At 46.1% G+C, this 144,179-nt stretch overlaps 1 protein-coding gene across 4 annotated transcripts; it reads right to left on the reverse strand.

Annotated features, from left to right (window-relative positions):
* Positions 1 to 33,025: 33,025 nt before the first annotated feature.
* On the reverse strand, positions 33,026 to 108,918 carry LOC137527733 (folylpolyglutamate synthase, mitochondrial-like). 4 transcript variants are annotated; one of them, XM_068248557.1, is made up of 15 exons: positions 108,866 to 108,918; positions 80,903 to 81,031; positions 78,805 to 78,858; positions 77,287 to 77,351; positions 56,275 to 56,389; positions 53,683 to 53,760; positions 53,540 to 53,601; positions 49,977 to 50,079; positions 48,242 to 48,319; positions 48,012 to 48,162; positions 47,785 to 47,883; positions 44,191 to 44,341; positions 43,140 to 43,215; positions 40,777 to 40,843; positions 33,026 to 33,786 (listed from the first exon to the last, which is right to left on the reverse strand). In XM_068248557.1, the coding sequence occupies exons 1-15, from the start codon at positions 108,905 to 108,907 to the stop codon at positions 33,365 to 33,367; spliced, it is 1,692 nt and encodes a 563-aa protein (XP_068104658.1). In that variant the 5' UTR covers positions 108,908 to 108,918; the 3' UTR covers positions 33,026 to 33,364. The 4 variants fall into 4 exon arrangements, with proteins under 4 accessions (XP_068104658.1, XP_068104656.1, XP_068104657.1 ...); XM_068248555.1 differs by lacking the exon at positions 108,866 to 108,918 and adding an exon at positions 94,319 to 94,539; XM_068248556.1 differs by lacking the exon at positions 108,866 to 108,918 and adding an exon at positions 86,442 to 86,507.
* Positions 108,919 to 144,179: the final 35,261 nt, after the last annotated feature.

Consider the following 144,179-nt stretch of genomic DNA (forward strand, 5'->3'; position numbering starts at 1 on the left):
AGAGACAGATACAGTACAGAATCAGTAGGCAAAAGAGTAGTAGGTATTCAGGCAGAGGTTCAGCAACTAGATCAGATGGGCAGAGGTACAGAAACGTAAAGCAATAGCAGAGTCAGAGATAAGCCAGAGTCATACACAGAATATCCATAATACAATAATGCAATAGTCCTAGTCTTGTGTGAAATCCCTGGTTTCCTCCCAGATCAAAGCACACCGGATACTAGTCTAAGGTCTGAGCGCTAACACGAATGTATTCGCAACAGCAGACAGTTTGCAAGTGGGAGCGAGAGGCTTAAGAAGCAGAGGAGACCTCACGGCCACGCCCCCTCCGATCAACCAATCCGGGGCGCCGTGAGTCTCCTCTGACGTCAGCCGACCAGCAGGTCAGCTGACGCGCCTCCTCCCAGCATAAAGGGCCTGTCTGTGTGCGCGCCCGCCCGCGCGAGACAGCGACCCTAAGAGCAAATGACAGTCCCGTCCTCTGCGTGCTAGACGCCGGAGGAACGGTCGGTGCGGCGGGCAGGGGCACGGAGGCAGCTGCGGTGACGGTGCTGTTCGCCGCAGCTGCCCTGCCCGTCATTACAAATGTGTTTTGTGGTGTATTTTTACATATACCCATGCTGGGTGGGAGAAATACCTCTGTAAATGACAATTTTTTGATTTTTTTTTACACACAATTGTCTATTTACAGAGATATTTCTCCCACCCAGCATGGGTATGTGTAAAAATACACCCCAAAACACATTATACTACTTATCCTGAGTACGTCGATACCACGTGTGGCACTTTTTTGCACCCCAACTGCGCTAAGGGGCCCAACGTCCTATGAGTACCTTTAGGATTTCACAGGTCATTTTGCTGCATTTGGTTTCTAGACTACTCCTCACGGTTTAGGGCCCCTAAAATGCCAGGGCGGTATAGGAACCCCACAAGTGACCCCATTTTAGAAAGAAGACACCCCAAGGTATTCCGTTAGTAGTATGGTGAGTTCATAGAAGATTTTATTTTTTGTCACAAGTTCATGGAAATTGATTTTTTTTCCCACAGTGTCATTTTCCACTAACTTGTGACAAAACAATAAAAACTTCTATGAACTCGCCATACTACTAACGGAATACCTTGGGGTGTCTTCTTTCTAAAATGGGGTCACTTGTGGGGTTCCTACACTGCCCTGGCATTTTAGGGGCCCTAAACCGTGACTAGTCTAGAAACCAAATGCCTCAAAATGACCTGTGAATAGGACGTTGGGCCCCTTAGCGCACCTAGGCTGCAAAAAAGTGTCACACATGTGGTATTGCCGTACTCAGGAGAAGTAGTATAATGTGTTTTGGGTTGTATTTTTACACATACCCATGCTAGGTGGGAGAAATATCTCTGTAAATGGACAATTGTGTGTAAAAAAAATCATAAAAATTGTCATTTACAGAGATATTTCTCCCACCCAGCATGGGTATGTGTAAAAATACACACCAAAACACATTATACTACTTCTCCTGAGTACCGCGATACCACGTGTGACAGTTTTTTGCTAAGGGGCCCAACATCCTATTTACAGGTCCTTTTGAGGCATTTGGTTTCTAGACTACTCACGGTTTAGGGCCCCTAAAATGCCAGGGCAGTATAGGAACCCCACAAGGGACCCCATTTTAGAAATAAGACACCCCAAGGTATTCCGTTAGGTGTATGGTGAGTTCATAGAAGATTTTATTTTTTGTCACAAGTTAGTGGAAAATGACACTTTGTGAAAAAAACAATAAAAATCAATTTCCGCTAACTTCTGACAAAAAATAAAATCTTCTATGAATTCGTCATACACCTAACGGAATACCTTGGGGTGTCTTTTTTCCAAAATGGGTTCACTTGTGGGGTTCCTATACTGCCCTGGCATTTTAGGGGCCCAAAACCGTGAGGAGTAGTCTGGAAACCAAATGCCTCAAAATGACTGTTCAGGGGTAAAAGCATCTGCAAATTTTGATGACAAGTGGTCTATGAGGGGGCGAATTTTGTGGAACCGGTCATAAGCAGGGTGGCCTCTTAGATGAGAGGTTGTATTGGACCTGATCTGATGGATAGGAGTGCTAGGGGGGTGACAGGAGGTGATTGATGGGTGTCTCAGGGGGTGATTAGAGGGCAAAATAGATGCAATCAATGCACTGGGGAGGTGATCGGAAGGGGGATCTGAGGGTTTGGCCGAGTGATCAGGAGCCAACACGGGGCAAATTAAGGCCTGATCTGATGGGTAGGTGTGCTAGGGGGTGACAGGAGGTGATTGATGGGTGTCTCAGGGTGTGATTAGAGGGGGGGAAAGATGCAAGCAATGCACTGGCAAGGTGATCAGGGCTGGGGTCTGAGGGTGTGGGCGGGTGATTGGGTGCCCTAGGGGCAGATAGGGATCTGATGGGTAGCAGTGACAGGTGGTGACATGGGGTGATTGATGGGCAATTAGTGGGTGTTTAGAGGAGAGAGCAGATGTAAACAATGCACTTGGGAGGTGATCTGACGGCGGGTCTGCGGGTGATCTGATGGTGTGTGTGGTTGACCAGATTGCCCGCAAGGGGCAGGTTAGGGGCTGATTGATGGGTGGCAGTGACAGGGGGTGAGTGATGGGTGATTGACAGGTGATTGACAGGTAATTGACAGCAGAAAACAAAGCAAGCGCTCACCAATATGGGCCGCATCTGAATGACTCATCACCTCATATGCACCGCTTAAATAGCTCAAATACACACTCAGCAATCAGACAGATGCAAAACATATGCAAACTAAATACTTACCATGCAAAACAGGATAGCACAATGGGTGCTGCTAGCCTGGTAGTTACAGGACTGTGGAAACAAAATCTAGGTAAAAGGCTGCGCATCCCTGACCCAATACTGTACAATTGAATGGTTAATCGCTGTGGCGCACACCGCCCCCCCTGGACTAAAATGTACGCCCGCATCCAAACAATGCAATACTGGTCTATGGAGAAATTTTAGCTTCCATCATAGTTTTGCATGCAAAAATATAGATATACTGGACATCTGCACCAACGTTGAGGTAAATCTCCAAGGCAGATGTCCTAACACTAAACTGACCTAAGTTAAAAGCAAATGTCTTTGCCCTGGCAGCAGCTACGCTAAAATGTGTAACTTACATTCAATACAGACAGCAGAAAACAAAGCAAGCGCTCACTAATATGGGCCGCATCTGAATGACTCATCACCTCATATGCACCGCTTAAATAGCTCAAATACACACTCAGCAATCAGACAGATGCAAAACATATGCAAACTAAATACTTACCATGCAAAACAGGATAGCACAATGGGTGCTGCTAGCCTGGTAGTTACAGGACTGTGGAAACAAAATCTAGGTAAAAGGCTGCGCATCCCTGACCCAATACTGTACAATTGAATGGTTAATCGCTGTGGCGCACACCGCCCCCCCTGGACTAAAATGTACGCCCGCATCCAAACAATGCAATACTGGTCTATGGAGAAATTTTAGCTTCCATCATAGTTTTGCATGCAAAAATATAGATATACTGGACATCTGCACCAACGTTGAGGTAAATCTCCAAGGCAGATGTCCTAACACTAAACTGACCTAAGTTAAAAGCAAATGTCTTTGCCCTGGCAGCAGCTACGCTAAAATGTGTAACTTACATTCAATACAGACAGCAGAAAACAAAGCAAGCGCTCACCAATATGGGCCGCATCTGAATGACTCATCACCTCATATGCACCGCTTAAATAGCTCAAATACACACTCAGCAATCAGACAGATGCAAAACATATGCAAACTAAATACTTACCATGCAAAACAGGATAGCACAATGGGTGCTGCTAGCCTGGTAGTTACAGGACTGTGGAAACAAAATCTAGGTAAAAGGCTGCGCATCCCTGACCCAATACTGTACAATTGAATGGTTAATCGCTGTGGCGCACACCGCCCCCCCTGGACTAAAATGTACGCCCGCATCCAAACAATGCAATACTGGTCTATGGAGAAATTTTAGCTTCCATCATAGTTTTGCATGCAAAAATATAGATATACTGGACATCTGCACCAACGTTGAGGTAAATCTCCAAGGCAGATGTCCTAACACTAAACTGACCTAAGTTAAAAGCAAATGTCTTTGCCCTGGCAGCAGCTATGCTAAAATGTGTAACTTACATTCGATACAGACAGCAGAAAACAAAGCAAGCGCTCACCAATATGGGCCGCATCTGAATGACTCATCACCTCATATGCACCGCTTAAATAGCTCAAATACACACTCAGCAATCAGACAGATGCAAAACATATGCAAACTAAATACTTACCATGCAAAACAGGATAGCACAATGGGTGCTGCTAGCCTGGTAGTTACAGGACTGTGGAAACAAAATCTAGGTAAAAGGCTGCGCATCCCTGACCCAATACTGTACAATTGAATGGTTAATCGCTGTGGCGCACACCGCCCCCCCGGACTAAAATGTACGCCCGCATCCAAACAATGCAATACTGGTCTATGGAGAAATTTTAGCTTCCATCATAGTTTTGCATGCAAAAATATAGATATACTGGACATCTGCACCAACGTTGAGGTAAATCTCCAAGGCAGATGTCCTAACACTAAACTGACCTAAGTTAAAAGCAAATGTCTTTGCCCTGGCAGCAGCTACGCTAAATAAGGTAATTGACAGGTGATCAGTGGGTTATTACAGTGAAGAACAGATGTAAATAATACACTGGCGAATTGATAAGGGGTGGTCTGAGGGCATTCTGAGCGTGTGGGCGGGTGATTGGGTGCCCGCAAGGGCAGATTAGGGTCTAATCTGATGGGTAATGGTGACATGTGGTGATAGGGTGTGATTGATGGGTGATTGATGGGCAATTAGTGGGTGTTTAGAGGAGAGAACAGATGTAAACAATGCACTTGGGAGGTGATCTGACAGTGGGTCTGCAGGCGATCTGATGGTGTGGGTGATCAGATTGCCCGCAAGGGGCAGGTTAGGGGCTGATTGATGGGTGGCAGTGACAGGTGATGACAGGGGGTGATTGATGGGTGATTGACAGGTGATCAGTGGGTTATTACAGGGAAGAACAGATGTAAATAATGCACTGGCAAATTGATAAGGGGGGGGGGGGTCTGAGGGCAATCTGAGCATGTGGGCGGTTGATTGGGTGCCCACAAGGGGCAGATTAGGGCCTAATCTGATGGGTAACAGTGACAGGGTGTGATTGATGGGTGATTGATGGGTAATTAGTGTGTGTTTAGAGTAGAGAACAGATGTAAACAATGCACTTGGGAGGTGATCTGACAGTGGGGCTGCGGGCGATCTGATGGGATGGTGTGGGTGATCAGATTGCCCGTTAGGGGCTGATTGATGGGTGGCAGTGACAGGGGGTGATTGATGGGTGATTGATGGGTAATTGATTGGCGATTGACAGGTGATTGACGGGTGATTGACAGGTGATTGACAGGTAATCAGTGGGTTATTACAGGGGGGATAGATGCATACAGTACACGGGGGGGTGGGTCTGGGGAGAATCTGAGGGGTGGGGGTGGTGGTCAGGAGTCCCCTGGGGGCAGTTTAGGGCCTAAAAAAAATTGCGTTGACAGATAGTGACAGGGAGTGATTGATGGGTGATTAGGGGGGTGATTGGGTGCAAACAGTTGTTTGGGGGGTGCGCAGGGGGGGAGTCTGAGGGGTGCTGTGGGCGATCAGGGGGAAGAAGGGGCAGATCAGTGTGTTTGGATGCAGACTAGGGTGGCTCCAGCCTGCCCTGGTGGTCCCTCGGACACTGGGACCCCCTGGGCAGGAGGCAGCCTGTATAATACGCTTTTTATACATTACAAAGCGTGTTATACGCTTTGCATGCGGCGATCGTGGGGTTAACAACCCGCCGGCGCTTCCGAACGGCCGGCGTTTTGTCGTCGCGGGTGGGCGGAGCCAGTTGCCGGGGGAAGCGTGATCGCTCCCCAGGCATGCCAAAAGGACGCAATGCCCATGGGCGTATTGCGGTTCTTTCGGCGTCCACTTTGCCACCGCCCATCGGCTGTGGGCGGTCGGCAAGTGGTTAAACAAGGTGTGTATGAGGATCTGCAGATATCATAGACTATGAATGCATTTTGCAGGGATGGATCTTTTGCAGATACTGATCTTTTGAATGTGTACAGCATCTTTGTGTGCAGCATCTTGCAAAGATTTTTATCTGATGGGGAGTTCAGCTCAATAGAATAGACTGTGTAGACAGTATGGCTCGCATACTACATGGAAGGGGGTAAAATTGGTCTGATATCTTTCATTTACCTTTTAAGTGTGTACACACCATTAGGCAGTCACACAGGAGTTAATGAAAACCTACTGTGTATAGCTAAATTTTGACCACAGTCATCCAGTGAGTAATTGTGCAAAGTTTAGAAAGCTTGGCATTTCAAATGTGATAACGACAGCAGTATATGTTTTCTCATTGAAGTCAATGACTAAAATCTGATTGGCTTTTTTTTTGGCCCACTTTTTTTCCCCCCAATCTATTAGCCCCAGTCACCCAGTGACCAACACTTTAAAGTTTGGGAAGCCAGGAGTTCAAAGTGTAAAAATGGCTGCAGTTTTCCTTTCTCAACTGAAAAGCAATGAGTGAAATTTGATTGGTGGCTCCACCCACTTGCTAACCCTGAGGGCATGTTTCCACTAACGCGAATTCGCATGCATTGGCTGCATGCAAATTCGCATAACCAATACAAGTGGATGGGCCTGTTTCCACTTGTCAGGAATTCTGTGCGGTTTGCTGTGCAGAAAAAATCTGTCAGAATTCGCATGCCGCACACCCGCACGCGAATCGCCGGTAATGTAATTTAATAGGAAAACTGCAAGCTTTTTTTGTCTTGCGGTTTTCCATGCGTTTTCGGGTGCGTCGTCACATAAAAACCCATGTCAATGCTTACCGGCATTGACATGGTTAAAATCGCATAGCGCAAACCGCGAGCGATTCCGCGTGAAAATCCGCATGGAAACGCGAACGAATCCGCAGCCGCATGTGGATTCGTTGACGCGATTTTCACGTCAAAAACCCAATACACAAGTGGAGACGTACCCTAAAACAAAGTCACCCAATAACCAACTGTGTTAACTTTGGGGTTCTTGGCATCAGTAATGTAAAAATGGGAGCAGTTTGAATCTCTCCATTGAAAACAATAGGTGTAATTTGATTGGGTGGTGTTGGTTCCACACACAGTTTCAACATTTTACACACACCCCTCCCCTTCCCCTGTGACATTGTGATTAACTATACAAAGTATTTGGACTCTGACATTAATACTTTCATGAATGGCATCATTTTTTAAATTATCCCACTGAGTAGAAATTCAACGCTATGAGAGTGACAGCAGTTGGAAAATTTAAACTGTCACTTTCAACTGCCATAAGGCAGTTTAGCTGCTGATGATGTCAGGTGGATGAGATGGTCCAGAGGGTAAATGTCTGCCTGCTAATCGCAAGGTTAGCGGTTCAAGTACCACCCAGGACATGGGCAGGTGGCAAAAAAAAAAAAAAAAAGAAACTCTCTGAGCCAAGGACACCAGTGTTTTTATGTCTCTTTAGTTTTTAGATACAGCATAGCACAGACTATTTTACACTACAAGGTGAATGGCCCTTTACTGAGCCCCAGCAGGTCCTCACACTTTAACCACTTCACAACTGAGGGGTTTTACCCCTGTAGCACCAGAGCATATTTCACCTTTCATCGCTCCTTCCATTCATTCGTCTATAACTTTGTCATTATTTATCGCAATGAAATGAACTATATCTTGTTTTTTTCACCACCAATTAGGCTTTCTTTAGGTGGGACATTATGCCAAGAATTATTTTATTCTAAATGTGTTTTAATGGGAAAATAGGAAAAAATGTGGCAAAAAAAATCACTATTTTTCCGTTTTCGGCCATTATAGTTTTTAAATAATGCATGCTACTGTAATTAAAATCCATGAAATGTATTTGCCCATTTGTCCCCTTTATTACACCATTTAAATTATGTCCCTATCACAATGTTTGGCACCAATATTTTATTTGGAAATAAAGGTGCATTTTTTTCAGTTTTGAGGCCATCCCTAATTACAAGCCCACAATTTATAAAGTAACAGTGTTATACCCTCTTGACATAAATATTTAAAGAGTTCAGTCCCTTAGGTAACTATTTGTGTGGTTTTTTTTATTCAAATTTTTTTTAATTACCAAGCGGGAGCGCGAACCGCAGCGGTAGCGGCGGGGGGTGCGGATATCTCCGTTGCTGGTTGTGAAAGGATGGAAAAAGGAGCAGAGATATCTGCACCTGTGGGGTTAAAGTGGTTAATGATGCACAAAAGACAACGCGTTCCATGGGTATTAGCCCGCTTCCTCAGGTCTATAACAATTGCCCATAATAGAAACATATAACATATATAGATACAGTATATGCTCTAAGGGCCCACTGAATTATAGCTTAGGGAACACTGTGCTTATATAGTCCATAAAACAAATATACAAATATAATATATACAACAATAAAATGATATTCCACACAAAAATTGTGTGTGTGTGTGTGCGTGTGTGTGTGTGTGTGTGTGTGTGTGTGTGTGTGTGTGTGTGTGTGTGGTGTGTCTGTGTGCGTGGTGTGAGTGTGGTGTGTGTGGTGTGTGTGTGTGTGTGTGTGTGTGTGTGTCTGTGTGTGTGTGTGGCTGTGTGTGTGTGTGTGTGTGTGTGTGTGTGTGTGTGTGTGTGTGTGTGTGTGTGTGTGTGTGTGTGTAGTGTCTGTGTGCGTGGTGTGAGTGTGGTGTGTGTGGTGTGTGTGTGTGTGTGGTGTGTGTGTGTGTCTGTGTGTGTGTGGCTGTGTGTGTGTGTGTCTGTGTGTGTGTGTGTGTGTGTGTGGAGTGTCTGTGTGCGTGGTGTGAGTGTGGTGTGTGTGTGTGTGTGTGTGTCTGTGTGTGTGTGTGTGTGTGGCTGTGTGTGTGTGTCTGTGTGTGTGTGTGTGTGTGTGACTTGCAGTGCTGTGTGTGTGGTGTGTCTGTCACTTGTAGTGCTGTGGTGGGTGTTTGTGTGTGTATGTGTGTGTGTGTGTGTGTGCGTGCGTGCGTGCGTGCGTGCATGCATGCGTGTGTGTGTGTGGTGTGTGTGCGTGCGTGTGTGTATGTGGTGTGTCTGTGTGCGTGCGTGTGTGTGTGTATGTGGTGTGTCTGTGTGTGTGTGTGTGTGTGGAGTGTCTGTGTGCGTGGTGTGAGTGTGGTGTGTGGTGGGAGTGTGGTGTGTGTCTCTGTGTGTGGTGTGAGTGTGGTGTGTAGTGGGAGTGTGGTGTGTGTGTGTGTGTGTGTGTGGAGTGTCTGTGTGCATGGTGTGAGTGTGGTGTGTGTGGTGTGTGTGTGTGTGTATGTGGTGTGCCTGTGTGTGTGGTGTGAGTGTGGTGTGTGGTGGGAGTGTGGTGTGTGTCTCTGTGTGTGGTGTGAGTGTGGTGTGTGGTGGGAGTGTGGTGTGTGTCTGTGTGTGTGTGTGTGTGTGTGTGTGTGTGTGTCTGTGTGTGTGTGTGAGACGACTAATGTCGCAGAAACAACTTTACTGGCAACTTTGTTGACATGACAAGTCTTTTCCACACCCATTTTTCAAATGACCGACTCATTTACTTAACGACCGCATCAAGCCGATGGGCGTGAACGCGGTGGCTCCCCCAGGACCATCTAACACCGATTGGCATCAAGTCCTGGGGGAGTGTTTTGCAGGGGATCGTATCTCCGCTTGAATGACGGAGCTCCGCTTAGGCTGAAGCCTATGAGAGCCGATCACTGACATTGGCTGGCTGTGGGAGGGAGGGAGGGAGGGTAGATAAAAAAAATATATATAAAAGAAATGGCATATTTATTTGTTTATTTTTAAAATACATTTTTTTCTACAAAAATAAATAAACATTCCAGGAGCGATCACAGCCCACCAACAGAAAGCTCTGTTGGTGGGCAGAAAAGAAGGGGTGGGGAATCATTTGTGTGCTGAGTTGTACGGCCTGCAGCGAGCCCCTAAAGCTGCAGTGGCCTAAATTGTAACACATACTCTGGTCACTAGGGGGTGTAAGCCTACGGTTCTCAAGTGGTTAAATACTGTGCGCTCGAGTGGAAACAACTATATGCACAACAGGTCCGCATTCAGTAGAACAACATTCATATGACATTGTACAGACGTCAGGGGCAGCATGTTTGTACTGTGTGTTTACACTAACAGCATGTAGTCAGAGTAGGAGGATAAGCTAGAAGAGAGTGAGGTGAAGAGGTCACCATTGGGGAAAAGCAGCTTGTTGTGCTGTGTGAGGAGTCTGATAGTGAGTGAGGAGGGGGGAGGCAGGAGAGCAGCAGTGTTCCATTTGACTTGCACAGCAGAAGGGAGGAGGTGGCACTGCTGTCCTGACTGACGAGGAATGGAGTGACTCCTTTGCTGCCTAAAATGGAAGTCCTGCAGCAGGGCCTGCTATTTCCCCTTCAGCAGGAATTTTAAAACAGACTTTAAAGCTTTGCTTAACCTTTTTCCGACCGCGTCACGCCGATGGGCGTGGCCGCGGCGGCAGCCCCAGGACCGCCTAACGCCGATTGGCGTAAAGTCCTGGGGCTGTAATTTGCATGAGATCGCGCGCACGCTGCGCGTGCATCTCATGCTCGGAGGGCCGAGCTCCGCCCCCTCTTCAGTCTCCGAGTGGGAGACTGTCAGACGGCGCTCACGCCGTCTATTTACACTGTGCAGCGCTGCGATCAGCAGCAGCGCTGCACTGGGGACAGCCGTGTGACACGGCTGTCCCCCTGGGGGACTAGAGAGCGATCGGCTCTCATAGGCAGAAGCCTATGAGAGCCGACCGCCGTAATTGGCTGGCTGTGGGGAGGGAGGGAGGGAGGGAGGGAGGGAGGGAAGGGTTTTAAAGAAACAGGGATTTTTATAAAAAAAAAACAACAATAATATTTATTAGACCCCAAATATATTTATCAGACCCCACCAACAGAGAGCTCTGTTGGTGGGGAGAAAAGAGGGGAGGAATCACTTGTATGCAGTGTTGTGCGGCCCTGCAGCTTGGCCTTAAAGCTGCAGTGGCCAATTTTACTAAAAATGGCCTGGTCACTAGGGGGGTTTAGCCCTGCAGTCCTCAAGAGGTTAATAAGCAATCAGGAAGGGGAGAAACCTTTCCATTTGTATTCAATTATCAGAATTTGAGGAATTATTTGTGTAGGAGGCTCTTCCCATGCATCTGGTATCATTTTTGTATGAAGAGTTGAATAAATTGAGGGAGGGAGAATTTCCTAAGTATTTGAGTAGATGGGAGGAGGACACTGGCATCTCTTTATATGATGGGGTGAAAAGGAAAATATGTATTTTGGCTTATCCTACATCAGTTAGTTCTAGAATTAAGGAAATTAATTTTAAATTATTGACTAGATGGTATAGAACATCGGATAGGCTGGCTACAATGTTCCAGGGGGTGAGTGATAGATGCTGGAGGGGGTGTGGAGAAAGGGGGTCTTTATTGCATTTAGTATGGGATTGCCCAGTATTATCAGGTTTTTGGAAGGATGTTGGATTGTATTAAGAAACTATGGGAAGATTGTGGAGATTGGGACCCAGTAAAGGTATTACTGCATGGAACATCTATGTCTGTTGGTAATTATAAGAGATCTTTTGTTCCTCAGCTCCTGATTGCGGCTAAGGGCCCGTTTCCACTGTTGCGACGCGATTCCGCATGCGTTTTTACCCGCGATTTCGCGTGCGATTTCGCATGGCAGGGTGCCATGCGAAATTAACCATGACACTGCCAGGGCAAAATAACATTGAAAAAGGTGCGAAATCGCATGCGAAATCGCGGGTAAAAACGCATGTAACAAACGCATGCGTTTTTACTATTAAATACATTAGCGGCGATTCGCACGGATTCCCGACGCAGGCGAATTCTGTGGGTCCCGTCGTGCAGATTTGGCCCGCCGCCAAATCGCTCCCGCATGCCGCACATGTGGAAACAGCCCCGGCCACTTCAGTGTAACAAGCGAATCCGCATCTCGTCGCCGCATGCGGATTCGCTATGGTGGAAACGAGCCCTAAGAGTTTAATCCCGGTTAAGTGGAGATGTCAGGGTTCTCCAACCCGTAAAGAATGGGTCGAGAGGGTTAATATGGTGAAGAGTATGGAGAATAAGATTGCTTTGCAGCAGGACAGATCGGAAGCATTTAATGTTAAATGGGGAAAATGGAATGAATTTCAAGATAGATACTAAGGAGTATGGAGATATGGTGGAGATGTAGGGGAAGGAGCTTTCTGTAATTTGAAAAAGAAAGAAGTGTTTATAATGTTTTTTGTAGTACTTCGGAGGGTAATGGAGGGATGGGATCTTTAAGAGAGAATTCTTATAATGTGGAATTTTTTGTGAGATACGGATTTGATGGGGGAGTGTAGAGGGTGTTTTTTTCTTTTTCTTTATGAGTTTTTTTTGTAAAATTGAAAATTGAGGAAGATGATATCATCATATGATGATATGTTGTATTGGAATTGATAGAAGAGTTGGAAGTATTCTTACGTCTTCAATAAATTATATGAAAAAAAAAAAATAAGCAATCGGGAGATATATTTAGATTTCAGCCTGGAAGTTTTCCATATTCTGAATGTGGAACAATGAGAGAGTTAATTGACCGTCTCCCCCCACAGTCTGTGCACAGTGTGGCTTTACTTCCTGTCACTGCGCCTCTGCTTTATTGTTCTCTCTCTAATTCATATTCCACTGACTGACTGCTGTAAACACCTCCCTAATACTCCTGTCTAAACATAGCTTGAAGCGTTACTCCACTTCTGTGAAAATGAAAAAAAGATTTCAGCGGACATTACTGGCCTCCTTCTTTGCTGTGTGTCTCAGGTGTGTGCGAGGAACTGGACAGAGCCGCACATAGGCTGTGAGCAGACAGTTGGAACTGTCACATATCTCTAGATGTGAACATGTACTCCCTGCAGAAAAATGCAAAAATGAATATTTGTAGCTGTGTGATCAGTAAAACACATAACTGGCCATGGCCAGAGAAAAAAGGTTATTTTAATAGATATAAAAGATTGTGTATTAGTGGGATATACGGTATTTATTCTGAGAGTGCACATAAAGTTTACTGTGCAATCTACATAATGCGTTATGGAAAGAGCGTAACTTGTTTTATACGTGCAACGCCTACACTGCCTCTTATGCAAGTATTGCAGGTGTCGCATGTATTACGTGTGCTCTGCATATTGCACTAACATGTTATATCATTAGCATGATGTCCGATACATTCGGGATTTCCAGCGCCCGGGGCAAAGACAGTTTTTACACCCCCATGCAAAAAAATGGGTGTGGCCATGCATCAGAATGTGGACATGGTCGTGGGTGGAGCCAAATGTACAAATGCTGTTTAGATAGCCAAATGTCCCCCCTTACCCCGTTCAGATAGCCAGTGTGCCCCTCTTTAGATATCCAGATGTGCCTCCCTTTCCCCCTATTTTGATAGCCAAATGTGCCTTCTTCTCCAGTTCAGATAGCCTGATGTGCTCCCCTTTAACCTCCTTGGCGGTATGGACGAGCTCAGCTCGTCCATGTACGCCAAGGAGGATTGCTCAGCCCCAGGAGGGTTTTTTTACTTACTTTTTTTCAGAACATGTAGCTAGCACTTTGCTAGCTACATGTTCTGTCCAATCGCCGCCGCTACCCGCTGATCCCTCGTGATGCGCCGCTAAAGGGGCTGTCCCCCCCCCGAAACGCCTAGCGCAGGCTGGCGAATCACCGCCAGGCTGCGCAATGAGAAGGATCGAAGGTCCCCATGATGTCATGACGTCATGTCCGATCATCACCATGGCGACGGGAGAAGCGACGATAGGAAGTCACGCTTCTCGCGGGATCTTGAACGCGTAAGTGTGGCCAGCGGGGATTGGGAGGGTGGATGCGGACACGGACGGCATGGCGTACTGCTGTAGCTAGCAATACGCTAGCTACAGCAAGCGGAAATTTTTTTTTAACAAAAAGGGTAATGCGTACTAATGTACGCATTACCCAGGACGCCAGGGAGGATAAATAGCCATATGCAATAGAGTTGGGCCGAACCTCCGATTTTAGGTTCGCGAACCGGGTTCGCGAACTTCCGCGGAAGGTTCGGTTCGCGTTAAAGTTCGCGAACCGCAATAGACTTCAATGGGGATGCGAACTTTGAAAAAAAAAATTATTATGCTGGCCACAAAAGTGATGGAAAAGATGTTTCAAGGGGTCTAACACCTGGAGGGGGGCATGGCGGAGTGGGATATACGCCAAAAGTCCCCAGGAAAAATCTGGATTTGACGCAAAGCAGCGTTTTAAGGACAGAAATCATATTGAATGCTAAATGACAGGCCTAAAGTGCTTTAAAACATCTTGCATGTGTATACATCAATCAGGTAGTGTAATTAAGGTACTGCTTCACACTGACACACCAAACTGTTCACTGAACAGAACAGGTATGCAGTGGCGGGTTCACTAAACAGGTATACAGTGGTGGGTCCACTGAACAGAACAGGTATGCAGTGGCGGGTCCACTGAACAGAACAGGTATGCAGTGGTGGGTTCACAGAACAGGTATGCAGTGGTGGGTTCACAGAACAGGTATGCAGTGGCAGGATCACTGAACAGGTATGCAGTGGTGGGTGGGTTCACAGAACAGGTATGCAGTGGCAGGATCACTGAACAGGTATGCAGTGGTGGGTGGGTTCACAGAACAGGTATGCAGTGGCAGGATCACTGAACAGGTATGCAGTGGTGGGTGGGTTCACAGAACAGGTATGCAGTGGTGGGTTCACAGAACAGGTATGCAGTGGCAGGATCACTGAACAGGTATGCAGTGGTGGGTGGGTTCACAGAACAGGTATGCAGTGGCAGGATCACAGAACAGGTATGCAGTGGTGGGTTCACAGAACAGGTATGCAGTGGCAGGATCACTGAACAGGTATGCAGTGGTGGGTGGGTTCACAGAACAGGAATGCAGTGGCAGGATCACTGAACAGGTATGCAGTGGTGGGTGGGTTCACAGAACAGGTATGCAGTGGCAGGATCACTGAACAGGTATGCAGCCAGGAAAAGCTAAGCCTAACTAATCTTTCCCTATGAGAGACAGACAGCAGCTCGCCCTACTCTCTCTAATGCAGGCACACGAGTGGCGGTAATGGCCGCCGCTGCCTGCCTTATATAAGGGGGGTGGGGCTCCAGGGGCTAGTGTAGCCTAATTGGCTACACTGGGCCTGCTGACTGTGATGTAGAGGGTCAAAGTTGACCCTCATAGTGCATTGTGGGGCGAACCGAACTTCCGGAAACGTTCGCCTGCGGGAGGCGAACGCGAACCACCGAAGTTCGCCGGGAACCGTTCGCCGGCGAACCGTTCGGCCCATCTCTAATATGCAACAGCAAAAGACTCACTGGCTTCAACGTTCCAGCGATGACATCATCTCTCCTCTGCAGCATGCCTAGCGTCCTCTCCTTGCTAACAGCAGAGTCTTTTGTCTTCATCTAAACGTCGAAGCCAGTGAGTCTTCTCCTGTTATTTAATGCTTTTGCACTCCTCTACATAGGGAGGGAGGGCGAAAAGTGGGGCTACAAGTGGGGCTACCAGTGCGACGGCCGCGCTGGGCGCCATCATAGTGCTGCGCCCTTTGCCCCCCATAACTACGCCTCTGAATTACAGTAAGGACCACCTGTGATCCAAATCCCTTTTTGGATTGTAAAAACTGAACTTACCGTATATATTGTGGAATACAAGTCGACCTCGCGTATAAGTCGACTCCAATACTCAACCCTCTTAAGCTGGAATTTTTTATTGACTCAAGTATAAGTCTACCAAGCTAAGTTAATGGCTGCACTTGGGGCTCAGGAGGGGTTAATGACAGCACTGCATACAGTATTGCAGCCATTTACCCCTCCTGTCCCTTAAGTGCAGCCAATACCTCCTCCAGGCCCCCAAGTGCAGAGGTGTATCTAGAGGGGTGCAGGCATGGCTCGTGGCTGTAGGGCGCACTCGGTTAAGGGCCCATTCACATTTAAAAGCGCAAAACAGTAGCGCTTGTTAGAAAAGAGGGCAGAAAGGGAATAAGTAACTTCAGCAACATCCAGAGGCTAAAAATATAGTCAACCATAACACATGTACACGAGAAAGGAAGCGGATTTTAGAGGGGAAGGGGGCTTTGACTGGGAGGAGGGGGGGGGGGGTTGGCGCAATTTCAGTGTTTGCCATGCCATAGGCCCCTGCCCCTTTCCTTGTTCAGCAGTGGCTGGATAGTGTAATGGTTAAGGGTTCTGCCTCTGACACAGGAGACCTGGGTTCAAATCTTGGCTCTGCCTGTTCAGTAAGCCAGCACCTATTCAGTAAGGAGTTTCTTGGGTAAGTCTCCTTAACACTGCTACTGAGTGCGCTCTAGTGGCTGCTTCGCAAGCGCTTTGAGTCCGACAGGAGAAAGGCGCTATACAAATACTGCCATTAATTGTTGTGGCCAGGAGTTTCATACCTGTATTTTCTTGGCATTCCTTTTATCAAGAAAGTGTCACTTACCACTAGGTAAATTGCTGCACATGGGAATGTCACTATGAAGTCGATCAGACCTAAATTTCTAGACTTATACTCGAGTATATACAGTATATGCAATTTCACCAAACTTCAATGCATTAACAGCACAGGGTTAATGTCTGTCCCTCAATGTCTGGCACCGTGATCATATGGCGGCGGGAGATAATATGTAAATATACATTTATATATATGTACACCCAGAAACAGCTGCACAATGCGCCGCTATGGGCGATGGCCACATACCATTCCTGACATATTAATAGAAAGCAGCCACATTGAATTGTCAGCAGACACCCCAGTACGTCTGGTAAAATTCCGTTTATCGGTCCTGGCCGATTCCTTACATCATTTCAGACGGAATATTTGTGCCATTCTTTGTGTCCCATTTTGTTTCAGAGATATGAGCTTTGATTCCGCAGCTTGGCTCCTATTCAAAGCATTGCCTGCACAGCGGAAGCAGATTTCGGAGTCACGTAACAGGAGGTGGAATATTCCATGTGGCGCAGACTCCACGGCTACGACGGGCGACTCAACGGAGGGGTCAGGAATAGGGAGAGAGACTCGCCGATTAGGAAGAACCGTTATCAGAATGAAATTTTCAGCTGCGTCAGACAGAAGAATTTTTAAACAAAATACTTATGTTTCCCCTTCAGGCCCACTGACAACAAAAGGGGTCCCCATGGCGCCATGTGCGAGGGTCACGGCTGATCCGGGGCAGCAGGCGGCGGGGGGCAGGCCAGGCTCAGGACTGGGCAGAGGGCCAGGCCGCTGCTTCCTCACAATACACAGCACAGGAAGGCCTCCAGGTTTGCACTGAAGTTTCAAGGACAGGGCTGAGCGGAAAACATTATGTATATAAAATGTTGTATAGCCAAAGGTCAAACTGCAGGGATGTCTAGGTCTATGTACCTCACAATGGTTTAAAATACATTGAAGAGAACCTATCGTGAACTGTGAAAAAGTTTGTGCAAAGATCTGTGATAGGCCTCACAGCCATTTCTGTGTAGCTGGAGATTCCCACATGAAGTTTATGAAAGTGAAGGCAGGGTCGGCGGTGCTACCATTCAACCAAAGAGGGCAATTGACCCCAGGGCCCCTGAGCATCAGGACAGGTGAGATGCAATGCTGTCACAAATCCTGCAGGGTCCCCTGGGAGCGCTGCATAGTTGAGGGCAAGATCGGGACACTGAGGGAAGGGGGAGGCTGGGGGATGAATTTGCTTGGCTGGTTACTTTTGCCACAAATAGAGCTCTCTGGCATATATATATATATATATATATATATATATATATATATATATATATATATGGGTGGGGGAGGCAGAGCCGGATTAAGGCTAAATGGGGCCCTAAACAAAGTAACTGATTTGGGCCCCCCATCATGTCGTAATAGAATCAGAAGATGCAGCAACGGGGCAGCCGAGGTACTGGCTGCTATGGGCAACAGCTCGCTTTCCTCTGTGGGTGCACAATGCAGGGAATAGCAGTGGCAAAATGCAGAGTGAGAGATGAATGGCTGGGACATTTGTACTTAGGGGCTGGGGCACCCCTGTGAAAAGGGCACCAGATATCACAGCAGCAGCACATTCCCCCTGCATCTCCAGCTTGGCAATAGCAGAAAGCTCTGGACACCGCCAAACCGGAAGCTGTTCCCCAGGCAGAATTACACAACCATCCCCACCACCAAACAACCGATTTCCTCCCAAACTAGACAGCCACCATGCAGCCTCCATCCCAGTGAATACAATAGTCCAGCAGAGAAGGCAGCTGCAGCGGGGGAGAATGACAGCACCAGATGACTCACATTCACCTATTGCAATCCAAGCAATAGAGGTCCCGTCATTCGGAGTCCATTTGTCTTCTCTAGAGTGCTGCCGCTCTGTTACTACTACTATTACTACTTCCTACTTCCTGTCTGATCTGAGAATCAGGAAGTTCAGAGCGAGCGGCTGCACTGTAGAAGAAACAGATGGGTTTCAGATGACGGGATCTCTATCGCTTGGATCATGGATAGGTGAGTGAGCGTTTGCCATCTGCTGCTATCATTCTTGCTGCAGCTGTGGTTCTCTGTGGAAAGGGAGGGAGGAGTGGGCAGCGGCACAGCTCACAGTAGCAGGAGGAGGACCTAGGAGGAGAGCCTGGCTCTGAAGACAATCAGCAGCGCACGGCATCATTTGACAAGACAAGACAAATAACATTTATATCGCGCTTTTCTTCTGGCGGACTCAAAGCGCCAGAGCTGCAGCCACTAGGATGCGCCCTATAGGCAGTGCAGTGTTAGAGAGATTTGCCTAAGGTCCTACTGAATAGGTGCTGGCTTACTGAACAGGCAGAGCCGAGATTCGAACCCTGGTCTCCTGTGTCAGAGGCAGAGCCCTTAAAGGGACTCAGAGCAGTGCCTGTAAATATGCCTTTAAGCACACCCACAACTAATTAATTACATCCTCAGACCTACCAGCATGATGTTTGTAATTATATCCCCCTGGGTTCCTTATATTTCATTGCATTGTGCTGAATCGAGCTGCCAACTTTGGAGAAAAGTTGTCTTGTGTAATACAATGTAACTATGGAAAGATGCATATCATTTTGAAGCTCTCTTTCTCCTCTTTCCAATGATAGATAAACTGCCACCTTACGCCTTTTAGTTTTCGCTATTTTCGCGATTGAAATTGCTGTGGCCGCGATTTCGATCGCGAAAATAGCGAAAACTAAAAGGTGGAGGTTTATATATCATTGGAAAGAGGAGAAAGAGAGCTTTAAAACGATATGCATCTTTCCATAGCTACTGCACTGCTCAGAGTCCCTTTAACCATTATACCATCCAGCCACCGCTGACAGGATGGCGAGGGCTGGTTAATGTGCTGATGGGGCCTCTTTGACTCTGAATGGGGCCCCAAGCGACTGCTTTTGTTGCCTGGTCGGTAATCCGGCCCTGGTGGGAGGGGCTGTTTTTATTCAACCAATTCACTTGCACGCGACCTATGAAACGCATTGCAAGACTCACTACCGCACTTTCACCTTCCGGCTTGCAGGAGGAAGTGTGGTAGCGAGTCATGGAATAGTAATTTGATTTGTACAGCGCTGTGATCTAGCGCAGCGTTGTACAGGGGACAGCTCTGTCACTGAACTGTCCCCAGGAAAGGCTCACAAACTGATCCCTCTCATAGGCTGATGCCTATGAGAAGTGATTGACGTGGAGTAATTTCAGGGGGAGGGAGAAATAACAATAAAAAATTGGTTATTTTGTTTAAAAAAAAATATTTAAACTAATAGATCAGATCCCACTAACAGAAAGCTCTTTTGGTGGTAAGAAAATAGTGTAAAATTCATTTGGCAGCTTAGTTGAATGGCCGAGTAATAAACTGTTAAAGCTGCAGTGTACTACTGAATTGTAAAAAATGGCCTGGTGGTCATTAGGGGGGGTATAAACCTGCAGTCCTCAAGTGGTTAAGAAACATTTTTTTTTTTTTTACATTTTTTAACCACTTGAGGACCAGAGGTTTATACCTCCCTAGGGACCAGGCCATTTTTTACAAATCGCCACTTGCAGCTTTAACAGTTTATTGCTCGGTCATACAGCTTAGCACCCAAATTAATTGTATCCCCTTCTCTTCTCACAAATAGAGCTTTCTTTTGGTATCTAATTGCTGCTGCTAATTGTAGTTTTTTTTTTAATTAAAAAAATAAGAGCAAAATTTTTGCTTTTTTTATTATCCCCCACCCCCCTAAATTGGCCCCACACTACGATACATACACTACACTACATCTACATATGCCTATGATAGAGAATGGCATGTGAGCCCATTAGAGGGACAGTTAAGTGACAAGGCAATCCTCTGTACAGCGCTGCGTAAGATGGCAGCGCTATACAAACATTTCAATTTCATTTACTGAAAATCCAGCCTGCCAGCGCTGATCAGCTGCTGGCAGGGTGATTGCTGGGTGGAGCTCTCTGTTTACAGTGATGGGAGCTCGCGCTCATGCAAGTTCCCGTCAATTCTCATTCCTCGCCAGATCAGATGATGCACATGTGCATCGCAGAGGAGCGAGAGAACTACTCTCCCGTCACACTCCTGCATTAGGTGGTCAGAAAGTGGTTAAACTCATAGCAACTTGGAGGGAGAAGTAATTCCGGAACCCCAAATTACCCTTAGGGCTCAGGCACAATATAAGCGCTTTTATGAGCGCTTGTGATTGATTAGCGCTTTCTGAGCACTTTTTAAAAATCGCTCCCATTCACTTTCATTAACATTTGTGATTGATTAGTGGCAATTTTTCCATGATTTTTCCGCAATTTTTCTCCAGAGGTCAGAAAAGCGCTTATATTGTGGCCGAGCCCTTTAGAGTCCCACGCACTATAGCATTGCTGTTGTAGCGGAGTCAAGTTTCCACGTGCTTCACTTCAGTGCTGACCCCTCCAGAAATTATAACATCGGGCAGGGGACACAGACTCACCTCTTCCGGGTTCCATGCGATACAACTCCTGATTAGTGGAAGTAGAGTGAGTGTTGCTAGAGAAGAGGCAGCAAGTGGAGCTGTATCGCATGGAACATGGAAGAGGTGAGTCCGTTTTTCCTACCCTCGGTGCCTGCTGTGCTGATTTCTGGAAGGGGTGGGGGGGGGGGGATGGGGCCTGAGGTGAGGGAGCGGGAAGTTAGGCCCCCTCCCCAGGGCTGTAGGTGCCCATTGCCCCGCTGTCCTGCGCTATAATCCTGGGGACACCTATGCCTGGCTACCTATACTGGGGGCATCTATACCAGGCTATCCATACGGGGAACACCTATACTGGAGGTCCTATAGCTGGCTTCCTAAACTGGAGGCACCTATACCTGGCTATTTATACTGGGGGCAACTATACCTGGCTACCTATACTGGAGACACCTAAACCAGGCTACCTAGACTGGGGGCACCTATACCAGGCTACCTATACTGGGGGTACCTGTACCAGGCTATCCATACTGGAAACACCTATACCAGGCTACCTATACTGGGGGCACCTATACCAGGTTACCTGTACAGGGGGCACCTATACCAGGTTACCTGTACAGGGGGCACCTATACCAGGATACCTATGCTGGACGTCATATAGCTGGCATCATAAACTGGGATCACCTATACCTGGCTACATATACTGGGATCACCTATACCTGACTACCTATACTGGAGGCACCTATACTAGGCTACATAAACTGGGGACAACTATATCTGGCTAACTAGACTGGGGGACTACATCCAGCTACTTAAAGAGACTCCGTAACAAAAATTGCATCCTGTTTTTTATCATCCTACAAGTTCCAAAAGCTATTCTAATGTGTTCTGGCTTACTGCAGCACGTTCTACTATCACCATCTCTGTAATAAAGCAACTTATCTCTCTCTTGTCAGACTTGTCAGCCTGTGTCTGGAAGGCTGCCAAGTTCTTCAGTGTTGTGGTTCTGTGATGCATCTCCCCCCTCCTGGCCCCTCTCTGCACACTGCTGTGTGTTATTTAGATTAGTGCAGCTTCTCTCTGCTCTATTATCTTTTACAAGCTGGATAAATCCTCCTCTGAGCTGTCTGGGCTTTCACATACTGAGGAATTACATACAGGCAGAGCTGTCTGCACTCTGCAGGAAGAAACAGCCTGACATTTCAGTGGAAGATAGCTGCATCTTGATTCCAGTTTACCTGGCATAGCACTTTAAATCACTCTAGTGTGGGTACAGCTACTGTACATTGCTGAATTCTGTTACTCTTTCTCCAAAAATGTGTACAAATTGTTTATGTATTAATTGCATTGTCAGAAACTCTGGCCTCTATCAGAGTGAGGTCCTTATTGGAACAGCAATGCTTGGTGTCATTTGCTTTCTTACAACAGAAGGTATTTGCGATAATTCAGCTTTAAGTGAACATCTGTGATTACCCACAATGCACCGCTATTGGATATGCATTTTATCTTTTTATGCTCCTGAAGCCAAGTTTACATTCAGAACTGCTGGTGTCTAACAAGCCTATTGCTTTAAGGGCTGGTGCACACCGAGCAGGTTTTTTGGCGTTTTGGCTGCAGATACGCTTGGTCAATGTATCTCAATGGGGTGGTTCACACCAAAGCGGGAGGCGTTTTGCTGAAACGCATACTCCCGGGGTGCAGTGTTGCCAACTCATCCCTTTAATTACTGACACACATGAATTATACAGGTTTCGTGGCTAGGTAGATGCAGTTAAGGCACTGATTATGTGTAAGTAGCCCCAGAACCTGTATAACTTAGATGTGTCAGTAATTAAAGGGATGAGTTGGCAACACTGCCGGGGTGAGGCATTTTTTGGATTGCGGAGGCGTTTCTGCCTTCAATGTAAAGTATAGGAAAAACGTAAACCGCTCTGAAAAACGCCAGTTCAGAGCGGTTTTGCAGGTGTTTTTGTTACAGACGCTGTTCAGTAACAGCTTTACTGTAACAATATATGAAATTTACTACACCAAAACCGCAAAATGCTAGCTGAAACGCTACAGAAAAATAAGAAAAAGTGTTTCAAAATCTGCTAGCATTTTGCGGATCTGCTAGCGAGTTTTGGTGTGCACCAGGCCTGAATGTTACAGAGCCACACCAACCCATCATGCAGATAGCTTGCTACTGACCCTGGCTATTGGAACCACAAAGATTCATTTATTGCAATGTTTTTTTAATCCCTTTTGTATCCTATTGTGTGACTACTGATACAGAAAACACACAAAACCAGACAAGCGAGCTCCAAGCCAACAAATAAGTCACGCAGTCAGACATGTTCATGTACAGCCAGTTTATTCCACAGTGGGTAGCGTGGTTGGAAATAATTTCCTCTCTGCAGGACAGTGACAACTCTTGCGGTAGTTTTCACAGCTCAGGGTCCCTCAGATGTCACACAGCTAAAACCGAGAAAAGGGTACAAACCATTCACAGGAAACTAGAGAGCAAATCAAAGACTCGGTGTGACCTTTCATTCCAGATTCCAACAGAGCCGCAGAGAGGAAGCCGGCTCGGATTCTTGTGCCTTGAACTTCAAAGCACTTCCAAAACATCAGTCTGGCCAAGGCTATCCTGCAGCAGCCGCAGCTCCGGTCCTGTCTCATTGTCAAGGCTGTATGAGGTCAGCCTATTATCACTCTGCAGTAATGTACTCCTGAGCTGCACTCCCTATGGCTAACTTCACACTGAATCTGTTGCAAGGCACATGCAGCACAATGCTACAGATTTCAAAACTGGAAGCTTGCAAAGATGCCATTCAGTCATTTATAATGTGACCAAAACATGCATGAAGTAGGGATGATCAAAGAGATGCAAATACTTCTGAGGTTATGCAAATTTTCATGCAAATATATGCAGCTTGAAAATGGACCAATCAATTTAACCACTTCAGTCTATCTGGACATATATATTCGTCCAAATAGGCTGCACTAACTGCCACTAGCCCCGCGTGCTCCCGCCGCCTTCCGCTGCCCCGGAGATCAATGAATAGGGACAGAGTTCTCATTCATTGATCTGTGTCTCCGTATGAAAAACCGACAGCTTCTCTGAAAAGCCGCAATTTTTCTAAGTGTCACGTCCTCCCTTCATTCGCTTACAGGATGAATAACAAAAAAAAAAAATCACTGTGGCCATCTTGTGGCCAAATAGTAAAACTACAACTACATACATTTTTTTTTAATATACACAATCAATTACATTTAAAAGTATCTGTTTACCTCCCCACTCCAAAAAAATGCACATAACATTAATAATAATTAAAAAAAAGACATTTAAAATAAAAAATAACATAAATAGTTACCTAAGGGTCTGAACTTTTTTTTAAAATGCATGTCAAGAGGGTATATTACTATGATTTTTTTTTTTAAATTATAAGCTTGTAAATAGTGACACAAATTGAAAAAATTCACCTTTATTTCCAAATAAAATATTGATCCCACACATTGTTATAGGGACATAATTTAAATGGTGTATTAACCGGGACAAACGGGAAAATAAAATATGTGGGTTTATGGTAGCATGCATTATTTTAAAGCTATAATGGCTGAAAACTGAGAAATAATGATTTTTTCCCATTTTTTTTCTTCTTAATATTCCCATTAAAATGCAGTTAGAAAAAAAAAATTCTTAGAAAAATGTACCACCCAAAGAAAGCCTAATTGGTGGCGGAAAAAAACAAGATATAGATCAATTCATTGTAAGAAGTAGTGATAAAGTTATTAGCGAATGAATGGGACGTGAACGTTTCTCGCATACATAAGGTGAAACAACACTGAAGGCTGAAGTGGTTAAACCTGGGCTTCATTGATTGGTCCATTTTCGAACTGCATATATTTGCAAGAAAATTTGCATAAATTTGTATCAACTCAGAAAATTTGCATAACATTGATCAACCCTAGCGTGGAGTCAAGTAGCACACAGGTCACTGCGCATTGCCAAGATGTAACCTGATGCATTGCAGACAACAAAATGATACAAGATCAGTTATCATGCTGATCGCTTTGGCTGCAGTAGTGTCTGAGTAAAACACCTGAACAAAGCATGTAGCTAGACTTGAATGCTTGTTTATGAGGGTCAGCAGGACAGCCAAGCAACTAGTATCATTTAACCACTTTTTCCACCGCTACAGTATATATACATCCTCTGTGACTTCATCAAAGCCATGAGGACGTAGAGATACAACTTTAACCTGCAGCCCAGCTGTGCACAATCAGGCACCTGTTTCCAAGGTCCCCACCCCACAGACGATCACCGCTGTAGCTAACAGCGGTGATCCTTCATCTCTCCCCAGAGAACAGAACAGAGCCTCTGGCTGCAGGATTTTTTTTTCCAGGCGATTCGGCCTCTGAGGGGGCTGCCTGATTGGTATCTATACTGGGTGGGAGAGGTTATTCAAAGGGTGGGGGGTGCTTGAAAACATAACTGGTGGACATCTGGGTAACTGGGGTGGGGGGGACTAATAATGTGGCACAAATAGTACCTCCTTCAGCTAGAATATTTCAAGTCACATAACCTCATTTTTAAAGAATTATTATCTGTAGGAGTCTAATTTACCAGAAACAGTTTAGCTTCTGTGGCCCATATGCAATTCACTTTTTCACCTGAGTTTTTTCCTAGGTGAAATATTCAAACGTGTCAATAAAATTCCTTTTAAACCACCAACAAGCAAGCAAATACTCAAAATAATTTTTATAGTACTTTTTCACCTACTTTTTTTTATTTTTCCCATTGCAAAATCCTAAAAAGTTGTTATAAATTGAAGATGAAAAATGATCTCCTAGGAGAAAACTCAGGTAAAAAATTGAATTGCATATGACCCTGTGTCTTTTAACCTCCTTCATGGTATGATTCATCCTGGATTTTAGGGTCTTAAAGCAGTGCGAGAGAAATCAGCTGCTGACCCTCTTGTTCATGGCCGTGCTATCTTCCAAGTACAAGATACTTCGTACTGGGCATGTGTGAGCACACCCTGCACATGCCCAGTGGAGTGAAGGTGGATAAAGCAAGGAAAATATTGCACAAGGGGCTTCATTCTACTGGGCATGTGCAGACTGTACTAAAGTATATAATAACTGTACTAAAGCAGTAATTGCTTCAGTCGGGTCCAGTATGTGTCTTCCGCACATGCGCAGTAGACCCAGACTGACACGCCTGGGCACGTTACCGGGTTGATTGCAGCTGACCGCCAGACTGTGGGAGGACGGTGAGTAACTGACATGTTTATGCATCAGGAGGAAGCCGTGGGTGAGAATCAAATCTGCTTTTATCCATGGCTCTGGTTTCCTTCAAAGGAAATGTCAGCCATATAATGCCGCTAGATGATGTACTTACCCGGGGCTTCCTGCAGCCATGTCCCACACTGCAGCTCTGCTCTCAGCTGCTGGCCCGGTGCATAGGCTGACCTCTACTGCGCCTGCACCACTGACAATCAGCTCCACGTTGTCCGGAGTCTTCTGCGCAGACGCAGTAAGCCTCTGCACTGACGGGGACCCCAGGGCCAGCAGCTGGGAGCAGGACATGTTGGCTACAAGGGGCTGGAGGAAGCCCAGGTAAGTATATCATGGAGCAGCATTATTTGGCTGACATTTCCTTGTGCTTGACGCTCCAGTACAGCTTGCTTCCTCTGCGTTCTGGATTCAGCTGTTAAGTTACCCATACATGGTTTGATCATGAGCCCATGTGCTTACTTGATCAATTACTTTTCGCTCAGAATCTTATTGGATCGTGATAAATTCCTTCCAGCACATAGATTTTCAATAGATTCTAGCAGGGAATGCCTTGTAAAATCAAACAAACTGCAATGCTGCACGGTTTGATGCAGTGCAATACAATGGCCCATCGATCAACTACTGCTTCTGCCTCTCCCCCAATCTGCAGACATTTTCCATCCTGTCTGATCGATACCCAGCATATTTGATTGATCATATTGGTAGAACATATTGGAGCCTATTAGAGGGACTTGCAGGAGAGGGAGACTGTTCCTATTCTCTGCCCAGTATGTCCATATGTTATCACACTCTGAAGCTGGTTTCTAACATATTAGAGCTCAGGGTAATTCCCGAACAGGTTTCTGGGCTTTACTGTGTGCTGTAACCTTGATGAATTGATATTTACTGAAATGTGAGGAGGTATTTACTGCACAAGTCAGTTGTTAACCGCACTCCTCAGAAATTTCAGCTTTCCATGCGCTAACAGCCTTCATGAATTGACATTTTCCTAAGTGCTTAGTAGAATCAGCTGTTTTTTGCATTACCGAATGCGGTAATGCTTTATGAATTGAAGTTTAAAGAAAACATGTAACAACAAAAAGTCACCTCGGGTGGGGGGGGGGGGGGGAGCCTCTGGATTCGAATGAGGCTTCCCCCATCCTCCTGTGTACCACAGTGGTCTCGCTCTGGCCCTCAGAACAGCGGGGATGTAAATATTTACCTTCTCGGCTCCAGCGCAGTATCAGCTCTCAGCATGGAAGTAGGCAGAAATAGCCTATCGCTGTTAGCCCACTCTACTGCGCAGGCACAAGTCTCCTGCGCCTGCGTAACAGAGCGGACCAGACAGAGATCGGATATCTTCGCCTATCTCCATGCTGAGAGCCACAACAGCACCCCCACTGGAGCCAGGAAAGGTAAATATAGAAAGCTTTGTCAGGCTTGTCGAGCCAGTATTGCAGGAGACTTTGGTAGAGCCAGCTCTGGATTGACTGCAGCTACAGCGGAGGGGGAAGCCTTATTGTGACCCCGAGGCTTCCCTCTACCAAGGTTAGTACCCCCCCAGGGGAACTTACTTTTTTTTTTTTTTACAGAGTCTCTTTAACCACTTGAGGACCCACCCTTTACCCCCCCTTAAGGACCAGCGCTGTGTTGAGTGATCTGTGCTGGGTGGGCTCTGCAGCCCCCAGCACAGATCATGTAGCAGGCAGAGAGATCAGATCACCCCCCTTTTTTCCCCACTAGGGGGATGATGTGCTGGGGGGGTCCGATCTCTCCTGCCTGCATGTGGCTGGCGGTGGGGGGGCACCTCAAAGCCCCCCTCCGCGGCAAAATTCCCCCCTCCCTCTCCTACCTGCTCCCCCCCGGAGATCAGGGCTGCACAGGACGCTATCTGTCCTGTGCAGCCAGTGACAGGACGTCCCCTGTCACATGGCGGCGATCCCCGGCCGCTGATTGGCCGGGGATCGCCGATCTGCCTTACGGCGCTGCTGCGCAGCAGCGCCGTACAATGTAAACAAAGCGGATTATTTCCGCTTGTGTTTACATTTAGCCTGCGAGCCGCCATCGGCGGCCCGCAGGCTATTCACGGAGCCCCCCGCCGTGAATTGACAGGAAGCAGCCGCTTGCGCGAGCGGCTGCTTCCTGATTAATCAGCCTGCAGCTGGCGACGCAATACTGCGTCGCTGGTCCTGCAGCTGCCACTTTGCCGACGCGCGGTATGAGTGCGCGGTCGGCAAGTGGTTAAGAGTATTACAGGCAGAGGATTAGCAGGAAAGCCAGGCACTATGCAGTTTAAAAGGCTATAAGTATGTCAGCCTCCATGTCCCTCTCACGTCAGGTGTGCTTTAAAGGGATACTGTAGGGGGTCGGGGGAAAAGGAGTTGAACTTACTCGGAGCTTCTCATGGTCCCCCGCAAACATCCTGTGCCCGTGCAGCCACTCACCAATGCTCCAGCCCCGCCTCAGGTTCATTTCTGGAATTTCAGACTTTAAAGTCAGAAAACCACTGCGCCTGCGTTGCCGTGTCCTCGCTCACGCTGTTGTCACCAGGATCTTACTGTGCAGACACAGACCATACTGGGCCTGCACAGTACGCTCCTGGTGACATCAGCGGGAGCGAGGACACAACAACACAGGCGCAGTGGTTTTCAGACTTTAACCCATTCGCATTCCGTCGTTTTCACGTGAGAAATGTTCACCTCCCATTCATTAGCCTATAACTTTATCACAATGAACTGATCTATATTTTGTTTTTTCCACCACCAATTAGGCTTTCTTTGGGGGGTACATTTTGCTAAGAGCCACTTTACTGTAAATGCATTTTAACAGGAAGAAGAATAAGAAAAAAAATGGAAAAATTCATTATTTCTCAGTTTTCAGCCATTATAGTTTTAAAATAATACATGCCTCCATAATTAAAACTCACGTATTGTATTTGCCCATATGTCCCGGTTATTACACCGTTAAAATTATGTCCCTATCACAATGTATGGCGACAATATTTTATTTGGAAATAAAGGTGCATTTTTCCATTTTGCATCTATCGCTATTTACAAGTTTAAAATAAAAAAAATATATAGAAATATTTCATCTTTACATTGATATTTAAAAAGTTTAGACCCTTAGGTAAATATTTACATGTTTTTTTTATTGTAATGGTTTTTTTTTTATAGTAAACATTTTATTTGGGTAGTTTTGGGAGGGTGGGAGGTAAACAATTTATTTATAATGTAAATGTGTGTTAATTTTTTTTTTTTTTTTTTACTTTCAGTTGTAGTATTACTTTTTGGCCACAAGATGGCAGCCATGAGTTTGTTTACATGACGTCACTCTAAGCATAACACGCACTTAGAGCGACGCATGGGGGAGGTGACAGCCAGAAAAAGCACAGCTTTCGAGAGAAGCTGTCGCTTTTTCAGCGGGGGAGAGCAATCAGTGATCGGGCACAATAGCCCGATTCACTGATTGCCTGGCTAACGAACCGCGGGCCGGGAGCGCACGTGTACGTGCGCAATCGGCCGTGGGAGCGCGCATGGTTCCTAGACGTAGATTCTACATCCAGGAACCAAAATAGGTTAAAGTCTGAAATTCCAGAAGTGAACTGGAGGCGGGGCCAGAGCATCGATGAGTGGCTGCACGGGCACAGGATGTCTGTGGGGGACCATTAAAAGCCCCGGGTAAGTTCAACTCATTTTCCCCCGACACCCCCTACAGTATCCCTTTAACTGACACAAAGCATGAAAGACCAGATTTCTGTAAATTACCAGCATAGTGGTAACAACAAGGTTGCAGCACACCTGCAAAGGAAAAAAAAAAACCACCCAGCAGAATCCAGCTGTTGGAAAGAGTGGCAGCATAGTGTAGAAAGTAAGTGTTCCCTCTTCATCAGCAGTTAGCCATCAGGAGCGGTTGAGCAGCTCACTGATTATTCAATTAGGAGGCGTTTACCTCACACTCCTTTTTGTATGTTTTAATATATTTTATTTTTGAGGCGCCTCTACTGTTGTAACTATGCAAACAAGCGGCCACGGGAGGCGCTTACTGAAAAATGGCTTTACTTCAGAGAAAACCGCAGCATTCTTCAGACAAACTGGCTGCCTGCTCCTTAAAAATGGGCCCTAAAGGCATCCATTATGGTGTAATTTAAATCAGATTAGTCTGATTGAATTACATGAAAAACAGGGAAACTGGTGGACCCAGTCAATCCTGAGCGATTGCGTTAAAGGGAAGGTCCAAGCAAAATAAAAAAATGAGTTTTACTTACCTGGGGCTTCTCCCAGCCCCATGCAGCCATCCTGTGCCCTCGTAGTCACTCACTGCTGCTCCAGTCCCCCGCTGGCAGCTTGCTGACCTCGGAGGTCGTCGGGCCGCATTGCGTACAATTTTACGCATTCCCGCTAGTTCAGGAACATTAACCACCCTGGCGTTCTATTAAGATCGCCAGGGCGGCTGCGGGAGGGTTTTTTTTAAATTAAAAAAAAACTATTTCATGCAGCCAACTGAAAGTTGGCTGCATGAAAGCCCACTAGAGGGCGCTCCGGAGGCGTTCTTCCGATCGCCTCCGGCGCCCAGAATAAACAAGGAAGGCCGCAATGAGCGGCCTTCCTTGTTTTGTTTAGATCGTCGCCATAGCGACGAGCGGAGTGACGTCATGGACGTCAGCCGACGTCCTGACGTCAGCCGCCTCCGATCCAGCCCTTAGCGCTGGCCGGAACTTTTTGTTCCGGCTACGCTGGGCTCAGGCGGCTGGGGGGACCCTCTTTCGCCGCTGCTCGCGGCTGGCAAAGTGCCGGCTGCGTGTGCTGCTCTTTATTTGAACAAAATCGGCCCAGCAGGGCCTGAGCGGCAGCCATCGGCGGTGATGGACGAGCTGAGCTCGTCCATACCGCTAAGATGGTTAACACATACATTTTTACGCGTTAGTGGTTCAATACGTAAAAATTTACGCATTGAACCACTAACGCGTAAAAATGTATGTGTTAGCTGGAATGCGTAAAAATGTACGCAATGCGGCCCGCCGACCTCCGAGGTCAGCAAGCTGCCAGCAGGGGACTGGAGCGGCAGTGAGTGACTACGAGGGCACAGGATGGCTGCATGGGGCCGGTAGAAGCCCCAGGTAAGTAAAACTCATTTTTTTATTTTGCTTGGACCTTCCCTTTAAGGATTGTTTCCTTAAAGTGGGATTATACTCCCCAAACTAAAATGTCAGTAACTACTCTTAGTTACATAAAAGAACATTTGAAAGCGTTGCCAAGTATTCCCACTACATAGCAGTAGAAGCTTGCTTATCTCTGGTCATTGGCAAAGTCAAGAATGTCCCTGCGCCTGTGTCTTCACTCTGCCCCCTCCCGCTGCTTAAGTGACTCAGCTGTTGCCAGGACGATATGAGTATCTAACAGAGGGAAAACAAAGGCACAGGGAGATTCTTGCCTTGCAGATGACCAGAGATAAGCAAGCTTCTGCTATTCTCTGCAGTGTAAATAAACTATTTTACACACAGGGAATGCTCTCAAATTTTTTTTTTTTATGTAACAGAGAAGTTACTGAAATTTTAGCTTTGGGAGTATAGCCCAACTTTAAATAACTGGCTGAGAGTCATAACTGACGCAGAGAAGATCGGGTCTCCTCTTCCACCTCTTGATCTCCTCCACTCCGCCAGGATGATGAAGAGAGCCACCATGATATCCCGTGACCCCTCCCACCCAGGCAGACGGTACTTTGAGCTCCTCCCGTTGGGCCGCCGCTACAGGACCTTACCATCCAAAACCACCAGGCAGGAGAACACCTTCTTCCCCCAAGCGGTTCAGCTGCTTAACACCAACCTTCCCCCTAGGCCCGCCTGCTAGCATGCCCTAGCAGGGCCGGTCAGCCTGCTCCCGCCGCTGCCCGCCCTGGTTCTCATTGCCCATGGTCCGGTTGGGGGTTCACTGTCATTGATTGTTATCACCATTATTACCATCATTATTATCCCTATCCCTACTACTATCAGTATTCATGTTATCGGACTGTACCCGCACAGAGGGTCTCACTGACTAACTGATGATCTGGGACTGTTATTTGAGAAGGCCATATCTATACCACAACTGCAATTCGTAATTTTCATTAATTGTTAAATTGTATGTGTTGTGCGTTTGTCCTCTTATACTATGTATGCCGTGTGTACCAAAAACAATTCCGAGTGAGTATAGCTCTGCTGTACTTGGCAAAATAAAACTGATTCTGATCAATCGTATATTTAATAGATACGATTGCAACTAATTTCAATATTAAGGATTGGTCAGCTTCTTTAATGCTGTGGATTAATTCAATATGATTTTTTTTTCTTTTGATTTGAGGGATCTTATCAAAACTATGTGTTTGTTCGATAAAATCACACTGTAAATGGGCGCCTTTAAAGTAAGGCCTTGTTCCCGCCACACAAAATCAGATTCAATTTTTAGTTTGCGTGTGATCGGCAAATCACTGACGCAGAATCACACATGCGCTACATTTTGCACTTCTATTGCAACTATGGCTGTCCCATTCAATACAAATGAATGAGAGTTTACAAGCGCACCGAAAAAGGCACAGTAATTACCTAGGAAAAACGCCCATGGACTCTGCGATTGCAGGTAGGAACAAGGCCTAATCTGTAAAGCTAATAAAACTCAATAGATCAAGATTTTGAGAGAACGGGATGTACGATTAAAAAATGAGAAAACAAAAAAGGGTGTGTCACTGCCACCTACTGGTGAAATATTGAACTTATTAAAAGTTGAAAGTAATAAAAACCCAACACAATGGCCTGAGATAATAAATATCTTTCTGCAGGAATGAAATAAAAAATATTCAAGGCTGTTATCCAAATTTTTTCCCACCTATGTACAAGAAGGGCATAGAGAATTTAATTGTCTGCTATGGTGATCTGGTATAGATTTAAAACAGCAAGCCCTTCACAAAAGGGCATGGTCCAGAGGTAATGATCACTGATGATCCCAGCACTGGCTGAGGCTTTTAAGGATGCTTCCAGTAACTGACACCCGGAGACAGCTTCAAAGTCTCAGGCAGATAAGTGGTTAACTTGCATCAGGCAGCAGAGGGGGCAGGTCCAAACATTAAGGTGCCGGATTGGATAATTCTGGTCTCACTCCGTCAAGGATTGGTCTAGCAGTTTCAGGGCTCCGCCTACCAGGTGGAGACTGCCGGTGATGAGGATCTGAATATGCGCTGCCTCTCTTAGCAGTACAGAGCCAGAGCTGGCTACGGGATGGTGATGGAGCAGGTTAGAGTCCATGCTAGGGAGGTTGGAGTCCCGCCCCTGTGTGGCCCATTGCAATGCATGAGAGATACAGGGGAACACCAGCGAGTTACAGTTTAAGAGATGATCTGCTGAAGGGGCGAGGAGCAAGGGAGAACCGCGGGGGCTGTCCTTAATCAGGGTATCCACAGGCAGAGAGGGGGCCCAGGGATCACAGCTTCTCTCCTGCATTAGCATGTTCCACTTTTTCTGGTTTTCCAGGCATCGGGTGAGAACGTTCTCCAGTGTCACGTTGTAATTCTGCTGATCTGAAGAGAAAAAGAAAAATATGATAGAAGACAGCAACCAAAGAATGAACAAATATGCAGTATAGTTTAAAACAGGGGCAGTGAACCTTGGCTCTCCAGTTGTTAAGGAACTACAAGCCCTACAATGCATTGCAGGAGTCTGACAGCCACAGGCATTATTAATAAAGGCAAATGCATCATGAGATTTGTAGTTTTATCACAGCTGGAGAGCCAGGTTCCCTACCGCTGGTTTAAAACCTTGGTAATTTTAGGAATTTAGGTAATGATATATGATGAACATGGAGGAGTAAAGAGTTTAACCACTTGCCTATCGCGCGTCAGCAAAGTGGTAGCTGCAGGACCAGCGACGCAGATCTGCGTCGCCGGCTACAGGCTAATTAATCAGGAAGCAGCTGCTCGCGTGAGCGGCTGCTTCCTGTCAATTCACGGCGGGGGGCTCCGTGAATAGCCTGCGGGCCGCCGATCGCGGCTCGCAGGCTAAATGTAAACACAAGCGGAAATAATCCGCTTTGTTTACATTTGTACAACGCTGCTAACAGTAGCAGCGTTGTACTGGATCAGCGATCCCCGGCCAATCAGCGGCCGGGGATCGCTGTCACATGACAGGCAGGAGCCTGTTAGAGGCTGCACAGGACAGATCCGTTCCTGTGCAGCCTCGGATCTCCAGGGAAGGGAGGGAGGAGAGGGAGATGGGGAATCCGGCGGTGGAGGGGGCTTTGAGGTGCCCCCCCCCACGCCAGCCACACGTAGGCAGGAGCGATCAGACCCCCCAGCACATCATACCCCTAGTGGGAAAAAAAGGGGGGCGATCTGGTCGCTCTACCTGGTGTTTGATCTGCGCTGGGGACTGTACAGCCCACTCAGCACAGATCAGCAAATACAGCGCTGGTCCTTAAGGGGGGGGGGGTAAGGGCTGGGCCATCAAGTGGTTAAGGGCCCATTTCCACCATAGCCAACATGTACCTTCAAAACGCACACCGCTATGTCATGATGCCAGAACGTATCCAAAGCCCTTTAGCTGTGCCAGCACGACTATAGGGATTCGCATACGTCCATTTTTTTTCCTGTTAGTGAAACCACACACCACTTGAAAGACCAATAGGAATGCCGGGAAACAGGTTATCAAGTTGACTTTGTTTTTGAAGAGGAACCTTAGTGAAAATAAATAAAATTGCTTTTTTTTCCAATATTCATTTATAGATTAGTCAATTTTTTCTCTCCCTGATTTACATTCTGTAATTTATTACTGGTGGTGACCATCTTTAGTTCTGCCGGGTGATCTCGGATCTGCGGAATGTTCGTTACTGAGAGTTCTATGCACAGAGGGAGGTTAGCAATTTGTCAGGACCATGGTCATGACATCATGGTCATTGTCGTCATGGTCATGACATCACACTGTGGGAGGGGTTTCACCACAATATCAGCCATACAGACTCCAGAGAAAATTACTCTTCCCCTTGCAATCCCCTAATGTAGGTATGGCGAATGAACACCAATATAAATCAGCCGCTCATTGGGAAATGAATGGCAAACACCACCTCCTGTTGAAAAAACAGCCCGAGGCATTTGCTGGAAGCCTGGCGAGAAATCCAGGGCTCTGTGTGAACCCCCCACTGTGTTGCTGCAGCATGCCCCCCCGCTAGGCAACCGCAGCCTGACAGAGCTGGGGGCAGGCCGCGGCATCACAGTGAGCAATGGGGGTGGCCACAGAGCTCTGAACCTCAATGGAGAGGCTTCGGGGTTGTGATGGGAGGAGTGGCAAGGTTTACTGATTATGGTAATTTCCCGGCAAACAGCTGATCTATATTGCTGTTCATTCATTCAACCTACATTAGAGGACTATAAGGGGAGACTAAGTGCTTTTATTTGGTTTGTTCATTACACTGGTGGTTCTTTGTAATATCAAGTAACTGTAAATATCATCATGAGGTACGGATTCTTATACGATTTGCAGTGTGTATTCCTAGCCATAGTTAGAAAAAGTATGATGTGGTGCATCGGGGTTCTTTTCAACTAGATAACACGATTGCATACGCGATCATGCTCCAATACCACATTCTATGTGCACTGAAAAGCAGACCAGTGATTGCAATTCAGTAAAGCCACGCGGTTTGGAATGAGTCATCAGCCTTCCTCTGAGGAGGAGGTGGGGAGGAATGACAACCAGAGGGGGGGCTTCTTTAAGCTTGGCTTCATCTGTACAACAGGCACTGCAGGGACACAAGTAATGTATAAATGTATCTTTTTGTATCTAATGGTTTGGGGAATCTACCTTATGGTGCCCAAACACGGTACAATAAAAACATTCGATTTTCCCATTTATTCCACCAAAACGATCTAATCAAATGAGTCGAAAAGAATCTTTTTTCATTCAAGAAAAACCATTATGCTTTTTTTTTTCTCTAAAAATCTGATTGGACATTGGAAACATCTTTCTATTCAATCATTTTTACTGGCTGACATCAAATCAAACATTTGTGTCTGGTACAGCAAAAACTATGCGTTTTTTTGATCTAAAGGAATAAGAAGACTAAAGTATCTAAAAATAAATAAATAAGAACAAAAAATTGTACCAAGTATGGGCACCATTACACTGACTACTCCTGCACCTAGCAATATGTAAGGGAGTTTTGTATAAGCAGTTCCAATACACTTTACAATGGGGCGATTTGCGGGCATTTACCGCTGATCACTAGCACTTTGAAAATCGCTATTGTAATTAAAAGTATATGGTAGTAATCTCACTGCAGCGATCACCGGCGATTCGCAATAAACAAAGTGGTGCATGTAGCATTTTTTTTTGTGATTTTAGAGCGATCACAAATGAAATGTTCAAAGATTGCGAATCATGATTGCTCAAAAATCATGAAATTTTCCAGTAAAAAAAAAAAAATACAGCAGAAAAGCCATCGATGTGAATGGGCCTTAAAGTGTACCCGAGGTGACATGTGACATGATGAGATAAACATGTGTATGTACAGTACTAAACCTATTAATAACCAGGGTGTTTTACTTGTTTTATTTTGCTGCCTAAAATAGTTGATTTTTAAGGCTGGAAATGACAGCTTCTGTCTTGTCAGAACCTTGTCAGAAATATAGTAAACATCACTGATAAGCAAATTACCAACATAAAAGTTTTTTGTGGCAAAATACATTTTCTACATATTTCTGAGAGCAGATGGAGAGAGAAAGGGTCGATATAGTTCATGTATTTTCATTTAGGAACACTTAATAGACGGCAACTGAGCAGAGACAACAAAACATTCAATGTACTTTCTAAATGTTTAAATATAAAATAAAATCCTGGGATGTCTTACAAAGTCATTTTTAGGAGTAGGAGAATAAATATAATTGTTTATCTCATCAGTTTATTTTCACCTCGGGTTCACTTTAAGAGAAACAGCAGAAGTCACATGACAAAATGCGTGGGAGAGCTGGCGGGCACTCGGGGCAATATCAATTGGTACACCCAAACAACTATGTGCTCAGGATGATAGCAGACACTCACCTTGGAATAAGCTTGGCGTAAGACACGCGAAACGGTCGTCAGGCCGTGCACCCTCTGGCACCCACCACCGCCACCTCCCATCTACACCAGGTACCACCAGAGACCCTCTTGGTATGACATTTGATTACCACTGTACATGGTTGTCATATCTTGCTGATGCTCACAATTATATGCATTTTTTGTGTCATTTTTTCTGCCACATTAAAACACTATAGTGCCAGATTTTTCTCCTTGCTTTTTGGACATAGCAGTCACATTGGCACAGTTATGCCAAAGTCCAAAAATCCGTGGCACCAATCTTCTACTAAAAAATTTGATATTTAGCAGACTTAAAAAGCCTAACCTAACTGAGCTAGTGGCAGGAAGGTTTATTTGTAGAAAAAAAAAAAATAATAATAATAATATAGGAAGGTGAGCAGCAAGTGCCCTTGTAATGTCCTAGCGGCCTAGCCGGATTGTCATGTATGAAAATGTCTCCTTAGGAATGTCTTCTGTCAATATTTGCAAGGGACAAACGCCAAAGCAGCAGAATAAAAAAATAAAATGCCTACGTTGCTGTTTTGGCTATAACTTAGGGGAGTGCCAAGGTAACCATTTGATCCATTACACAGGAAAGTCTACAGTTTTTGCCAAGTGTCTGATCCGCTTCCTAATGGCCGGAGCAGACAGTACTTAGTTGTTGTTTCCTGTGCGCTCCAAAATAACCTCTCCAAACACCGGCCACTGTGAAATGTGCCTTACATACCTGATTCCAAGTATAAGGAGGCACCGCAGGAGGTGCAAAACCCTCAAACCCGCAGCTCCTGATGCACTCACTCAGGACTCTATTAGGGACACCTGGACAACGGCTTATCCATGCAGCCATCTAATCAGCCAACACTGGTCAGAAGGTTAAGGAAAAGACCAAAACCACCCCGACTATATAAAGTCCCTACACCCCAATATGTGTATAGTGAGCTACAGACAATCCTCTATAAAAGACTAGTTACAACATTTCATACAAAGTTAGCTTCATGTAACTATACAGTACTGTTTTTGGTATTACATATTTTGTTGTTACTTGTACAGTTTTGGATAATCTGTTGTAGTTTAAAACCATGAAAAGCACATTCAAAACAACCCCCCAAAAAAAACTTTATTTATACTGTATGTCCCAAACCAGAGCTGTCCAAAAATCAATCACTCTTCCCTGCTTTACTAAGTATAACACACAACTTGACTTACAAACAGGTTCCAAAATTCCAGGAGCTTGTTTGTAAGTTGAATTTTATTTGTAAGTGGAGGACCCTCTCTAGATTATATCATAAGATGTAAACAGCAGGGATTTCTTCCCCGCGTGTTTACATTTAGCTTGCGAGCCGCGATCGGTGGCTCGCAGACTGTTCAGGGAGACACCCTCGTACGAGCGGCCATTTCCATGTAATTCCACTTAAAACCAGCCGCCGCCTATCGGCGTTAGGCAATCAAGCTGTTATATTGTTATATTCTCTCAGTCCCCCGGGCTCTTTTCTGTGCCATCACCAAGGACAACGAAAGAAGGGAGGCTTGTCATCTCCCCTTCCACTTTCCTGCTTCTCACTGATTGGCTGAGCAGACTGCAGTGTGAAGCTGCCTAGCTGAAACATGATCCTCTGCTCATTCGTGTTTACAAGTAAGGCTGGGGTGATTCAGCGATTGGTGGAGAAAATAAGGTTAAGGGAGGAAATGACATCAGGATTTAGCCTCAAACTGTGAAAAAAACACATGGCCCTCACCAGGAACCGAATTCTCTTCATTTACTATATAAAATTCACTGAAATCAAAACGTGGACAGTACAATGCATCTGTTATATAAACTGATTAAGTATTTATCTACTTATATAGGTGATATAGGTGTTCCCCCTCCCCCCGGAATAGTATGGCTAATCCTCCTGCTTTAACCCCCCTAGCAGTCTTTCAAAACCGCCAGGGGGCAGCGCAGCACTTTAATTTTTTTTTTTTAATCATGTAGCTAGCCTAGCGATAGCTACAGGATAGCCGCTGTGCAGCGGCATCCCCCCACTCCCTCCGATCGCCTCCGGCAATCAGCGCAAACAGGAAATCACACTCAGAACGGGATTTCCTGTTTGGCTTCCCCTCGCACCATGGCGACGATAGTCATCGACGTTGTGACGTCATCGGGACTCCCGATCCACCCCTCAGCGCTGCCTGGCGCTGATAGGCCAGGCTCCGCAAGGGGTAGGGGGGCGGCTGGCGGTGCGGCGGTTAGCGGCAAATTGGCACGGAGCGGCGGCGATCAGTTTGTACACGCAGCTAGCAAAGTGCTAGCTACGTGTACCAAAAAAATAAAAAAAAATTATGCAAATCGGCCCAGCAGGGCCTGAGAAATCCTCCTGCGCGGCATAGGCCGAACTGAGTTTGGGCTTACCACCAGGGAGGTTAAAGAGCACCTGAATTGTGCTCAATAACTTGGGTGAGGCAGCTGTTAAAGTGAACCGAGCACCTTTTTAGCACTCAGGACATTTCTATAGCACATGAAAAATGCATGCCAACAATCTGTTTCATTATTAAAATAAACTCATTTACCTTTGTATTCTACAATCAAAGTAGTATTTTTAGCCTGTTTCAGCAGACCTGACCCTCCGCAGAGCTCTCAGGAAGCTAATTCTTTTATTGCGCTAATTACCCAGAAGGACTGTTTCTTCAAAGACATAGTGTGTGTCAAACAGTCCTAATTACCCACCCCCTTTGTTGAGAGAAAAGCTATTGTTTACTTATGGGTAATTCGCTCAATAAAAGAATTAGATTCCTGAGAGCTCTGCGGACGGTCAGGTCTGCTGAAACAGGCTAATACTACTACCGGTACTTTGATTGTAAAATACAAAGGTAAATTAAAGTTTATTTTAATAATGAAACAGATTGTTGGCATGCATTTTTCCTGTGCTATAGAAATGTCCTGAGTGGTAAAAAGATGCTCGGTTCACTTTAAAGGTTCATCTCTCCATAAATCTTATGACTTCCCCACCCAGAGGTTGTGTAAAAATCTGGAATGCTGGATCTCTAGTGACACAGACACCCCTCTAGGCTAGCGACCTGTCTGTATTCAAGGCAAAACTCCCTAACACTGCAGGGTGGCCTCTTGAGCGCGTCCTTAGTGGCTGCAGCTCTTGAGTGCTTTGAGTCCAACAGGAGAAAAGCGCTATACAAATGTTCAGATTATGATTATCTCACCAAGGAATTGAGCGCCGATAACCGCCGCAGTACCCGTCCATGTGCACAAGGGTTTACTTGATAAAGTAATCTCTTGTCTTGCGGAGTACAGCACAGATAAAGTCTGGCCATAGACAGGTATAGGTGTGGATGCAGCTTCTACTCAGCAAGACCACAGTCTATCTCCTATTCACTTGTATCAGGATGTGTGTGCATGTAACCTCTGACTGGGAGAGGCCATGGTAAATCAGGACTATTCGGTTCATCCAGCTGGCCGAAAAGTGCGCTCTTACCTGCAATCCCCACCCCGGACACCTCGCTGATGTTCGGGCAGAAGACCGCGTAATCAAAATGGCAGGGCTGCAAGATAAGACATATGCAAGTATTTAACTCCCCAACCACTGTTTTTTTTTTACACTTTAAAAATCAGAGTGATTTTCACATCACACTCCTCCAATTCATTCTCCAATAACTTTATTGTTACTTATCAAATCGAAAATATCTATATTTTGTTTTATTCGCCACAAATTAGGCTTTCTTTGGGTGGTACTTTTTGCTAAGAATTATTTTATTTTACATGCATTTTAAAGGGAATAAGAAGGAAAAAAAATATTTCTCAGTTTTCAGCCACTATAGTTTTAAAATAAAATGTGTTTCAATACATAAAACCCACACGTTTTATTTACCCATTTGTCCCGGTTATTACATCATTTAAACTGTGTCCCTAGTACAGTGCATGGCGATATTTTATCCGGAAATAAAAAGGTGTATTTTGTATGACTTCTAATATTTTATCACCAATTACAAGCATTTAATTGAAAAACTAACACTAATACATGACATACATATTATTCATATTAAAAAGTCCAAAGTTCCTTTTTTTTTTTTTTTTTTTTTAAAGGAGTACCTAAATTATAAATTACAGATTTCTTTATACCTAATATCTTGTGAAGAGATATGAAATCACACATAATAAATAAGAAATAGAACACAGACAGGATAAAACAGGCTGCAGCACACACTGTGAAAAGAGAAGTAATTTGATCCAGGCAGGCAGAGAGCAGGGGAGGGAGGAGCAGGGGAGGGAGGAGCAGGGGAGGGAACCAGGCTGGAGGGGAGGATACAATGCAGAGGGGGTCAGGGCTGGGCAGAGGTGAGAGAGGCTCCAGCATCAGGGCGCCATGTAGGAGGGGGCGCACAACTCACTCAGCTATCATTCACCTATTGTGTTTGAAGCAGAGAGAAATAAGAAAAGGGGATAAATGGCAGCGACTGCAAGCCAGATAACTAGAGATTAAGGTGTTGGGGGAAGAGGGGGCTGAGACACCTCTTAGTCTAATAGCAATGTGATAGCTGGGGTGGGAAGGATGCACTTTGGTGTCTCAGCCTTGTGTGCTGGAGGACCTTGTCCCGGCTCTACTGAGAGTGTATTTTAGCAAGGCTTTAGCATGAGGAGAAGGAAAGTAAGTGCTACTACAGATATAGATGTGTCTGTTCTAGCCACAACGATGTAGCAGATATAAACTTTATATGTTTATCTAACTGTACACAGTGCATAGACTACAGCTATGTATTGCCATTCAAAGCTATTTTATTTTGGTAACTATAGGGTTGGCGTGTAAGGGGTTCCAATTAATACAAATTTATGTATGTAAATATATTTTATGTATGTAATTGGGTGCATTTTATATTTTTTTGCCACAAGATGGCTCTACGTTTAACTTCCGTATTCTATTAATAATACACGCAAGTACTGTTTACGTTTGGCTTTTGTGAATGAAAGCCTACGTCTCGCTGCCGCAGGCTTTCATTCATCACAGGCACTGTAATCGGGATTGAGAAGAAGTTCTCATTCCCAGATCATGGACCGGAGGGATCCCGGCAGAACGGCGGGTCTGTGACATGGCAATCAGGAACGGCGAGGTAAACAAAGCAGGTACGTGTGTATTTACGCCCCCTCCCAGTCGCAAAAGGGTTGTACACGGGCGTAAATATACAATATAGCGGTCGGAAGGAAGTTAAACAGTGTGTCTTGTCACACTATAACAATAACAATCTCTTTTCCATTAACAGGGTTTTGTTTTCCCTTTCCCTCTCTCCATTCAGCCACCAGTGACCATGAAGATGCTCAGTATCGGAGGTGACTGGCAACACATGTGCAAACACTGCTCTCTGCAGTCACCCACCTCCCCCCCCCCATGCTGGTCGCCGGGTTTGATCACCAATACTAAAGTGCCCCTCACTTCCATTACTGCTGACTCCTCCGCTTGGTCCCGAAGCCAGCAAACAGACTGGTGCCAGGCAGAAGCACGGGGATCCCCAATGGATTACAAATCCGGAAGGATTCACATTGGTTCATGGAGGACCAGTAAAAATTCTCCTTGTTGCTAGGGAGAGCTGGTCTATTGTGAACCATACACCTGCTGCCCTCCAGTCTGGTCACCAGCTTCAGGAGCGAGTGGAGGAGTCAGCAGCAGCTGAACCTGGACACATGCATCAGCTCCAAGTAGGAGCAAAACCCAGTAATGTAGTGCACTTTGGATTATTTTTAGATGTTCATGTGCATTTGCTATACGCTTTTGTCTACAATAAACAGATTCTTGTTAGGCAAAAAAAACATAGTATATCTGATTAACTAATGTGCACTGTGACTTACCTGGAGAAGTTTTAACAAGGCAGCTGTGTCTCTATCACCAGTAGCATTAAACACCAGCACCCGAACCACCGATCCTCTGCAATGACATTACATCAAGGTTACATTGCACATCTAACACCACTAAAGAGGACCTGTCTCCCACACCAGCATCTCTCAACATTTTTAAAGCATGTATCTCTTTACTGAAGAAGGGGCTTCCCAAGTACTCTCTTTTGTGGGCATCATCATCTCAAGTACCCCTTGATGCATATACATTTGGTAGAGGTACTCCATAATAGTGTATAAAAGCCTTTTAGGGCTAGTGCACACCAAAAATAGTTAGCGTAATCAGACGCTTATCGTTTTATGAAGTAATTTTTATAAGGGATTCCAGGCATGTGCCTAGAGATTTTCTATTTATTAAGCAATTTTTGGAGCATTTTAGTTGAGCGATTTTATACTTTTTGTACACTTTGACCTGGAAGTGAACAGCTTTTAGAGCTTCGGCAGACTTCAGAAACATGGCTGCGACTGCGCTCCTGAGAAGGGGAGGGACAGAGCGTTGTCCTGATTACATCATATCAGCTAAGTATTTATCCTGAGACCACAACCCCCTGCCTCCCGCAGCACACTGGAGGTAGCTTTTAAAATCTGCAAAATGATTGTCAAGTAGCTAGACTGTTAGCTGAAGTGGATTACCTGTACTTTATAAATGCCTAAGTATTTTCTTCACTCATTATAATGGAAAATACGTTTCTGGAGAGCCCACCATAGAGCAAATGCGTTTCAGACCCATTTGCAATTGTAAGAACAATTAGATGTGCCCCATTTTTCATAGATTTTCCTTAGGTTCAGTTTTTTTTTTTTTTATGCACATCTAATCTATTAAAAACATTTGATGAAGTATGTTGGCCTTCGAGAGTGGTGAAACATTGCGCAGAAGACAAGAGAGTGCTGAAGCTACAAGGTTTTCAGGATCACACATGATGCCCTAAAGAGGCAGGAATAAGCTGCTGTCCTGACCATGCTGGGAATACAGTGGCAGTAATATGGGATATCACAGTGCACTCACATCCCAGATTTCTCCTCATTTAGCGCCACCTGCTGGAACCATCTGACACAGGCCTTCACACTGCTGCTGGTGTGCGCTCCATCAATGTAATAGGAGATGGGACCGCGCTGCAGGACCTGCGTGCGTCCCAACCACAACGTGTTCTGTAAGCCTACAAAACAGAAATAGCTATGTACACATTGTGATGGCAGGATAAGCAACAAAAATAACTAAGACTGATGCTGCCTCCTGGTGGCCATAAGGTCTGACAATTCAAGTACGTCTGGGGAAAAAAACAAACCATAATCACAGGGAGATTCAAATGCGATTAATTAGATGGAAGCAAATCCTGAAACTTCTAACAATTTAGCCCAAAGGGCTCTTTTCACACGAATGGCAAACGGCATGTTAAAGAGACTATCTCCCTATAATGAGTTTTTTAGTTTAAAAACCTCATTAACATTATAGTCCGACCTAAAACGCCGCAGAACCTTGGCTGAAAACCCCCTCGATCACCCCAAACCTACGGGGGTACACGGAGGCAACTTCCGCATAGAGGCAGCGCAGCTCTGCCTCTATGCACGTCAATCAGCGCCGATCTTCGCCTCTCCCCCACCCTTCTCAGTCTTCCTTCACTGAGAGGGGCGGGGGAGAGGCGGAGATACGCCCTGATTGACGCGCATAGAGGCGGCAGCAAAATCCACGACCAAGAAAGGTGCGGATTTTGCCTGCCCTGTACCCCCGTGAGTTTGGGGTGATCGAGGGGGTTTTCAGCCGCAGTTCTGCTGCGTTTTAGGTCGGACTATAATGTGAATGAGGTTTTTAAAAGAAAAACTCATTTTAGGGAGACTTCAGAGTCTCTAAAGGGGAACTGAAGTAAGAGGTATACGGAGGCTGCCATATTTATTTCCTTGTAATCAATACCAGTGAGTAACACCAGAAACAAGCGGAGGGACAGTTTATATATATATATATATATATATATATATATATATATATATATATATATATATATATATATATATATATATATATATATATATATATATATATATATATATATATATATATATATATACACATACATATACATATATACATATACATATACACGCACATATACATACATATACACATACTAAAAATGTGTTTGACTCTAAACTTTATTCACATCCTTTAAATCGATATATTACTAAATTTTAAAATGTTACTATGAAGGAAAATGAACCAGGATAGAAAGGACCAGTGTGGTTTGAATGATAAAACATATTTTTCTTATGAAACCTTTATGGTATGCGTGACTAGGGACGTGACCAGGGGTGTGGCAGGGGCATGGCTTAAGTGTCCCCTTTTCTCATCTCAAAAAGTTGGGAGGTATGATGTCAGAAACACCTGATTTGCTGCATGCTCGTTCAGGGGCTATGGCTAAAAGTATTAGAGGCAGTGGATAAGACTAAACAAGATTTTTTTTTTTTTTTTAGGACCAGTTTCCACTTGTGTGGTGCGAATTAGTCGTGGAAAACCCAAAACGAATTTGCACGAGAATGCAAATTTTGCCACGAATTCGCGGGCGTTTACGCATAGGTTAGTAAGTATGCGAATTTAACCATGTCAGTCCCTGTGTGCTGTTACATTGATTTTATGCGAAAACGCACACGAATTTGCAGTAAAATTCGCTGCAAAATTTGCATAAGTAAACGCATGCGAATTTCCTATTAAATACATTGTATGCGAATCGCACACCGCAAGGTAGTGTGCGAGTTCTGATGGCCCTGTCGTGCAGATTTTTCCTGCACACAAAACCGCACAGGATTTCTGACAAGTGGCAACAGGCCCATCCACTTGTATTGTCTATGCGAGTCTGCATGCAGGAAACGCATGCAGATTTGCTCTAGTGGAAACAGGCCCTTAAAGTGAACCTAAAGTCAGGAAGAAAAAATGAGTTCAACTCACCTGGGGCTTCCCTCAGCCCCCTGAAGCTGATCGGTGCCCACGCTGACTCCATCAGATGTCCCTGGACCGGCCGGCGGCGACTTCCGGTTTCGCCGTCACCGGCCGACAGGCTGGGAACGCGAGTGATTCTTCGCGTTCCCAGCTAGAATATCGCCCCTTATGCTGCTAGTGCAGCATAGGGAGGCCGCAATAGCAGCATAGGGGGCGCTATTCTGGCTGGGAACGCGAAGAATCACTCGCGTTCCCAGCCTGTTGGCCAGTGACGGCGAAACCGGAAGTCGCCGCCGGCCGGTCCAGGGACATCTGATGGAGTCAGCGTGGGCACCGATCAGATTCAGAGGGCTGAGGGAAGCCCCAGGTGAGTTAAACTCATTTTTTCTTCCTGACTTTAGGTTTACTTTAATTAAAACACAAAATAATTAGTGTTAAAAAAAAAAAAAAAAAAGTTGTTTTATTTATGCAAGTTGCCTTCTTAATTTGAGTTAAGCAAATTTATTACTTTTTAAAAAACGAAACTATCCACAACAATTTTTTTTTTTGGGGGGGGGGGGGCGCGTCTCCTCCCAGTATTACCTTCACAACCCCCCCCCCCCCCCTTCAAGGGTTTATGTACTTTTAGTTCTTTAGAACTCTAGGGCTCTTTCACACTAGAAGCTGTTCCGTCTTGACGGATAGCACCTAGGATGCACTAAGCAAGGTAACACGAAAGTCTATTGATTTTCAGGTTAACTTTCACATTAGAAAAAGCATTCCAGACCGTTACGTTGTAACGCTTCTGGGAGCTTTTAATTGTGCAACGCAAGAGTTTTCCCGTCGGGTAAATTAGAACTAGCGCCATTGATCAGCGTTGAACCTCAACTTCCAGACGTCATGCTGTAGGTCATAACGCGTGCACGAAATCGGATTCATGCACGCGTTGCCTAGAGTGAAAGAGACCTTAGTAAGCTTTTAAAGGAGTGCGACCCCTCTGACCCCAAGATGACTAAAGAACCCGAGTGTGGACAGGCCTTCCTCTCCTGCCTTCATACTTTGGTTACTAGTGCTGCAACTCACGCTTGTTATTATTCCTACATGCCCATTACCCTACTTGGTGTAACTAATTACTACACTATATGGGGCTCTGTGTCTTTTTGTTATTCTGGGAGGATCTTAGGACCTCTTCGGATGTCTTTCCATCTTCAAAGTGTCAGTAACACTACTATATAAAACAGATTCTTCCTCAATTTCCACCTGGCGCTAGGAGAAACAATATCAGAGTAGTGATGTGAATGGCTGCTCCAGAACCGCATAACCCATCATCCCCAGTGACCACTAAACATGGGTGGGTTTATTGACACACGGACATAACTGGGCAACCAAAACCTCTTTTGTGCCCAGCCAGAGCTGTCCACCTAGCATGGTAGACTTGGCAGATGTAATGTTGGTGAGGCTTGCAATACCTGACAGCAATGTCAGGATAGGAAGAACATCCCCATCTCTGTGGTCCACACATTGGAGGGGAAGGGGGGTGTTTGGCCCAGCAGCCTCCACACAATTACAGTGAGGCACAGAGCCAGAAAGGCCTACAAGACACCATCACCTGACCACTGCTTGTACAAGCTCCAAGATTCATTTAGTGACTTCTTATCCTTTTGTTAGGTTTAATCTGCTTTTATTGTTTACCTTTAACCATTGGAAGACTGGGGCGGAAAGCTGAAGCAAGGGGAAGAGGCCACTTCGTCAGGGGAAGTCTCTGGATTGGAACTATTGGCTCTCCAAATCCTGAACAGAAGAAAAAAAAAAAGTAATGGATTACGGGTTAGGAAAAAAAAATCATTCTTGAATAGAAAAGGCCGGCCCTCATCTTCCAGTAATCAGGCATGTCAGGTGGTGTAGGGATAGGCATTTACCTGGACGTCCTCTTCTCTGAAGCCACGTGTGAGCGAGCTGCAGGGCCAGCGAGGCGTTGCTTCTCTGATGATCTCCGGCCAGACCAAGGTGAAGAGAGAGACCTTCTTCCTCCTCATAGTCCTCTAGGTCTGGGCAGATCAATAGATCACACTGGGAAGACAAGGAGAAGCAGTGGGTGATTGTGCCAGTCAGGTCCAGGCTGATATACATCTGCAGGTTAGGCATTTACCCCAATCTCCTGCGCTCTGCCTTTCAGCACCTGGAGAGGACCGTCTGGCTGTTTAACAGTAAACGCTGGAGCACCTGGCTGAGGGATGAAGCAAAGAGTGTTACTTTCACTTGATAATGGCTGCTAAACTAAAATCACTGCTATGCACCGAGAATGTCTGATACCGCACACTGCTAGAATTACCTTCTGCTGGCCCAGTTTTTGTTTGTACTTTCATTAGAAATTCATCCCCTTTGCTGTGAAATCTCCAGAGTGAAGTCAGCAGCACGGTCTGAGGGGTAAAGCCTAATAGCAGTGCTTTTGGTTGCCGATTGCTGGCGATTAGCAAAGCACTGCATCAATGGAACCCTACTGGGAGGGGAGAAAATCATGGTGCTTCCGCGATCAGAAATAAAGAGTGATTTCTGAATCGCTAAATGAGCACCTGGCCAGAGGTAGCGATACGCCCTTTAGTGTTCGCAGCAGCTCCTTAGTTCTTAGGTCTGGATTAGTTCTGGTGTTCGGGTTGATCTGCATAACCAAGCTCTAAACTGTCAAAAAGAAACAGTTATACCTTCGTGTCCTGCTAATTAAATACGTGCATACTGTGTGCTGTGGCTTAAAATGTCACAGTACATTCAAAAGGGAGCACTAGGCAAACATTGATAAACTGTGGACATCCGTCCCGGCGCACTTACGCAGCAGAAGCAAGGAGGAAGGTTGCGGAGGCACGGGGATCAGAGACCACGCCATGGCCAAAGTAAGTGTGCACACAGTATGGGCATGGATGGGTAGACCCCCGCACCACGTCAGCCTGTTCGAGGTCGTGAGGAATTGCGCGATGAGTGTCAATCCTGTTGCCATTATTGTATGAAGGCTATGAAGCATCTACACCATCTGGCCACAGCTTAATGCCGGTTGAGGTTTGACATATCCTTTTGGTGTCAGTAATGGTTGCGTATTTACAGTGAGAGGTGTGCTTCTTTATGCACACGTGGACAGAGCTGAAGATTATTATTAAAGCCTAAACTGGAAATTGGATGTCACATTTAGTTCCAACTGGGCCTGAAGAAAAAAATTGCATGCATGCATGTTAATACCTGCTAGTGTAGGAAGTGCACTTCCGCATAAGGACACATGTAGTTTGCTGGCCAGTTTGAATCAATTGGTTTTAAGGGGGAAGTTTTATATTATGTGTTTGTCTGTCTTTTGCATCATGAATTATCAATAAATTTGTATGAAGTATATCAATGTTTGCCTAGTGCTCCCTTTTGAATGTATTGTGGCATTGCTTGGTTTATAAGGTGAGACGGGCGCTACATATTGTTTAGTAGCTGAAGGTAGATATCCTGATCACCTATTTTTGTTCCTTCCTTAAAATGTCAGAGCCCATCGTGACAGGCTCTGTCAATGCTGCAGGATCGGGGGGGGGGGGCTGCAGCAAGGCGCCGGGGGTGGGGAGACTGTTATACAGAAATGGGCCAAAAGTTGAAAAAAAAGCAGACAAACTGCCATAGCTGCAATTTGCCAGCTAACTATCCATGCAGATAATGTCCTGCTGGCCCATATTCAATGACGCTGTGTTCACCTGTTTAATACATTAGTCAAAGTCTAAATATTTCACTAGCAGGGAGTGACTGCAGCATGCTTCAGAAAGATGGAAGTAACTTTGCATGTCTGCACGAGCCTTTGTGTTGTAAATAAGAAGCTTACTGAACTAAGTGAAGTAAAACAACCAAGCTAACGTTCTCCAGACCTTGAATATGCCCCCTTTCTGCCAGGCAATCTTCTCAATGGTATCACCCAGGATGGCCGTGTGGTCAATACCAAGTGATGAGACCCCACAAACGATGGGTTTCCTGAGGAAAAACAAACAAACTGTGTCAATAAAATGTAAATAGCTGCAGTGGGTTCACACATAGAGCGATATTTCTGCAAAAACAAGTTTTACCTCAAACCAAAATGTATTCAGGTGATGTAAGAATTATATTTTGCACACTAGAGGGCAGCATTTAACCTAAATAAAAGCATGTTGTCTTTGTGCTGTGTCAATGAGTGAAATGTGATAAGACTATGCAGACTTTATTGATAAGATTTGAACTTTACACCCAAAGCCAAGCTTATTAAAAACAGTTCATACTGTAAGGGCTGGTACACCCAGGCCTGTGCGCAATGTTAACCGCTAGCTGCGGCACTTGCCGTTAAAGTTCTGCCCAATTAAATGAATGGGCAGCACCGGTACCGTTGTTTACTGCTGTGTACACTAACCGCACATTCCGATCTAAAAACTTTTCCCATAGTTTCAGGCCGCCCTGTAAGCATCAGGTTTCTTCCAGTGTAGCTTACAGCTACACTCCCATTTCCGATGATCGCCGCTAAATGCTTTTCTGCACGCTTGCAGAAAAATATGCAGCAGAGATGCTGGCAAAAGCGCATTGTGAACCGGCCCTAAGAATTTCAAGATTAAAGGAATACCACCCAGGCTAATGTCAATCCAATATAATATATATACATATACACACACTTTCAACAATCCCACTTATTAATTAGCCAGAAGATATGTAAACTATTCCTTATTCCTTAGAATACACCTGGAGTAAAAGGGTGACGGAGGCTGCCATATTTAATTTTCTTTTAAAACAATAATAGCCTGGCAGTCTTGCTGACCTTTCATGCATCTGTAGCATCTGAATCCCCCGCCTGAAACAAGCATGCGGCTAAACCAGTAAAACATCTGTTCAGTGTGCTTGCTCCAGGTCTGTAGCTAAACGTTTAAAGGGACTCCGAGCAGTGCAGAAACTATGGAAATATGCATATCATTTTAAAGCTCTCTTTTTCCTCTTTCCAATGAGATATAAAGCGCTGCCCTACGCCTTTTAGTTTTCGCTATTTTCGCGATTGAAATTGCCGCGGCCGTGATTTCAATCGCGAAAATAAAGAAAACTAAAAGACGTAGAGCGACGATTTAGGTGTCGCCAGAAAGAGGAGAAAGAGAGCTTTAAAATAATATCCATCTTTGCATAGTTACAATGTATTACACAGGCCGACTTTTTCTGCTGAATGGAGCTGCTGACACTGGGGAAAGTGTCGTCCTGTGTAATACAAGTAACTATGGAAAGATGGATATCATTTTAAAGCTCTCTTTCTCCTCTTTCTGGCGACACCTAAATCGTCACTCTACGCCTTTTAGTTTTCTTTATTTTCGCGATTGAAATCGCGGCCGCGGCAATTTCAATCGCGAAAATAGCGAAAACTAAAAGGCGTAGGGCAGCAGTTTATATATCATTGGAAAGAGGAGAAAGAGACCTTTAAAATGATATGCATCTTTCCATAGTTTCTGCACTGCTCGGAGTCCCTTTAAAGGTGCATACACACATCAGACTATAGTCTTTGGAAAATGAAAGATCACAGACCAATCTTACCACCCTTCATGTAGTATGAGAGCCATACCTACAGTCTTTTCTATGGAGCTGCACTCTCCATCAGACTATAGTCTTTGGAAAATGAAAGATCACAGACCAATTTTTCCCCCTTCCATGTAGTATGAGAGCCATACCTACACAGTCTATTCTATGGAGCTGAACTGCCCATCAGACAGAAATCTTTGCAAGACGCTGCACACACAGATGCTGTACAGACACAAAAGATCAGTATCTGCAAAAGATCTGTTCCTGCCAAAAATCCATTCCTGCAAATTGCAATGATAGTCTATGAGATCTGCAGATCAGCATACACACATGATTTAACTGACATTCATCTGCAGATCAGATCCACCAGGATGGATTTTCAGATCTGCAGAGGATTGCTTGATCTGCAGATGAATGTCAGTTAAATCATGTGTGTATGATGATCTGCAGATCTCATAGACTATCATTGCAATTTGCAGGAATGGATTTTTGGCAGGAACAGATCTTTTGCAGATACTGATCTTTTGTGTCTGTCTGATGGGGAGTTCAGCTCCATAGAAAAGACTGTGTAGAGTATGGCTCTCATACTACATGAAGGGTGGTAAGATTGGTCTGTGATCTTTCATTTTCCAAAGACTATGGTCTGATGTGTGTATGCACCTTTAGAGGCAGAGGATTAGCAGGATAGCCAAGCAATTTGCATTGTTAAAAAATGAAAATAAATATGGCAGTTTCCAAATCCCTCTCACTTCAGGTGTCCTTTAAACATCCAGTGTTCACAAGTGAGCTTGTATTGTCAACAGCAACCATATTCCAGATGCCACACGGAAAAAGTAGAAGAACAAAAATCTGATTGGTTGCTATGTGTTACTCATCTCTCATATTGTAAGCTTAATAGGGCAATGCCTTTTTCCTCTCCTGTATCTTGTGTTCCCCGCCTATTCGATTGCAAGTCTCGTGAACCAGGGTCCTCTTCCCCCCCCCCCCCCCCGGGTATTCATTGTTCCCCATAGGGCTGCACGGTTTTAGGAAAAAATTTACGTAGCACTAAATTTACAATGCCCCTAGCATAGTTGCCCCAGTACAGGTTTGCCAGGTAGGTGTATCCAGTATAGGTAGCCAGTATAGTTGCCCCCAATATAGGTTAGCCAGGTAGGTGCCTCCAGTATAGGTAGCCAGGCAGCATAGGTGTAGCGGCGGGGGAGAGCGGGCATAGCGTAGTACCAACTTACCTTCTGGAAGGACACCGGTAGCTTCTATTTTCTTCCTTACTCCTCTCCCAGTCGTCCATCGCGTTGGTACCAGCGTCCCCTGTGATGACATATATTTATGTCATCACGGGGCGCTGTTACCAACCCGACTGATACCTGGGAGAGGAAGTAGAAAGAGGCTGCGGGGAATCCCGGAGGGCGAATTGCACTATAATTATACGTGTGGAAGTCAAATACTCAATTATGTAGAGAAAAGGCTCTGGATCCTATAGAGCCTTCTTGGTCCTCCCCATTGCAGTTACCTCACTAACTGGTCGAATACACCTTCAGGGATCTATGGAAGACTTCTGAAGCCCTCATGTCCCCAAGTGCATCAGAAGACGTGTTTCCGTACTGCTTACGCACGAGCGCAGTACGGAGCCGCCCATGTTCAGAAGCAATTGGCGACACAAGTGCTTCAGAAGACGGAAAATTTGAACTGGTGACCGAGCTGGAGAACCAGGACATCGAGAGAAAACCAGGAAGGCTCTACAGAGCCAGAGCCTTCCCACTCTATAGGTATGTATCGGACTTTATTTTTTTAAAGCTAGCTTCAGTATTGCTTTAAAAGGCCAGCAGTCCAGGAAGACATTACTGGGTGGGTGATATTGGTTACTACCCTTATCTCCATTTATAATTCCCGAGCTGTGAATACCACATACCTGATGATATTTGTGCAATCATATGCTCCACCAATCCCGACCTCCAACACGGCCAGGTCCACCTGTGAGACGGAGGCGGGGCAACGTTACACCAGAACAACAATACAGGGGCAGGAAGATCCACCATCTTTATATCTACAAACCTTTTCTTGGAGGAAGACATGGAACGCCATGATGGTCAGGAAACGGAAATACGCAGGCATGGAATCCAAGTCATCATCCTGAAACAGTTGGGAAACAGAAGTTAAAGGAGAACTGTAAGACATCCTGTATAAAAAGTACTCCCAGCTGTATCTTTTAGTGTAAAGCGGGTCATGCAACATTAGGCTTTGTATACACACTAGAGGGTTCTCAGCCAAGGCGGGGCTGATCATGGCAGCCTATTCTGAGAATCTAGCATGTGTACCGTGGCCCTAGTGCCTAAATGAATGAACCGGAGCACTAGATCATCGAGGCCAGGGGTGAAAACTCAATCATGTAAAGGGTCAACATCTAAAACAGTCTAATTCATGGGCCAAATTGTTTATAAAGGTTTAATATTTATTGAAGTCTCAAACTAAGTGGCGTAACGATAGTGACCCTGCTGCAGAGCAGCCCAGTTTAATATTTACCTGGTCCAGTATGTACTGCTTCGGTCTCCTGTGATCTTCCTGACAGCCACATGCTCTATGCTACATATACCTCTGGCTCCTAATGCAGGTCACGTGATTGGGTAAGGAAGTATGGAAACAGAGTATGTGACTGGCAGGAAGAAGAGAAGAGACTGCATCATTGGATCCAAGAAGGGGTCCCCATGCTGATTTCTTGGGTGTTTTCGGTGGGTTATTGCTGCACCCCGGCTCAAACTGACAATATTTCAAGCAGAAACCCTGTCACCAGTGTGCTCCCCTGGATGGGAAAGCAGTGTGCATTCTCTCTTTTGCTGCTTACAATGATGGACATTGGAAGCTCTCGAGGGCCACATAACATGGCAATAAGAGCCGCCACAGAGTGACGTCATATCGGTGACGCTCCTTCACCCCCCCTCCCAACATTGCCAACTATGTATCTGTACATAGTTGGCCAAGCAATGTCACACGAGGCATCGGCTCCCAATCCCCACCAGGGCACCATCAATCGAGATTGTGTATAAGCCATTGTCTGCACATCTGTGATTCCACACCAGTGAATTAACATGAGGACTCTATTAATTGGTCTCATCGTTATGTAGTATTATAATCATGATCATAAGGTTTGTTGTTTTTTTTGGAACAGGGAGACGCTGGCAGCAGCCTCTGTTGGTGTCTGAAATGACTACCAACAGAGGCGTGCAGAGCCCCCTAGAGGCAAATACACACTTTGTATTCAAGACAGATGCAAACTATGCACTAAACCGTAGATTCTGTTTTGCTTAGAAAATGTGTCTGGTATATGGATGTTAAAAATTCAATAAAGTACTTAAACACAACAAAACAAAACAGAGCCGCAGGCCTTGAGTTTGACACCTGTGATCTCTGCCAAAAGCACCGTTCTCCTCCTTACCCCTCCCACTCTGTGTATGTCATACCTTCTCCCACTTCCATTGCAAGAGCCTATAGGGTGGTGATGCGTCTGTACAGCACTCAGCCCTAAACTGCCGCCTGATGAATGGAGTCCCGATTACTGTGGCAGACAGTCCTTGTGTGTTGAGGCTGTAGTTTAGTGGTAGATAAAGTTAATGAGATCTGCCACTCTGCACCACTTAATGTTACATAACTTTTTCAGAGAAATCAGGTGGGTGCACCATCAACAGTAAAATATTGGTAATTTAAAATTAACATTTAATTACGCATTAACCAGCACCTTTTCTTATGCTGGGAATACACGGTTCGTTTCTGCCGTAGATAGGTGGCGCGATAGATAATTTCCAACATATCCGATCTCCCGTGCGATCGTTTTTCTGCTCGATTTCTCATACAAGTGAATAGAAAAAGATAAAAAAAAACGAGCGGAAGATAAGAGAATCGAGCGGCAAAAACGATCGAGCGGGAAAAAACACATTGTGTATGAGACGCATTAATTGAGCCCACCACTAAGTGCCTAACCCTAACCCCCCCGTCCCCCCCATCTAATGTGTAACCATAACCCCATCACCACAATTGCCCAACACCCACAAGTGCCTAAAAACAAGACTCCCTACTAATGCCTAACCCCGCCCCTAACATATATTACCTGACCTTAACACTCCCTCCCCCAGTAATTGCCTAAAACTAACCTGGAATACCTGGCACCACATAACTGATAGTAGACAATCGTCTATGACAAAATTAACACGTGCATCTATGAAAAGCCTGTTGATTGCAGCCTCCAATTGGCCCAAAATTTTGTCTAATATTGCTCTCAATGCTGCAGCTGATAACTATGCAAGATGCACTACAAAGCTATGCAGAGCCTGCAGCATATCGCTTACAAGCAATTCCCTCTAATTAGCAGCCTGTACACATACCCAGCTATGCACCGGCTGCCTCTGATAGCTTTTCCTGCTTCTCTGCTGCCTCCCTATTGGTGGAGTGTAATCCTACAGAACCATGGGCAGTGCTGGGTAGTCTGGAGGGGAGAAAACCGTGGAAGCTGTCAGACCAGCAGGTTGAATTCGTTCCTCTCCCAAAAAGGAAACTATGGGAATCTCTAGCTTTTTTTTGTTAAGCTCCACCCAGAAATATAAGTGTTTTAGCTGACCTTTCACCTCATTTTAAGCCCCTCCCTCACTGACTTACCTTTGTTTCCTCAAGACGATTGTAAACTTGCCAGAAGTATTTGCTGAACAGCTCCTTGCTGATTGGCTGCCCATTGATCCGGATCCGTTCCCGAACTTGAACCAAATGTGGAGAGCTACAATGTAATCCAGAGGTAGACAGTTTATATAGAGAACACATGGAGTTTATGTGTTTGTACAGGAAGCACAGGATAACCACACAAAGCTGTAGATCTATTGTAGCAGTGACTAAAGCCCCATCTACACGACATGATTCTTTGTGCGATTCGATTACAATTCCATTTACGATCCGATTAAATGCAACATGTCCGATCAGGATTAGATTTGATTCAGATTAGCCATTGTTTTGCAATGGCCATTCGTATTGAATCCCGATCTGACATGTCGGATTTAATCGGATGGTAAATAGACTCGTAATCGAATCGCACAATCGTATCGTGTATCTGTTTCAATGTAACAGGCATTGTGGGTACTCCCATTATCAGACCACTCAAGAACATTTAATCTAATAGAAAAGAAAAAAGGACCACCACTGGCATGGTTTTCAAGGCTTAAAAAAGCATGATTTACACTTAATTTAGTTGCTAATTGATAACTGCCATTGGGCAGAACTATAAGATTCAGATTGAGCTGGAGGGGGGAACTTTATCTCCTCTATTCGCTCACTAATTAGTTCTTTAGGAGTACTATGTCCTGCAGCCATGATATCAGTCAGCTTCAGCAAGGCGCAAATATGCATTCAAGAGAAAATCAGAGCAGTCTCAGTGTTTTATTTATGTTCATTGTTTACTGTGTTAATACCACTTGAAGCCCCGTATACACTCGTCCCAGGTGCCCATACACTCGTCAGATTGGCAGCAGATAGATAAGAAATGCATCTGATGATCTATCTGATGCCTTTTTAGAACATTTTTTACCAGGATAGAATTCTAATAGATTTCAGTTTGAAATCTATTGAAATTCGATCTGATGGCATTTTTTTGCCATCAGATTTCCATTAAGGCCAATGCAAACTGATAAGCAATCTCATCAGATCGACCTAAATTTTCCACCCTGCAAGTTCGATGGAAATCCATCGAAATCGGCCATCGATCGGTCGATTGGCCAACCGATTTGCAAATGATCAATCGATCGATTGGGATCAATCGGTCGGCCAGAAAATCGGCTGAGTGTATGGGCCCCTTAAAGCCAGCAATTCGATATCGACCACCTCAGCCAATAATCTGAGGTGAGAACAGCAGCTCCCGGCCACCTCTTAGTCAGCAATCTACCAGTTGGATCAACTCGGCCAGGTGACAGCCAATAGCTCTGTCCCTGCCGCTCGCACCCCACAGAGTGACATCATATCGGTGACGCCCCTTCACCCCGCCTCCCAACATTGCCAACTATGCATCTGTACATAGCTGGCCAAGCAATTTCACACGAGGGAGCGGCTCCCAATCCCCACCAGGGCAACATCAAACGAGATGGTGTATAGGCCATGGTCAGCACATCGGTGATTCCACACCAGTGAAAGACCAGTGAATTAACAGGAGGGCTCTGATTAATTGGTCTCATAGTTATATAGTATCATAATCATGAACAGGGAGACATTGCCAGTGCTCCTAATCAGGCCGCATCTGAACTGAAAGAACTACCAACAGAGGCGTGCAGAGCCCCCTAGAGGCAAATACACAAAACAGATGCAAGCTATGCACTAAACCAGGGGTAGGGAACCTTGGCTCTCCAGCTGTTGAGGAACTACAAGTCCCACAATGCATTGCAGGAGTCTGGCAGCCATAGTCAGGATTCATAAAGGCAAATGCATGTTGGGATTTGTAGTTTAATCACAGCTGGAGAGCCAGGGTTCCCTACTGCTGCACTAAACCGTAGATTCTGTTTTGTATAGAAAAGGTGTCTGGTATATGGATGTTAAAAATTCAATAAAATATTTAAAACGCAACAAAAAGAACAGAGCGCAAACTGAAACAACAAATGGGTGCAGCTAGCCTTAAGTTAACTTACATTTGTATACAGCAGAGGGAGATGGCAGCCTGTCTAGGGAAACGCTGCCACCTCCTCCTGCTGTATAAGAGCTCAAACCCACTAGTAGCCTTTTCTAAGCGCTAGTGATCGGAAAAACTCTTGCTAATGTAAGGCTAATGGTGCCCATACATCAGGCAACTTTGGCGGCCGATCGACCAACCAATTTGATTATTATGGAATTGGTTAAAAAAAAAAAAAAACCGGTGCCGCCAAGTGCAGGCCCAACCGATGATGTGACCAAATTGGCCGCGTTTGACAATCGTGCCTGGAGTAAGAGGTCGGGCCGAAGTTGGTTAATCAGGTGTGCGCCGGCCAATTTCAAGACAAAGGAAGAAACCCCGCCATGCCCCCAATGTATAACCCCCCCCCGTATGCATTTTTTACATTAACTGTCCTGCGTCAGCCTCCGCATGTTGTCAGTCCATCTCTCAGAGTTCTATCAGCCGCATACAGCTCCAGCATATATGTGGCTGATAGAGCACAGAGATGGACGGATACTACACCAAGGCTGACACAGGGCAGTTAATGTATAAATGCACTCATGGGGGGCACATTTACACATTGGGTGCAGCGGCGGGCTGACTATTTATATCTAATCAGATTGGATTAGACATAAGTTCCCAAAGCATGGTGCTTAGGGGCAATATTTGATTCTTCTCTCTCATTTATTCCTCACATTAACTCCCTAACCAGCTCCTGTCATTTCCAACTCAAAAACATATCACGTATCCGACCTTTTCTCTCTCCTGACACAACCAAAATGTTAGTACATGCTCCTATTATATCTCGATTGGACTATTGCAATATATTGCTTGATGAACTTCCAACTAACCGACTAGCACCGCTCAATTCTGTACTGAACTCTGCTGCTCGACTCATCTCTCCTCTCGCTCTTCCTCTGCTGCTCCTCTCTGTCAAGCTCTTCACTGGCTACCAATTAACCAGAGGATTCAGTTCAAACTCAACCTACAACCCTAACCTACAAAGCTCTCCAAAATCTCTCTCCCCTGTACATCTCCTCACTAGTCTCCAGATACCAACCCAACCGCAACCCGCAAGATTTGCACACGAGCTTCTTTTATCCTCTTCTACAATTACCTCCTCACATTCACATGTACAAGACTTTTCACGTGCCTCACCCCTCCTCTGGAATGCCCTTCCACAGCACATCCGCCACTCTTCCACCTTTGAAATCTTTAAACGCTCCCTCAAAACCCACCTTTTCCGACAAGCATATTCTCTAGCTTAGGCCACGCACCCACTAAATAACCTAATTACGCACTGCCTGTACATATACTGTATACATCCCCACCTCTTGTTTCCACCCCATTCCTTTAGATTGTAAGCTCGCAAGGGCAGGGCTCTCACCCTTTTGTGTCATGGAATGTTATTAATTTAATTGCTTGCACTCTGTTAGACATTTATTCATTTTAGTCATGTTAAATTTGCTATTGTAATAAGTCGTTCTGTATTATGTACCAGTGTTCATATTTGATGTATATCATTGTCTGCATCATTCTGTATCCCTTGTTTGTTTTCTTACATTGTACAGCGCCACAAAATATGTTGGCGCTTTATAAATAAATAATAAATTTGTCTCTGTAGAATCTGCCCATAACCTTCTGATGTATGGCTACCTTCAGGGGGATTTTCATAAAATCACATCCCTCAAGTGGGATCACACCCATAGCTTTACATCAGCAGAGCTTTTCAAATCACGAGCGCCTAGAAGTGGCTTAGTAATGTGCTGCTAGTGGGTTTCAGGCCTAGGAGGTTTTTTTTGTCGAGCCTCTACAGAAGTCTCGGGAGGTTATGATCTATTTTCAATGCTTTTCATAATGCTTATATAATGATTACAGTAAAATCTGTTTATTGTAATTTCCAAGGGACCAGGAAAAGTAGTTTACTATATCAGAATTGGTCATACATTGTATATATCAGTGCTGGGCGTAATGGAAAAAACTACGCTTACGGATCATTACGCGTAATTTTACGCTATTACGCATTACGCTTATGGCGTAGACATTTATTTACGGTTCATGTCTGTAACTACGCATAGCCCTTACGCAATTACGCGTAAGAATACCGTAATGCAGGTTGTTACGTTATTGCCTTACGCGTAATTTCCTACTAGCAATTAATGCGTAAGGCCATGCTCCCAAGCGGAAAAGTTGACGCATGGATCAATGTTAGGTAGCCGCCGACTTTAAGGGTTAATAGCAAAGCCCCCTTAATTGCTTAGAGCCTCAAATTTGGAGAATATATTAAGGAGATCAGAAGGAATAAGAGGAAAAATTTTTTTTTCAAAAAGACCTTATAGTTTTTGAGAAAATCGATGTTAAAGTTTCAAAGGAAAAATATAACGGTTAATAGCAAAGCCTGCTTAAAATTTAGGAACACCAAATTCCCAGGGTATATTAAGGGGATCAGTGGGAATAAGGAAAAAAATTTTTTCTCAAAAAGACCTTATAGTTTTTGAGAAAATCGATTAAGTTTCAAGGGCAAAAATGTCTTTTAAATGCGGAAAATGTCAGGTTTTTTTGCACAGGTAACAATAGTGTATTATTTTCATAGATTCCCCCAAGTGGGAAGAGTTTTACTTACTTCGTTCTGAGTGTGGGAAATATAAAAAAAACACGACGTGGGGTCCCCCCTCCCAGACCTCTTTAACCCCTTGTCCCCCATGCAGGCTGGGATAGCCAGAATGCGGAGCACCGGCCGCGTGGGGCTCCGCACCCTGACTATACCAGCCCGCATGGTCCATGGATTGGGGGGTCTCGGAAGGGGAGGGGAAGCCAAGCTTTCCCCTCCCCCTCCGAGCCCTTTTCCAATCCAAGGACAAGGGGCTCTTCTCCACCTCCGATGGGCGGTGGAGGCCGCGATTTCCTGTGGGGGTTCATGGTGGCATCTGGGAGTCCCCTTTAAAAAGGGGTCCCCCAGATGCCCACCCCCCCTCCCAGGAGAAATGAGTATAGGGGTACTTGTACCCCTTACCCATTTCCTTTAAGAGTTAAAAGTAAATAAACACACAAACACTTAGAAAAAGTATTTTAATTGAACAAAAAACATAACCACGAAAAAAGTCCTTTAATATTCTTAATTAACCATTAATACTTACCTGTCCCTTTAAAAGCCAGTTCCCACGCAATATCCTCGGAAATTGGCTAATCAGTTACAATGTAACAAAGTTGTTACAATGTAACAACTTTGTTACTTTGTAACTCCACCGCACCCAACGGCACTCGCCGCTCACCCGCCGGCCGCCGCATACACTTACGCTAAGTCCCCGCCGGCTCCCGCCGTCCACTCCGCCCACACCTGTCACCCATATACATGCTGGCACCCATGGGTGCCAGCATGTATATAGGTGACATGTGGGAGAGGCGGGGAGGGCAGCGAGAGCCGGCGGGACTTAGCGTCCTGCACGGACCACAGAGCTCTGAGCTATATAGCTCAGAGCTCTCTAAGCATCTTTGTATTTGGGCTCCAAGGAGCCCCATTGGTCCTTAGCAGACCAATGGGGTTCCTTCTGATTTGAAAGAACCCCATTGGTCTGCTAAGGACCAATGGGGCTCCTTGGAGCCCAAATACAAAGATGCTTAGAGAGCTCTGAGCTATATAGCTCAGAGCTCGGTGGTCCGTGCAGGACGCTAAGTTCCGCCGGCTCTCGCTGCCCTCCCCGCCTCTCCCACATGTCACCTATATACATGCTGGCACCCATGGGTGCCAGCATGTATATGGGTGACAGGTGTGGGCAGAGTGGACGGCGGGAGCCGGCGGGGACTTAGCGTAAGTGTATGCGGCGGCCGGCGGGTGAGCGGCGAGTGCCGTTGGGTGCGGTGGAGTTACAAAGTAACAAAGTTGTTACATTGTAACAACTTTGTTACATTGTAACTGATTAGCCAATTTCCGAGGATATTGCGTGGGAACTGGCTTTTAAAGGGACAGGTAAGTATTAATGGTTAATTAAGAATATTAAAGGACTTTTTTCGTGGTTATGTTTTTTGTTCAATTAAAATACTTTTTCTAAGTGTTTGTGTGTTTATTTACTTTTAACTCTTAAAGGAAATGGGTAAGGGGTACAAGTACCCCTATACTCATTTCTCCTGGGAGGGGGGGTGGGCATCTGGGGGACCCCTTTTTAAAGGGGACTCCCAGATGCCATCATGAACCCCCCCCCCCCCCAGGAAATCGCGGCCTCCACCTCCCATCGGAGGTGGAGAAGAGCCCCTTGTCCTTGGATTGGACAAGGGCTCGGAGGGGGAGGGGAAAGCTTGGCTTCCCCTCCCCTTCCAAGACCCCCCAATCCATGGACCATGCGGGCTGGTATAGTCAGGGTGCGGAGCCCCACGCGGCCGGTGCTCCGCATTCTGGCTATCCCAGCCTGCATGGGGGACAAGGGGTTAAAGAGGTCTGGGAGGGGGGACCCCACGTCGTTATTTTTTTATATTTCCCACACTCAGAAAGTAGTAAGTAAAACTCTTCCCACTTGGGGGAATCTATGAAAATAAAACACTATTGTTACCTGTGCAAAAAAAACTGACATTTTCCGCATTTAAAAGACATTTTTGCCCTTGAAACTTAAAAATCGATTCTCAAAAACTATAAGGTCTTTTTGAAAAAAAAATTGTTTTCCTCTTATTCCCACTGATCCCCTTAATATACCCTGGGAATTTGGCGTTCCTAAATTTTAAGCAGGCTTTGCTATTAACCGTTAAAGTCGGCGGGTTTTTAAATGTATATATTTTTCCTTTGAAACTTTAACATCGATTTTCCCAAAAACTATAAGGTCTTTTTGAAAAAAAGGTTTCCTCTTATTCCTTCTGATCTCCTTAAAGTGATCCTTAAGCCAACGGAAAAAAATGAGATTTACTCACCTGGGGCTTCCCTCAGCCCCCAGCAGCCGATCGGTGCCCTCGCAGCTCCGCTCCGATGTCCCAGGACCCGCCGGCGAGCACTTCCGGTTTGGCCGTCACCGGCCGACAGGCATGGGAACGCGAGTGATTGTTCGCGTTCCCAGCCTGTATATCGCCCCCTATGCTGCTATTGCGGCCTCGGCCGGTGACGGCCAAACCGGAAGTGCTCGCCGGCGGGTCCTGGGACATCGGAGCGGAGCTGCGAGGGCACCGATCGGCTGCTGGGGGCTGAGGGAAGCCCCAGGTGAGTAAATCTCATTTTTTTCCGTTGGCTTAAGGATCACTTTAATATATTCTCCAAATTTGAGGCTCTTAGCACTTAAGGGGGCTTTGCTATTAACCCTTAAAGTCGGCGGATTTTTTATATTATACGGGAGCGTAATATTACGCGATTACGGCAGACTGTGTAATTTCAATAGGAGTTTACTGTCTTACGCGTAATTTGTTACGCGTAATAACGTAACCTACGGTCTACTCGTAATTAATTACGTGTAATACCGTAACCTTACACGTAACGCTTACGGTGCATTTGTAGTGAATTACGATGTTAATGCGTAATTTCGGCCCAGCACTGGTATATATACACATTGTATATACAGTGCTGCCCATAATTATTCATACCCCTGGCAAATTTTGACATAGTTACTTTTATTCAACCAGCAAATAAATTTTTTGGCGGGAAATGACATCGGTGTCTTCCAAAAGATAATAAGACAATGTACAAAAGGCATTAAAAAACATTTCTCAGCTTTTATTTACATTTGAGCAAAAAGTGTCCAGTCCAAAATTATTCATACCCTTCAAACTGTCACAGTCTGTGGGAAAATCCAAAGTTCTATACAATTCCAAATAGCCCAAGCTGTTCTAAAGCATCCTAATTACCCTGATTAATTAGGAACAGCTGTTTTAATCAACTCAACAGGTGAAAAATAGCAGCTCTCTGCAGTTGCTTTGAGGACAGTCATGGATAAGACAAAGGAGCTCAGTGAGGACCTGCGGCTGCGCATTGTGGCTGTACAAAGTCAGGAATGGGCTAGAAGTTCCAGTGGCTACAGATGTTCCGCACTGTGGAAAATCTCAGAGGATGTGGTCGGAAGCCAAAAGTGACACCTGTGCTGGCCAAGAGGATAGTGAGAAAGGTGAAAAAGAATCCAAGGATCACCACCAAGGCCATCCTGGTGAATCTGGGCTCTGCTGGTGGCAATGTCTCAAGGCAGCCAATCCAACGAACACTGTTCACTGCTGGGATGCAGACCAAGGAGGACGCCACTTCTCCACATAAGGCACACAAAAGCTCGCTTGATCTTTGCAAATGCTCATCTGGATAAAGATGAAGACTTCTTGTCTTCAATTTTTTTTGTTTCATCTGAACAGAACACAGAATTGTTTGGCCACAATGATGTTTCCTTCATTTGGCGTAAAAAAGGAGAATCCTTAAACCTAAAGAACACTCTCCCCACTGTCAAACATGGTGGTGGGAACCTAATGCTTTGGGGCGTTTTTCAGCCAATGAACCAGGGAACCTAATCACAGTAAACGGCACCATGAAAAAAAAAAAAACAATACATGAGGATGATCAATGACAACATCAAGCAGTCTGCAGAGAAATTTGGCCTTGGGCACCAGTGGATATTTCAGCATGGCAATGACCAAAAACACACAGAAAAAGTGGTGAAGAAATGGTTAGACAACAACATTAACATTTTGGAGTGGCCCAGCAGAGTCCTGACTTGAATCCAATTGAGAATCTGTGAAGGAAGCTAAAGTTCAGGTTGATGGCAAGAAGACCCTCCAACCTGAATGATTTGGAGCTCACTGCTAAAGATGAATGGGCAAAGATACCTGTGGCTACATGCAAAAAGCTGGTCTGCAATTATAGGAAGCGTTTGATTGCTGTAACAGCCAATAAAGGCTTTTCTATTGATTACTGAGGAGGATATGAATAATTTAGGACTGGACACAAATGTAAATAAAAGCTGAGAAATGTTTTTTACCCACAATAATGAGTCTTGAACATCAGCTTTTGGTAGACACCCATGTCATTTCCCGACAAAAAATAAAAAAATTACTTGCTGGATGAATAAGTAACTTTACGACAAAATTTGCCTGGGGTATGAATAATTATGGGCAGAATTGTATATATTGTATACACACTCATTTGCTGGGACCTGAGGACTGAGTTTACTATAGCAGAGTTTACTATAATGAGATTATACTGTATTAGTGGCAGAAGGTCGCTCATAGAAGCTGGTAATACTGTGCATCCTGTTTGCCTTTGTACTATTTTATCAGAGCTAAATAAAACAATGTTTCTCTGTGTTCGTCTCATTTTCCCTTGAGCATACAAAGCTGATAATGAAATTCTATAATCTGCACACACACAGCGTTACTCTTGCTTGGATGCGGCAAGTGCCACCATCTTGTGACTGCAGCGGATACAGGATGCGTTACAGATCTGGTGACATAACGAGAGGACTGCAGAAGGTGCAGGAACTGGAGAGCTCCAGCCTGTGCCGGGCCACAGAACAGGTTCCTCCACAAATACAGCTCACCCTCTGTGACCTTTACTGTAATAAAAGTTATAAAAATCCCCAGGGATACAGATTATCAACAGCCTTTCAGTGAAATGATCCCAAAGGCAAACTGCAGAAAAGCAAAGCAGCTGTGTGAGTGAAAAGGAGAGAATGCGATCCATGAGGCAGGGGAGTGCAGCTCGATGCAGAGCTCTCACTACAGTGAAGGTGCCCATTAACAATCCAATTTCTTGTACGATTGACTGGCTGTTTCAATAAATGCGATCAGCCAGGAACAAGAAAAATGTAAAGCAGACCCGGACTCAGAACTCCTCTCTGTTCGAAGATACACAACAGCATAATAACCTTTAGAGAAAAACATTTCTTTGTTACGGCAGATACAAATCCTAAAATAAATATGCACTGCTTCTACTTCCTGATTCATGGGAGCAGACATATTAACCTCCTGTGCTTTCAAATGAGATTTTCTGCCATATCTGCCATGGCAGTCATGTGACAGTGAGATCAGATTACAAGTTGTGATTGGGGGGGGCCGGGGGGGGGAATTAGGGCCTGTACACACTGCTGCGCTTGCGCTGCGTTTTTAAAAACGCATGCGTTTTTAAAATCGCAAGGTCTTTTGAAAAAGAATGAAAATCGTGATGACTTGTACACACTGGTGCGATGCGTTTAGAAAAACGCAATCGCAGTGCCTGCTGCGCTTTTTTAAGCGCAGCGCTTGAAAAACGCATTAAAAACGCATGCGCTTGCGTTTTTGCCTGCGTTTTTCAGAAGTCAGTATCCCAGAAGACTCTGAAATTTCCTGATTCCTGTTGATATGTAAACTAGAAAAAAAACAAAGGATTCTTTAGCCAATCAGCAATTACAAGAAAACCGCAAACGCATCAAAAACGCATACGATGCGTTTTTAAAACTACATGCACTTGCGATTTTAAAAACGCATGCGCTTGCGATTTTGCTTGCGTTTTTCAGTGTGTACAGGCCCTTAGACAGGCTAAACGCTTTACAATACATACAGGGTACATTTCTCTAAGTTTTCCTTATGTCCTGTGCAAGAGTTCGGGTCCACTTTAACCCTCCTGGCGGTATGAAAAATTCCGCCAGGAGGCAGCGCAGCATTTTTTTTTTTCTTTTTAAATCATGTAGCGAGCCCAGGGCTCGCTACATGATAGCCGCTGCTCAGCGGCATCCCCCCGCTTCGATCGCCTTGGGCGATCTCCGATCAGGAAATCCCGTTCAAAGAACGGGATTTCCTGGAGGGCTTCCCTCGTCGCCATGGCGACGGGGCAGGATGACGTCACCGACGTCATTGGGAGTCCCGATCCACCCCTCGGCGCTGCCTGGTACTGATTGGCCAGGCAGCGTACGGGGTCTGGGGGGGGGGGGGGGGCGCCCGCGCGCCGCAACGTATAGCGGCGATCGGGCGCGGGGCGGCGGCGATCAGTGTGCTGGCGCAGCTAGCAAAGTGCTAGCTGTGTCCAGCAAAAAAAAAATTAAGAAAATCGGCCCAGCAGGGCCGGAGAAAACCTCCTGCGCGGCTTACCCCGAACTACGTTCGGGGTTACCGCCAGGAAGGTTAACCAATTCAAAGGTAGGCAAAGGAAGCAATCTGAAATATGGATCAACGGAACAGTTGGTAAATAAATAGCTTGATGTCAAACTGTAGATATATAGTACATATGAGATAGTCCGTGCACAGCGTCCTTAAATCACATTATTTATTCAAGATTGTTCCCAGCAGACATATACAACATGGTATGCGGATTCACAGCATGTATGAAGCGGAACGATCTAACCTGTGTCCAAGACGGGTGCGGGAGTGTGACCAGGGGATGAGAGGACGGCACAACAGCAGTTACGCGCCGGTGTGGTGCTTGCTCACGTGCGTGTGTCCCTGGGCAATGGCGGCGTGCTCGGACTTCCGTGGTGTACACAGGAAGCCCCACCCGTCACGCTCGCCATTGGCCCACGGAACTGTGATGTGATAGTGATTGGGCTGAGGAGGAGGGGACTAGCCACGTCATGTGGCGTGAGTGACAGGGGAAGCTTTGCCCTTTTAAACCAATGGATGTGGAGGGGGGGGGGGGGGGGGAGAGAGGATCGCCTCATTACGGCGAATAAAACGACATTGCGCTGCATAAACAACATTGTGTGGCTGCAGGAACAGCAGCCAGGGGGCAGTGATGTGCTGGATACCGTGTTGACACATATTAACATAAAATGAAACTCTAAACCTAGTGGTAATAAGAAAAGTTATCCATTGTGAAAAAGGTACAGTCCACCCCATTCTGTACGCATTCTTATGATCATATCAGTATCCCATGAGTTCTTTAATGTCCATTGACATAAGAGACATCTTTTTTTCTCCTTTATTAAACACTATATGTTAAAAAGAAAAGAAGCACCTCATTCCCTAATCTAAAATCAACATGCGGATGGAGGAGGGCATGAGGAGAAAGACACAAAATACAGAGGGAGACCTCTGAAATTAAAGGACTGCATTAAACCCATCCAATCCCACAATCCCTATCGGGGGCTATCTTAGCCCCTGCCCATGTATTTTCTCTTACCAGGGTGCCAGGGTGGGGACCAGGGTGGCAGAAAATGTGCTCCCCCAATGCTCGCTAAAGGGAGCAAGCTGGGAGCATCATTGCACAACAGAGGGAAAACAGAGACCACGGGATCCCCGGAGATTGGTGGCGCTCGGCAGCCCACGCAAGACCCCCCAGGGGCAGGACAGGGGTGCGCCGGGCGCGGCAGTGCAGACAAGGAGGAGTTCGTGCATTGGGGGGGGGGGGGGGGGACAATCAACGGGGAAATTCCATTTCCCCTCCGTGATGCCCCTTCTTCCCTCTATGCAGGAAAAGGTGGCGTTACCATCAATATGTTGGTGGCAATTTCTGTCCACCCTCATCCATGTACTGCACCTGTCACCCAAATTGCCGCCCTATAGTCCAAGTCCTCCAGGCGGGTGCCCATGCACCGCGGAGCGCCACCTTAGAGCACAAATCAGAGATTGAAGCAATTATGGCTGGAGAAGGTAGAGACCTGAGAGAGAGAGCAGCTTATATATGAGAACGAGAAGATAAAAAGGGAGAGGGGGGGCAGGTGGAAAGGGGGTAAAGCAAGACCAAAAAGGGGGCACCCCTGTCAGTGTCGAACGTTGAATGGACAGAGTTGCATATTAGGAAGGTAAAGGGGAGAGGCGGGAAAGAGAAGAAGGCCCAGAAGGGAGGGAGGGAAGGACAAGAGCACAGGTTCCCCCACCAGGGTCCACACAGGCCCAGGTGCGGGACTGCCCTGTACCCTAGGGGTCCAGGAAACAGGACAGCTCCAGCCTGTCATTGAGGCCCAAAGGCCCCATCGCCCCCGTACGTAGAATCACCCGAGATTCCCGTCGGGTGAGCTCTTGATCTCTGTTGCCTCCCCTCCTAGGACTAGCGACATGTAGGAGGCCTGCGAATCTCAAGCAATTTGCTCTGCCCCCATGGGCCTCCCTGACATGGTCAATCAGGCGTGGGCACCCCTTCCCTGATTTTATGGATTTAAAGTGCTCCCCCACTCTCTCCTTGAGGGGCCTGGTAGTTTTGCCCACATAAAAGAATTGACAGGGACAAAAGATGACGTAGGAGACGAACCTGGTCTGGCACGTTATGAATGCTCTTACCTCCCACTGCACTCCCCCCATTCTTAGGTTGGTGCCCTCCATCATCCGCGGACAATATTTACATCTGCCGCATTTGTGATTTCCCTTGGGACGTCTACTGCTTAGCCAGTTCGATGGCGTGGCCGAGCGATACTCACTCCGTACCAGGATATCACCTAAAGTTGGGGCCCTTCTATACACCACCCGTGGGGGATCGGGGAAGATCTTGTGCAATGCAGGGTCCCTAGTTACAAGTGACCAATTTTTCTTTATGACCTGGGATAACCTTCTGGTCATGGGGGTATAGTCAAACGTGCAAGTAAAAGCCGCCTTTATCGGGTTTGGACTGCCTGGTTAGGAGGGCGGACCTGTCCCTTTCTCTAGCTCTATCTTTTGCCGCCTCGAGGGCAACAACATCATAGTCCCTTGCCCGTAGGCGTGTAGTGAGTTCCCCTGCTTGCTTTTCAAATGAACCTAGATCGATCTGTATTGTTGCGTCTAAGACGTAGGTACTGGCCGTATGGCAGGGATGCCTTCACATGTTCAGGGTGGTAGCTACTTCTGTGTAGCAGTGAGTTAACGGCCGTAGATTTCCTAAAGCCCTCACAGATCAATTTAGCCCCGTCTGGTTTGATCGTCAAATACAGAAAACATGCCCCCCTGTCGTTAATTTCTGATGTGAAGCGCATAATAATCCTGTTCACATTGAGGTGTTCTATGAACTCCCCAAATTCCTGAAGGCCTCCCTGCCACACAACCAGCACGTCGTCCACATAGCGTGACCATGCTTTGATGTTCCCTTGGAAGGGATTGGATGGACTGAACACGTAATCCTCCTCCCAGGCCCCCAAGAAGAGCCCCGCATAGGTACATGCCACAGAGGTTCCCATGGCCGTCCCGGAAGTTTGGTGTTACCCTCTTCCGTCAAACATGAACGCGTTATGCGTTAGGATGAACCTAAGACACTCATACAGGTAGTCCTTATAGCCTGTGTCCTTATTGGTCCTGTCCAGGAACCTACGGACTGCCTTGATACCCTCCTCGTGGGGTATCCGGCTATAAAGGCTTTCCACATCAATCATGGCCAGTCTATATCCAGGTTGCCACACCACGTTTTCAGCAACCTTAATTGCGTCCAACGTGTCGGCCAGATAAGTTGGAACCCCCGCGAGGAGGGGGCGCAACAGATGGTCCAAGAAACGGGAAAGCCGCTCCGTGAGGGACCCACACCCGGAAACTATGGGTCTCCCCGGGGGATTCTCCATAGATTTGTGCAGCTTGGGAAGATGGTACCACACGGGGTACCGGGGGGACACGGGTAGGAGGTCAGTAGCCAACCTCTGTGGCATGTACCCCTGTTCGACCCCTCGCCTTAATAATGTACGGAGGGCCGACTGGTATTTTACGGTTGGATTACAATCCAAACGTCTGTAAAATTCCCGATTGTCCAACTGCCTATAGGCTTCCCGTGTGTAGGTCTCACCGGTCATGATGACCACGTTTTCCCCTTTGTCCGCCTGTTTTACCACCAAGTCGCGGCGTAGCTTGAGCCACCTGATGGCTCTCCTTTCTGTGCTACTTAAGTTGTCTGGTGCTCTGTCACAACATAGGGCCCTCATCTCATCCGCGACCTGGTGGAAAAAATGATCTATCGGGGAGCCGGGGGGGAACTGGTACTGCCTGAACAGACCTACACGCCCTGAAGGCCCCGGGGTTGCCCAGGCCGAGGCGTGAGCTAGGTGAATTCTCCATCTCCATAGAACAGTTTCCGCCCTCCTCCCAAAGCTCCTCTAGCATCCGGAGTGCCTCCATCTCGGCTTCATCCCAGTCCACCACGGGACTGAACCCTAAAGTGGACTCTGGGGTTGCCGTCATCGTGGGGCCTCCTTCACTCTGTCCTCGGAGCTCCCCATTTCCATCCCGATGTAGTTGGCTGAGCATCATTTTCCTTGTCGTTTTGTAAAGATCTACAAAGAAGTCCACATAGTCAAAGTCTCTGGTGGGAGAGAAACCCAGACCCTTCTTGAGTAGGGCGAGGCATGCCTCAGGGATTGGTTCCCCGGTTAGATTGACCACCTGCAACTCACCCTCCCCACCTCCCCCCCTGCTACTCCCTGATTCGCCTCTTCTTCGTGCCGGTGTTCCCATTGGCCTTCCTGACCGCCACTGGAGAGTCCCAGGTTACAGTCCTTTCCAGGCTTGTTCCGCCCTCTGCCTCCTCGGCGGACTCGTTTCCTAAAGGGGTCGAGGCACATGGTTTAGAGGTTGGTTGTTTGGGTTTGGAGGCCGGATTGCCCCCTTGCTTTTTCTTCCTGAACTGCTTTGATTTTGGATGTCTGGTGCTTTTCTCGTCCTCTGTGTCAGACCCGGAGTCGGTTGTCCAATACCCCTTCCCTTTCTTGAGGGGGGGAACTCCCTTGTTCGGGGTGCCTCCCTGACCCCAATAAAAAAGATTCTTCCCTTTTTGAAGTCGTCCTGATCCCGATGAAATTTTTTTAGCTTTCTGGCTTTGAGTTCGTTTTGTATAGGGAGAATCTTTCTCTATTTTGGCAATAATTGCCTCAAAAGTTGTTCTCTGTCGTCGCATCTTGCAGCTGTTCTCTGGTCTCCTGTAACTCTCCAGATACTTTATTGTGCTCGGCAATAGTGCGTTCTCTCACTATCTCCTGCAGGGTTCTGCAGTAGTCCAGGTGGGCCGTCTCCCACCTCTCCACAAATTGTTTGTCCTCACGATATTCCGAGGGCTCCCTGTAGGATCGGAAGCCCCGTGCAATGTAACCTGCCTCCTTATATTTGTTGAGGGTGGTAGCAGTCCAGAAAAGTTTTGTCTCCTCTCCTCCCAGAGGCCTCCCAACCTCAGTTCCAGCACCCTGGTCACAACCTCCCGATTGGCTGGTGCAGGACAAGCACTGTGATCAAATATGGTGCTCGCTCCAGCGCGACCTTCCGAAACACCTTGACTGATGAGTGGATAGTCCAGGGAAGAATCACTGTCACTCCCTGACTCCGGTAATTCCACGTCCGGTGTGCCCCCTTCAGCATTCATGAATGCAACTGGTGCTCAAGGCTGCAGATACAATGAAGTACACAAAAGGAGTAGATATGCCTGGCACTCAGTGATGGGGGTGGAAATTGGTCCCTGCACCTTTAAGTAGCAACTCCGTCTGTTACGCTTCTCTGCTCAGCGGCATGTGTGGAGGCGTGCATCCGGGCTAACATGGGCAACTGAAGATATATAGTACATATGAGACAGTCCGTGCACAGCGTCCTTAAATCACATTATTTATTCAAGATTGTTCCCAGCAGACATATACAACATGGTATGCGGATTCACAGCATGTATGAAGCGGAACGATCTAACCTGTGTCCAAGACGGGTGCGGGAGTGTGACCAGGGGATGAGAGGACGGCACAACAGCCGTTTCGCGCCGGTGTGGCGCTTGCTCACGCGCGTGTGTCCTTGGGCAATGGCGGCGTGCTCGGACTTCCGTGGTGTAGACAGGAAGCCCCGCCCGTCACGCTCGCCATTGGCCCACGGAACTGTGATGTGATAGTGATTGGGCTGAGGAGGAGGGGACTAGCCACGTCATGTGGCGTGAGTGACAGGCGATCAGTGTGCTGGCGCAGCTAGCAAAGTGCTAGCTATGTCCAGCAAAAAAAAAAAAAATTAAGAAAATCGGCCCAGCAGGGCCGGAGAAAACCTCCTGCGCGGCCTACCCCGAACTACGTTCGGGGTTACCGCCAGGAAGGTTAACCAATTCAAAGATAGGCAGAGGAAGCAATCTGAAATATGGATCAACGGAACAGTTGGTAAATAAATAGCTTGATGTCAAACTGTGCCACCAACGATGCTCAATCCGATCAGACAAGAAACTGGACCATTAACCCCCTTGGCGTTACGATTCTTTGCGGATTTTAGGGTCTAAAAGCGGTGCAATTTTTTTGCACCCTTTCAGACCCCAAAACCTGGAAAAAAAATCATGCTGCCACGGAGATCTGCAGCATTTCTACAATCACTCACCTCCCTGGCTCTAGTGCTGCAGTTATACCTCCATCCTCCGGGTGGCGCTGTAACTGCAAAGTGAAATTGCCGGCTGTCGCCATGACGACAGCCGGAGATCTCACCAGCAGGAAGCAGAACCCCGGAGGAGAGGAAGAAGAATGGTGGCCGACGTCGGGATCCCCCGGGAGGCATGTAAAACCGCCCACTGCGCGCTATACTCTGCACACGGCCTCCTGCGGCTACCCCGAGCAGAGGTCGGGATTACCGCCCCGACCCTAGCGCGGGAATGCCGCCAAGGAAGTTAATGGGCACCTTAAAGGGAATCTAAAGAGAAAAAAAAAAAAAAAAAAAAAAAAACAGATACTCACCTAATGAGAGGGAATGCTCTGAGTCTTATAAAGCCTACCCGGTCTCCCCCGTTAGCAGTCTATGAACCATGGGTGGTAGCCTGCTCTCTTCTGCGTTGGGCTGACTTCGGGATGGGCCACTCCGTGCTGCACATGTGTGAGCGCCCTCTCTCGCACACTCGCAGTACAGAGCCGCTGGTCTTCAGGAGCCTGCCTGCTTCCGAAGTCTCCCGCGGCAGGAGATTGAAACGAAGAAGCTTGCAGGGGAGGGAGGGGACTGTGAGGAGAACAGGAAGGCTCTATATGACCCAGAGCCTTCCCTCTCCTTAGGCGAGTATCGGTTTTGTTTTTTTTATTTCCCTTCAGACTTGCTTTAAAGGACAACTGTAACAAGAGGGATATGGAAGCTGCCATATTTATTTCCTTTTAAACAATACCAGTTTCCTGGCTATCCTGCTGGTACTGTAATGCTTCTAATGCCTCTAATGCTTTTAGCCATAGACCTTGAACAAGCATGCAGCATATCAGGTGTTTCTGACATTGTCAGATCTGACAAGACTAGCAGCGTGCTTGTTTCTGGTGTTATTCAGACACTACTGCAGCCATATAGTCCAGCAGGACAGCCAGGCAATCTGCATTATTGAAAAGGACAAACATGTCAGCCTCCATATACCTCTCACCTCGGGTTCCCTTTAACCCTCCTGGCGGTTAATTTTTTTTGACAAAATGGCAAAAATCCTTTTTTTTTTAAAAAAAATTTTTGTGTTTCATGTAAAGCTACCAGAGTGGTAGCTACATGAAACACCACTAGAGGGCGCATGTGTCCCTCTAGTGCGATCGTCGCCGGCATCAATAGCAAACAGGGGAACGCGTATATAACGCGCTCCCCTGTTTGGCTTCTCCTGTCGCCATGGCGACGATCGGAATGACGTCATGGACGTCAGCCGACGTCCTGACGTCAGACACCTCCGATCCAGCCCATAGCGCTGCCCGGAACTCATTGGTCCGGGCAGCGCAGGGCTCTGGCGGGGGGGGGCCCTCTTGCGCCGCTGCGTACGGGCGATCGCCGCAGAGCGGCGGCGATCAAGCTGTACGCGCGGCTAGCAAAGTGCTAGCTGCGCGTACAGCATTTTAAATGGAGCAAATCGCTCCACCAGGGGCTGAGATATCTTCCTGCGCGGCATAGCCCGAGCTCAGCTCGGGCTTACCGCCAGGAAGGTTAAGCAAGATGAGAAGCAGGGGAGGAAAGAGACCAGGAGCAAGATCTGGGAAAAGGAAGGGGGCTAGTGAGGGAAGAGAGCCTGGGGAGTGCCTGTAGATGAGAAAAACAGGGGAAAGGGGGATCTAGAGCAATATTGAGGTTAAAATGAGGGGGGGGGGGGGGGGGAGTGTGTGGCAAGGATAGTAAGAACAGTGGTGCAAGAGGAGAAAGACCAGAAGAAAAAGGATTGGAGACCAGAGAGTGCTGCAAACCTCTCCTACAATAAACTTGTCATAAGGATACAACTCACAATGGTGGTAACTCTGAAAACAATTTTGTTTTTCATACATTCTACACAGGAAATACACACATAAGCTCCTTCACATCCTCAGGCTAGCGTAGTCTTTCCTCATGGCACAAGACCCAGTTTCTAAGTGGCTGCACTATTAAACAATTAGCACACATGAATGAAGCTGAGGTCACATGGGCACTGCTTGTGCTATTCATTCTCCATAGCAATCCCCGTGTGACAGGAATTCAGCAATTCAGCCTGTAATGTGCCGGCAAACACAGTGCATCAGCATGACACCGGCTTTTCTGGATAGCATAGCATGCGTCTCTCTGCAGGTAAACTGAGGCTATCAACACCTGCAGGTTCAGTTAGGAACTTCCTAACCATAAAGGACAACTAAAATGAACGGTATATGAAGGCCGCAGTATTTATATCCTTTTAAGCAATATCAGTTACCTGGCCGCCCTGCTGATCTATTGACTGCAGAAGTGTCCGAATCACACCAGAAACAAGCATGCAGCTAATCTTGTCAGATCTGACAATGTCAGAAACACCTGATCTGATGCATGCTTGTTCAGGGTCTATGGATAAAAATATTAGAGACAGAGGATCAGCAGGACTGCCAGGCAACTGGTATTGCTTAAAAGGAAATAAATATGGCAGCCTCCATATACCTCTCACTACAGTTCTCCTTTACAGTGAACTCGAGATGAGAGGGATATGGAGGCTGTCATATTTATTTCCTTTTAAGCAATACCAGTTGCCTGGCACGCCTCCTGATCCTGTGTAATACTTTTGGCCATAGACTCTGAACAATCATGCAGCAGATCAGGTACTTTGACTCGGCTGACTCAGGTTTGACTGGATTAGCTATATACTTGTTCCAGGGTTTTGACTCAGACTCTACTTATACCAGAAGATCAACAGGGCTGCCAGGCAACTGGCATGGTTTACTAGAAAATAAGCATGGGAGCCTCCATATCCCTCTGACCTCAGGTTCCCTTTAAAGATAAATCAGCCTCTGCAACAATGCAGAGGTTAGAGTATGGGGAACTAGAAAAGGAGTAATGGCTACAGCCACTGTAGCCGTCAGCCACTATGAATAAGAACAGATGCAGTAGGTCCGGACACACACAACAGAAGGTGGCAATAGCCTTACACTTCCACACCATTTTAAAAAGCACATGTACTTTAAGGGCCTTGCTGGACGCATACCTACAGTATCCATTTGCTGGTTATGCATAACAAACTCAAGTCCTCAAGGATTTTATGATATGCCTGACTCTTTTTTATGCTTGTGAGTAGCACTCTCTTTTTACTGTTCTTAATAAATAGTTTTACACTATATCAGATTATTCAGTTGCAGTGGGCTACTTTTTTCCTTATACGTGGAGGAAGTTTACATTAAGCACCGGCTCTGTGCGGAGGACGGCTCACCAATACGCTCAGTGGCTGTCTGTGAGTGGGGCAGCATACATCATAGGTGAGCGTGGTCCTGTTGGGTGCTGGGACACGTGTGTGAGGTGGCCCCAATAGTTTATAGGCACGGTGGTCTTTTTGGATGGTGGGTCTGCTCCCTCTAGAGTAAGTGCTGCTAGCAGCCTACGCAATGATATTTTTTATCTCTTCCTTTATACTTGGCATCGGTGTGAGCAATCTGGTTGATCGAAAGCAGTGAGAAGCCAGGATTTGGTGATTACCTTATGCGCTGATTGCTGTCTGTGAGGTCTGGGCAGCTACAGTCAAAGGTGAGGGCGATACCTGTGGGTGGTGGAGCACAGGAGAAGGTGGTTCCCTCTAAATATCACGCGGGTCCTAGCTGGTGGAGAATCAATTTTGAATTGATGGTCTATGCGATGAATCTTGTTTCTGTGTTTTTTTGAGGGCAACTGAAGAGGAACTACTACGCTTCTGGTGGCTACGTGGCTAAGAACTGTTGTGTGTTCCATACTCATATTGGACTGTGAGGCAGCGCAATTTTTTTATTTTTCATGCATAACAAACTGTCTGCCCATCTCAGAAATCAAATCTCCAGTAAGTTGACAATTACCTATAGAATCCAGTCTTTAGGCCACAGTTCCGAAGTATCTGCTCAGCGAAGGCACATGTAGATCCCTAAACAATTAAAACAGCATAAAATATCATTGCATGATCATCCTCAGCATATTTCAAAACATATGAAAATGAGGAAAGGACAGAAGTAAAGAGAATGAGTAGGGCTGGAATATGTGCACTATTGTGTAGTTGCTGCAGCTTCAGTCCCTCCTCTTTCAATATCGTCCACAACTCCCTCCAAGCCCCTCCCTCCCAAACCTACGCAGCACATGGATGCTTGCCTGTCACCCACTTTATGACAGCCATTTGGATCATTCATTAGCAGTCCTTTCTTTGCATGGCTGCCCGGACAATATTCTACTTCCTGCTCGAAACATGATCTCAATAGGTAAGTCGTTGTGTCTTGCTGCCAGCTGATTGGTTAGCATCAACAGCAAGTCAGTGGCCAAAACAGTACAGCTCCTCTTCTCAGAACAGCAGATTAGCAAGGATATATCAGAGAGATATGTGATGAGGAAATTATGTCTCCATATTTTGAAAGGTGTCATTGCCTGGGGTGTGTGTCAGCAGCAAAGTTCAGCAGTTTATCTGTCAGTTCCTCTCAGAAGCTCACTACTTTCTTCTGACAATCCTTTCCAGTTCTGACAAGATTTGTCAGTTGCTGTCAGTTATATATCGGTTGCTGTCAGTTATGGCTGAAAGGACAACTGATGTGCAAGGTAATTTCCATTTTCCCTATGGCTCAAGTGGGGGATATTACAGTTTAACAGTGTGTTGACCCAGAAGCTGTTACAGGGTCATCTCCATTTTTAAAATGGAGGATGGAGAATTCCATTGATTACAGTGGACAAACAGGACTCAGGAGAGGAGAAAGATTGAGGCGTAGACTACACTGGAGGCAAGTATGACCTCTGTATGTTTATTTTGACTTTTACATTTTCAGTTCAGGTTTGCTTTAAAATAGAACTAAATTCAGAATGTCCTGTCTTCTGTAATAGATTAGCCACAGTATAGTGGAAATCCTAGAACAACCCTGAAGTTTACAAAGTTGTTTTCAGGAGGGGTTGAACCTCATGTTTTACTATATGAGCAGAGCCCTGCAGTCTATTCTTACCCACTGATAGAAACTAATTAGACACTTTGATCTGGCTAAACAAGGAACAGGAACACAGAGAGGATTTCTTCAGCAACTATATGTGGAATAAAGACTTTTCATTGTGTGCTGTGCAAGAGTTCGGGTGCACTTTAAAACACTATTTCCCCATCAGGTTTTATAATTGCATCTATTTACCTAAGGCTTTATACAACCATATTTCAGCAATTATTAACCCAGGCAAAAAGTGCAGTATAAAATGTTAATAAAATGCAGCAGCAACTCCAATATTCTTCCATCCAAAGACATTCATATACATGTGACTTTTTATTCAAAGCCCAACCCAATCCCCTCCATAGACATCTCTGTTCAATAGTGAGTTACATGACTGCAATCCACTCTTGTCCTCCAGTGACTCACCTTGCCTTTTGTTCCAGTTACATGGATTATGTTTAACTGATCCAAGTCTTCCACCTGGGCACAAAGGAGCAAAGCAAACTTTGTAAGAACAGAAACATGGACAGCTTTTTTGCAGACATAATTCTAAACAAGGACAGCCTTATAATTGTTTTCCCAAGCCTATAATCAGGCTACCTACAGAGAAAACTGCATGGCAAAGTTGTCAGCTGTTCCATGGATCACCACATATAGGTGGAAGAGACTGTTCAATGAGCCAAACTCTGAGCTTGTTTAATGAAGTCATCCATCAGTAAACCTGTGACTTTAAGGCCAGTTGCAGACCTATTGCGGTGCGATGACAGGGTCATGTGCAAAGGCCTGCTCTTGGCTAGTGACATACTCACTGGGCAAAAAGTACGTCACTGTGATTCCCGTCGGTCCGCGCATGCGCACCACGCTCCCATTGTGCACACCTGCTATGTCTTCTATTTATCTGCACTGCTGCATAATCAGTGCGGTCGGTACGGATTATGCGGCAATGCGCTGTAGCCTTTGTGTCGGCATTGCGGCAGTTTGGATCCTTCTGGCTCACTGCAACGTTTCACGTGAACTGTGCAAGTCTCCATAGACTTGCATGGCCATTGCTGGGAAGCGTACCGTGGAGTGACACAGCGCACAAGTGTGCAAGGGGGCTAAAATGGAGAGAAAGTCACAGGATTACCTCGGTATCATCCAGATTTCCCACATCCTCCTCCCGACCACTGATCCACAGCTGGGACCATCTGGAAGTTTGCGGCTGCGCTCCTGTTGGTGACCGTTGTTGAACGAGCACGGCTGCACTGCGCATGCAACTTTGCACCTGTGCAACAGCATGGAGCCATACTGGCTCGTCGGGGAAAACAAGAGTCCAAATGGCTCCTTGCTACTGCGCAGTCTCCAGGAGTCCTGCGTCGGCCGCGTTCATCATGGACAGGAGAGCTGCTGAGTACACCCTCCAACAAGTCCTGGTCCAAGACGTTCAGTGGGGTCCTAGTCTATTTTCTTAGTCGATTCCTTGCAGATTCAATCTACTGGGAATCGATACCCCAAAATGTCTGATCGATTTTGCCTAAAACTAAATCGAAAGTATCGATCGGACAGGAAGGAAAGTGTTAAACAATTTGGGGGGGGGGGGGGGGGGATGATGGCAAGAGAATTGGCAGATTTGCCTAAAGCTTTGCACTATATCGAGCAGTGCAACTCTGCAGTTCAATCAATTTTCAATAGATTCCCTGCTGGAATGTATTGGAAATTGATGTACAGTGTATGGTAGGAATCGATTTCATCTCAGATAGAAATTGATCATTTTGGAATATTGGGTGGAAATCTATAAGTGTATTTAAACAGAGGGAAGGGAAAAATGGGGAGGGGGGGCAGCAAACAAGCACATACAGTATGTTTATCATAAGCATTTCCTATGTATATAGGCAGCAGTACGGTTCTGATCCAGTTTTGAAGCATGCCTGAAAAAAAAAAAAAAAAAAAAAAAGTTTCGAAAGCTTGCGAAGAAAACTTTTACAGTGAGTCATTAAAGGTATCACCTAAAACTAATTGTTGTTGTCTTCAGGTTCAGGTTTGTCTTCAGGTCAACCTGAGGCAAGAGGTATATGGAGGCTGACATGTTTATTTCCTTTTAAATAATGTACATTGCCTGGCTGTCCTGCTGATCCACTGCCTCTAATGATTTAAGCCATAGTCCCTGAACAAGCATGCAGATGTGATGTCTATGATAGATCTGACAAGATTAGCTGCAGGCTTGTTTCAGGTGTGTGATTTAGACCCTACTGACAAGAAAGCAGGACTGCCAGGCAACTGGTTCTGTTTAAAAGGAAATAAATATGGCAGCTTCCATAGGTCTCATACCTCGGGGTTCTTTTCATGATTAGGGGATACTCTGGCATTTATTTATCAGGTTTCTATGTCAAGTGTACCATGCAGAAAAATGCTGGGACAATGTTCGGTACCAGCGGTTTTAGCAAGGTGTGGAATCAGTTGTCAGGATAGGGCAGACCTCAACTTTACTAAGAAAAAAAAAAACCACAAAACAAATAAACAACCCACTGGCCACGCTGTCACTTACTGCCAGGCCGCTCCTCTCCAGGAAGGTTTTCATAGCCTTCAGCTGCTCCTGGGGATCACTCCGCAGCCGCTTCACCTGGTCCAGGTAGCTGGCGTTCGTCTGTAGTGTGTTCAACGTGCGGATTGCATCCTGACCACAACGAGAGAAACTTATTACAAGACATTTCAATAACAATATTAAAAAACAAACAAACAGACTTTTCTATAAGTGATGTACACCATTTTAAATTATCCTCAATCCTAAAAAAAAAATTATGTAATCAAGTGAATATCGAATGTTTTTAAAAAAACATTCAGCAAGTGACATTCCAAATAATTCAGATGGACAACTATGAAAATCTATAAGTAGCCGTGAGATGAAATTAGCGGGTGCAGCAGACTTAGGCATAATTACAATTCAGGTAACAGTATAGAATCCTATCCAGTGATGTAGCAACGCAGAGTTGCTTCTATAGGGAACACAGCTTCAGACGACGCAGTTATCATGGAAGTTAATGTCAAAATGGGTAAGACAAGATTTCCGCAGCAACAGATGGGCAACGACACAACAAATTAATGCTGAATTCAATGCAGGTGCATCACAAAACATATCCCTACATACAAGACGGACTTTGTGAAGGATGATCTTTAGCAGCAGTAGACAATCATGAGTGCCTTTTGGTATAAAAAAAAAAAAAAAACGAAAAAAAAAAAAAAAAAAACAAACACCAGGAAGAGACCCTTGTGGTGGGCCCTTGCCACCAGGTTCGCTCAGTCTCAAATTGGTTTGAAGAACATCAATAAGCGTTTAACCTGTTTCCATGGCCAGCTCAGTCCCCTGACCTCAATCCTTTTGAGCATTTGTGGGACAAAGTCGAAAGATCACTTCAAAGCTTAGAAACGCCACCATCCAATCTCACCCAATTTAGAGCTGCCATTATGTCAGCAAGGACCAACAGGATTAGCATCTTGTTGAGACCATGCCAAGAAGACTCAGTTGTGATCAGAGTTAAAGGTGACCAACTGTTTATTAGATGGTGTCTCTAAATTTCTGGGGCAATCAGTGTAAAAACGAGGATGGGGGGGAGGTGCCGTTTGGGAAGATGCATGTCTACGATCCTCTTTTTAATGGCCACGTTCCCAACCGTGTACGAGCACATCTGTATGAGTATGTATGAATATGGTCCGTACATGCCCAGTAGAACAAAGCAACTGGTGCACGCAGGGAAAAGCCATGTATGAGCAGCTTGGCTATACTGGGCATGCACAGATCATATTTTTACTGCCCAGTACAGGTGCACTTGTACATGGACGGGAAAGCAACCACGAGAGCATGCTCTCATGGTTGCTGGCCCGTCCGTGTACAAGTGCACCTGTACTGGGCAGTTAAAATAAGATCCGTGCATGCCCAGTATAGCCAAGCTGCTCATACATGGCTTTTCCCTGCGTAGATGTTTAGAGGGAGCCAGCGCTGTAACCAGGGCTGTGGAGTTGGAGTCTAAGCAATTTCTGGGTACCTGGAGTCAGAGGGTTCCTAAACCGAGGAGTCAGAGTTGGAGTCGGATGATTTTTGTACCAACGCCACATCCCTGGCTGTAATGGTGGGGTGTAAGAGCAGAGCATTTGCTGCCAGTCACTGCAGCATCACACAGAACAACAAAACCTTTTGTTCTGATCATCTAATCACTCCTGCAGCAAGACGGGAGTTTCTGGCCAGTATCATGGCAACAGTACTCCTAGCAGAGTACGTAAGAGTGCGTACGAGAGGAATCTGCACGGGAGACTTGGGCGCAGAATACAGCCGGTATATGGCTGATCCTGCTGCTGCACAAGTTTCCAGGCGTGTTAAATACTATTCCCCCTCCAGGCCGCCATGGATGGTGGAGAATGAAATACGAATTATTGTGTTTTAAAAGTAACTTCAGCTCTGTCTTTTGACGGCACCGAAGTTACTCAGTGTGCGCTACTATAGCCGTAATTCCTATTATGGTCCAGTGTTCTCCCCAGGCTCTTTTAGCCGGGTGCTCCACCCGGCTAGTTTTGGTGAGCACCCGGCTGTAATCTGCTCACCTCCTCCTCTGCTGTAAGCAGAATTGCACACAGAAGAATCGGCCCTGCAGTCCCTCATCTCACACCACCCGGCTACTTTTTCATGTCACCCGGCTGGAAAAAAATTCTGGGGAGAACACTGCGGTCTATGGTGGCGCCAGCTGCGCCCAAAACTACTGCGCTGGATTCACTGTGTTTGCGTAAGAGTACTGCTGCCAAGGTTGCAGAGAAGATAGATAGATACATATATATACACACACACACACACACACACACACACACACACACACACACACACACATATACACACACATACTTATTTTTTTATTATATCCACCTCAACCCTAAAGCCCAAACATGCTGGCTATGTCACACACAGAAACCCTACCTTCAGCAATCTACCAAGGGGCCTACCACATGGCTGATCACCACAGTACACCCTGCAAGCAGAAGATGTAGGTAGAACCTTCTACAACACTGTTTTTTTCTACCTACATAATTTGTTTGGCTAACAAGGTACAGAAACATTTTTACTGCAGACAGAAGAACAACTGTGCCTCAGAGATGCCCAATGAGATCATTCTTGATTGGGCCAATCAAATGCACTCCCTACTGAACCGGGAGTGGCCCAATGGCCAGCTGTAAACAAATGACATTGAATTTTCATGCAAGTTAGCATCACCAGCATCCACTCCTTTTCCTCGCCATGGAACATACCAGGCTGCTGGAAGTACATCTGTAAACTGATGCAGGACTTCACTCTTCTATCTGGAAACTAGCCAGGCAGGAGAAGTATAAACTGTAAACAAGTATGTAGAAATAAAGGATACACAACTATGCAAGGAGGAACTTTTCCTCCCACATCCCAAAAAACAAAGTTACGTTAACTGATTTCCCTTACAGAGGAACTTTTGCAAAAAAAAAAAAAAAAAAAAAAAAAAGGGAAAGAATAAAATCAATACATTGTAAAGTGAGACGGTTAAAAATAGAAGAGAGATCAAGAAATGATTGATATTCACCATGTAATTTGTTAATATTGTTTGATGCACAATTGGCCTTCATGTAATTATCTTTACTTCTGGCAGACATAAAAAAAACAGACAGCACCAACTGCCATCATCTATAACCACACCCCTAATGCTGGGTACACACGATGAGATTTCCCGCTCGATTTGCGAAACGATTCGATTATTTCAAACATGTTCGATTGGATTTCGATCGTTTTTTCCGTCGATTTTGCATACCTATCATGAAAAAAAACGATCGAAATCCAATCGAACATGTTTGAAATAATCGAATCGATCCGTTCGATCCCGGGAATCGAACGGGAAATCTCATCGTGTGTACCCAGCATAACAAGATATGCTAAAAGGTTGTTTTGTTTTTTATAGATCTACATAAGCACAGAGGGAAATACTGGTTGCTTGGCAGTTAGAAACAGCAGTTATTTCCCACAATGCAACAGGACTCACAAGACTGGAAACTGTCAGGACATCACACCATGGGAGGAGTTTCACCACAATACCAGCCATATAAACATCCCTGATGATCTATAAAGCTGACTACACGGAACACTTTTCCGTCAGACCGACCAGATCATTTCCGCCTGGTCCAATCAGATTAAGATCGATGTTGGGTAGTTGACACAAAATCAATCACATTATCGATCGGGAACAATTTGGACATCTACACACGATGCAACTTCTTATCAGATCTACGATTGATCTGATGGAAAAATTGTACCATGTGTATGAGGCTTTAGAGAAAATGTAAAGATTTCCCATGGGAAAATGGGTATCCGCTACTGATCAGGTTGAAGTCCAATCTTTACAGTTCCTCTTTAAAGGACAACTGAAGTGAGAGGTATATGGAGGCTGCCATATTTATTTCTTTTTAAGCAATACCAGTTGCCTGGCCTTCCTGCTGATCCTCTGCCTCTAATACTGTTAGACATAGCCCCTAAACAAGCATGCAGCAGATCAGGTGTTTCTGACATTGTCAGATCTGACAAGAATAGCTGCACGCTTGTTCCTGGTGTTTTTCAGACACTCCTGCATCCTAACAGACCAGCAGGACTTCCAGGCAACTGGCATTGTATAAAAGGAAATAAATATGGCAGCCTCTATATATTTCTCACTTCAGTTGTCCTTTAAGATTGGCCATAAGCGAAGTACGCAAGCTAGATAAACTCAGCCGCGGGGAGCAGAGGAAGACCATTTCAGGAGAATCCAATGTACAAGAACCCCACACTCCCACCCAACAAGTAGTCCATAGATCTAATGCATCTTCCCTCCTTCCCCCTCCACTGTAACTGCTAGCCAATAGGCTACTGACATGTCTGTTCAAGCTCGACTCCAAATTGTCACCCAAGAGATCCCATTCCCTGTTGGATGACAGTCCTCTGGGTGTACGAGACTATAAGGCCCGTACACACGCTCAGTGTAGCCTGGATCCCTTGGGGGACCATGCAGGGTCAACACTGTACATAAGGCTAGCAATGAGCTCTGTCAGAGAAGGTGCGGAAGTGATGTTACAGGAAGCCAGGTAAGTGGAAGGGGGGGAAAAAAAAAAAAAGCTCTTGGCAGTCACTCAGCTGAAGTGGGCAGCCACTAAGGGCTGCTGTACACACGCTGGAATTCTAGTCACAGGTGGTCATTATCAGCTGCCTCAGCTGAGTTTTGCCTAGCGGGTGTACAACAGGCCTTAAAAGGTAGCCATACATCTAGCGATGATGGGCAGATTCAACCAAGAGTCAAATCTCTTTCTGATCAAATCTGATTAGAGAGGATCTCAGGGCTGTGGAGTCGGAGGAATTTTGGGTACCTGGAGTCGGAGTCAGTGATTTCATAAACTGACGAGTCGGATGATTGGTGTACAAAATCCACAGCCCTGGTAAGTATTAGACTAAGGAGTCGGAGCCATTTTCGGTACCCGGAGTCAGAGGTTTCATAAACTGAGGAGTCGGAGTTGGAAGATTTTTGTACCGACTCCACAGCCCTAAGAGATCTGCCGGCTGCCAATACACGGCAGGTAGATTCAATTTAATTGTGGATGGAGCCTGGAGCCATACTGCACCAGCGGGACACATTTTACAATAGGGGGGCAGGTTTGTCGCTCATCCAGATATCGCTCACCTTTACTGCCACATACCCAATCGACCACGATGGCCCAACATCTTGTAGCGTGTCCAATCGATACGCGTGACAATTTTGGCCCAAAGTTGGTGGCATCGTCAATGGGTCTTGCTCTTGGTGGCACCGATTTCCATCCAATTTGACAATTATGGAATTGGAAGGATCAATCAGCTGTGAAGCTGAGAAGTATGGCCACCTTTAGTCTACAATAGAGCTTTAAGACTAGACCCATGGTAGGTATTGGATTTGAGATCTTCTGAGGGACAGTTACTGACTATGTACTCTATAAAGCACTGATGAAGAGGTCAGCACTATATAAATACATGATAGTGGCCACACACAGTGTATATGAAATGCTAGTCTCAGGAATATTATTACCCTCCAGGCCTGATGACAGGCAGCCTCTAGTATCCAGCTTCTGGGCCTCATCCCTGTAGCCCCTCTGCCTGGACTGCGCAGAGCAGCCTCAGATATCAGACACAGGAGACACTGCTCTGCAGCTCTGTCAATATTTAAAAGCTGTGTTCTGTGTCTATTCCAACAGGCCGTGTACCTTACACCCTGCCTGGTACACGCTGTGTGAACTCGCGAGTCTGAGCCTCTTACACAACAGCGTCTGCATGCTGCACATGGAACAAGATATTATGACTAACTAAACAAGCCATAAACGTGTTTTCATACAAAGTCATCTTCAATATAACAGAATCTCATTCATCAGCGTGTCAGAGAGAAGAAGCACTGCGTTCCCATGGAAGATCCTTTTCAAACCTCATACTGGAAAACAGGAACTCCTGCCAGAAACTGATTTTCGTTCTGGGCAAGAAATGGTTACAGTCTCGGTTTAGAAGATTTGCCTTATTTTCTGCTTCTAGTAACACAGGAAATAACCACTGCAGTGTCAGTACCAACGCTGGACTGGGCTCTGCCACATACACAAATGAACCCCTGCCATTCAGCATAGTCAAGTGTGTGAAACCTCAAACACGGGACCCTGTCCCTCGGGGCAACATGGCAGGATCAACGCTGTACAGACGTGTTGCTAGCTTGCAGGCTGGCTGTGTGTTCTGTTGCTATGGGGGGTGGAGAAGGGCGAGAGGCAAGGTGAGTGCCAAAATACAGGTAGTTCCTGGGATACAAAGGCTCGAGATAAACGGCTTCCCAACTTGTCGCTCTCCACCGGCCCAGTGTGTAAATGCAGAGAACAGTGCAGCATAAGCTGTGCTCTCCCCTGGGGTCCGGCGCTGTGCTTCTGCCTGTCCACTCACCACTCTCCTTAGTGCCTGCATCTCTTACTGCATGTCATGTGATTGCAGTTGCATGAGGAGAGTGACATCCCGGCACTAGAGGGAGCAGGACGCAGACAGGATAGTCGCACAGAGCTGGACTCCGACAGGGAGGTGAGAGTGCAGCTTTTGCTGCACTATACTCTGCATGTACACACTGAGCTGGAAGAACACAGGAGGAGGATAGGGACGGGAGGTGGAACAAAGGGTGACAGAGGAAGATGGCACAGAGGGACACAGTGGGGCAGAGGGGGGCAATGGAGATACAGGGGACAGAAAGGGCAGTTTCTATCAGCTTCAAACATTTTTCTTTGCAAGTTCCATCTGGTGTTTACCTCACATTTCACATCTTGTGGAATACAAGTCAGTGCTGAAGTAAAAGGGGTAATTATAGGACATAAGTTAATCTGATCCTTCCACAAACACACACAGTCAAGTTCTACAAGCAAAAGATAACTATATCACCAGTGGCCTTTCCCCTGCACAGAGATCAGTTGCCTGGACTCCATGAACTCTGAAGGCCAATATCATGCACAGTGCAATGTAAATAAATGCACATTCCATACCGCTTCCATTCACATGGGCAGATAAAAGGGGACTCTAAACACTACTGCAGCGTATAAAGTGAGCCTCAAATTTCCAATGAAAAAGAATGCTCAGGTCACATGGAAGTTGTTGGTTGGAGGGTCTGGAAATCAATCAAGCAAAACAAGCATTGTTTATAGCTGCCATTCATCTCTTCAGTGTGTGTTTCAACAATCCCCCACACCTATCTGTAACCAGTGTAAGATAACAGGCATAGAGGAACCAGACTAGATTCTCAGCAGAGGGGGCTCCAACCATCTACCTCAGCCGAGAAACATCCGACGTCTATGAAGCTTTAGGAGAGTTGTGGGTTTATCATGTAAACATTGTACCCAACCAGCTCAGTTTGTAGTGTGAATTACTGCAGCCATGCACTAGCTTACTCTGTAATCAGAGCAGTTGATTTTGGTTACGTGAATAGCAAACCTGCCCTTGTTTAACCCTAAACAAATGACAGAAGAATTATAAAGTACACCTGTTATGTTACACATGCAAGTATATGGCTAAACAGAAGATCTTAATCTCTTCTTAAAGAGACTATCAGAAGGAGGAGGAGGAGGAGGAGGAGAGGGAGAAGGAGAGCCCCTGCACTTACCTTGGGAGGTAGAAGCCTCTGGATCCGATTGAGGCTTCCCCTGTCCTCCTCCATCCCCCGGTGGTCTCGGAAAGTTTGTAAGGCTGTGGCACAGGAAGAGTAGCACCTGCAATATTTACCTTCCCCGGCTCCAGCGCAGGCGCTATAGTGGCCCGGTTCAGTCGGAAATAGCCAATCCCAGTCGGGTCCACTCTACTGCGTCGGCAACTTGTGCAGAAGAATGGATGAAACCTGAACTGAGTGAGCCAAACACCGGACTACAGTAATTTATCTTGTGCACGCTTTAGCCCACTTTCAGCCTGCTAATTTTTTATGCATATTACACTTAATTTGTATTAATTAAGAACGTACCCACTTTTGTGCATTACATGTAATTTATTTGTGCAAGAAATACATTGATAGTACCTGGCTGGGACATGCAGTCCTTTTCTGCCAAGAGTTGCCAAGTTCCTTCCCCAGTACAAAGCAGATCGCCTGACCCCAGATCTACTGGGAATAGAACACTTCAGAGCAGCAGTGCTAGCCACAAATGGCAGTATTAGCTCTTTGCACACTGGCCATTGCTATGCAATTTCAAAACAATGTTATTGCTCACTGTTTGTCCAGTAACGCCATAAGCCCTGGTAAAGTCCCAGACTGAGCCATTCGGTAGCTACTGTATATGAGCAATGCTGGCCACTTGCCTCCTTGGTCACGCTGCCGGCCATAGAAGGACACGCAGTAGCCTCTGTACGGCTTAGTGGGAGAATGGAGGGGCCCGGAGAGACTTCGAGGGAGCCCACAGACTAAAATGGGCTGGAGGAAGCACTGGGTACATATAAACCCTTGTACTCTCTTCATCACAGGTTTACTTTAAAGCACACCTGAAGTGAAGAGATTGAGGCTGCCATATTTAGTTCTGTTTAAAACAATACCAGTTGCCTGGTGTCTCTATTCAAGTTACCCTAGATTTTTCCTAGACATGACCAACATCTTATGCAATGCAAAATTTAGCTTGTTCATTGCCTGAGGCAGGTGTTACACTTGCCGAAACGGTCAGTGTTCTCCCTAGAGCCTTTTAACTGGGCGGAGCGCCCGGCTGGTGGTCAGTCCCCGCCCGGCTGCTGTGATCACTAATCATATTTGCTGTCCTCTGAATCCTCCACGCTCGCTCATCCAGCACAGAGCACATCAGCTGTGGCATTGGAGCTGGCCCGCTGTCACTCTGACACAATCTCCGCCCTCCTCCTCAGCTCCTGACAATCATTACAAGCCAGACCCCGGGAGCTTTGAAGGAGGCACACAGAGAAAGAACTGAGAGAACGTGGGCTTCCTGTGTTCCCTCTGGTGAGTCGCTGATCTGCCTGTCATGCAGAGGACGGGCTCTCCTCCTCCTGTCTTCCCAGCATGTGCTCCAGCCTCACCCGATCAGAGGTCCATGTGGAGAAGCGCTCGTTCATGCCGGGGAGAGTAACAGCAGGGCAGATGGTTATCTGATAGCAGTAATGGTCCCCAAGCAGTGGAATCCTTCTGGTCAGCTGCTGTCTCTGTGCTAGAGATCGGTATTATTTTAGACAACTTTACATATACAACTGCTTCCCTTCCCCCACTGCTCTGCCCCAGACGGAGACGTTACATAGTAAATCTAGCTGTCCTGCAGTGTGCTGTGCACTCACATACATTTTCATTCCTGCATGTCTCTCACTCTCCCTCTACATTTCCCTCTGTCTAACTGACAAACTTTCTCCCTCTTTTTTTTTCTTTCCCCTTCCCCAGTCACTTTCACACACACTCTCTCTGTCCCTCAAAGACAATCCATCTCCCTCCCAGACTCACACCTATTCCTCTTCCCTTCAGTTTGTATTAACTTTTTCTACTCCACCCCCTCTATATACTACATTTCCTGAATATATGTATGTCTGCTTACCAGTGCTTGACTTTGTTTAAGGGGAGAAGCCACAGCAGAAGCCCCCAGGCACTTATTTTATCTTTGTAGTGCATGCTGTTTTGCAAGACAAACAAGCATGTCTACACTGGGCTTACTACCACTATGTCAGCAAAGACTTTTGGGAGACTTTTTGAATGACATAACAGAACGGTCTGTGGGCATTTGTGGTTTTGGGCCTAAATTAGTCACTCAGTCTACAGCCCTGTCTGGTATTATTCCGGCTTTGGCAGCGCTCTTATCGGATTGCCCCTCGCAACAGCTACACTCAGTGTAATGCCTCGGAATCCATTAGCATCATTTAGTGTAATCCTCTACCCCTATCGGCAGTGCCTAGTATGATTACCTCACCAACACCCAGCGCGATCCACCTACTCTCCTCCCCAGCGAGCAGCACCCAGCATGATCCTCCCTGTCCATTCTTACCTAATAGTAGCACACACCATCACCCTCTTTCCCCACCCGTCGCGACCTTAATATCCCACCCGGCTACATTTTCATGCCACCCGGCTGGAAAAAAATTCTGGGGAGAACACTGACGGTGTTTTTGTTTTTTTCTCTGCCTAGCAGAAACACACTCAATGGTTCTCTATGCACAGTAATCGGGTCACAGTGCAGACTAAAAAAAGTAATGGTGCTTTTTTTTTTTTTTTTTTTTTTTTTATTTGCATCACAAATGAAATTTGGACACGAATCGCACTATAATGTATTTGAACATATTAAATAAAAATACACGCAATTTTGAAAATAAAAAAAAAGTTACTAATGAAAAAAATCAGTAGTGGGAAAAAATTGTTTTTAATTTTTTTTATTTAAACACTTCTAAGCAGGGCTGTGGAGTCGGTATAAAAATCATCCGACTCCAACTCGTCAGTTTATGAAACCAACTCCAAGTACCCAAAATTGCTCTGACTCCTCGACTCCAACTCCACAGCCCTGCTTCTAATGCTGGATACACACCATGCGTTTTCGCGTTCGATGCGTCAGTCAATACGCATCGATTCGATTATTTCCGACATGTTCGATTCAACCTTCGATGGATCGTTAGGTCGATTTGCCATACTTTACATGGCAATCGACCTAAAAATCATCGAAATGCGTTCGGAAATGCTTGGAAATAATCGAATCGACGCGTATCTACGGACGCATTCGACGCGGAAACGCATGGTGTGTATCCAGCATAAGTGTGACTCCTGCCTCAGGTATACAGGACAGCACAATTCAGGGCTGGCTCAGACAGACGGCTGCCAGCCATTATCCCTGATATTTAACTGTAGGGATCCACAGTTAAACTGCATCGCAAGTAAGATAAAATAGGAGGGTACATCTCACAACTTTTACCGTTGCTTTCTATTGTTTGGTCAAGCCCCACAGCGTTTTGGAGCTGTCTGCATTTACATTGTACTCCTTAGGGCTCTTAAATACAACAACACCACCCGATGACATAGGGTGTCAAAATCTCTGCTGGGTGGCACGCCAGCAACCATGTGGGGAACTGGGGCACACACAACTTTGGAGGGACATGGCCGGGAGCAGTGTCACAAGTCTGGTTCCTAAAAGATTTCATACTGAAATAGATTGAGAATCGGTTTATCGGTGTGCAATTTATGGCAGCCAACAGATCTCTGTCTAATCAGATTTGATCAGAGAGCGTTCTGCCTCTTGGCCGATCAGCTGGCAAAATCATGTGATATGTGGCCACCTGTAGTGTTAGGTAGGGTTAAAGAGAACCAGAGATGAAGCAACCTCATGTATTTTACCTTATAAATCAGTGGGAACATGACAGTAAACACCTAATCTGCTCTTTGTTACATTGTTCTCTGTTTAATTTGCCTGTTATCACCTCTAAGATAAGAATCCCGACTAAGCAGTCGGTCTGGCTTTGCTACAGAATAATTATAGCTGAGACTGTGTTCTTTGCTGTCTTCAAGTCCAAGCCTGCCCCCTGCTGGCTTTGCTCAGGAATCATTATAGCTGAGTCATTATAGCAAAGCCAGAATCAATGCTCAGTCCGGGATTCTTATCTCAGCTAGATAACAGACACTTTTAGCAGTGAGGATGGAACAGAGAGCATGGTAAATGTTTTCTCTAATGTTCCCACTGATTTCTATGGTAAAATACACAAGGGTGCTTCGTCTCTGGTTCACTTTAAGGAGAGGTTAGTGTTTAGCAGAGGAGAGGGGGACGGGGGTTGAGGAGAGGTAAGTGTTAGGCACAGGAGGGGTAGAGGGTAGTTTTAGGCACAGAATAGGGTAGGTTAGTGTTGGGCTAAGTTCACTGTAGTGCAGTGGAATGGCTGTTTTGTAATGTGGCTTGCCGCACTGCAATGCGCCACAGTGCGGTGGTAGCATTAATGGGTTGCGGCACTATGGTACCTCTAAATGCGTCTGTTACCAGTACAAGAAAGCATTGCACTGCACCCGATGCAATGCGCTCCTGCTGACACAGGGAACATAACGGCCACTATGACTGCAGCCCAAGGCAGAAGACGGTGGAGGGTAGTTTAAATGGAAACTTAAGTCAAAGCCCCCTGGATTCCAACTGAGTCCACAACCCCTAATCCCCTACAAGCAGTGAACTACGCATACTGTGCAGGCGCAGAACACCATGCGTGCCCACTAGCCCAGCTTTGGGTGGTTTGCCGCCGCTTTCTGGAGGGGATCAGGAGGATGTTGTGGGCACAGTAGGAGTCCAGGAGGCTGGAAGAAGCCCCAGGTAAGTTAATATTTTTTTTCTACTTAAAGCGGAACTGAAAGTTTAAAAAAAAAAACAAAAACAAAAAAAAAAAACAACTGTTTCACATACAAGACAAGACAAACAACATTTATATTGCGCTTTTCTCCTTGCGGACTCAAAGCGCCAGAGCAGAGCAGCAGCCACTAGGGCGCGCTCTATTGGCAGTAGCAGTGTAAGGGAGACTTGCCAAAGGTCTCCTACTGAATTAGTGCTGGCTTACTGAACAGGCAGAGCCGAGATTCGAACCCTGGTCTCCTGTGTCAGAGGCAGAGCCCTTAACCATTACACCATCAGCCAACTGCTACCTACATACCTGGGGCTTCTTTTGCCAGCCTCTTGCAGCATTCCTGTCCAGCGCCGGTGTCCTCCCCTAGCCTCCATCCTCCCCCCGCCAGCTACTTTTGGTTCGGTCAAAGCGGCAACTGCATCTGCGTGCTCATGTAGCTTTCTTCACGTCCCCACCTGCTATAGCATCCTGCGCTATTAGCACAGGACGCTATTGCGGGCCAGAACACGAGAAAGCTATGCAGGCACAGTTGCAGTCTACTTACAAGTCAAAGGTATTAACGAACCAAAAGTAGTTGGCGGCGGGAGATAGAGTATTGGAGGACCAGCACAGGACAAAAAAAAACTGCAAGGGGCTGGCAGAAGCCTCAGGTAAGTGAACATTTTTTTTTTTTTTTTTAAAGAGAGAGAGAGAGAGAGAGAGAGAGAGAGAGAGACACTGACTAATGTAATAGAAAGAAAGCTCATGTGAGGCAGAGGAAAGGTTGAAGATGCAAATTATGACAAAAGTTGCAATTATTTCCACCGCAGTTGCAATTATTTCCACCCCCACCTGCTCTAAAGTTAGCGCCATTGGGCAGTAAGAGAGGCTATTAGACTCCCCTCTGGCACTTTGGAAGCAGTTCTTCCCCGGTGTAGTGACTGAATTCACACTTCAGGTGTAAACCAGTGATTTGGAGTCCAGAGGAATCGGATGTCAGAGCATGCCGGGACTTGTAGTTCCCCAGCATGTGGCTGTTCACGTGTTCCCTCCCGCGAGACATCCTCCTCAAAAAGCAGCCAGCAAATGTCATGTAAGGTGAGTAATGCAGAGTCAGGGGCCCCCCCTCAGCCCCGGCGCGCTCACCTGGTACTCCATCCTGACAGCCGGGGCGGCCTGGGCGCTGAATGCTCGGGCACGCGCAGCGCCACACTCATACGGCAGCAGCCTGAGCACCGCGTGGAAAGGCCGGTACCGTGGAGCCATGCTAAAGGCATCGAACACGCCCTCTCACTCTATTGGTGTAACCCGGGTAGCGGGCGGCTCACCAGCGCCATCTTGAGTGTGGCACGACGCAAATTACTGCAGCTGACAGCGGTTGGTGACGCCCACCTCGGCGTCAGCGTATGGGGAACTAGCGGTAGGAGCCAGCGTGTGGGGGTGTGGTCTCTCCGCTTGTGACACAGGCTTGGGGTTGTGTAGCTAACTTAGCTGAACCTGGGGCGGCCTTGTAATGATAAGCTGCTAAATTACATGTAGCTGCATTGCAAGCCTGCAACTCTCTGCAGAGGCTTTATTATCGGCTACATATAGGGGACTACACGTAGATGGATGCTTTTGCTAGTGCAGGGTTATTAATAAACTTTATTTACAAAGCGATAAAGCAGTGCTGTACAAATGATAGGGGCGACGTTACATCAGCCTTTAACCACTTCACCACTGAGGGGTTTTACCCCTTGAGCACCAGAGCAATTTTCACCTTTCAGCGCTTCTTTCATTCATTTGTCTATAACTTTATTATTTACTTGTCGCAATGAAATGAACTATATCTTGTATATCTATCTTTTCGCCACTAGTTAGGCTTTCTTTAGGTGGGACATTATGCCAAGAATTATTTTATTCTAAATGCGCTTTAATGGGAAAATAGGAAAAAATGTGGGGAAAAAAATCATTATTTTTCAGTTTTCGGCCATTATAGTTTTTAAATAATGCATGCTACTGTAATTAAAATCCATGAAATGTATTTGCCCATTTGTCCCGGTTATTACACCGTTTAAATTATGTCCCTATCACAATGTTTGGCGCCAATATTTTATTTGGAAATAAAGGTGCATTGTTTTCAGTTTTGCCTAATTACAAGCCCATAGTTTATAAAGTAACAGTGTTATACCCTCTTGACATAAATATTTAAAGAGTTCAGTCCCTAAGGTAACTATGATTTTTTTTTTTTTATTGTAATTTTTTTTTTATTACAAAAATATAAATAAATTGGGGAGTGTGGGAGGTAATGAGTTAATTTATAGTGTAACAGTATGTATTTGTATATGAAAAATGTTTTGGATGTATTTGTACTATTTGGCCACAAGATGGCCACAGTAATTTTTTGTTCATGCGATCTGTAAGCGTCAGAAGTACGCATACAGGAAGTTCAGTGAGGCTGGGAAACTTTTTTTTTCCACAATGATCGCGCTGCTTCTCATAAGCCGATCATTGCTGGGGGGCTGAAATCAACGAACGGGAACGTTTTTTTCCCGTTCATTGATCTTCGGTCGAGCGGCCGGTGGCGTGCGCAAGCACGGGAGCGCACGTACGAGCGAGCGGGAGCGCGGACAGCGGCGGTAGTGTTGGGAGGTGCGTATATCTACGCTCCTGGTGGGGAAAGGGTGTTAAAAGGAGCGTAGATATACGCATGCGTGGTGGTAAAGTGGTTAAGTACCGCCCAGATGTCTACTAAAAGTAGCCACTAATGATCCAATCTTTTTCATCCAATCTTACCATTTCTATGTAATATATGTTATATAAGGTAACTGCCTAAATTATCCATTCAATATATTAACTCAGTTTATACTACATAGATTTGGTAAAATTGGATGAAAAAGATTGTATCGTTAGTGGCCACCTTAAGAAAGTGGATCTGAACTCAGGACTTCCTCTCTGCTCTAAAAGATACACAACAGCATAGTAACCTCTAAAAAAAAAATGTTTGTTACAGCTGATACAAATCCTGCAGTGTGTCCACTTCCTGCTTTAATTGAAGCAGACATAGGGTTATCATCCTGTGTTCACAAATTAGCTGCAGCCAACTGAGATCAAATTACAACTTGTGATTAGTCACAGATAAGGGGAATTCGACTAAACTATCTAAATACATACAATATGTATTTCTCTATGCTTTCCTCCTGTCCTGTGCACGATACAGAGGTGCCAGAAAAGGATAAAATATGCTAAAAGTAGTTTAAAGGGGAACTGAAGAGAGAGGTATATGGAGGCTGTCATGTTTATTTCCTTTTAATCAATACCAGTTGCCTGGCAGCCCTGCTGGTCTATTTCTCTGCAGTAGTATCTGATTAAAACCAGAAACAAGCATGCAGCTAGTCTTGTCAGATCAGACTTATAAGTCTGAACCACTGAAACACCTGATCTGCTGCATGCTTGTTCAGGGGCTATGGCTAATAGTATTAGAGGCAGAGGATCAGCAGGGCTGCCAGGCAACTGGTATTGTCTAAAAAGAAATAAACATGACAGCCTCCATATACCTCTTTCTTCAGTTCCCCTTTAAAGGGGGATGGGGGGGGGGGGTAATGGTGGACTTACCCCCCCAGAGAAGACAACAGTAGAGTTGCTCCTTATTGTATCTTGCCTGAGGAGGCGGGCTATAGACCAGTGAAACGCATTGCAGAATTTTTGGAGTAAGAATACATTTTTTTCATGATACACTACTGTTTGGGGGGGGGGGGGGGGGGGGTTATGACCAAGGGAGAGGCTTATGACACACGGAATAGGAGAAGTTGGGGGTGCACACAGAAAGGGTAAGCTTTTGGTAAAAAAAAAAAAAAAGGTGTAAGGCCCCATTGCGGGATTGATTTTTCCGCATGTAATGGACACTGCGGCGATTTAGCGCTTCTATAGCACTGAAACGCAATCGCCGGGTAATCGCCTGAAAATGGTGCAGGCTACGCGTTTGCGTTTGGTGATTTGCATTAATCACCGGCGATTAACGCAAATCACCCAAGTAAGAACGGGCCCATAGGGTTTTATAGCACTAGCGCTTTAAAAAGCGCTAGCGCTTGAGCATTGTGCCGAAATAGCCGGCAAAACGCTCTAGTGTGAATGGGTCCTAATAGTAGTAGCAGTAGAGTATTGTATCAAGTCAGCCATCAGTAAAAACAAAAAAGCAAGAAATTTTGAGACAACCTGTTTTTCCTTTTACTACTTTCTCCTCCTGGACGTAGAGCTACGTCCAGGAGGCCATGTGCGCTCCCGGTCGCGGATCGGTAGCCCAGGAATCAATTAATCTGCCCATGGTGCCCGATCACTGATTCCTTTTCCCTGCATAAAAAACGACAGCTTCTCTCGGAAGCCTTGCTTTTTCTGCCTCCTACCTCCCTCTAAGTGTACATGTTACGCTTATGGTGGCCATACACGGTACAATAAGAACGTTCGATTATCCCGTTTATTGGATCTAAATGATCGAATCGAATGAAAGTTGGAAATATTTTTTTTTTTCAATCAAGAAATTCGAACGAATATCCCGTTTTTTCGAGAAAAATCAGATCGGACATGCTGGAAAAATGTTTGTATTCAATCTAACGAAATAATCAAACTAAATTATCTAATCGAAAAAAAAATGAAAAATTGTACCATGTATGGCCACCATTAGAGTGACATCATGTAAACAAACCTAAGGTAGCCATCTTGTGGCCAAAAAGTAAAACTACATCTACACAAAAAAAAAAAACATATATTTACATTAAAAAAAATTACTATTTACATCCCACCCTCCCAAAAATACCCAAATAAAATGTTTAATAATAATAACAATAAAAAAAAAATTACAAAAAAAAAATTACCTAAGGGTCTACATTTTTTAAATATCTATGTAAAGATAAAATATTTCTATTTTTTTATTATAAGCTTGTAAATAGTGATGGATGCAAAACGGAAAAAATGCACTTTTATTTCCAAATAAAATATTGTCGCCATACATTGTGATAGGGACATAATGTAAACGGTGTAATAACCGGGACAAATGGGTAAATACAATATGTGGGTTTTAATTATGGAGGCATGTATTATTTTAAAACTATAATGGCCGAAAACTGAGAAATAATGCATTTTTTCAGTTTTTTTCCTTATTATTACTGTTAAAATGCATTTACAGTAAGGTAGCTCTTAGCAAAATGTACCACCCAAAGAAAGCCTAATTGGTGGCGGAAAAAACAAGATGTAGATCAGTTCATTTTGATAAGTAGTGATAAAGTTATAGGCTAATGAATGGGAGGTGAACATTGCTCGGATGCATAAAGTGAAAACGACTGAGGGCTGAAGTGGTTAAAGTTCTTTACAGGCAACGTATGTACACAGTATTGAAACTGTGTGGGATGGTAGATAAGGAATTCTGGGAAAAAGTCTTTCTGAATAGCTCAGATATCAGCAGGCTCCAGTTTTCAAGTTTTCACACTGAATATGTAAGTACAAATAAATTGCTTTGTACTGAAAACTCTGGTTCAGGTTTCCCTTTCTTATAACTGCATATCACATACATTTTTTTGGTACACAGAAAACTATATCGCAAAAATATTTAGTCCTCTTTTAACATCTGCTTCTTTTAAGCCGCATCTACACGCGTAGATGTGGCGGCGATGTGGCTTATCAATCGAGCCGCTGATGCAGCTCGATTGATAAGATCCGACAGGACGGATCTCCCCACCGCCGATTCCCTGCTCGTTCCCCGCGAGGGGACAATGGCAGGGAATCGAGCGGAAGATAATCGCCCGGCGGTGGGGACGAGCGGGGAATCGAATCCGGCGCACGCGTGGGGATGCGGAAGAGGCGATCCGGCAGGTAATCGAGCCGCCGGATCGGAGCCTCATCTACTCGTGTAGATGAGGCTTTACACTATACATAGCAGAGCATTATTCAGTGTGAAAATGGCCAACATAGACATCACCTTGCACCTCACTTGTCTGTTCAACTGTTCAGTTAACTGAAAGCAACAGACGTAGTTTAAAAGAACTTTAGCTCCTTTAACGCTGCGTCCGTTGCTTTCGGTTATAACTGAAAGGACAACTGATGTCCATTTTTCCCTATAGCCTCTTTCATACTGTACGCTTTAAAGAGAAACCGTAAACAAGGATTAAACTTTATCCCAATCAGTAGCTTTTACATGCAAAAACTATTCCTTTTCACAAATGGATTATCAGGGGGTCTGTATGGCTGATATTGTGGTGAAACACCTCCCACAAGAAACTCTGAGGACCATGGTCCTGGCAGTTTCCTGTCTGTTAACCTTGTTGCATGTTGGGAAATAGCTATTTACAGCTGTTTCCAACTGCCAAAAAAGGAAGCAGCAGCTACATCACTTGCCAGCAGTAAAAATGTCACCATGTGATAAATGTCAAATTTAAATCAGGGATTTAAAAGATTTTACAATGAGCCAACACTAACTAAATCATGTATACATAATTATTGTAAAAATGAAGCACTTTTTTATTACATTATTTTCACTGGAGTTCCTCTTTAAAACTGGAGTATTTTCGCTATGCTCTGCTATGGAACAACTGATTAGTTAAAAGACATCAGTTTTTCAGTGTATAGTGTAAAAGAGGTCTTGATATTTATAAAAGAACATTGTTTGCCAGAAAAATAACACCTGCTGAGTGCTGAAATAACATCATTTTCCAGAGGTAGATCATTACTTATAAGTGTACTACTACAGACTGAAACAAAGAAGGAAGCTACTTACCTTTGAAGAGGCAAAAGCAAAAGTTCGGTTCGCGCAAACTTTTCGAACCGCAATAGACTTCAATGGGGAGGCGAACTTTGAAAACTAGAAACACTTATGCTGGCCACAAAAGTGATGGAAAAGATGTTTCAAGGGGTCTAACATCTGAGTTTTTGCATGGATGAGTGGGATAGATGCCAAAAGTCGCGGGGAAAAATCTGGATTTGACGCAAAGCAGCGTTTTAAGGGCAGAAATCACAGTGAATGCTAAATTGCAGGCCTAAAGTGCTTTAAAGCATATTGCATGTGTATACATCAATCAGGGAGTGTAATTAGTGTACTGCTTCACACTGACACACCAAACTCACTGTGTAACGCACCGCAAACAGCTGTTTGTGTAGTGACGGCCGTGCTGGACTGGTGCGCAACATGGCGAGAGTACAGGTCGTGGCGGTTTTCAAGCCCATATGGTTGCCGGGCTGTGGTAGCTCAATGATAGAACAACAGTGACTGTCCAGCTGATCTAATTTGGTCTGTCCACAATGAAGCAACGACCTTATTATCTTGGGTGTGCCACCCCCCCGAGCTGGCGGTCATTGCTTCATTGTGATACGCAAGCCCCTTCCCCACGGCAAGGTAATGATCACAAAGGGGAATTGGCACATGTACATGCCTTTTGTTTTGTTGCAGCCGCAGTGCAGCCAGAAAAATTAAGCAGGCATGTACTCGCACCAGAAAAATTAGTATAGCGTCCGCTGCTAGCAGCCTTAAAAATTCAGGAATCCACCTGGAGTCCTGAACCCTGTTGGTGATGGCAGAGAAGGCAGTCAAGCGGCCTGCGGGCAGAGATGCTGTGTGTGGAGCAACTTAGTCTTAGTCTTGGGGCAGGCAGAGATGCTGTGTGTGGGACTGACTTAGTCTTCGGGCGGGCAGTAGCCCTCCGGGATCCATGCCTCATTCATTTTGATAAAGGTGAGGTACTGAACACTTTTGTGACTTAGGTGACTTCTCTTCTCAGTGACAATGCCTCCAGCTGCGCTGAAGGTCCTTTCTGACAGGACGCTTGTGGCAGGGCAAGGCAGAAGTTTGATTGAAAATTGGGACAGCTCTGGCCACAGGTCAAGCATGCACACCCAGTAGTCCAAGGGTTCATCGCTGCTCACAGTGTCTACATCCACACTTAAGGCCAGGTAGTCGGCTGCCTGCCGGTCCAGGTGTTGGTGGAGGGTGGATCCGGAAGGGCTAAGGGCTAAGAATGTCCGCATGTCTGACATCACCATGAGATCGCTGGAGCGTCCTGTCCTTGCCTGCGTGGACATGGGAGGAGGATTCCTGAAAGTGGTACCTTTATTGCGTTGGGCTGTGACATTACCCTTAAACGCATTGTAAAGCATAGTTGCCAGCTTGTTCTGCAAGTGCTGCATCCTTTCTGCCTTCTGGTGATTTGGAAACATCTCTGCCACTTTGTGCCTATACTGAGGATCTAGTAGCATGGCCACCCAGTCCAGCTCATTCCCCTTGAGTTTTTTTATAAGTGGGTCCCTCAACAGGCTGGACAGCATGAAAGACGCCATCTGCACAAAGTTGGATCCAGACGTACTATCCATCTCATCTTGCTCTTCCTCAGTGATGTCAGGTAAGTCCTCCTCCTCCCCCCAGGCACGAACAATACCACGGGAACGCTTAGCAGCACAAGCCCCCTGCGACGCCTGTTGCAGTTGTTCTTCTGCCGCCGCCTCTTCCTCCTCCTCCAAAGAAACACCTTCCTCATCATCCAAGTCTGACTCCTCTTCCCCACACGGCTCTTTCTCCTCCTCCCCCCTCTGTGCTGCCGCAGGTGTTGAGGAAACATATGGTTCTGATGAGAATTGATCCCACAACGCTTCCTCCTGTAACTGTTCCTGTTCACTCTCCTCCACAGCTTGATCCACCACTCTACGCACGGCACGCTCCAGGAAGTAAGCGTATGGGATCAAGTCGCTGATGGTGCCTTCACTGCAACTCACCAGGTTGGTCACCTCCTCAAACGGCCGCATGAGCCTGCATGCATTTTGCATGAGTGTCCAGTTGTTGTGCCAGAACATCCCCATCTCCCCAGAGTGTGTCCTTCTACTGTAGTTGTAGAGGTACTGGGTGATGGCTTTCTCCTGTTCTAGCAGGCGAGAAAACATAAGGAGGGTCGAATTCCAGCGAGTCGCGCTATCGCACATCAGGCGTCTCACCTGCAACTTGTTTCTCCGCTGAATTTTATCGGTAAAGTGTGCCATGGCCACTTTCCCAAATTCAAAGTAAAAATTAGATTGCCGCCGCTGTCACACAGAAAACAGCTTGCACTATACATGTGGTCTTCTAGTGATCGTTGGAGTGCGGGGATTATTCCTTTTTCCTTCCCCTCAAGTGGATACAAGTGTTGATCTTTCAAAATCCTTACGCACCCATGCAGAGAGAATCAGGCACGGGAGTGTCAGAGCCAATGTCGGTTGCCACCGACGTGGATTCAGACGATATCTTTCAAAATGAGCGATCTGACTGGGAGAATTACTTCTCAGAAGACAGCGTAGCCACACCCACACACAGAGCCCTTAACATCAGGCGCCTGGAACACAAGTTGTTTAAAGCCTCCGAAAAAGAAGTTAGAGTCTTTTGGACAATCGCATCCTTTAAGAAATATAAGGATAAGGGGTATGTGCCCCGCGGTTTCCGTTATTACAGACCTCCAGCAGAGTATAGCGATGATACCTTGCTTGTTGAAAAGTGGAAACAAGCTCACTTAGATCATGCAAAAGTCCTATTAGGCCTTGCACTGGAGAGATCGGAGCAAGAGCATGATAAGCTGTCTGATGATATTGAAGAACTCAAGGATCAACTATACAAAGTAGCTATTGGGGATAAAGCCAAAGAGATTGAGGCCAAGATAGACAAGAGATTGATACCTATCCAGAGAGAAGTGAAAGAACGCAAACTGAATAAGTTTTTAAGAGATCGGGACGATTTCATATCCGGTCATATATTTGACTGGATTCCTACTGAACCCAAGCCTAAACCCAGAAACAACAGGAGGAAGAAGCCACGTAAGCCCAAGAGAGGCACCTGGACCTCCGACTCAGGATCGGAGTCTGAGGGAGATAACAAAGGGAAGAAACCCAGGTCTGGCCCTTTAGGGGGAAAAAAACAAGGAGAGGGCGCAGGAGGGGACGAGGACCACAACTCGAAAACAGTGTCTTGGAAAGGGTTAACTGTGATCGGGGACTGATTGTTCCTGACACAGTCGAAGACAGGTTGCAAGTGATTAACTTATCTGGGGTTACACTATCCAAAGCCTGTATTGAAGTGTTGGAAAAAGGCCTTAATTTTGTGGTGACTGGATCATTTGATTATACTCGGTTCGAGATTGACCTATATAAGAATATCAGAAACATGAATATCTACAGGATGTTTGGGGGAAACATTGCCAATGAAGAAGAACCAAACAAGATTGGACAGTTGGGGTTCCAACCAAATTGGACATTTGGGGACTGTCTAGCCCTGAATGATTTACAATCATTAATGGCAGAAAACAACACAACAGAATCTGACAATTCAAGCTCAGCTCCCAAGTTTAGGGCATGTAAATCTGTCACACCCTTTCCACCTCTAGCTGGGTCCACTCTAGACATCTTTCAAAAACAGGTCCTTAAGGAGACAAAAGCACTTGTATATCCTCATGAGAAACGTAATCTTTCCAACAGTGAATGGAAGGCAGTTAGATGGTTAAAATCCCGGCCAGATCTAACAATCAAAAAAGCTGACAAGGGGGGGGAACATCGTGGTACTCAAGACTGACAATTACATCAAGGAGGCAATGAGACAGCTTAATGACTCCTCCACCTATATTAGGTTAGGGACGGATCCAACATTTGCCTATCAGCAGAAATTAAGGGGTTTATTGAGTCTAGGAGTTCAGGGGGGCTTCTTGAGCCCTAAGTTGGGCGAAGATCTTTATCAGCCTTTCCCCAAGAAACCTGTTATTTACTTTCTGCCCAAGGTACATAAATCCCTGATGGATCCCCCTGGCCGCCCCATTGTCTCAGGAAGGGGCTCAGTTACCGAGCCCCTTTCGAAGTACCTTGACCATGCCCTCCGACCCCTGTTGAACTACATTCCCTCTTTCTTAAAGGACACAATGCATGTCCTCCAGATAGTGGAGCAATTGGAATGGCATGAAAGTGACAGCCTGGCCTCCATTGATGTGGTGAACCTTTACAATAGGATACCGCAGAAAATGGGGGTCAGGACTGTGCTCGATATGCTTCATGCGACTAAATTAGTCGATGAGCCAGGCAGCGATTTCCTGGGACAGTGTCTCGATTTCGTGCTAAGTCACAATGCATTCCGGTTTGGCGGCGTCTGGTACACACAGATCGCAGGGACTGCGATGGGGACATCTGTAGCTCCAACCTTCGCAAATGTGTTCTTGGCGAGGTGGGAGGCCGAATACATCTATAGTGAGCGCAATCCATATAGATGTCATTTGAGGGCATGGTACAGGTACGTGGACGATGTGTTGGTCATTTGGGGATCCACCAGGGATCTCTTTGACTCTTTTCTGCAATATATTAATGTGAATGACATGAATATGTCATTTACAGGCGAATGGGGAGGATCCCAAATTCCATTCCTTGACCTTACCATTGAAGTGATGGAGAGTACTTTGGTGACAAAGGGACATAGGAAGGGCACTGCCACAAACTCGGTCCTGCACAGTGCAAGCTATCATCCACCTCATGTAAAATCGTCCATACCTTATAGCCAATTCCTTAGATTACGAAGAAATAATGGTAGACATGAAGATTTTGAAAAACAAGCATTGGAAATGTATAATCGTTTCCAAGTTAGAGGATATGAAAGGACTAAACTCGACCAAGCACTGGAAAAAGTTCGAAACATTGATCTGACAGATCTGTTATTGAACAAAGAAAAGTCAGAGAAAAACGGTTTTGTTTTGGTTTTCGATTATTCCCCAATGTCCGACAAAATTCAGGAAATCATTAAACGTAACTGGCAAATCTTAGAGCAGGACACGAGTTTAGATCCAAAGGTGACACAGCCACCCACTATGGCATTTAGAAAGGGTCCTACATTGGGGTCCATGCTAACGAATAGTGAATTTATAGCTCCCATACGTGACAGTTGGTTAGGTGGGAAAAAATTTAAAGGTACCTTTCCATGTGGACATTGTCCTACTTGTCCCCACGTTCTTAAAACAAAAGAGGTTCAATTGGGCTCGGTTCACTTCCAGATTAAAGATTTCATCACTTGCAGAACCGAGTTTGTGGTGTATGCCCTCCTGTGTCCCTGTTCCTTTTTTTACATCGGGAAAACAACTCGCCCAATGCGAGAGAGATTGGTTGAACATATACGTTTTGTCCGGAAGGCTGAGGGGGGTGTGCCCAGATTGGTTGAACACTTTGAAGAAGTGCACGGCAGCGATCCGTCCCTTCTTAAAATGGTGGGTCTGATTGCTGTCGTGACTCCGAGAAGAGGGGGTGATCGGGAGAAGCTCCTATCACAGAGGGAGTCCTTTTGGATCTCCAAAACCAATGCTTTGGGTCCTCTTGGGTTCAATGACAAAAATGAACTAAGCGTCTTCCTAGAGAGATAGACGTACTGTATATATGGTCCCAGATGTCACCAATTGCCTCTTGATGGGGAGCGTTGGTTTAATAATCCTCTTTAGTGGGTTTATGGGTAATTGGGCGTGAGCCTGGGTTTATGTATCATGCACTATTCACTTTTCTAGTTGGAGGGGATCTAAGTCTGCTTGTATTGTTAAGGCCCCGAGTTTGGCTCATAATTACATTTAGATTTAACTATGGTCTGCATAAATATTTAATTCCATTAGACTGTGAGGTGAAAGTAACATAAGTGTTCATTTGCGCCTCCCTGCCTACCCACTCCTCTGCACCTCCGTAACATTATCCACCAGGGCCAATGAGAAGCCAGTATTCCTCCCGGATTGCTTGGAGGAGGTGGCTCAGCGCTGGTCTTCGGGTATGTTTACCCGTCTCCATGGTAATGCAGACGCCCATACGTCATGGACGTCATATGCAGCCGGGATTGGTGGAAGAGTATCGCTGAGGGCGGAAGTGCGCAGATGACGCGCACTCCTCCGTCAGCTTGGGAGTTGGCGGCGGATTGGTCTAGGCAGGCTTATGGGCGTGAGTTTCTGTAACCATATAGTTACGCCCATTCCTCCGTGGCGTTGTTTGGAATCATAACGCCACTGAGCTAAATCCCGTGAGCAAGCACCGGCAGGTGCGAAACAATTGTCGGGAGGACGGGCTCTGTGTGTGGGGCGACATCTGGACGGGTGATGTAATCTGATGGTGTTTCCATTTCTTATGCTGCTACATTGTTTTACTCATGAATGTGCAATAAATGCTGATTGAAGCGCACTGGTGCCCACGCTTCTTCTCTAAAGAGTGACCAAGCTGTCACACACCACGTTGCCGATCTCCAGCTGGTTCGGGGTCAGCCACTGATTCACCTGTTTGTTAAGAGCAGGCAGGAGAGCTGCTCCAGTGTGACTCTCCACTTTGAGGCAAGACATGTCTAAGATGGCGTGACACCGTCGTACCTGGCATGCAGCATAGGCCCTGGGGAGCTGGGGCTGTGTAGCTGGAGAGGAGATTGCAGCACCAGTAGAGTTAATCTACCACTCAGCCAAGGAGTAGAAGGATTACGACAGCGAAGAGGATGTAGCAGGAGGAGAGGAGGTGGCAGGAGGCCTGCCTGCAAGCCGTGGAGGTGCCACAAGTTGGTCCGCTGCCAAGTAATGTACCTGCCCTGACCGTGCTTGGTAGACCAGGCATCCGTGGTCAGGTGGACCCTTGACCCAACGCTTTGTGCCAGAGATGACACCACTTGCCTCTCAACTTCACGGTACAGTTTGGGTATTGCCTTTTTAGAGAAAGAATTGTGGCCTGGTATCTTCCACTGTAGTGTCCCAATGGCCACAAATTTACAGAAGGCCTCAGAGTCCACCAGCTGGTATGGTAACAGCTGGCAAGCTAACAATTCTGCCAAGCCAGCTGTCAGACACCGGGCAAGGGGGTGACTGGCAGAAATTGGCTTCTTCTGCTCAAAGGTTTCCCTCACGGACACCTGACTGCTGCTTTGGGCAGAGGAACAGGAACCGCTCAAGGTCAGAGGCGGAGTGGAGGAGGGTGGCTGTGAAGGTGCAAGAGAGAAAGCAGCTGAAGATGCTGCAACTGAAGGAGGAAGAGGAGAAGGAGGGTGGCTTTTCTTTTGTGTGCTGCTTTTGCTCAGGTGCTCTTCCCATTGCAGTTTGTGCCTTTTCTGCATGTGCCTTCGTAAGGCAGTTGTCACTATGTGGGTGTTGACCTTTCCACGGCTCAATTTTTGGAGGCAGAGAGAACAGATGGCATTGCTCTGATCTGAGGCAGACCCATTAAATCATTTCCAAACCGCTGAGCCCCCCTGGGGTGATGGCACTATGGTGGCATCAGCAGCTGACATTGAAGGGCATGTTGGCTGGCTGTCCATAAGTGGCGATACATGGTGCCGGACACTGCCACCAGCTGTTTCTGAGGACGAGCTCCCTCTGCTTCTTTCAGGAACTCGTCTCCTCCTACTCCTCTCTGACTCCCCCTCTGAACTGTCCCCCTGTTCATCTCCTCTATTGGGAACCCAAGTGGCATCCGTATCATCGTCGTCATCATCATAATCATCCTGCCCAGCTTTGCTTGCCTCAGACACCTCCAACAGCAGGTACTTCATCATCATCCTCCTCACACGTTATGTCCATAGTGCCACCTAACTCAGACATATGAGGTGGTGTAACTTGCTTAGCGCCTTCATCTTGTTGTAACAATAATGGCTGTGCATCAGTGATTACCCCACCAAATAACTCCTGCGAAGTGTCAAATGCAGCGGATGTGGTGCTTGTAGTAGCGCTGGTGGCTGCGGAAGATGAGGTGTTCTGTGTTAAATAGTCAACCACGTCCTGACAATCTTGGGAGTTGATGGGACGTGCCTTCTTCTGAGCACTGTACTTTGGTCTAGGGCCACACGAAATAACATCAGCACGACCTCGCACAGACCTGCTGGGTGGCCTTCCTCTGGGTCTGCCTCTACTTCTGCTTCTACCTGTTTTGTGTATATCGGGGGGATGAAGTGAAAGGTATGCACTGACTTGACTAATACAATGTGCAGTCACACAGGTGCAGTTAACAGGTATGCACGGAGTGGTATATCAAACTGCGTGCACTCATGTAGGTAGGTGGGTGCACTGAACACAACAGGTAAAGTGATGGGTAAAGTGAAGTGAAATGCAGTGATGGGTATTACAAATGTGCACCTGTCACACATACGTACCGTGAACAGGTACAGTGACTGGTGGTATTAAATATCACACTGCTTGCGCTCACGTAGGTAGGTGGGTGCACTTAACAACAGGTAGGTATATGCAGTGATGGGTATTAGAAATGTGCACCTGTCACACACATGTACCGTGAACAGGTACAGTGACTGGTGGTATTAAACATCACACTGCGTGTGCTCACGTAGGTAGGTGGGTGCACTGAACACAACGGGTAGGTGTATGCAGTGATGGGTATTACACACACACACAGGTACCGCCGTGAACAGGTGCAATAACTAATCAAGCGGCAGAACGCTAGTGTGTGTACAAGGCTTTAGTCCAGTCCAAATTAATCAAAACTACAATTCTGCATAGATTCATACTGCAGTGGCACCATAAAATACAATCCCTCCACTCTTCAATCAGCGCTAGATTTTACTCCATCCACAAATGCTCCAACAGTCTACTTCAAACCAACAAAATCAACTAGAAAACCTTTGGCTGGACTTGCACATTAAATCTATAAATATAACTTGAGATTTATAAAAGTCCCCTAAGATCTGCTTAAGAAATAATAGTATCAAACTGCGTTTTTGTTTTTTTTTACCTTGGCCGACATGTGTTCATTGAAAGCAGCTCCACGGACCATGTGCCAATGTACACAGTAAACATTATCTGCTGGTACAAAGGTTATGGTAACTGGAAGTGTATCAGATCCACATGATGTACCAAACACTGTGAGGCCGGGATTGTCCACCAATCGGATTTCACTATGTTAGAGGTGTGTGCACAGACAGAGGTGGAATGGGGAGGACCTGTCATGGGACACTTTATAAACTTACACCCAACATAAAACGTTTCCTCATTATTACATGCTGTTTGCCTGCTCCAAGAAGTAATCTGGGAAAGCCATGCAAATGTTTTTATTTCACAAAAATTAAATAAACACTAAAAATAATTCACCAATGCACTCTATTTCTAAATACAAAATTTGTGGCTCTGTCTTTTAAAGGAAGTGGGGATATGGAGGCTGCCATATGTATTTCCTTTTAAACAATGCAAATTGCATGGCCGTCCTGCTATGTCCCTACCTCTAATAAGGTTAGACATAGACCCTGAACAAGCATGCAGCAGATCAGATGTTTGCATGTGTTGCATTCTTGTTTCAGGTATGTGATTCTCTACAAATGCATAAAAGATCAGCAGGCAACTGGTATTGTTTAAAATTACAGAAATTTGGCAGCCTCCACATCCCTCTCACTTCAGTTGTCCTTTAATTTTAAAGCAGAACTCTGGGTATCAATTTGCAAACAGCTTTAGGCATTTTTACATTGATGTATTAAAGAAAGGTTGTGGCAGCTTATTAATAAAGTGGACTTGAACTCAGAACTAAGGGCTCGTTCACACTAGGGACGTTTTTGACAATTTTTAAGCGCTAGCGATTTTCAAAATCGCCCTGAAAGCGTTTGTGCCATGATTCTCTATGAGAGAGTTCACATCTGAGCGGTTTGACTAGAATTGGGCCAAATAATCATTTTATTTATAACATACTTGTATTAAATCAGGCATTACTGATTTTACTCCCCTCCTATGAACACGGTAGACAGCTCATAGCAATGATTACACCTGATCTTGTTCAAGAAATCACAGGTATGTACACACAGGTGCAAAGCCACGCACAATTTCCCCTCAGATGTGACACTTGCCAGAACCAAACTTGATCCTGCAGGTAACGCTGTGGGGCCCTAATGCTGTACAGTAACAAAGCAACAGCCGAGCCATGAGTTCTGTGTCAGGTGGGACTGTGACGCTGGGAATGACAAACTGGCTTCAGTAGAGTATGTAAGGAGGGGAAGAGTGTCCTCCAACTATGCATTGTGCGGGACTTGCCCGCTTTTTCAGGTCACTAGCAAAGTGGCTAAACCTACTACATACTTATACACTTTGTTATTGTCCTGAAGAAGCGGGCGAGTCCTGCGATACGTATTGTCGTTTTCTGGTGTCCAAATAAACCTCAATTTCTTAAACCTCCAATCTAAGGTCAGTGCCGGATTTCTGGGATGGCCACAAAGGCCATGGCATAGGGCGATAAAATCAGATAAGATCAGAAGGGCGGCAGGACTTGGAGAGAGAAGAGGTCATATGTCAAATTAAATCACCTCTTCTGGTCCCGCAGCGCAGCCAGCCAGCTCCCTGCTCTGCACTAATAGCTGAATTCCAGAGTTCCCCAATCCCTGCTTCTCGCTCTCTCACTTCCTGACGTGTTATGACAATCAGCATCTGCAGCCATTCACAAACATCAGTGAGCTCTGCTAGTTTCTTCACTTTCTCTTTTACAGCTGTGACACTGACCCCATCAGCTGTTAATTACACTCTTATCTCTACCTAAATTTATGGCTTTAGGTTTTTTTCTTCCCAGCCAGCAGTGGTCTCTTCTCTTCCTTAGTTAACTCTTTCCTGGCTCATTTTCTGTCCTTCAGGTCCTACCATCTATGAGAACTGCAGGACTAAAAATGCTGTTTGCTTCCCTTTCATTGCTAAACTGTCACTTTAAAGGACACCTGAGCTGTTACTACCTCTATGCTAGTGTGTATGGTTTGGCATCCTTCTGCTTTCCTGTAGCACTAGAGAATTGTACCATCTTAGCCATCAGCGAAAGCAGAGAGTTTTGAATCAGGATGATACCATTTATTGGTTTAAAGCCAATGGGTACCGGTAAAAAAAAGAAAAAGTCAGATACTCACCTAAAGAGAGGGAAGGCTCGGTCCTAATGAGCCTTCCCTCTCCTCTCCCGGTGCCCTCGGTGCTGCGCTGGCTCCCCCGTTCGCGTCCGCCGCCGCAGGGACTTCGGAGGTCTTCAGGTGCACTCGGGCTTCCGAAGACGGGCCGCTCCATACTACGTACGCGTGAGCGCGTCATAGAGGGCGCTCGCGCATGCGTAGTATGGAGCGGCCGCGTCATCGGGAGCCCGAGTGCTCCCGAAGGCTTCCGAAAGCTCCCGAAGGCATGCGGAAGTGGCAGTATTTGACCGAACTGGTCGAATACTGCCACGGGGGATCCTGCGCGGGACCGGGCACCGGGAGAGGAGAGGGAAGGCTCATTAGGACCGAGCCTTACCTCTCCTTAGGTGAGTATCTGACTTTTTCTTTTTTTTACCGGTAAACATTCACTTTAAGAGAAAAAGAGTAAGCTTTCTGCTAATAAGCCTTCTTCAGACTTTGTTCCTGTACTGTCAATATGTTAGCGCACACCGCCATATGCACATTCAACATTCAAAAGAGATGCATAGATTTTTCAGCAAATATAAATAAATGTCATTCAGATGCTTTAAAGTGGAGCTGAACTCTTGCACAGGACAGAAGGAAAACATAGAGAAATGCACCCTGTATGTATTTAGAGAGCCTGTGTCTGATCACAAGTTATAATTTGATTTCTCCCGTGTCACCTAACTGCCCCAACAACTAAGCTCATTTGAAAGCACAGGATGTTAACAATATGTCTGCTTCCATGAAAGCAGGAAGTAGACACACTGCAGATTTATTGCAGGATTTATATCAGCTGTAACAAAGAAACGTTTTTCTTTAAAGGTTATGTTGTTGCATATCTTTTAGAGCAGAAAGGAAGTTTTGAGTTCAAGTCCACTCTAATTACAACAGAACATACAAAGTGGGTCTTGACAGGATGTTTGCTACTTACCTGTTCTCCCTGTAATTTCTCGCTCCTGCCCAGATGTGCACAGCAACCGAGGCCAGTACAGTGTTATGCATTCTTGACAAGTACCGGTCATACATCAGCATCATTTCTCAAGTATGCATGCCCAGAACACTACCGGCTGCTGTGCACATTCGGGGAGGAGCGCAAATTACAGGAATTATTTGTTGAATGGGGGGCAGAGCAGCACAACTGAAATGAGCCCATTCAAACCGGTGATCGCTAGTCAGAGTGTAGTGATCGCGTGATCAGCAGCCAGGCCCGCCATCAGGGGGTACAACTGTGACCTCCGTCACGGGCCCGGGGCGGGCCCAGGGCCTGCAGCCTCGGGCCCCCCAGGCATTAACATCCTGACTGTCCTCTTCCCGCCACTCCTCCCCCAGCGGCCGCCGCTGTTAATACCTTAGCAGCGGCCGCTCTCCCCTCTCCGGCGTGTGTACTTATTCCAGCAGCATCTCCCAGCTGCTGTGTGTGATGCGGCAGGAAGCAGGGCTTGGTTCCCATAGTAACGGCGATACACTACAGGAAGCCGCTGCCCTGCTTCCTGCCGCATCACACACAGCAGGCGGGAGATGCTGCTGGAATAAGTACACGTGGCGGAAAGGGGAGAGCTGCCGCTGTTAAGGTAATAACAGCGGCGGGGACGAGCGGGGGGCACTACCTACCCATACTGGGGCACTATACTGGCTATACTGGGGCACTATACTAGCTATACTGGGGCACTATACTGGCGTGCTATACTGGCTATACTGGGGCACTGTACTGGCTATACTGGGGCACTGTACTGGCTATACTGGGGCACTATACTGGCTATACTGGGGCACTATACTGGCTATACTGGGGCACTATACTAGCTATACTGGGGCACTATACTGGCGCGCTATACTGGGGCACTGTACTGGCTATACTGGGGCACTGTACTGGCTATACTGGGGCACTATACTGGCTATACTGAGGCACTATACTAGCTATACTGGGGCACTATACTGGGGCACTGTACTGGCTATACTGGGGCACTATACTGGCTATACTGGGACACTATACTGGCTATACTGGGGCACTATACTGGCTATACTGGGGCACTATACTAGCTATACTGGGGCACTATACAGGCGTGCTATACTGGCTATACTGGGGCACTGTACTGGCTATACTGGGGCACTGTACTGGCTATACTGGGGCACTATACTGGCTATACTGGGGCACTATACTGCGGCACTGTACTGGCTATACTGGAGCACTATACTGGGGCACTATACTGGCTATACTGGGGCACTATACTGGCTACTATACTGGGGCACTATACTGGCTATACTGGGGCACTATACTAGCTATACTGTGGCACTATACTGGCGTGCTATACTGGGGCACTGTACTGGCTATACTGGGGCACTGTACTGGCTATACTGGGGCACTATACTAGCTATACTGGGCACTATACTAGCTATACTGGGGCACTATACTGGCTATACTGGGCACTATACTGGCTATATACTGGGGCACTATACTGGCTATACTGGGGCACTATACTGGGGCACTATACTAGCTGTACCGGGCACTATACTAGCTATACTGGGGCACTATACTGGGGCACTGTACTGGCTATACTGGGGCACTATACTGGCTATACTGGGGCACTATACTGGCTATACTGTGGCACTATACTGGCGCGCTGTACTGGGGCACTATACTGGCTATACTGTGGCACTATACTGGCGCGCTATACTGGGGCACTGTACTGGCTATACTGGGGCACTGTACTGGCTATACTGGGGCACTATACTAGCTATACTGGGCACTATACTAGCTATACTGGGCACTATACTAGCTATACTGGGGCACTATACTGGCTATACTGGGCACTATACTGGCTATACTGGGCACTATACTAGCTATACTGGGGCACTATACTGGCTATACTGGGGCACTGTACTGGCTATACTGGGGCACTATACTGGGGCACTGTACTGGCTTTACTGGGGCACTGTACTGGCTATACTGGGGCACTGTACTGGCTATACTGGGGCACTATACTGGCTATACTGGGGCACTATACTGGCTATACTGGGGCACTATACTAGCTATACTGGGGCACTATACTGGCGCACTATACTGGGGCACTGTACTGGCTATACTGGGGCACTGTACTGGCTATACTGGGGCACTATACTGGCTATACTGGGGCACTATACTAGCTATACTGGGGCACTATACTAGCTATACTGGGGCACTATACTGGGGCACTGTACTGGCTATACTGGGGCACTATACTGGCTATACTGGGACACTATACTGGCTATACTGGGGCACTATACTGGCTATACTGGGGCACTATACTAGCTATACTGGGGCACTATACTGGCGCGCTATACTGGCTATACTGGGGCACTGTACTGGCTATACTGGGGCACTATACTGGCTATACTGGGGCACTATACTGCGGCACTGTACTGGCTATACTGGGGCACTATACTGGGGCACTATACTGGCTATACTGGGGCACTATACTGGCTACTATACTGGGGCACTATACTGGCTATACTGGGGCACTATACTAGCTATACTGTGGCACTATACTGGCGCGCTATACTGGGGCACTGTACTGGCTATACTGGGGCACTGTACTGGCTATACTGGGGCACTATACTAGCTATACTGGGCACTATACTAGCTATACTGGGGCACTATACTGGCTATACTGGGCACTATACTGGCTATATACTGGGGCACTATACTGGCTATACTGGGGCACTATACTAGGGCACTATACTAGCTGTACTGGGCACTATACTAGCTATACTGGGGCACTTTACTGGGGCACTGTACTGGCTATACTGGGGCACTATACTGGCTATACTGTGGCACTATACTGGCGCACTATACTGGCTATACTGTGGCACTATACTGGCGCGCTATACTGGGGCACTGTACTGGCTATACTGGGGCACTATACTAGCTATACTGGGCACTATACTAGCTATACTGGGCACTATACTAGCTATACTGGGGCACTATACTGGCTATACTGGGCACTATACTGGCTATACTGGGCACTATACTAGCTATACTGGGGCACTATACTGGCTATACTGGGGCACTGTACTGGCTATACTGGGGCACTATACTGGGGCACTGTACTGGCTATACTGGGGCACTGTACTGGCTATACTGGGGCACTATACTGGCTATACTGGGGCACTATACTGGCTATACTGGGGCACTGTACTGGCTATACTGTGGCACTATACTGGCGCGCTATACTGGGGCACTGTACTGGCTATACTGGGGCACTATACTGGCTATACTGGGGCACTGTACTGGCTATACTGGGGCACTATACTGGGGCACTATACTAGCTATACTGGGCACTATACTAGCTATACTGGGCACTATACTAGCTATACTGGGGCACTATACTGGCTATACTGGGCACTATACTGGCTATACTGGGCACTATACTAGCTATACTGGGGCACTATACTGGGGCACTGTACTGGCTATACTGGGGCACTATACTGGGGCACTGTACTGGCTATACTGGGGCACTGTACTGGCTATACTGGGGCACTATACTGGCTATACTGGGGCACTATACTGGCTATACTGGGGTACTGTACTAGCTATACTGGGGTGGCTAGAGGGCGTGCACAGCAGTCTGTAGGGGGGCCCAGGCTTGATGCTGTGTGAGGGGCCCCAAAATTTCTGATGGAGGCCCTGTCAGCAGCCATACGCGATGGCTGCTGATCACTCAGGGGAGATGTCAGCTGTCATATGACAGCTTAATCTCCCCCTCCAGGTGCGCACGATCGCGTCGGGAGCAGAAACGACGGGCCGGCGTAGATTCTATGCTGCATCAGGCTGGAACAGCCACAAGTGCGGCGTAGAATCTAATGCACGCGGTCCTCAAAAGGTTAAAGGAGTCACCAGGTCTGCTTGGAGACGGAATTCTCCACATGCCTGATATTGTGGTTGCCTACTAGAAATGCACCGCTGTAAGTAGTATTATTCATAAACCTGTATCCCATTGCCTTTGGGGGGTTGAATACTAAATTGAGAAATATGTAATGGTCTCCACATTTAAAGGGGGTGCATAATGGGCTGCACATTTAATGTGATTATTACATGTATTTGACTGCATTCTGAATGTAGCACAAAAGAGCTGCACATTGAATGCTACTCCCTCTTGATGCTAACCCAACCTTACATTTTGCCAAATTTAGAGGCAAATGATGCTTCCCCAGGTGATAATGACAGTCTGGCATCCCCATTCTCCACCAGTACCCTTGTGCAATGTTAAACTGCATTTATTGTGAGGCAGTCTCCTTCTGTTTAAGACACATGCACAACATTTATATCCAGTGGCGTAGCCATAGCAACCATAGCAATTGTTATGTAGCCCGCCGTGTCCCTCCACCACAGGAGCTGTGAATGGGCGGAGACAGAGTGTTGGACTTGTGGAGCCTGTCCTGGCTGGACCCTGGACCCACGGAGGAGCAGCAGCATCAATCCTTCCCATCCCCATGCCGTGGCCGCAGAGTGACAGCGGGGGCCGAGCTGGTAAGTATGAGTGGATATGCGGGTGTCGAAGGCGGGGGGAAACCTGGCTAACACGTGCACCCATACCTGGCTAACCTATACTGGGACAGTGGCACCCTATACCTAGCTAACCTATATACTGGGAGGCAGTGGCATCATACCTGGCTAACCTATATACTGTAGCGGGGAGAGTGGCACCCATACCTGGCTAACCTATATACTGGGGGGGAGGGGGCAGTGGCACCCATACCTGGCTAACCTATATATTGGGGGGGGGGGGGGGGGCAGTGGCACCCCATACCTGGCTAACCTATATACTGGGGGGGGGGGGGCAGTGTCACTCATACCTGGCTAACTATATACTGGTGGGGCAGTGGCACCCATACCTAGCCAACCCATACTGGGGGTGCTCCCATAGTCCCATACCTAGCTAACCTATACTGACAGGGCATCGACATTGGGCTAACTTATATTGGGTGGCAGTGGCACCCATACCTGGCTAACCTATATACTGGGGGGCAGTGGCACCCCGACTGGCTAACCTATATACTGGGGGGGGGGGGGCAGTGGCACCCATACCTGGCTAACTTATAAACTGGGGGGGGGGGCAGTGGCACTCATTCATACCTGGCTAACCTATATACAGGGGGGGGGGCAGTGGCATACATACCTGGCTAACCTATATACAGAGGGGCAGTGGCACCCTGTAACTGGGTAACCTATATACTGGTGGGGGCTAACCTATACTGGGTGGCAGTGGCACCGACATCTGGCTAACCTATACTGGGGGGCACCCACAGCTGGCTAACCTGTCCTGGGGGGCATCCACAGACAGCTGGCTACCATGTTAGGGGTGGGGATCTTGAAGGAATGTTTGGGTGGGAGGTCCAAGAGGTGTGTGGGGTTGGAAGGTCGTGGGGGTAGGGGCCCCATAAAAATTGCCGTGGGGCCCAGTCATTTCTAGCTATGCCCCTGTTTATATCACACTTTTCTCCTGGCAGACTCAAAGCTGCAGCCACTAGAGCACACTTTATAGGCAGTCGTTCTTGCCCAAGGTCTCCTCACTGAATAGGTGCTGGCTTACTGAACAGGAAGAGCCGAGGTTTGAACCCTGTCTCCTGTATCCTGACAGAGCCCCTAACCATTACACTATCCAGCCTGTGTACAAACAGAAGACGGGCAGGGGCAGGAGCAGGGGCAGCCGCAGGAGACAGGCAGTAACAGAGATAGCTTTGTTTTCATACCTGAAAGCGAGTCTCCATCGGCGAAGGCTTGAGTCAAGTAATGTAATAATAAACGCCAATAACTTCTGGGCAAATTGTCTTTTTATGGACTTGTGATGTGACTGTGTCAGGGCAGCAGCAGAGGCAAAGGTCTTACTTATATAGCAGAGAAATACTCCCTAACTATAACATTCCCAAAGAAACAACAAAGCCTTCACTGTAACCTGCAGATCAAGATATGCCAGCTACCCAACTCTGTGATGGATTTACACAGAAAAGAAATATGTTTAAAATACCTTAACCCTTTAGCAGGCAATGTATTTAGAGGCTTGCAAGTGCTGCAGGTCAATTTATTTTAGTACATTTTTATCTCTTCTTTGTTACATTTCCCTGCTTCTAATTAGTAGTGCTTTAATGTGTATGTATGGCTACTTGTCACTAGGGGGCAGTGTGAGACAATAACAGCGGACTTCTGCTTTCAGTTTCTGTATTTGCTGATAGTAGGGAGAGGTTAAAGCATTCCAAGAATTTACAGCACAAGTTCTGCCAGCTGGTCAAAAGCAGTGCACTTATCTGAAACGAGAAAACTCTATTGAAGCGGCTAATGGGTTAAAGGAGACTTGTATGTTAAAAAAGTTAGACTCTGTACTTACCAACAAAGAGAGAAGCTTCCAAAAGGTCCAGAGGTTTCCCAAACCATTCTCGACGCCACTGCCGCTGTGCAGGGTCCCTCCCAGTGGCGTAGCAATAGGGGGTGCAGAGGTTGCGATTGCACTGGGGTTCCTTGACCAGAGGAGCCCACTAGGGACCCTCCTCCATCAATCTTATTAACTTTTCATTGGTGCTGTGCTGGTAATGAAAACCTCTATATGTGCATTGCATAGTAGTAATCCTTAAAAACCCGTTTCTCGCTCTGATTACACCTCTTTAACACTTTCTGTCCTTGGTAGGTTTTGGGGCTCCATATCATTAGAGTAAAACTCAAATTGGGGCCCCTAAGCTCCTTAGTTACACCACTGGTCCCTCTGAACATCTCCAACAAGAGCTTGTCAGATGTGTTCCATAATAAAGTTTGTGTGCGCACAGCTGCAATACAATATAGATACAACCCAGCAATGTGCTTATTTGCCAATGCCAAGAATCAAAATATGCCATGCACCTGTAAGGATCCCTCCTGTAACGTGTTCTGTCTGTTGCAGTGGAGTTGCAAACGGACAGTTTTGGCTTATCTGCTTGCATTCGGTTGTGCATTCGCAAGAAGTCTCATTGTCATTGGCAATCGCTCTGCAGTTCTGGGCAGCTCAGGATGCTGTCATCATTCCACCAATTGCTTGTTGCAGCTGAGCTGCGGCCCGATAGCCCTGGATTTCCTGCATGCATGTTGTTACATAATTCTGCATGTATTTCTTATGGGAGTCCTTTGCATTCACAGCCAGCTAGCAAATGGTAATCAAGCCAGCTCAGGATTGAATGATTACCATTCAGCTGTATGGGAATTTGCAATCCTGCATCCATTGGCTGATGCCAGCATAAAAGTCTGCCTCCCATTTCCTACCCCGCCCGTCATAGCGTTCAGCTCTCTGAGTTGTCGTTGGGTCTATGCTGTGAAAGTTGTTATTGTAAATGTATAATGCCTTGCTCTGTATTGTCATGTCTGCTGGATGTTTGCTGACCTGTGGGGGTCAGTGAAGTCCTTCTGATCCTGATAGTTAGATTCTGCCAGCACCATGTTGGTGACTGGTATTATTCCTTCTAGCCTTGTTCATGAGGACGAACTATAGCAGCGGTTTACATTAGTTTGCTCCTACCTGTTAGTCTTGTCTATTCTTGTCTCAGTGTGAATGTCGCTGTCGCTGAAATAGCTACTAGATTGGCTGACCATTCTGTCTGTCTGTTGTCTGTCTTGTTAATTATCATTACTTGTGCTTTAGCTAGTGAGTTATTTGAGAGCTACATTTCATAAATTACGCATCAGCACGATATATATGTACTCTAGTCAGTCAGTCTTGTACTTTGTAGTTATATATCTTGTAATTTATTCGTAGTATTCTAGTAATATTATTGAAGTAACATCTCTTGTAATATTGTATTGTGTACCGACCTTTGCCTGCCTCTCTACTATGAATCTGCCAAATCCTTCAAATACGACACATCTGAATTAACATGTATGACCCAAATCTGTTACCGACTACATCTGTTGTGTATTGTATCACATAGCATCTAGCCTGATAGGTGGCCCAGAGCTACACTTGCTCTGGGCAATCTTGCGCCCTTGTTCATTACTCCTGTGTCCATCTTCCATTATCCAGCTCTTAGCCTTGTTGCGCTGGGTGGGCAGAAAGCATGACCCCCCAGCATTACAGCACCAAAGCTGAAATAAATAATATAATAATAATCTTGATATTTTAAGTTGCAAGTATCAAAAGACTTTATTAAAAATTCATATTCAGACAGCTAAATTATTAAAACCAATTAATATCAAGTCAAAAATGGAAAAATCACTTGCAATAGACCCCACCACATTGTCATCAATTAAACCAATAGCCATCAGCACCCCTCCATCTAGGGTTGATGAATCCCTCTAGAGATGACACAGGACATGAACACAAGTATAACTCCCACTGCCTTGGCATTGGTATATACGACAATAACGTGAGCCGGAAACAGAGCTGATTACACATTAAAAATCTGTAAGGCTCTGACTGCTAGATGCAAGAGGCAATAGCAGGGTGGCTAATGTGAAGGCAAATTACCCCTGCTCAGCAACCAGAGTAAATGCAGATGCCATAGTGTAAGAAGCAGTGCCATAGTGTAATAATGGGGACCTCCCATAGTGTAAGAATGGAAACCTCCCATGAGAGTGGCCATACAATGTCTGCGCGGGTATGGCCACACCTCCGTAGTAGCACAGAGCCACTTTGAGATGAGCAGCTTGAGTTTACGGCACAGGTGTGGCCATACATGAGCGGGTGCAGTACAGCCGCACTCGTACGCAATGGAAAGTGCGCCCACAAGAACATATTCCACCAGCTCTTGTCTGATATGTTCAGAGGGTCTGTGTGTGACAACAGTGGGAGTGAAGAGGACACAGGAAGCCACTGGACTATTCAGAGGCTTCCTCTACCTCAGCAAGTATCTAATTTTTTTTTTTAGACTGCCTCAGGTTCACTGTAGCATCTCTGTTAAATGATACCGGACTCAAGGCAAAACTACCAAGATAATCGCAGAGGTGTGTTCATGCTGGTTCCACATACCTCTGTGCGTGGTCTGTTCTCCTCTTCGTTCCACCTGGTCCCTGTAATTACTTTTGTCTAAAGTCAGATTTTCAGGTAGGAGGAGGCAGCAATGTTCCCTCCCATTACCATCCCCTTCCTTCTCTCCTCTTGTTGACCCTGTTCATTCCCCAGAGAAGAGAATGGGAGTGAGATAAGAACATCCATAAACTCCTCCCTCGGCAAACTCATCTTCTCAGTTGGCCTTAACTTCCACCTCTATACTGATGACACTCAAATTTTCCTCCCTACCCCGGATCTCTCCCTCCACACTTTGGATAAAATCTCCACTTGGAGATGGGGTATAACTTTAGTTTGCCTGGCCCCCTCCACAGCAAAACCCAGATGCCACTCCACACCCCCACACAAACATAATTATAGGTAGCTTCAAGGTGCCCAGTCCCCCCCATTTGAGCAGTGTAGCATTACACATTATCAGGTCCTACTCACTTCTGTTCTGTGCCATGCAGCCGATCTTCTTGCGGCTCCCGTCTCCGCATGTCACATGACAGCTAATTTTCTGCAGGGCGTGGCTACACAGAAGAGAAACATGAGGAGAACCTGTCCTGCCACCATAAGCAGATAATGTAGAATGCTCCGCTGCTACTGCACTGCATATAATCGCAGGAGCGTATGGGGGGAGCCAGGGGTGTGGACCACTATTAGTTAATGCACCCGGGGACCACAACTCCAGTGACACCTTTGCTGTGCACTCTGTGATTGCTGATAAGAACAAGGGCGAATCTGTATCGCAAATGGTAAAACTGGACAAAAGGCCAACGTTTTTAATGCTTATACAAACCATGCAATTTCCCCGTCAGATCAACTGATCGATAATTTCCAGTATGTCCTTACCTGCTTCTGATTGAGAAAGAGATCGATTTTGTGCAGTACTGATCTCACAATCAATCTCTTTCTTGATCGATAGCGATCATTTAGTAGATCTGATGGGAAAACTGCATTGGGCCATATGCAATTAACGTAAGTAATTTCTCCTGAGTTTTCTCCTAGGAGAATTTTTCATCTTTGATTTAGAAGAACTTTTCAGGACTTTGCAATGGAAAAAGTACCAAAAGTAGGTGAAAAAGTATAATTAAAATTATTTGGATTATGTGTTGTTGTTGTTGCTTGCTGGTGGTTTAAGTATTGTTTTATTGACAATTTTGAAAATATCACCTAGGAGAAACCCTAAAGAAAAAGTTAGTTGCATATGGACCCAGGGCCTTATTCAATTTTCTTTTTCACCTGAGTTTTCTCCTAGGTTATAATTTCTTACCTTGTCATGAAATGTCTTTTAACCAGCTGGGCGGTATGGACGAGCTCAGCTCGTCCATCACCGCCGGAGGCTGCCGCTCAGGCCCTGCTGGGCCGATTTTCATGAAATAAAAAGCAGCACACGCAGCCGGCACTTTGCCAGCCGCGTGTGCTGCCTGATCGCCAGCGCGGTGCAGCGGCGTAAGAGGGTCCCCCCAGCCGCCTGAGCCCAGCGTAGCCAGAACAAAAAGTTCCGGCCAGCGCTAAGGGCTGGATCGGAGGCGGCTGACGTCAGGACGTCGGCTGACGTCCATGACGTCACTCCGCTCGTCGCCATGGCGACGAGGTAAGCGAAACACGGAAGGCCGCTCATTGTGGCCTTCCGTGTTACTTCTGGCCGCCGGAGGCGATCAGAAGAACGCATCCGGAGCGCCCTCTAGTGGGCTTTCATGCAGCCAACTTTCAGTTGGCTGCATGAAATAGTTTTTTTTTATTAAACCCCCCCCGGCAGCCGCCCTGGCGATCTTAATAGAACGCCAGGGTGGTTAAATCACCAGCAAGGAAGGAAATACATAAATTAATTTTGAAAACACTTTTTTTTAATTTATTATTTATTTTATTTTTTTTAATATATGTTTAATCGTTATAATTGTATATTATTGTGAATAACCTTCATTTATCGTTTCTTCTTATAATAAAATCTGAAAATATTGTTAAGAACGATGATATAAATATAACTACGTTCATAATAAGTGTTGTAAAACATTAGTAAGTTGTAACGATTGTGGGATATCTCCGTGGTCAGCGCACAAGACGTGCGCTGACACTGCGGAAGTCCTCCACAAGCGTGTCAGAATACTAGAACCCAGCTTTTGGTGCAAGCACCAGTAGAGGGGAATTCCCACCGGCAGATGGAGCTGTGGAGTGCAGAGGAATAAACCCTCTGCGCTGCCACAAATTCCAGATGGAAATTGTACGAAAAGAAGCAACACAAGGCAAGATAGCCCCCAAAGAGAGAGAGAGCACAGAGACAGAATCAATGTGTGTCCACCAAACTAGTCGCCACCCAGCGACGGTGAACACACAACAGCAGAAACGAAGTGGGAACGCAATCGCAAGAATGGGGATTGCCAAATAGTGACACCAGACTGAGCAGGACAGAGCACGAGAGTAGCAAAGGCACAGCAAACAACAATCAGAGGATAAGGAAAATAACAAACTCTAGCTAAACACGAACACCGCACTCATTCGCAACAGCGAACGCGTTTTCTGCACGATCACCGCGCGTTAGGCGTTCAGTGATAAGCGTGCCACCCTAACTAGCCACAAGTAACACAAATGAGCACAAACAGACAAGACAGACAAATGAGGTAGCCAGTAGCAACCGCTGCTCCAGCTTACACTCCAGGAACTCAGATCAGAAGGATCCACAGCCGCTACCGCTAGAGGCTAGTGCGATCCAAACAAGACAGACAGATGAGGTAGCCAGTAGCAACCGCTGCTCCAGCTTACACTCCAGGAACTCAGATCAGAAGGATCCACAGCCGCTACCGCTAGAGGCTAGTGCGATCCAAACAGGACAGAGCGATTCGCTATCAACCGCCGCTGGCGACAGCGCAATCGTGACAGACAAGACAGGACAGAATAGGCAGTACAAATTATACACAAACTGACTGCACTAACTAGGAATGCAAGGAGCACTCCCCAAGAATTAACTACACTAAGATAGCAGTGGCTGACACTCCAGGTGAGTCCAGCAGGAACAAACCTCTATGAGCAGCAAAGGACTCTGGGATCACATGGTATTTATGCTGCAAGCCTTCAAAGGAGGCAGCTAGGCCGTTTGCATGACAAGTGTATGCAAATTGCCCAGCAGCAGAGCAGGTCTGAAACTTGCAAAGCACAGGCAGGCAGTGGCGTACCTTTAATTGGGCGCAGGGGGGCGTGGCGCACCGGGTGTCACATGCCAAAGGGGGTGTCAAAAAGGCCAGCCCAGTACATTAATTATATCAGGATTGCCAAACTGTGCAATCCGCGGTGGCACTGGCTGATCCCCATGTAGCTGCAGAAGTCAATAGAGCCTCCCTCCTCAGTCCGCACCTCCTCCTTCCTTCCTTCCTCCAGTCAGTGATAGGCTTTGGTGCTGGCTCCGCTCTCCCTCCAATGAAAACAGAGAGGCAGCTGAGGGAGCCGCCCACACACATCTGACCAGGAAGCAGCATCAGCGTGCAGGGGAGTGAGAGAGCCGCATGGTGTGTGAGTTGCTGTGCTGTATACAGCTCTGTAGATGGACTTTAGGGCAAGACTGAGGGTAGAGGAGTAGCAAGATCCCGGGGATTGAGAGTTCTGCAGCTTAGTGAGGCTCCTTGTTCTTCCCAGCTGGTATCACTGTGTGAGTTACGTCCTGCCACATCCAGCTGGGGGGAGAGAGAGAGCAGGAGAGGTGATTTTCCTCAGGGCACTGCACTTTGTAGTTCACTTTCTTTTTTTCATATTCTTTATTTTATCAAGAATTTATAAAAATTTTCCATACAATCAAATTACAGACACCTAGATATGTTAGCTCCATATATCCGACTCTCCCCCCCACCTGGGGATAATTCCCCGATCTCAATTAGCATTCCCCCCCCACCTCCACCCACCGCCCACCATTCCCCACGTTTGGCCCTTCTCCACTGTACCCTCTCTTTTTACGGGGGGCCGAGCTCTACCATATACCACTGCTAAGGCCATGCTCTCTCGAGTGGGCGTGGCAGAAGAAGAAAAGGGGGGGGATAGTACCATCCTGGGCACCCTATTAGTAGAGGGAATCTAATCATGGAGCAATCACCAGAAAAAGTGAGTATGAGCGGAAAAAGAAAGAAACTAGAGGAAAAAGATAAGAAAGATTAAGGTTCCTGTCTCCCTGACCCAGTTCTTAAAAGTTGGTACCCCTCTCCTTTAATATTCAATTGAACCAACTCATTGTTCCCCGTCAATGCCCGATGACCATTCATTTCTTCCATCCCTCTCACAGCGAGTCCCTGATATTCTACCGAGCTCTTAAATTCTATCCATCTATCCCAGCTCCCCTCCTCTCTCCCATAGATTATACTGGAGAGCTCCTCCATTCTCTGTGTCTGGTTTATCTCATCCAGCCATTCCTGCATGGTTGGGACTATCTGTGATCTCCATTTTCTACATATTACGATCCTTGCCGCATTTATCATGTGCATTCCTAAAGAACCTCTGTATTTTTTTTGACCTCCACTATTGAGGTGCAGAAGATAGACGCTTGCGTCCTCCGAAACTGGGATCCCGGCCAACTTAGATATATAGTACCTAACCCCCTTCCAGAAGGGATATAGTTTTCTACAGCTCCATAGTATATGAAAAAGTTCCCCCCTTTCCTCCCCACATCTCCAGGAAAGGGGATCAGCACCACAGATCTTATTAAGTTTCGCAGGGGTATAATACCAACGTGTCATTATCTTGTAGCCTGATTCCTTCAGCCTTGTTGATACAGATGCACCACATGACATTTTAATTACCCTATTCCATTGAGCTATACTCAGTTCTTTACCCAGGTCTCTCTCCCAGCTTTCCTTGTATATCCGTGTCCCATCCACTCCCTCTCCCAAATACGAATATATTTTTGCCAACGTACCCTTTGTTTGTCCCTTTTCCACACAGAGTTTCTCAAATTGTGTCAAATCCCTCGATAGTTGCTCCCTAGTACCCAGGGTCATGAGAAAATGTCTAAACTGGTTCAGACTCCAAGAGTCCACCCTCTCCACATGCAACAACTGTGCCACCTCCTCCTCATTTTTCCACAATTTATTTGCGATTAGTGTTCTGATCTGCAATCTTTCCCCCCCTCTCCATTGCTTATAATTCCTACTTTGTGTTCCCGGTCCAAATTTTTGGTTCCCTAGAATCGACATTAACGGGGAGGGGCCTGGTGATAACTTTTTATTTAATCTTTTAAATGTTTTAAGTGTATATTCAATCAACACCCCTGCCGATAAAAAACACCTAGGCAAGTATGGCAGCCAGGGAATGGCGTCAATTGATTCCTCAATGAACTCTTGTTCCAGAGAGACCCACTGTTTGGTATCCTTATTCTTACTCCAATCAATTATCCTAGTGAGAACTGCAGCTTTGAAATACCTATGTGGATCCGGCACTGCGAGTCCCCCTTTACATTTCGGTTGCATTAGGAGAGTTTGTTTTATTCTTGCTTTTTTGGCCCGCCAGACAAAGCTCATAAAAGTTCTACTTACCTCGTCCAGATAACCCCTGGGAGGAGGGACAGGGAGAGTCTGGAAGAGATATAGCAACCTCGGCATGATATTCATCTTCAGAGTGCTAATCCTCCCAAACCATGATAGTTGGAGCTTACTCCATCTATCTAAATCTCTCTTGAGAGTATTCCATAATGGGATATAATTCAACTTCACCATTTCCAATACACTTGGTGCCAATCTAATACCCAAATATTTTAAAGAATTTTCAGCCCACTTGAAAGGGAAATTTTTCTTTATCCCCATTACCTCTTCCTTTTTTGCACCAAGTACCAGGGCCTCACATTTATCCCAATTTATTTTTAGGTTAGAGATTGATCCATATTCATCAAAGGTCTTAAAAAGGTTAGGTAGAGTCAGTCTAGGTTTTGATATAAAAAATAATAGGTCGTCTGCATACGCGGCGACCTTATGCTCTACCTGCCCTATTTTCACCCCCGAGATATCTACATACTTTCTAACAGTTCTTAGGAATGGCTCCAATGTAAGGGCAAATATCAGGGGGGAGAGAGGGCAGCCTTGGCGGGTGCCATTCTTTATTTCAATGGGGGAGGAAAGTGTCCCATTCACCTTGATCATAGCCGACAGATCTCTATACATTGCCATAACCCAGGAACGCATATTTTCGCCCAAGCCTATGTGTCTTAGTACTACCTCAATGAATCCCCACCTGACCCTGTCAAACGCTTTTTCCGCGTCTGTTGATAGCAGCACCACAGGGTCAGGCGAGGATCCGGCCCACTGAATTATGTCCACCGATCGGATTGTATTATCCCGAGCCTCTCTCCCCTGTATAAACCCCACTTGGTCAAAGTGCACCAGGTCCTTCATACACCCCGCCATTCTGTTTGCCAGGACTTTTGCAAACACCTTTAAATCTATATTAAGCAAGGATATGGGCCTATATCCTGTACAGGAGGCGGAATCCTTCCCCTCCTTCAGTATTACGGAGATGTGCGATACCAAAGAATCCCGTCCAAGTCGCCCCTGACCCCCATTCTCTCCACTTAAGGCATTTAAAGCCCTCAACCAAAAAGGAGCAAGAATGTCCTTGTACTTTCTATAATATTCGAGCGAGAAGCCATCAGGTCCCGGCGCTTTCCCCCCCGACATTTGCCCCACCGCCTCAGAGAGTTCCTCCAATGTTATCCTTTCCTCCATGCTACTTGTATCCTGGGGGTCTAATCTACCCATGCCCGAGGCTGCCACGTACTCCTCCATTCTCTCCCTGTCCCCCACAGGGTCCTCCTCTATGTTATATAACCTCTCATAGAAAGTGCCAAACATACGGGTGAGGGACTCATTTCTATAGTGCTTCTGGCCCTGTGAGTCACACAAAAACGGGACATAGTTAGATCTCTGTTGCTGCTTTAATGTTCTAGCTAATAGTCTTCCCCCCTTATTTCCAAACTCATAGAAGTTCCTTTTACATCTGGAGATCGCATACTTAGCCTTTGAGAATAAAATATTCTTAAGCCTCTCTTTTTTCGAGGTTAGTTCTTCTAATTTATCTCCGGCCAGCGAGCTCTTATGTAAAGACTCCAATCTTTCAATATCTGCCAGACACGTCCTAATCTCTCTTTCCCGTTCTTTTTTTTGTCTACTACCCTCCTTTATCAGGGCCCCCCTTATAACCACTTTATGCGCCTCCCACAGTACCACGGGGGAGATTCCATCGCCAGAGTTCTCTTCAAAGTAAAACTTTATATCTCTCGCTATTTTTCCTGCTATCTCCTCATTTTTTAGAAGAGAGTCATTCAATCTCCAGTTCCAAAGGCCACCCCTCTCCCTCCCATACCCAATTTGCAATTTAATAGGGGAGTGGTCGGAGATCAGGGAGGGGTCTATTATAGTATTAATTTCTTCCGAGAGTAAGTTATGTGAAATCAAAAAATAATCTATTCAAGAATAGGAACTGTGGGGATGGGAATAAAAGGTGTAATCCCTAGTGGTCGGGTGCTGAACGCGCCATATATCAATTAATTGTCGTTTAGTCAAGGCTTGTCTAGCTTTATGAATGGCTCCCAGAGAAAGAAAAGATCTCCCCGTGGAGGAATCCAATGAGGGATCCAATGCAAAATTTAAATCTCCCGCGACCACCACTGTCCCCTCAGAGAATTCATCCAATTTGTCTAGGAAACCGTTCCAGAAATCCAACTTGTCCCGAGTTTGGTGCATATAACACTCCCAAGGTCATTTTACGTGAGTTAAAGAGTCCTCTAACCATCAGGTATCTCCCCTGCTGATCCCTACATACTTCCATTCCCTCTATCCTTACACTACCCGCGAACATTATTGCTACCCCGCTACTTTTAGCGTCTGGGTTATTACTGTATATTGCTACCGGGAATCTCCTATTCGTGATTTTGGGGTGCTGATCCCCTCTAAGATGTGTTTCCTGCAAAAACGCAATCTGAGTTTGTGATTTGCTTAACTGCTGTAGGAGTATTGATCTTTTTTCGGGGATATTTAGGCCATGGACATTGAGGGAGAACATATTAAGCTGCACCATCTAAAATCCCACTTATCCTATCCTTTTGGTACTACAACTCATCTTGTACCCATGTCCCCCCATCAAGGCACCGGGGGGCAGATGGAGAGGCAGGGAAACAGAAAGAGAACAAGAAAACAGAAAGAAAAGAATCAAGAAACAGGATTAAAATAGGCTGTGTCAACAGCCTCCAAGGTTGTAGTGGACGTCGTCCACTCGTCCCCTCTCGGGGAACCTCGAGAGTTATTCTCATACGGGGAAGTTCTCTACTCCCCTTTTCATGGGCTTCTTGCCCCTCTGGAGGTTGAGTCATCATCTCGGACTCCTGGGCTCCCTCCCCCCCCACCCCGAGCTTCCTATTTCCCTCCTATCCCCTGCCTTCTCCATTACTCCAATTTCTCTTCACCTGTTTTTAACATATATACAGGTCCAGGGAAAAGGGCCTCGCGTCTCCCCTTAGTGCCCCAAACATAATCTGCCACTCCTTCTAATTTCTCATATCCAAGTCCCAACTTCCCCCTGTTCAAGGGGGCACGTAACAAAAGGGGAATCAGAAGAGAGAGGGAAAGGCACAAAAACAAAAACAAAACAAATAAATAAACATTTCATCCAGAATAAACTTTTAGTACAACATACTGTATTACAATCTAATCAATCATAACATCTATTACTACCTAAACTCAACCTTTTAGTGAACTCTTTAGGTGGATCCCCCCCCCCCTGACATCTTCTGCAGCACATTACAGAGTACATGGTCATGTCACTGACTGTCCTCAGAGGAGCTCACAATCTAATCCTCCCACTGTCATAGTCTAATGCCCTACCATATTATATTATGTATCTCTATAGTACTTACATCTTCCACAGAGCTATACGAGTACATAGTCAATTCCCTCATAGGAGCCAATCTAATTCCTACTAGGTACGCCACTGATAATACTGATCTCATCTCACTAATATTATATGTGCGAAAGTTTGGATGTTTGTTACTCAATTATATTTATATCATATTATATTTATGATCTTTATTATTGTAATCACGTTTAGTATATTACTAGCTGATGGCCCTGCATTGCCCGGGTATGTATTTGGCTGGTGTTCCACCTACTTTTTCTAACCCTAACGCACAATTACTCAATTATTCAATAACCTAGTTTGTGAGCTTTGCGGTCTTTGGCATCAATAATTTGCATTGAAATGAAACAAATCTGATTGGCTGCTTTTGGCTCCACCCCCTTTTCTGAATTTGAACCCCAGTCACCCAATGACCAACTGTACCAGGTTTGAGGCTTGTGCCGTCAACAGTGCAAGAATGGCAGGAATTAAATATTCCCCTTGAAAATCAATGGGTGAATTTTGATTGGCTTTTGTAGGCTCCACCCATTTTCCTAATTATTAATCCCAGTCACCCAGTGAACAACTGTGCAAAGTTTGAGAACCCTACCATTAACAGTGTAAGAATGGCTACAGTTTACATTTTCCGCCCACTTTTTGTTTATGGGGATAAAAAGTATCCTGTATGTTATTCCAGGTAATGTACTAAGGGCTTGATTCACTAAACCGTGATAACTCATATCACGGCCATTTTCGCAATCGCGAGTTTTCATGCACACTCGTGAATTTTCATGCGAAAACGTGGCTGTTTTCGCACAAAAACTTAAAAAATTCGTGATCACACGTAGGGTTGCTCGGGTAGTACTTTTTAATACCCGCCCGGATCCGGGTACCCAGATATCTGGATCCGATTCGGGTACCAGGATCTGACCTTGCGGATACCTGAGTGAATTCGGGTATCCGACCAAATTGCCCGCGGGTACCCAATCTATTCGGGTATCTGGATAGAAAAAACGGAAGTGCCTTTTAAATTGCTTTAAAAAGGGTTTTTGGGGTAAATGATGCATGTAGCATCATGTTTTTTTAAAGGGAAACACTCATTTATTATTTGGTGGACATAAAATGGAAAAAAAAAAGCTGTCAATTAACATCAGGACTAGGTTCCAGACAGTGGTCGTGCAGCCCACATTGTGTCCAAAGTCCAATTGCACAACTGGGACATGACAGTTTTCAGCCCAGACACCTCCAAAAAATGACACCGCAATTGTGTTTTGGGTTGAATATAGGTGGTGGTATCAGCAGCAGTGGCCTGTGGCACCGTGGCGGTCCTCATGCCCAACAACATATTTTTTGGCCAGATGGGTGATGAAGCTGGAGGTGCCATACTTGTAGGGGTCACAACCTCTGCTCATCTGTAGTTTGCACACATTGCATATGGCAAACTTGCTGTCCAATGAGGGCAGAGTGAAAAACCACCAGATTGGGGAGGCGAAGATTCCCCTGCGGCCTGAATGGGATGCTGCGGCTTTTTTCTCCCTGTGGCGGTTGGGGGTTGAGTGGTGCGGCTGGTGGTAGCGGCAGAAGGATGTGGGGGTTCCCGCATTCCACGGCCATTGTCTGCAATGCTGATCCTCTGTGCCAAACCCACCGATGCATCCTCCTCCTCAGAGTCAGAGCTGACATCCCCATCCTGTGGATGGTAGTCACGGTCCTTTATCCCATCATCAACATCATACCTCCCCCCCCCTCCTCAAAACCCAGAACATCCTCCTCAAACTCCTTGCGGCTAACAGCCCTGAGTTCAATCGTGGCGCCTGGAGCGAAAAGCTCGCTGACTGAGGGTAGGCTGCCTGCTGGGGTCGACACTGACACGGCAGACCTTCTGAGGGTGGCTGTAATGTTGCTCCCTGTCCTCTTGCCCTTGCTGCCCCTCCCCCAGCTGCCTGTGCCAGCAGACATAGTACAACTTATACGTGATGATGTCACCAGATGATGTGGGGTACTCTTACTTTAATAAAATCGGGGTTGGACTTTAAATCAAATCAGCACGGAATGACAGACCGCAGAGTAGAGGACAGACAGTGCACACTATCTGTCTAACTGTCACACTGACAATGCTCAGCACAGCAGCACTGCAGTAATCTGTAGTGAGCTAACACAGTACTACTCTCTCTAACAACTAACTGCAGTACTAACTAACTATATAATACAATACAATAACACAGTAATCCTATTCCCTAACCTATACTGTCCTGCTGGCCTGCACAGCACACACAGACACAGACAGGACATAACTGAGTGAATGAATTCAAACAATTACACTAGCTAGCTAAAAAAAACAATAGAACAATAGTGTAGTGAAGGTGTTTAGCACTCAAAGCTTTAGGTTTATCACTGTATACAGGCAGCACTTGCTAAGACAACAGCACTGGAGCAAGTCTGTCAGTGACCAGCCAGCAAGCCAGCCACACAAGCAAGGACGATCTGTCTCATCATGCCAGCCCTCCTTATTACACAGGGGGGCTGGCCAGGGTTCCCTTCTGTGACACAGGAACAGTTTTTTTCCTCAAGCGGTAGCCATACTTAATGCTGAACCACGTTAGAGCTGCTAGGACTGAAAGTAATCAGCACAGAACTAAACATGAACAATTCTCACATTGCTTACTGCCACTATACTTATAACGTCCTTAACTTGTAATATTCACACTGTCTGTCCTTGTATTGTTTTTGTTTGTGTTTGTTAAGCAACTGCCAAGACAAATTCCTTGTAGGTGCAAACTTACTTGGCGAAAATAAATTGATTCTGATTCTGATTAGGCTGGGAGGCCTCTGATTGGCTCATTGAGGCCAAGTGGGGCTGGCCAGAGTTCCCCTCTGTGATTGGTTGCTAGGGCTTCTGCTGGGAGCCCTCTGATTGGCTGGGAGCCCTAAGACTGGATCAATGACATCATCTCCCTTTTTACAGTACCCAGATCCGGATATCCGTCGGATATCTGCGGGTACCCGCGGGTATCCGGATTATGCGGCCAGATACCCGCATAGAGCTTTCCAGATAATGGCCCAGGTATTTGGATCTGGATCCGACCCGGATAGCGTAAAAATGGTTGGGTACCCGTGTCACAGGAGCCCTCAGTGGCTGACCGCACTTAGCCTTCTAAACGGTGCCAGCGCACAGATCGTGCGAACTCTGGTCGCAGTCAATGCGCAGGAACCGTTAAGAATTAGCCGCAGACAACTCAGAAGGGAGCCTGTGAGACACGGGTGATTACAACGTCACCTACTGGTTCAGAGTAAACTGCCACCACCGCGGTTACTATGGGACCGTGGGGCCCACTAACTGACTGACTAATCCTGCGAATAAAACGGTTAAACACACGATATTCTGTCTAGCCAACAACAAACAAACAGTAGCGTATCTTCAGAGACCCGGGATCATTTCTGTGTGTGTGCTGATAAGCAGGGTAGCGGAAAGTGAATGACTTGGAGAAAGTCGTTTATTCACGCAATATAAATAATTAATATATACAGACAAATTATTAAACAGTAATAGCCAGTATGAAAAATAAAAGAAGGGAGAAAAATACTTAGTTCCTGGAAAGATGTCCTGTTTGTGGGAAAAATCAGAGTTCTGGTTTTCAATCAAGTTCAAGCAAAACGGTTTCAAGTTCTTAGAGTTCTTTGTTCAGATGGGTCAGCAAAATGGCCACCAGCCCTATGTCCTCTGGCTGGCAGCAGATTGTCATGAAGATGGTAAAGGGAGGAAGAACTTCTCAGGCAGCTCATTCACTTTTAATGGAGATGAGCTCAGAGGCGGGCTTCCAGAGTCGGCCCCCTAGGCCGGACTATGGTAATCACACCTGGGCAGGGGCTTTAGCAAATCCATAATCCTGACAGGTTCCCTAGGCCGACCTGCGCGGCCGGCACACAGATAATAATTACATATTCTCGATCCCCAGAACCTACCGATTAATATGATATCAAACTTGGGCATGTTTGCATGCCCGGTTACAAAACGGTGGAATTCCCAGCGTTCTGGTTAGGCTAGGGGCCCAAATTTAATATCAAAACACTTACATGCTCCGGACCAGCAGAATGATATAACTTTCACATTTCTCCGATGTATGGTACTTCTAAAACATGCATAAAGATCATAACTCTATGTTTCCCTATCCTGGCTGAATGGTTCCGCTAAGTCTGCCCCCTGCTGGGATTAGCTTCCTTGGCTCTGAAAAGACTCCTGGTTTGTTAATTAACATCTCCATGCGATCAGCTAAGTGTCACCTGGTTCCCAGAGCCAAAAGGGAAATTGTGCCTTCCACAGGGAATATGTCCCAGCTAATTAACAGCTTCCCCCCAGGCTGTCACTGTAGCTTAGGAACAGCTGGGGAATCTGTCTTAGCTGAGGGATACTGTCTGAAGCGCAATCGATGCAGGAATCGAGTGCGATCGTTCTTTACTTCACGGGCAGTGCCAGGACGCGCCTGCGTCCCCGCAACCGTCCGTGACAGCCCTCCCCCTTGTCCGCGGCTCAGCCACTCATCCGCAAGATGTGTGGCGGCGCCGCTAACCTGGCTGACGGGCCTCGAGTTGCCGGTACGGCGGGAAAACCTATTGGAGCCTGTGGCTCGGTTCCCCTGGACCGGTCGCAGTCTGCTACCCTCAGGGTTGACCCAACATGGACCGTTCTGGACAGGGCGTTTGCGCCACTGCAGTCGGACGTGGTGTCTGCCGGGACTGCGGACAACGGGCAGTGGGTTGGTTAGGTCAACAGCCAGCCCACGCAGGGTTCCCCTGCTGAGTGGCTGTGGACCTAAGGGAACCCCGCGGGAATCCCTGGACCTTCCCAGCTCCTGACAGACGGCACATGCCCTGCAGTAGTTGGCTACATCCCTGTTCATCCGGGGCCAATAAAACTGTTTCCGAATACCGGCGAGTGTCTTGCGGACACCCGAGTGCCCGGTCAGAGGATTACCATGTGCGGATTTCAGCACATGTCCCCTAAACGCACTCGGGACCACAAGCCACTTGGTATCCGCGTGGGATCTACCTGTAGGGGGCTGTACAGACTCACTGTACAGTCTCCCACCTTCCCAGTACACCTTGAAAGCGGCCCCGTCTGCGAGGGGCTCAGCGGCTTGCTGCATGAGCACCTCCAGGCTTGGGTCACTTTGTAGTGCGGCTGAGAATACGGCGCTGTCAGTTTCAGCCAACTGGCTCATGTCACACGAGGCCAGCGGCTGAAAGGTCTCATCCCTGCGGTCAGAGGAGGGGGAGGAGGCCGGAACCCCCTCCACCTGTTCTGAGCTCGGGTTCTGAGCAGTGCAGCTGCGCGGTATTGCTAGCACAGGTACACTGTCAGAATGGCACAGACGGACATTACTCAGATCATCATTGCATGCAGTAATGACATTGACAGGTATAGACATTTTTTCATTACAGACAGGTTGTACAGGAGACTCAGGTACAGTTACAGCATCATCACAACAGACAGTCTGTACCTCAAACTCAGGTGCCTTTGAAGCAGGCACTATTGAACCTGGTACCCTTGAACTGGGCACATTCAACCCACCTCCCCCTGGTGCTCCCCCAAGTGTATAAAGTACCTGGTGGTGGGTGGAGAGTCCGTCTCCTTCCGTGAGCGACAAGGCGGTCGTGGCAGGTTCATAGTAGGACACAAGCTTGCCCAAATCAGTCCCAAGCAACACAGGGACTGGGAGATCCTTCATAACCCCAACAACCCTTTCGTGGACCCCTCCCACTCCCCAATCCAGCTTCACTCTTGCGTGGGCTATGTGGAAAAGGGTGCCCTCTACTCCAGTAAGGGCAAGGGATCGGCTGGAGCTGATGCTCTCCTTTGGCACAAGATGTGAGTGAACTAACGTGATGTCAGCTCCGGTGTCTCGAAATCCGGTGACAACTTTGCCGTTCACTCTAACAAGTTGCTGCTGGTCGGTTCGGTCGCGGATTTCCTTTCCGCGGGCAAACATGACAAAATCGGATGATCCAGGCTGTGGTTCGCTGGCGGGCTGCCTCTGCTGTGGGTGAGGTGCAGGTGATGCAGATGATCCAGGTGCTGGTGGTGTCTGTCTCCGCTCCGGACAGTCGAATTTCATGTGTCCGGGCTGGCGGCAGTAGTGACAGGTGACCTCTCCAGGCGCTGCGGGCCTCGGTGCAGCAGCTGCGCTGGGTGGCCTCTGTGGCGGACGGCTCACAGGGGCAGGAGGGTCTGCCGAGGTATTGGGCTGACCTCCTCTCCAGCTGGATGGGACAGTTCTGCGTGTATCAGCCACCCGGGTAGTTGCAAAAGTCTCAGCAAGGTCGGCAGCGACAGTTGCTGAAGCCGGCTTGCGTTCTAGCACAAATTGTCGTACATCAGCAGGGCAAATGTTCAGAAATTGTTCCAGGACTATCAAGTCCTCCAGGACGCCATAAGACCCTTTGGTGAGGCCTAGTGTCCACTGGCGGAGTGTGGTGAGCAAGCTGCTGGCCACATCTCGGTACGAATCAGAAGGCTTTTTCTGCCAGGCCCTGAACTTTTTCCGATAGGCTTCTGGCGTCAGCTGGTACTTAGTAATGATAGCGTCTTTTATAGCAGCATAATCATTATCCTTCTCCGCAGGCAATTCTGCGAAGGCATCAAGCGCTTTGTAGCGCAGCAAAGGTGTCAGATGTCTGGCCCACTGGTCTTGGGACAGACGATACTGACGGCATGCTTTTTCAAAAGACCGCAAAAACAAGTCAATGTCTGTGTCTTTTTCAATATTAGCGAATTTAAATTTTGCACTTACGGGTGGTGCAGCTCCTTCAGCAGGGAGGCTGGGCGGTGAACTCCGGCTGGCCTGTTGCACTGTTGCCATGTTTAGCTCATGCTGTCGTTGGCGTTCCCGCTCAGCGGCATCCCTCTCCGCGTGGCGTTCTGCAGCAGCAGCAGCAGAGGCTTGCCGCTCCCGTTCCTCTCGTTTTTGCTCCGCCATGTACTGCAGGTACTTGTCCAGGTCAGTCTCCATCAGCTTTTGTAATGCCTGCTGCATTACCGGGTCAGCACCCATGGACAGTCCAGTACTGGCCAGTTCCGGGCGAGTACTGTCAGAAACTCTGGGATTGGGGTCCACACTGACATTCTCCGGCGTAACTGTTGATGCAGGGCCCTCAGGATGCACAACCTCTGTACGGTCAGGAGTCTCAGTCTCTGGTTCCCCTCGATTGTCAGATGGGCTGGTATCCACCTCAGCGGACACTCCCGGCTCCCGCAGTTGCTGGGTATCCCATCTGGACAAGTCGGCTATCAGGTCCCGTTTTGTCTTGCGGAGGATGCCAATGCCCCTCTCTTCGCAAAGATTTTCCAGGTCTGCTAGGCACATGTTCTGGTAGTTCCCGGACATTTCCATGCCAAATAAAATAAAACTTTTGGGGAGGGGTACTGGCTACACAGTCTCTCTGTATATATAAAAAATATATTGCCTTCCAGCTACACCAACGAATTAGTTCGTTTCTCGATAGCGCTAGCGCTATCGCAGATACTTTCAGCACAACACAGATCCCACCGCTGCCACCACTGTCACAGGAGCCCTCAGTGGCTGACCGCACTTAGCCTTCTAAATGGTGCCAGCGCACAGATCGTGCGAACTCTGGTCGCAGTCAATGCGCAGGAACCGTTAAGAATTAGCCGCAGACAACTCAGAAGGAAGCCTGTGAGACACGGGTGATTACAACGTCACCTACTGGTTCAGAGTAAACTGCCACCACCGCGGTTACTATGGGACCGTGGGGCCCACTAACTGACTGACTAATCCTGCGAATAAAACGGTTAAACACACGATATTCTGTCTAGCCAACAACAAACAAACAGTAGCGTATCTTCAGAGACCCGGGATCATTTCTGTGTGTGTGCTGATAAGCAGGGTAGCGGAAAGTGAATGACTTGGAGAAAGTCGTTTATTCACGCAATATAAATAATTAATATATACAGACAAATTATTAAACAGTAATAGCCAGTATGAAAAATAAAAGAAGGGAGAAAAATACTTAGTTCCTGGAAAGATGTCCTGTTTGTGGGAAAAATCAGAGTTCTGGTTTCCAATCAAGTTCAAGCAAAACGGTTTCAAGTTCTTAGAGTTCTTTGTTCAGATGGGTCAGCAAAATGGCCACCAGCCCTATGTCCTCTGGCTGGCAGCAGATTGTCATGAAGATGGTAAAGGGAGAAAGAACTTCTCAGGCAGCTCATTCACTTTTAATGGAGATGAGCTCAGAGGCGGGCTTCCAGAGTCGGCCCCCTAGGCCGGACTATGGTAATCACACCTGGGCAGGGGCTTTAGCAAATCCATAATCCTGACAGGTTCCCTAGGCCGACCTGCGCGGCCGGCACACAGATAATAATTACATATTCTCGATCCCCAGAACCTACCGATTAATATGATATCAAACTTGGGCATGTTTGCATGCCCGGTTACAAAACGGTGGAATTCCCAGCGTTCTGGTTAGGCTAGGGGCCCAAATTTAATATCAAAACACTTACATGCTCCAGACCAGCAGAATGATATAACTTTCACATTTCTCCGATGTATGGTACTTCTAAAACATGCATAAAGATCATAACTCTATGTTTCCCTATCCTGGCTGAATGGTTCCGCTAAGTCTGCCCCCTGCTGGGATTAGCTTCCTTGGCTCTGAAAAGACTCCTGGTTTGTTAATTAACATCTCCATGCGATCAGCTAAGTGTCACCTGGTTCCCAGAGCCAAAAGGGAAATTGTGCCTTCCACAGGGAATATGTCCCAGCTAATTAACAGCTTCCCCCCAGGCTGTCACTGTAGCTTAGGAACAGCTGGGGAATCTGTCTTAGCTGAGGGATACTGTCTGAAGCGCAATCGATGCAGGAATCGAGTGCGATCGTTCTTTACTTCACGGGCAGTGCCAGGACGCGCCTGCGTCCCCGCAACCGTCCGTGACAACCCGGGTTTACCCAGGTACCCGGATCCGGATGAGCATCCCTGATCACGCGCAAATGAAAAAATGCGTGTGAAAATGGCCGTGATATGAGTTATCACGGTTTACTGAATCAAGCCCTATGTGTGTGACAAATTTCATTCAAATCCGTTCGGCCATTGTTGCGTGATTGAGTAACAAACTTCCAAACATCCAAACTTTCGCATTTATAATATTAGTAAGATAAGATAAGATATAAATAAATATATATATATATATATATATACACACACTATAAATACAGTGGAGGAAATAATTATTTGACCCCTCACTGATTTTGTAAGTTTGTCCAATGACAAAGAAATGAAAAGTCTCAGAACAGTATCATTTCAATGGTAGGTTTATTTTAACAGTGGCAGATAGCACATCAAAAGGAAAATCGAAAAAATAACCTTAAATAAAAGATAGCAACTGATTTGCATTTCATTGAGTGAAATTGAGAGGCTGAATACTAAATGGAGCAACATGCATTGGGCTCTACATTTAAAGGGGGCACATGAGGGACTGCACTTTTAATATACTATAAATACTTGCAATTGGCTGTACACTGAACGGAGCACAATAAGAACTGCACATTGAATGCTACACCCTCTTCATGCCAACCCATCCTTAAAGGGACACTGAGCAGGTTAAAAAAACCCAGAATTGGTACTTACCTGGGGCTTCCTCCAGCCCACCGTAGCCTGCAAGGTCCAGCGATGTCCTCCTAGCTACTCTCCTGGTCGCATGTGCGGTTCGCAAACTCACGCTAGCCAGTGATGATGCGAAGCAGCGGCATTATGACGCGTAACGTGCGCAGCGGGGACTCGTAGTGGCGACTTCAGACGAAAGTCGCTAATTAGCGCAGTCACCAGCAGGAGACCTCGCGACCTACAGTGGGCTGGAGGAAGCCCCAGGTAAGTACCCAATTCTATTTTTTTTTTAACCTGCTCAGTATCCCTTTAAGGAGAGACACTTACGGAGGCTGACATATGTATTACACTTTAAACAGTGCAGATTGCCTGGATGTCCTGCTGTTCCAATGCCTCTAACAATTTTAACCATAAACCCTGCACAACCATGCAGATCAGATGTTTCACAAATCTGACAAGTTTAGCTGCATGCTTGTTTCAGGTGTGTGATTTAGACACTTAATGACCAGAACGATCAGCAGGACAGCTTCCATATCCCTCTCACCTTGGGTTCCTTTTTAGATAAATGAAAATTTTGCCAAACCAAGGGGCACATTAGATAGTTATTTGGGTTAAAAAAGACATACCTCCATCGATTTCACCCAGAAAATAAAGAACAACACTAGCCTGCACCCTCACATATTCCTGTTGATCCAGAGGGAGGCAAAAAACCCTTACAAGGCAAGGTCCAATTAGTCGCAAAAGAAATTAAAATAAACCTTCCCGACTCCAGATGGCAATCAGAAAAAAATCCCTGGATCAATACCACTGGGCATTACCTAGTAATTATAGCCATAAATGTCTTTCAACGCAAGGAAAGCATCTAAGCCCCTCTTAAACGCAGATCTAGAATTTGCCATAACTACATCCTGTGGCAATACATTCCACATTTTTAATCACTCTTACTGTAAAGAACCTTTTCCTAAATAAATGGCTAAAACTTTTTTCATTCATGCACAGATCATGTCCCCTAGTTTGTTGCAAAAGTCTAGGGACAAAAAGCTAATCCGCCAAGCTTTTATATTGCCCTCTGACATATTTATACAAGTTAATCAGATCTCCTCTAAGGCGTCTTTTCTCCAGACTAAATAAGCCCAGTTACTCTAACCTTTCCTGGTAAGTGAGACCTTCCATCCCTCTAATCAATTTTGTTGCTCGTCTCTGCACCTGCACTTAAGGTGCAATATCATTTTTTTTCATTAAGCCTCCCCAGGTGCAGCCCCATTTTCCACCAGTGCCATTGGTGGGTTGCAAACTAACTGAAGCCCTTGTGCAATACCAACTTAAACTGTATGTGAGACAGTCTTGTTTTGAGTAAGACAAGTTAGAGTTTCAAAAACTATGAGCCAAGAATACAAACAGAAGACAGGCAGAAACGGAGATAGCTTTGTTTTCATACCTCAAAGTGAGTCTCCATCAGTGAAGGCAGAAGTCAAGTAGTGATGATGAACGCCAATAACTTCTGGGCAAATGGTCTTCTGGACTTATGTGACTGTGTCAGGGAAACAACAGAGGCAAATATCTAGCTTATATAGGAGAGAAATACACCCTTACTATAACATTCCCAAAGAAACAAGAAAGTCTACACTGCAAACCTGCAGATTAAGATATGCCAGCTACCTAACTCTGTGAAACAAAAATATGTTTAAAATGCCTTTAGGGGAAATATTTGTACCTAGAACACCTACTATATCCTCTTTCATGAACTCTCGCTTCTTAAAACTTACCATGAGTAAACCAGAGCTAAACATTTTTCCACTGTCTCTTTCCGCCTCTCGGTAGATATACCAATAAATGTTAATAACATCCCTATAACTTCAGTTCCCAAAGCATGGTTCTTAGAGGTAATATTTGACTCCTCCCTCTTCTTTGTTCCTCACATTCACTCCCTAACCGGCTCCTGTCCTCTAAAAACTTAAAAAACATATCTCGCATCCAACCTTTTCTCACTCAAGACACAACTAAAATGTGGGGACTTAGATCGGTGAATGGGAATTATATTCCCATTCACTGATCGGGTGGGTAACGGCAGGCAGCGGGAGCACGCGCTGGCGCACGCGCGATCAATCTGATATATCCGTCCAGATAGACTTAAGTGGTTAAAGTGGAATGAAACCCAGCATTTCTTCTTTGCTCTAAAAGATTTTTTACAGCATATAATATACTTACACAATTTTTTTTTAACAAAACAGCTTTCAAAGGGTTAAAGAGACACTGAAGCGAGAATCACGCATGCCCCTGCTAAAACGCCGCTATCCCGCGGCTGAATGGGGGTCCCTTCACCCCCAACCCCCCCCCCCGCAAAATCAACGACCAACTTGGTCATAGATTTTGCTGCTCTTCAGGCAGGGCTAACGGCTGCAGCCCTGCCTGTCAGTGCCGTCAATCAGCGGAGCATCGCCGCCTCTCCCTCGCCCCTCTCAGCAAAGGAAGACTGAGAGGGGTGGGGGAGAGGCGGAGATACGTGCTGACAGACGCGCGTGAGGCAGGGCTGCGGCCATTAGCCCTGCCAGAATGCGGAAGCGCTGCCCGCACAGCACGAGAGGATTGGGGAGGTAAAGGACCCCCAATTAGCCGCGGGATAGCTGCGTTTTAGTAGGGGCACACGTGCCCCTGCTGAATATAAGCACTGAAGCGAGATTTATTCTCGCTTCAGTGTCTCTTTAAATTACAGGACTGGCTTTTTCTCCTGCAGAGGCAGCCGCATCTGAACTGGTGATAACCTTATCTTGTGTTTACATTCTTCACTTGATACAATTAAGTAAACATTCTCTGACTGTGCAAAAACTTCTGCTAATGAGTCCTGAACTGAAACACTGCTCAGAAATCACTACTGGCTGCATTTACAATAGAAATACAACAGTTATGAATAAAATGTACCAGCAGCTTTCAAAATAAATAAACTGAACTTTGGGAACTTATCATTTCTAAATGAATGATAATAATACTTGTGCACAAAAGCAAATATGATAATTGTATGGGTTATAAAAAGTAGGAAAACACATTTTTATTGAATATTTTGTCAGAGTTTGTCAGTTTAAAACCGCTTAAAACCGGGGGGATGTGTATTTTATTATGTAGCAATTATGTACATGATTATGTGTCAACAATCTCAGATCTGCACACAACTTTCTTTAGTCCTTTTCCAGAACCACCTCCTCGCATTCACGTATAAAAGATTTCTCACGTGCTTCATACCACCTCTGGAATCCCATTCCAAAACTCATCTGTCACTCTCCAACCTTTGAGATCTTTAAACCTACCAACAAGCATGCACTGTAACTTAAGTCATTCTCCTTCAACCTCCGTCCAAGTTGTACTAGATGACCTAAAAACACACTACCTCTAGGTATGCATACTGTATACCAGCTCACCTCTTTACAATGGGGCCCCCCAAGCATTCTATACATAACAATTGATTGAAACTATCTATAGAAGTGATAATTATGAGCACAGGACCAAAAGAGAGCTAATACTGTAGTTGAAGGAGGGCCCATCGGGCCCCTCTGGCCCAAGGGCCCTTATGCGGTTTTACTAATAAAACTAAGTTTTTTGATATGCATCATTCTGTGGAGCTTGAGTCATTTCAGTTATCCATATAAAATGACAGGGGTGCTATTAAAGGAAATGTCCTCCTTTTTTGTTTTTGATATAAATACTAAATAATAATAAAATAATAATAATGTTATACTCAGGCCAGCACACTCCCCTCTAGGTACTGTTGGAAAATGAATTGATCAAAACTCTTTTGTGGAAAAGCCTTTTATGGTCCCCCCCTCCTCCTAAATTCTGCAATCCAAAAGCTAAAGGTCACCCTTGACAGCCCACGTGCTGACCCTATAGAAACTGTTAATGCGCACTTATAGGATGCAACAACAGTAGCTGCCTGCAGCCTAAGGGGGATAGGGAGGGGCGGCCACGGGGGGGGGGGGGGAATGGAGAGAGTTCAAGAGTTTTACTGCAGAGGGGAAAAAAGTGTTCCTATGTTTCTTGAGGTCCTGCTGGAGATGGCCTGGAACCTCTGGCTCAAATCTTTTGACTCGTGTTTTGAGGTTGGACATGAGTGGATAGTATTGATCGTTATTGGAGTGAAGTAGTAGAAACTCCCTGCATTCCATAATAATGGGCTGGAGTTCCAAAATGAGGGACTTCTTTTAGTAATAATCCTTTTCATCATCCCTTCCGTTCAAAATTCTAAATAGTCATACCAATCGGTACTAAACAACAAATCTTTGGGGAAAGCTGTGAGTGTTCTGATCCTAATACCATCAGGCGAGATTTTTTCATCGATGTAAGTTTGTTGCATTGCAATGTCTGCTAGATGGAAGAATTCATCTTTTAGAGCAGATTCGAGTCTTTGGAATCTCGGTTTTAAATCAGTGTTGTTCTCTGGTGGGTTGGTATGAGATGGCATAGGGTTCATGTTGGTCACCACCGTGGGTGCATGTTTAAATTGGGCCAGGAGGTCATCCCTGTGGGTGGCTCTGTCCTCAATGAAGTTCATGTTAGGGCTGCAATCGGATTTAGGTACGCCTTTCCAGAAAAGGAGCGGCCAAGCAAGCTTGTAAGGAGATAAAAAATAGACACCGAGGGCCCAATATGGTGTAGTATGCTTGGAACAATAATGTATAATGTAGTGTGAGAAAAATTATACTCACAAACA

The sequence above is a fragment of the Hyperolius riggenbachi genome, chromosome 8 (assembly GCF_040937935.1).
Source record: "Hyperolius riggenbachi isolate aHypRig1 chromosome 8, aHypRig1.pri, whole genome shotgun sequence".
NCBI classification, from domain to species: domain Eukaryota; kingdom Metazoa; phylum Chordata; class Amphibia; order Anura; family Hyperoliidae; genus Hyperolius; species Hyperolius riggenbachi.

Excerpts from the sequence above, each read along its gene's own strand:
- LOC137527733 (XM_068248555.1), bottom strand. The coding sequence starts at position 94,438 with ATGGCTCCACGGTACCGGCCTTTCCACGCGGTGCTCAGGCTGCTGCCG. Across the intron at positions 81,032-94,318 it reads CTGTCAGGATGGAGTACCAG|GATGCAATCCGCACGTTGAA; the intron begins GTGAGCGCGCCG and ends CGTTGTGGTCAG. Across the intron at positions 48,163-48,241 it reads GCAGAGCGCAGGAGATTGGG|TGTGATCTATTGATCTGCCC; the intron begins GTAAATGCCTAA and ends TTGTCTTCCCAG.